Consider the following 101690-nt stretch of genomic DNA (forward strand, 5'->3'; position numbering starts at 1 on the left):
AACCTAACGTTCCATTTGCTTCCATTATCGCTTTTTCACATCAACACGCTCTAGAACATTGACAATGATCATAGCCTATGCAAATATATATGTTACGTTAACCAAGCCAAGAAGATCTAGACGAACTAATTGTACGGCGCAACTCTGCCAAGGTTACATGTTTACTATAAACAAGCCACCGAACCAGCCATTTTAATTTTCTGCGTGCATGCATGCTTATAAAAACAGCAACGTGTCGAAATACTTTGCACCCCACAGAAGATCCCAAAGAATATACATATACGCCCAAATGCGCGCAAGTTGCCGTTTCCTTCCTAAATCCTCCGTCTCTCGTCACCCACCCAACCTAAATCGCACCGATTCGACGTGGAAGCCAGCTAACCCACCCTCCCCTTCCCGGCTTTCTCCCCCCCGAACTCTCCCCGGTCCCCGCTGAGTCGCTGACCATGCACTCCCCCGACGGCAGCGCCACCACCCCGCGCGTTGGCCACCATCCCGTCTCCTACACCATCAGCCCAGCACCCCCCCGCCCGCCTCGGCTCCCCTCTCGTCCGTTTCCACGACCGCCGTGCGCCATTCTCCCGTGACAACGCCCCCAAGCCGCCAAGCTAGCTACCACCAGCCTTTAAACTTGAGCTCCACGCCTCGCCAAGTCGTAACCATCCCGCAGACCCACCCCACACAAACACACTCGCCCCCATCGGCCTTCTCGTCCTCTCCTGAAAGTCACACTTGCCGCGGCCGGACCAGACGTACGACTGGACCCGCACCCGCCCCCCTTACTTAAGCTCGGCTCCCTCGCTTTTGCGCCAGTGGGACGAGACAGTGCAGCAGCACAGCACGTACGTACACCAAGGCCAAGGCTGCGTGTGCTTGCATGCAATGGCGCCCGCCGTGCAGGATCGCCTCCCGTTCCTAACCTCGCCCCCGCCCGTGCGGGAGAGGGGCCGGAACCCGTCCCTCGCCGAGATGCTCCGCCTCGTCGGTGCCGCCACCGTCGACCCGACAGCCGCCGCGGACGACGACGGCTCCGCGTCCGTGTTCTCGCTGCCGCTTCCCACCACGCCTGGACGTGACGCGGTGGCAGGAGGCGCCGTCAACGGTGCGGGAGCGATGGCCATCGGGCGGACCGTGCACTTCCGCCTGGTGTTCAGCAGCCTGACCTACAGCGTCCGCGCCAAGCAGCGCGGGCGCGGGCCCGGCGGCCTGCCCCAGCTGCAGCGCCGCTCCGACCGCGTCACCGCCGCCGCCACCAGGGCGCTGCTGGACGGCGTCTCCGGGGAGGCGAGGGAGGGCGAGATCCTGGCCGTCATGGGCGCCAGCGGCTCCGGCAAGTCCACGCTCATCGACGCGCTCGCCAACCGCATCTCCCGCGACGCGCTCAAGGGCGCCGTCACGCTCAACGGGGAGCCGCTCACGGGCACCGTCATCAAGTCCATCTCCGCGTACGTCATGCAGGACGACCTGCTGTTCCCCATGCTCACCGTCACCGAGACGCTCTCCTTCGCCGCCGAGTTCCGCCTCCCGCGGGCGCTGTCCCCGGCCAAGAAGCGCGCGCGCGTGCAGGCGCTCATCGACCATCTCGGCCTCCGCGCCGCGGCCAACACCATCATCGGCGACGAGGGCCACCGCGGGGTGTCCGGAGGGGAGCGCCGCAGGGTGTCCATCGGCACCGACATCATCCACGACCCGATCCTCCTGTTCCTCGACGAGCCCACGTCGGGGCTCGACTCCACCTCCGCGTTCATGGTCGTCAAGGTGCTTCGCCGCATCGCGGAGAGCGGCAGCATTGTCATCACGTCCATCCACCAGCCGAGCCAGCGCATCCTCGGCCTCCTCGACCGCCTCATCCTCCTCTCCGGTGGCCGGACCGTCTTCAGCGGTCCGCCTTCCGCGCTCCCGTCCTACTTCGCCGAGTTCGGCTTCCCGGTGCCCGACGACGAGAACCGCGCCGAGTTCGCGCTCGACCTGATCCGCGAGTTCGAGTCGTCGCCCACGGGGACCAAGCCGCTCGTCGACTTCCACCGCGCGTGGCAGCAGATGCACGCGCGGAGCCCTGGCCCTGTCTCGGCGGCCGCTGATCAGATGTCGCTCAAGGAGGCCATCAGCGCGAGCATTTCGCGCGGGAAGCTGGTGTCGGGGTCGGACGTGGCCGGGGAGGCCGCGTCCATGCACACCTACGCCAACCCGTTCTGGGTGGAGATGAAGGTGCTGACGAAGCGGTCAGCGATCAACACGCGGCGGATGCCCGAGCTGTTCCTCATACGCCTCGCAGCCGTGGTGGTCACGGGCGCGATCCTCGCCACCGTCTTCTTCCGGCTGGACCAGTCCCCCAAGGGAGCGCAGGAGCGGCTGGGCTTCTTCGCGTTCGCCATGTCCACCATGTTCTACACCTGCGCCGACGCGCTGCCGGTGTTCCTCAACGAGCGCTACGTGTTCCTGCGGGAGACGGCCTACGGCGCGTACCGGCGCGCCTCCTACGTGCTGTCCAACGCCATCGTCTCCTTCCCGGCGCTCGTGGTGCTCTCCCTCGCCTTCGCATTCACCACCTTCTTCGCCGTCGGCCTCGCGGGCGGCGTGCCCGGGTTCGCCTTCTACACGCTGGCCATCCTGGCGTCGTTCTGGGCGGGGAGCGGCTTCGTCACGTTCCTCTCCGGCGTGATACCGCACGTGATGATCGGGTACACCGTGGTGGTGGCCATCCTCGCCTACTTCCTGCTCTTCAGCGGCTTCTTCATCAACAGGGACAGGATCCCGGCCTACTGGATCTGGTTCCACTACCTGTCGCTGATCAAGTACCCGTTCGAGGGCGTGCTGCAGAACGAGTTCGCCCGCAGCGGCGAGTGCTTCGTGCGGGGCGCGCAGATCTTCGACAACTCCCCGCTGGCGGCGCTGCCGGACGCCGTCAAGGCACGGGTGCTGGCGTCCATCAGCTCGGCGCTCGGGGTCGGGATCGGCGCCGACACGTGCGTCGTCACGGGCCGCGGCGTCCTGCATGAGGTGGCGGTGACGCAGCTCGGAAAGTGGGAGTGCCTGCTCGTGACCATGGCTTGGGGTTTCCTCTTCCGGATCCTCTTCTACTTCAGCCTCGTGCTCGGAAGCAAGAACAAGAGGAGGTGATCGCGCCGCGGTATGTGCGCGCGCGCGGGCGCGCCCGTTGTACATTTGAATCGTCGAAGCTTGCTCTGGCAATGGCCCATGGGGAGGAAGTAAGCGTACGTGCAGGAGGAGGTGAAGGAAGACATAGTCAATTAGGTGGTGATTGTTCATCATGTTCTTTGTTTTAATTATTTTTGCATTCTTCTTCTTTTTTTCTGGTGATTTGATGATAGAAATAAGTGGTTTTGCAAGTATACAGATGCTTGGATCCACTAGCTTTAATTTTGTTCTATTAATATGTGTCCAAAGTCGAAAGATTATAAAAAGTAACTGCCGTTTTGCTGCTTCAGCAGTCTTCAGTTCTCACAAGAACCATAACCATGGACTCTGTTCTGTTCTGGTGGTTCTCTATAGCTCCCTTGCCCTTTATTAGGTGAATTGTGTTTCGGAGTTTGGAAGCTCTCGTTCTAGTAGGTGCAAAAAAGCATCCAGCTTACATCTTTCTGTGACAAGCAAAGCAAAAACCCTCGTTAAAATTCAAACTATGGGAACAACAAGCCAATGTACTTCGTTCCAAAAAAAAACAAGCCAATGTACTTCCATCTTCTCATCCGTCTTGGTGTTCTTCATGTGATACTCATAGATGCCATGGAGTACATCACTAACATAGTGTTTTTTTTTTTGTTGCTACTGTATTAGTACATGAAAACACGGATGGAGTTAGATACAGTATTAACCTGTGTGTGATCGTGTGAAGAGGTTGGTTACAGTTAGGTGCATCATAGTATCCAGAGGGTCATACCGGTACTTGTGGGTCATTAATTAGTGAGTATTAGTACATGTCGTCTCGTGAGTCGTGACGCCTGGTTCGCTCTGCTACTACTGTGTCTCTTCTGCAACGCAGACGCAGCTATCAAGTTCTGGAGAGATTCGACATGGTCCGATATCGTATTGGAGGCCGGCCGCCGGTTGCAGTGCAGCAACAAGAACCTACTGCATGCACGATGCGTTTACGTGCTCTGGACCCTCTGCAGAGGTCGTTGCTTGTTGGGCAAACGAATTTCTAATGGAAAGCGAGCAGACCGCATGCCCTCCATCCTGCCCTGAATGCGATCGGCGACACGGCATGGACGGCCTGACCCTGACGGTGACGGCCGAGGCTTACAGAATTTATAGATGAGCTGCACCACACCAAACCAAACCGGCGAGGCAGAGAGGCTGATACCGAGACGGCAGGACCTTGCTGCATCTGGAAACTTTTTTCCAGTGCTCTCGCCATGGAAATTTCTCTTTGAGACCAGGCACGGGCTATTGTAATGCATGCATGCATACGATGCCTAGGCCGCCTTGCCGTGCAGGTCAACGATCGCTCAACAAACTCGTACCGGACCGATCGACCCTCCGTGACTGTGACCGGATAGGTATATATATACACACCAAACATTCCGTACGTTATACTGATATACCTGACTGCTGCATGCTAGTAGTATATTGAAAAATCAGCCTCCAAGGTCTTACTCTTACAGAGTTCGACAAAAGGAAGGCAACATGAAACAAACGGCATATACTACTAGTTGCCTATGACAGCAAACGTACCACTTAATCCAAAGCAACTTTGTTTCTAAAGTTTCACTTAAACTTTTTTTCTTTTATGTATGGATGGAGAACTACTTAGCTACAACTGATTTGCCAAGAGTTTTGGAGTGTTGATTGAATGGATTGGACGACGAAAAGACGGCTGCCCCTGATGTTGAAGAAGGGTGCAGTGCAGGTAGGGTGGGCCGTGCAGCTGGGTGTGTCAACTGAATGCAGGAGTAGGACTCGTCTCCTTTTCTGAGAATTTTCTACTCCTAACCACACGCTTGGAAAGACTTATCTTGTTAAATTCACTTAGAGACCGTTTGGATCCTTTCATTTTAGAGAAATAAAAGATATACTTAATAAATTAGTCTATTTGATTTGAAGTTTGATATTTCACCACTTTTCAAAGTTCATATATAAGTCTATCTCAAATTCATTCTCGCTGGTCGCCTACGATCCTGCCCTGTTTATTGACGCCCAAGCGAGCAGACGAGCGACGCGTCGAGAAGACGCCGATCTAACGGATAGGCCGCTCGCGCTGAGAAGAGTGCGATGAAATGGGTGAAGACCCGACCTGATCCAACATCCAACGGATGCTGTCAGAAGTTGGTCAGATCGGACGGCCAGGAGACCAACGGGCGACGGAATACGATCCATTTGCGCCCCTCGCATCGCTAGCGCGACTCAAAACACTGGAAACATTGAGAGACTGCCGCATGGCATGCTCGCCAGAGGAGAAGGGTCACTGCCTCTACGAGAGATGAGGAACGCTAGGTGACGATGGTTCGAGGCTTTGAGCTGGATTCATCCCACACGAGTGCAAGGAGGAGTCGCGAAGGGGTCAGGAGCCCGTGCATATGCTTAATTGGATGGTCCCATGAAATTGCTGCTTAGGATGTGGAGCTTCGGAGGTGACGTGGCCAAATATAGTGCAAGATGCTATGGTTACAACTTTCGTCTAGTAAAGATTTGACAATGCAATCCAATATTACATTATTTTTTCATGTAGCATAAGGTTTTCCTTTTTTTTTTGCTGCAGTGACTAACTTAATTTTTTTCAACATGTCCGCGATGCTGGGAGCTTTGTTCCCAACAGAACAGATCCTTCGAATCACTTTATTCTATATTGCATTGGCACTATATCTATATCTGTATCTATATCTATATCTATGTCTATATCTATGGTCTTGTTTAGTTACAAAAATTGTTGTAAAATGAACATTATAGCACTTTCGTTTGTATTTGACAAATATTATCCAATTATAGATTAACTAGACTCAAAAGATTTGTCTCGCTAATTACAATTAATTGCGTAATAAGTTATTTTTTTAATCTATATTTAATGCTCCATGCATGTGCCACAAGATTCGATATGACGGAAAATTAAAAAAAATGTAAAATTTTTTGGGAACTAAACAAGGCCTATATCTATAATCATAAACATCACTAGCCATTCTATCTCGACGTGAAGCAATTCAGCTTAGCAGTCCACTATCACATGCATTTAATTGTTATTGTTAGCATGTCATGCCATCCACTAATATTAATTTATAATAGTTTATTTTTCCTTCATATAATTAATTTGATCTAATTTTGTTTTAATTCATCCATAATTCCTATAGCAACACGTAGAGTATACTTCTATTTCTCCTCTGATGAGCAGGTCATTGGGCTCTACCAACCGTACATGGGAGGGGACCCCGCGTGTCCTCGTTGGACCTTGGACGCCAACCTCATCATTCCGCGCCTGATGGGCAACAATCTGAAGCAAATGGGATAAGAGAAAAGCCCAAAGTTAAGAAGCCCAAGATGTGTGATGGCGTTCATAGTGGGTAAACGTGCTTGCTAGCACTGACAGGACACAAGGCCCATGTAATTGAGAGGTTATTATACTTTTTGCGATGAAGCCATAGCCTGTTTTTTATTAAGAAAACAAGAAGTTTTTTTTTTAACTTTCGAGCCCAGGTAAATCGCTAGTCACAAATTCCTCGAAATAATGAGGACCTCCTCCCAAGTGTTATAGCATTCACTTGGGAGATTACAATCAAAGGCAGCAATAGCATGCGCAACTCTATTGCATTCATGTTTATAAACCGATACACTACAGGACATGAATTCTGCACCTATGAGCTGCTTAATCTCCGTGATCACATAACCGGATGGGGCTAGTCTGTAACCATCCGTATGAATCGCTTCCTTCACCAGGGCAAGGTAGAGCCCAGCAGCTCAGCTTGAAAAATCAAGCAGAAAATCTTTGCCCAGCCTCTGAATCCAATGTTGAAAAAGATCTGTCAAGCTTTCCTTAATTCTTAGGGAAGTCAGCCCTAACTCTTGAAAGAACATGGCCTTGCACTCTTGTAAACCAATCTGATTATTGTTGAAGATTAGCTCATTTCTGACCTTCCAAATGGTCCATAACAATATTATTACAGCAGTCATAAAGAACTGTGAATGTAACTGTACTTTGGCAGCTGTCACATTTTGTATTGAGCTTCCCCCTTGGACTGTTTCAACATTGATGAAAGCCCAGCATTGCCTAGCAAAGGCACAATCCCAAAATAGATGTTCAACCGTTTCTTCTCACAGTTATAGGATTTTAGGTTCATATGTTTCCTTCTTAGAATATTCCTCGAGTCTGTCTTTGACAAGAAGCCAACAGAAGACTTTGAGTTTTGGTTGACAATGGGATTTCGAGATCCATCTGTAAATGGGCTCAGTGTTATGTTGTCCTAGTAGTATTTTATATGCATCAGCAGAATTGAACCCTTTTGACCTTCCATTGATGAACCAGGAATCATTATCCTCTACCAGTGTTGTGCCAGATATTATCTGCAATAAGTCAGTTAGCTGGGAGTATGCCTCTTGAGTAACGGGTAGATTGAGCAGCATGGTGGCCGAGTCCATAGTTAAGAGAGAGAGGGTATCAATTGTATGAGCACCAACCTTTTCCCAAAGCAAATCATTTCGCTGCTCTCCTGTATCTTGCTGTTCTTCTACCCCTTTTTTTTTTTGAGGAAGTTCTTCTACCCCTTCCAGTTGTCCAAATTCTTCTTCCTGCTTTGATTCTATTTGTCGTGCTAACACAGCCCCTGCAACTACTTCACGGAGGGAAAGGGGAAGGCCACGAAGATCTCGCTCTCTGTCCCGGACTCCCGGTCGCCATAGAGATGTTTTATGTTTAGCTCCCTGAACTGTCTGAAGACGCCAGCCTATTGACCATGCCTCCTTAGGTCGACCCTTGGCTCCTCCTTGCCATGGCAGTGTCCGATCCTTTGGTCTACACTTGTTGATCCTATATATTCTGTTCTTTGCGTCGGCTTCTGGAATCGTAGCCCTCAGCTTCATCGAGTAGCTGCTGGTCTTGGTCATGGCGTCTCCGGTGATCATCACTGATGAGGTCCTCAAACTGGTGCGACGGTGCGTGCTTCGACTCAATACACCATCCATAAAGCTGAGTGCCGACTGGAGAGATAAATGTGGTGACAGCCGTCTAGCACACCGTCGGTGTACATATCAGTCTATCATGTGCAGAAATAGTTACCACTTGTAGGTTTCAATTTTCAATTCATGTTCCCTGTAACCAGAATTGTTGAGACTATGGAGTCTACAGTTCTGCCTCGGGCACTCGGCTCTGAGGCACAGGAAATTTTCAGTCTTTTTCGCCATTATATTTGAACCATACGACTCCCCTGAACCTGGAGAATGGGGACGCAAACTCGAGCACTCTTCCTAGCCTTGATGTCCAACTACCTGACTTACAGTTACAGAGCCAATGGCCAGTAGCACTAGCATAGCATGGCTGCATGGGTGTGAACCGGCAGAAACATGAAGCCAACGGCGCAGGACCAAACGCCCAGGCGATACGATACGAACAACAGCGGAGAAGAATACGGCGTTCGGCTGGCGCTGGGCAGACGGGCGCCGGGCGGGCCGGGCAGAGTGCCGGCGCACGGGCACGGTGGTAGATTCCGAGGGATTATCGACTGGATGAATGGAAGCTGCCGTGGGTTTCGTTTTGGCGTCATTTTCTTGGAAGTGCGTGGGGACGGGCCGGGCTGAACAAATAGAGAAAGACCCCGAAATGGAGACGGAAATTACCAAGCCCCGACGCTTGGCAAGCAGGATTTGAAGTTTGTAGGAGAAATTAACATGGTTCATAGCTGTGTGTGTGTGTGTGTGTTTTAAACAATAAGGTTCCAAATTGTATTCATTCTGATTTTTATAGGTATATGTAGCTATAAAAGCCAAAATAACTTACAATTTGGAACGGAACAGAGGGAGTATTTAAATTACTGTGTTTAATCTGAAGTAATATTGATAAGGTTCCAAATTGTAATTCATTCTGATTTTTATATACATACCTATAAAAAGGCAGAATAACTTACAATTTGGAATAGAACAGAGGAAGTACTTAAATTGCTGTGTTTAATCTAAAGTAATCATGATTTTTTCTAAACCGAATATAGTTTAATGTGTGCACAGCTCCCTCACTGTCTTGCTACTCCATTTCTGTCCTGCGAATCAGCTTAATAGGTGGACGTGGACACTCACGGTAAAGGAGGCAAACATAAGCAATGATGGACAAATTGTCACGGCTCCAAACCAAGACCTCTGTCCTCTCAGATGTTCAAATTGAGGTACCAAGACTGCAATTGTAGTAAGTAAGTTCGAGCTCAGAAAGCCGAGCTAAGAATGGAACACCACAACCGCAACTGCTCATGGGAACGCCGGCGTCATCAAATAGACAATTGCTCGGCATCAGGAAACAGGGTAAACATTACCTAAAACTGAAAATCCTAACTGAAGCTGGTATCATCCAATAGCTTTGTCCATAACCCACAGACACGCACACCGTTTCTCGAGCCCGGATGATTTAAGTTAATACAGAACACACCAAGAAGTATGCCGATTTTCACTTACTAGTGACTCCCACCTGTGGTTGCCTATAGGCGTTTGGCTTCCAGCCACTCTAATGAATCTCCGCAGCCGGAAAGTGATGCACGAACAACTGAACAAGCACGCCAGAATTCAGAAAAAGAATCTGCTTGCACGTCTAAATCCCAACAACCATCTGAAAAATTCAGAACCTGCTTCCAGCAATGACATGGCTTTACAGGTCACGGCAACATGATGCTTATCAGTGCCATCCCCAGTCCCACACACACTAAATAAAATCATCCATTCATAGTGGAAATAGAACACTGAAAAAGCAAGAATTGAAACCTGAGACTTGGCAAAATGGCAATATTGATTGAATTCCCCCTTACTTTTGCAACACAAGAAATCTAGTTATCACAAGTCTCATTGGCAGCTTCCGAAACTAAAAGGAGTAGGAGAAGATTTACCACAACACATAGACAAATATTAGCTAAACCCTGAATCTGTATAGTATGATCAACATCACATCGAGGAGAAACTGAATGTGATATGGCTGTATTCCCATGTCATTGGACATCCACGTGGTCGTCTAGAGCTCAAACTCCTCCTCACGGAGCGCCATCTCTGCAGCTTCCTCATCATCCTCGTCAAGTGCAAAGTACTGGTTCCTCTCAGCGGGCCTGAACATGTAGAACATGAACATGTAGAATGCCATGGTGGCCACCTCCTCAGCTGCAACGCTCACCCATCTGTACTTGTAGTTAGTAATTGTCTTGAGGGCATACACAATGATCCTGGTGAAGTACAAGTATCCAATCACGACAACATAGAACTGGCGGAAGAGCGTGAGCTTGGCAAGGGTTCTGGCCGCCTTGCCATCTGTCTTGGATGACTCCCGCAGAGAACGCATCGACCACACAACTGGGAAGAGCACAGCACAGCAGCAAGCGACATCAACAAACAAGAAGATCTGGTTCCATGTCACCCATCCCTGCAAGAATGGGCCAGTCTCGCCGACCACAGCAGCAGCGATGTTAGCTGCAACCTGCAGAGGGATCACCACCATGAGCACCTTCTTCTCCTTGTCCTGCAGGAATGGCTTCAGGAACGACCACCCAGTCCCAATCAGCGCAATCACAGCGAACAAGATGACACCCTTCACGAGCTGGAACAGGTAGAACATGACGTCCCACCCGTGCGATGTCCCGGCGGTGCGGATGTAGTGCTGGTCCTCGGCCGCCGAGATGCAGTAGAGCATTCGGGCCACGAGCAGGCCCGACATGAGGTGGTGGATGCGGTGGGCAGAGAGGCGGTTGCGGTAGAGGGTGACGTAGAGCCAACCGGCCAGGAACACAACATAGCAGACGGCGAAGAAGGCGTAGATCCCCGGGACGGAGGACATGCCGACGGAGAGGTAGTCCTTGGTGCCGTCCGGGTTGGTGTTGTACATGTCGGTGCGGACCTCCATGGTGACGCTGGTCTCCGGCGCGCAGTTGGCGAAGAAGAGGCTGTACTCGTCGGGGTGGGTGATGGGGAAAGTCTTGTTGTAGTGGCCCTTGTCGTCGAGGTCCGCGAAGGTGAAGAGCGGACTGACGTAGGGGCTGGAGAGGACGCAGGTGGGGGAGGACTCCGGTTCGGGGTTCAGATCCGTGGGCGCCGGCTGATCGTAGATGGCCTCGAAGAGCGACTCGTCGGAGAGGAGGAAGAAGCCGAGCTGTACGGGGTCGGGCTTAGCGAGCGTGGAGGAGGCCTTGGCGCCGGTGACGGAGATAGACACCATGCCTTTGAGGCCGAAGCCGAACTTCTCGAAGAGGATGGAGGGGCGGGAGTCGTCCTTGAAGGACTCCTGCTTGATCTCCGCCGCCGCCGGGCGGAGGAATACTCCGGCGACGGCGAGGAGGAGGAGGACCGCGCGGGCGGCGGCGGCGAGGCCCATCGCGGCGAGATCTGGGTGGGGAGATGGGGGGAGTCGGAGTGGAGGCTCGCGAATTAGCAGGACGGACGGGACGAGGGTGGAGGACTTTTTTTCCTTTTCTTCTGGGCTTCGGGGAGTCCGGTGGGGGGCCCATGCGCCGTCGGATCTGCTTCGAGATTAGTGACCCCCGTGGTGGGAGACTTTGACCGGGGAAGCTTAGCAAGAAAGCAACGCCGGGCGGCTCCGTGTCAGTCGGAGCGTTCGATCCTGATCACACGGTGTACGCACGCCTCTAAGCACGCTACGGGCCAATAAAATGCCGGCGAACAGGTCTGTGATGCAAATGCAAGCGCACTTTTGCTACGAAGTTTGGCAGCACTCTACTACTGCTAGAAGGACAAAATATAGGCCTTATTTAGTTTTCAAAAATTTTCAAGATTTATTATTATATCAAATTTTGTGGTTTATATATGGAGCATTAAATTAGACTAAAAATAAATAATTATATAATTTATCTATAATTTACGAGATAAATTTTTTAAATCTAATTACTTTATAATTAGACAATATTTCAACTATTTATTAAATACAAACAAAAAATACTATAGTAACTAACCTACAATTTGTCCTCAACTAAACAAGGCCATAGTTGACGAATGGCGAGGAATCGCTGACGGAGAGACAACGGCCTGCCGGGTCAAGCAAATTGTTGGACGTGCCGGTGCCGGAGACGGAGAACTTTATGCACCGTCCTTTTCAGGGCCTTCACGCGGCGGGTGACCGGAAGATCGACGTGCTTGACCAGGCAAAAAAAAAAAACCGACGCGTGGATATGTTTGTTTGGATTTTCGGGGAACTTTGATCTCAACTTTTAAACCTTGCAAAAGCTAAATAAAAACTTCCAAAAGCTAAAATTCAGAAGTTTACTATAGTGGATTTTAAGATTTTGGCATACGAAATCTGTTTGACTTTTGAAAAGTCCAAAAGCAGACAAAGGTCTTGTTTAGTTTTCAAAAAATTTCAAGATTTCCCGTCACATCGAATCTTGCGGCACATATATGGAGTATTAAATATAGATGAAAATAAAAACTAATTACACAATTCACCGGTAATTTGCGAGACGAATCTTTTGAGTCTAGTTAGTCCATAATTAGACAATAATTATCAAATACAAACAAAAGCGCTACAGTATCAAAAATCCAAAATTTTGTCAATTAAACAAGTCCAAAAAAAATGGCTAAAAGCTCAAACAAACATGACTGAGTATGTAATATCTGACATCCGTACAATGGAACAATAAACCGGAAATGGCATGTTTTGGTTACTCACTTCACTTTATTATTGCCCTACTATCATGTTGCCCATGTGACTCGGTCCGTACACTTAATTTTTACTCCCTCCGTCCTAAATTATAAGTCATTACAAGAATCTTAGAGAGTCAAAATTTTTCAAGTTTGACCAAATTTATATAGTAAAATAATAACATTTTTTGTACCAACCAAGTATCATAAGATTCTTTGTTAGCTATATTTTATAATGTACCTATTTTATGACATAAATCTTTATATTTTTCTCTATATTTTAGATCAAACTTGAAAATATTTTAACTCTCCAAATTCTTGGAATGACTTATAATTTGGAACGGAGAGAGTAGTACGCAACAACATTAGCTAGTTTCTATCTTGGATTTGCCCATGTGTTGCTCCTGTTGACGGCAGATATGTCAGCTACAGTGCTATAATGAAGCAACATCGATCAAGAAGCATTACTTCACTAGAATCTCGGAGACTCGGACGAAGTGCTTCAACGGACATTGTCGCCGCATGCGTCCAGGGACGGCATACAAACAAAGAGCAAAGAGAACACATAGATAACTAAGGCCTTGTTTATGAATCCAAAAAAAAGGCCTTGTTTACCAAAAAGTTTTGCAAAATGTGAACAGTAGCACTTTCGTTTGTATTTCACAAATATTGTCCAATCATATGCTAACTAGGGTCAAAAAATTCGTTTCGCAAATTACAAGCAAACTGTGTAAATAGTTATCATTTTTACCTATATTTAATGCTCCATGCATGTGCCGCAAAATTCGATGGGAATCTGAAATATTTTGTAAAATATTTGGGGAAGTAAACAAGGCCTAAGAGAATAACCTAGAGGCAAGGGGCGCTTGTGGACGTAGTTTTTTCCTTTGCAGCTTGCACTAACCCTGTAGTTTTTGCCACTTCATCCTCTTTCTATATCCTCAGATTGGCACCAATTGCAAAGGTGAGTGTAGAGTCTCTTCTTTTGCCTTTTCTTTTCATCTCATTTTATGGCACGCAGTTGCAAGAGTGAAGTATGACTACTCTTATTGGAGAAAGTCCATATCGGAGGCATTGTGCCAGGAGAAGATGGCACAGGATGCTAGCATGCCGATGGACAGAAATGGTCATCATCATGACTTCTCGTTTGCTAAAACACCTAAGAGAGAAGCGAGCATTGCTTTGTAGTGTCATTGTAACTAGATATACAAGTGTGCTAGCTCGTGAAGCCGCAATTAATTTTATGGTTGCGGGTTGGTGGGCTAGGCCACTTTGTATCCAAAATTACAATGGCCAAATTGCGTCTGCGTACAAGATTTATATGTTGAGTGGCTTATGTAACTTGAGTATATAGGATCGTTTGCTAGTAAAATGTTTGTTATTGTGAGAACTATTACTTCACGAGCTCTCAGTGACTACTGTCATGACTTATATACGTGATCTCTTTTTGTATTGTGAAATAACAAAATAGCATGATCTTATTCCTTCGCCAAAAAAGTCTTATTCACGCTTGATCATGGTTACATTAAACAGTTTCTAGACAGCTAAATAAACGACTCACTGTATCCCATCTATTATAAGTGCCATGATGCCACCACGCCTTTGAGTTCACGCATTTGTTGCGGCAAATAAATCCGACGTTCACTCTCGAACATGAAATTAGCACAAGCCAATGCCGGCCCAGGGTGCCTAGTGCATAATACCCCTAGCATATGTTCCGTGAGTGTTACTCTAGTAGAAACCAAGAAAAAAATATCAGTGAAAACGGTCCTCATAGAGTAAGGCCTTGTTTTCGAGAAAAATTCTGAATTTGATTCCTGTAGCATTTTTATTTATATTTAGTAATCATTGTTCAACTATGGACTAATTAGACTTAAAATATTTGTCTCGCAAATTACAGATAAAATATGCAATTAGTTAATTTTTTTTTATCTATATCTAATGTTCTATGTATGCGTCCAAAGATTCAATGTGATGAAAAATTTTGAAATTTTTTGGAAACTAAATAAGGCCTAACCGTGGACATTCTAACATTTTAAAATTATTACTTATATACTCTGCAAAATAATTAAAATTATAATTATAACTCTCTCGTTTTTTTTTTGGAGAAAATTACAACTACCGTGCCCATATAAAAGATCAATCAGGAATTCAGGAGCCGTGAGCCCGTGACCGTGAGGCCGCACCCACCACCGACAAAAGTCGGTGAGCCCGTCGGTGCGGTCCTGAGGCCGTGTGCCCGCCCGGCGGCTCGCGTACCGCAGATCCGCAGCGCCGACGAATTCGGCTGCCGCCGGAGCATGGACCGTGCTCATCAGACATCAGGTACGTGGCCCACGGACCGGGCTCATCAGGTACTTGGGTCCTGGGCTTCCCCCGCTTGTGCATTTGAGAAGGGCCTATGGGATGCTTATGCTTATGCTTTGGAGCGAGCAACTGAGTGCGGTCCGAAGCTCCATTTCTTTCGGTGGGCCTGTGAATGGATCGTGCTTTGAGTCCTGTTACTGAAAGTAACATCGTAGTGGGCAGCATGTTGGGTGCTACTTTGTCTTGTGTTTGTTCAGTATAAAGATTGTCTATTTAATTTATTAAATTACATTAAAAAAGAATCGTGGGTATTTATTTAGAGAGCCATTCTCATCTTTAGTTCAGTCTGCAGAGAACATCTCCTGACGGCAGCATGCTGTTCCTCCTGGTGGGTTTCAGATCTCGCGCATCATTCTCAAAAACTCGAGTACGATTGTCAAAGCTGATAGTGGCATGTACGTAGGCGAACCAAATGTATCATTTACAGTACTTCCACGTTTTGTTCATCGACGTTAGGTGCGCCAACCCTACCTGGCTATCTGACGCGCTGCCGGGAAATTAGCAATTGACTCTGTGGTTAAATGACACGGTTAGTTTTGCCCATGCATGGTATAGTTAAGCTAAAGTTGGAGTTGATAAGACTCGTGCATTTAGCATTTTGCAAGAACGATTTGGATCTGTAATATGGTCACTGTCGGTGATGCTAGAGCTGCAGCCACAGGTCGTGTTATTCCTTTTTCGTTTGGCGCAGCTAGTCCTGATCAGGGGAAGGATCTAGAATTGGGATAGAGGGGGGGCTAAATAGTGAAGCTTTAGAACTAAAGCTATAGATTAATAATAATTTGAAGCTAAATACTATTAATTTAAAGACATAAATCAGGCAAGGGGGGCTGCAGCCCGGGCAGCCCAACTCGTGGATCCGCCCCTGTCCTGAAGAAAAGTCCAAGCTAAGCTTAACTGAACCAAACAGTAGTGGGACGATACAAAAGGCCAGTCTCTTATCGATGTTTGTAGCAACGCAATCCTTTCGCGGAAGCACGAGTTCAGTGCGAAGCAGTACAGGTAGCATGATGTTGGTGCGTGTACCATACTGTACAAACATCGATAAAACAAGTCTCCATAGCTGCCACTTTCCATAAAAATAGGCATTTTTTCCCTTGAAAAGAGGCATTTGTTCCATTCGTCTAGAATAAGTTATCTTCCATGCAACTAGTTCAGTCACATCGCAGCATGTCTGCTGTACAAAGCAATCTTGCCGGTTTTTGACGCGGTGCGCATGAACCTTGCTCGGGTTAGTGGGGGTTCATGGTTACGCACGATGCATCATCCAAAGGTTACTGCTTAATGCCATAAACAACACGGAGTTATCATGATAGTTAGAACCTGGAGAGACAAGCGGTCAAAATTCAGCACGAACTTTCCGTCCTCAAGTTACTAGAGAGACCCAGAATTGCTGCGAGAACAGAAGCTTTGTGCTTCGGTTCCAAGTCTGGAGACGCGGCAAAGAACACCTCGAGCTCTGAGACCTTTCAGAGGCCGGGCCCTCCTTTCCAATCTCTGACTCTGTGTATGGCGCAAAAAAGAATTGGACTCCCACCACGAAGTGTCTGGCAGTGGCACCTGTGGCCTGGAACGGGAAAACAAAATTCAGTACATACAGTTAAAGCACCTTGAAGCTTGTTAAGCTACTGTGCAAGATAAGAATTAAGATAACAACTACTCTAGCCTAAGCTAATTTAGGCTTTACACTGTCGCCTATCATGCGCAATGAATCTTCACGTACAATCATGTCAATTGCAGCATGTCACTGAGCTAATAAGAGGGATGGTTATGAATTGCGGAATTTGGCAGGCGTGGTGCACTATTTCTACAATATTCCCGAGTGCTAAAAGGTTTGCAGTGGCAAAGCATGGCTCTTTTTCAAGTTTGGTACGTTGGTCTTCAAGACGAAGGAAAAAAAAAAGAACTTTCCGAGTTCCAACCACCGGCAACCAGGTAACAGTGACTGCAATTGAATTCATATATATACCTTTAGGCCTGCAATTCAGCGGACTAAACCCTTCGGGGTTGTAAACTCGGTACGGCGATTAGTGTGTTAGGCACTTGATCCACACCTAACCTAGCTAGCTGACACCCCTTTTCTAATTAGCTTTCACCTGAAAAAGAATACAGACCTACAAGATGTCAATGTGTTAGGTTAGATGATAATATCTTGGGTTAGGGCTGGGCTGATGTTATTCCTTGGATATCTTTAAGCAATTTGTGGAACGTTGCTTAGTGCTCTAGCTGGTGCTAAGGGTACAAGGGATATAAAACAGGATCAGAAACATATTATAACATCTGCAGCAAGTGAGGTCACTAATAAGGACCATTTTGTTTGCTGAAATGTGCATACACTTAGGCTCTTTTGCTTCAGCAGGTTCCTGAGCTGCACAGAAAATGAAATGAGTCAGTGAGTGGTTACAACCAACCAATGCCTTTAAAAATTTGTGCAAAGAGAAAACAAGATAGAAACCCCAAACAAGTCCAGTTAGAAACATCATAAGTTTAGACAGATTCTAATATTCTATAATGCACAGAGGCCTCGATGAGAGTTGATGCATGCGCAGTTGTCAATAATTACACCAAACTCCAATGAGACAAAGTTGACAAGGGATCCCAGGAATGGAACGGCATCAACAAGCAGACCCATAGAAACAAACAACACCCAGCCGCGCACGCTCAGTTTGGACAGGTAACTTAAACAAGGGGCCTAATCTCTTGCACCTGATGTCACCCTCACACTTCCAAAGGTTGACATAAAGATCGAATAAACAAATGGCACCTTGCTCCATGTTTTGAGGGCATGCGTTCTCCCTTTTAGATTTAAAATAGAGCACTCATACGTAACAAGGTCAACCACCAAAATATTTTACCTTTGCAAGAAACTCATCATATTTCAGTCAGATTGTCTCATGTGCAGTCCCACAAGGTCTGTCTTGTTTCTTTTAACAAGAAGGCCTTCAAAATTTCAACTTTCAACCCAAGCCATCATCAGGTAAACCCAACAATTTGAAAACAACTTTCAACACTTACTTCAAAGAATATGAAGCTTCCATCCAAGTGCACCTGTCCAGTTAACATGCAGACCAAGTGGTGTGAAGGCCCCACATCAGCAGGCATTTTGTAAATAATTTATCGGTAAAAGTGATCGCCTCGTAAGCCTAGCTCTTAATGGTGGCCTTGTAAGTGTAACCCTACACATCCAAACAAAATTAGTAGCTTCTGTCATGAAAAGAGGAGAAGCATGCCAAGGAAGGAATAGTAGGTGTAAAATAACCTAATCACATAAAAGCACTGCAGCCATATAGATCAATAATAGAGAAACAAAGTTGTTTCACAACACGGTGCTGTATTACTTATAGCCGCGACAGAAAGAGGATTAGATGCAAACAAAAGGCAGATCATAGGGGCACAGATAGGTCCCTTCGTAAGAAGTATAAGGCAATTTATAAACCTCTCTAGCGCTACAGGGATTCTGCTTTAAAGCATGCGAAACCTCTTCCACTCCCTTCCTAAAACACAACAACCACTTCTGCCAAGACCAACCCAAACCAGAAAACACAAGTCACCAAACACACAAAGCAAGGCAAGAACAATGGCAAAACATAGCCCCCAAATCCATGACCAACCACTCCAAGAAGAGGACTACATAGACATGGATCTGAGCTCACCAGCAGCATCAGAAGCAGCCACCACCACCGCAAGCTTCCTCTGCTACAACAGTCCCATGGCAGCCTCGCCACAACACTCGCGAGAGTTTGAATTCCACATGTCGGCTCCACCTGACCTGTGGGAGCCCGTGGCATCCCCAGCAGATGAGCTCTTCTACAAGGGCAAGCTGCTGCCACTCCATCTTCCACCACGCATCCAGATGGTTGAGAAGCTACTTGAGAGTGCAGCTGAGAAGGGCTTACTTTCAGCAAGCACTGCCCCAGCAACACCGTACCAGTCATGCAATGTATCAGCAGCAAACTCATGTTATGCCAGTGGTGAGCTCAATGCAGAGTACTACTTCCATGAGTGCATATCCACTGGTAGTGATGCTGCCGAGGAGGAGGCAGCCTGTGAGAAGAAGCCATGGTCCAAGAAGCTCAAGTTCATCAGGCACCTCAACCTCGGCCTCAAGCTCAAGGCATCAAAAGCTTATCTGAAGACAATATTTGCTACTAGAGGAGGGAATTCAGATGACAAGAATGGTGTACCTAGAGCAAATGAGTTGTCCAGTGCACAGTTCAATACCTGGAGGAAGAACCCATTTGGCCATATCAGAAGCAAAAGGTACATAGCCTCACCCATCAGCAATAGCACCACAGTAGAAGGCAAGTTTAAAGAGGACGAGTGTGGCCATAGAAGATCCTTCTCCAGCGTCATTATCCGATACTCATCATCAAACAAGACATCCTCTGTTTCATCATCGTCATGTTCTTCGTCAAATTCATCATCCTTCTCAATCCCAAGCTCAAATGACTCTGGTGTTGGACCAGTGCTGAGGAGGAGCAGCAGTGCAAGTTCAGAGATGGACAACCCAATTCAGGGCGCAATAGCATACTGCAAGAAGTCACAGCAGCTCGCCTCGGTGAGGAAGAGTGCAAGCGACGCAGGATTCCGTTTCATGTCATCATCAGCATCAAAAATAGCAGCAGAATCCGAAGACGCTGAGGGTATATTTGAGCCCGAAATACAAATGTAAATTCAATGTCCCCCAAAAATACTGTACTCTTTTGATCTTGGGCTCTCTGTAGATATGATATGTCTGATATTATTGGCCTTCAGAAATATCAATGTAAGCAATTTCTGTTTAAAGACAAATATTGAAGAATTCCCTTGATTTTTATTTGTCTTCAAAATTGGGATGTAGCATTTACTATTTTCTCTGATCATTGTCTTTAGCCACATTCATGTGTTGTGACCAAAATGAAAGGTGCTAGGGCACAGCTAATTATTTTTTTAGTTGGTTGCAGACTTGCAGTTTATACTGGTTGTATATATTCACATCTATAACAGTTTCTAATTAAAGCCTACGTGATTCCTGTTTCGTGGACAGATCACAAAAACCATACTCTTGAAAGATATAGCTGTAGTAACTATGCAAGATCATATCTTTACATTAGTTCAAAATGCCCAACTTGGACAAAAAAAACTTTTCTGGAAATTGGACATCATCAATTGGCCTCCATATTAAGATATACTATTAAGAAATACCATGCATTCATGTCAACTAAGGAACACACAAATGTTATAGCAGTGGCCTTATTTTGAGAATTTCAAAAAGACACTGTAGCCTACACTTAAAATGTATTGCAAGAAACATTAAAATTTTAATATAATAATAAATAAGCATCAAAATGTTACATTTCCACTTATTTGACTCAACTTTTTTTTGCTGAAACAGTGAAGGCTTCCTTTTCTTCTACTAGTTATCAGTTCGGATTTCGAATTTCTCCTAGCTTGATTATCCTGAAGTATCAATGAATGTTCATTGTGACATAAACAGCAGTGTAAAGGGTTCCATCACAAGTTAGGTAGGTCAAGGACACTATACAACAGAGATGAATTTCTAGGATAGATCTAACAGCCCCAGCTGTCTATCTCTGCAATAACTCTGTTTGCCCTGTGATTTTGTGAGTAAGTTGGAAAATGTAGTTCTATTTGTTTACTCATCTTCGGGAACAAGAAAGCTGCAGAGCAATGGACAAAATCAGCTTTATTCCATCATACGTATTGAATTTTCAACTCAGCGGTTTTCCTCATTTACATACCTAGCAATGCTGAAACTACAATAACAGATCAGATATAATAATATCAGCACAGGCACCACGGATTGTCATTAAAGAATCATGCTTGCAGAATCTATCCCAAATCGAAACAAAAGAAACACATTCAAGGGAACACTACATTCCTTAACTTCAAAGCAGAACATATACTGATGAAATGGCCTAATGAAGACAGGAATCCTTAAACTAAGAGAGCATGTTGACAAAAGGCAGGGCAAGATTAAAGCAAAAGGTAAGCAGAGCTATCCACTACATTGATGATGTTGAGCAATGTTAGGACTGAAACATAATAGGGCCTACTTTACACCTGCCTACCTATTAAGCACCAATATCATTTGGTTTCCAAGATCCAACCATGATCACCAAATACTCTCTAACTTGGAAATAAACTCTTGATTTAGCCCAACAGGTTATTTGCTATGTCCTACAGTGGCAGTTTAGAACAACATAACATGTTAAAAACTTGCTGCCTAACTAATTAGAAGGAACTAAAACCCTGTCAAGACCTGAAGCTGCATTGCCAAAGTAAGGTACCAAGTGCAGAATTAGGAATGAAACATAGGAGCACCAGGATAATAATTGAGACTTTGAAGCAGCATACCAAATTACACACAGGTGAACACACATTGAATGACCATGGCATTACTTATGCAATCTGGTAAAGGGGAGTTGCACATAACTTAAAAGTACTTTAAGGCTCAAGTATCTAGAATCGGCCCTTGGCTTGAGCTTTAAAATATGAACAATCCTCAGAAGGTAAAGCATAGAAGCGACTCTCAGAAAGAAAATAAATCTGTAACTCACATGTACAACAGATTGAGCACATTGGGTGCCATCAAATTCGTCAACTGCAGGAGCCTTGCACAATGGGCAAGTTCTGTGTGGTTTTGTTGTTACTGGAGAAATTGTACAATCAACAAATAATGTAAGCAAGCTATTGTATCTGTTAGTACATACTCGACTCCAGAGACAAACACTCTTTACAAGGCATATACTGGGTTAAGTTCAGTATCTGAGAGCTCAGTATGATCATACCAAGAGCTTGAGCCACTTCTTCTTGACATCTTCTCCTTTTTTCTAATCTTCCTTTGGCGCTTTGATTTCACCACATAGTATGTCATAGTACCAAGTACACCAGCCATTGTGACACCACCTATCAAAGATACCAATATTGCTGCCCACTGGAAATGGCGGCCTAGCACAATATAGCAGGAGGCAATGAAAGATATTGTAGTACAAACCGATGCTATCCACATAAGTTTGTTGATCACCTCAACAACCCTTCGCTCAGACTTGGTTTCTCCCCTGACAACTGTTATTTGAACTACGACCACTGCCAATGATGTAAATAGAGCTACGGCATTGAAGATGAAGAATATCTTAAAGGATGTAGCCTGAACAACAACGGCAAGTCCATTATTGTCATTTCCACCAGGCACGGTGAATATAGCTGCAAAAGCAACTGTTGCAAACAGCACAGCAACAACAGTTACAGAGTTTGTAGCATTGTTGATGCCTTCTCTGTGCAACTTTCTGAGTTCTTTAGCAATGCCATGAACATTTTTGTTGGTTTTTCTTGTTTGCTCCAGCTGTGTGTGGACATCTTTCTTTATCTCTGTCACTGTCTTCCTTAGCTCATCTCGAGGCTGATTCAGCTCCCTAGATCTGAGTGCACCATGTTGAGATAAAATATCCTTAATTTCACAAGACTCCTCACATACTGGCAACCCTTCAGCTATATCAAAGGCAGTCTTGTGGTCTCTGTTCAGTGCATTGACATGGGTATCTGGTAGCCGCAAAAGAACACTAACTATCTGTAGAAGATAAGACAAAGAGAACATAAGTCCGACAGAAGTTGAAATGTAATAGCTAAGTTAGGAGCGAGTAATTGTTTATCATATCAAAGTATCAAACAATCTTATGTATGCTGTGGTAAAATATGACTGCTTTGAAATTTCAACAATATGATTAGCAAACTAGTGAGACTCTACTCTAGAGCCCAATTTTGCACAAGATGTTACTTGATGCAACCTAAGAAAAAATTTGCACATTTTGTGCTAAACTATTTGATCAGTCTGAAGAATATTTTGGTCCTGATGTATTTATTTGAATGATAAATCCACCTGAAAGTATAATACTGACTTTTCAGGTCACTTGAAGACGTGGGAGGTGACCACTGGCAATTGGACTTGATATGATTCAAATTTCAATGCCAGTTTTCCCGAGACAAGTAAACCCTAACTGATTGTAGATGATTTAGCAGTGAGGTATAAAGAGTATGTCAAATTATTTTAATTTCCGGATATGAAATAAACCTAGGGGCTGAGCCAGCTGGCCTAGTCTGAGTAGCTATTTTATTCAGGGGATTTCTTCAAAACTGGAAGAAAAGTGTGGATGCTTGTGGAACAATGCGTATGATTGTCTAATAAGATAAGAACGGGGAGAAAACAATGATTGTTAATAGAGATGAGCAACTATCAACAAAAACATGCACATATAGTTTTCTGCAGATGGAGCATCAATTTAAAAAGTATGTCATTATCTATTGTATATACCTCTGCTCTTTTTTTTCTTGTTGCAACATGCAAAGCTGTGTTCCCATTTTTATCTGGTAGCATTACAATTGCTGGATCAGCATCCACTAGGGCTCTAAGAACATCACAGCTTGTTCCCTTTACGGCCATATGAAGAGCTGTTTGACCTTTCTTGTCATTTCTTCTTGCTAACTGAGGATCCTTCTCAAGTAGCGCTTTGACAATTCCAATATGTCCCTGTCGAGCAGCAAAATGTAAGGCATTTTTTCCATTATCTCTGGCCATTTCCACCAATCCAAAGTCATCTTGTTCCAGCAACAGTTCAACAACTTCAATATGGCCCCTCATAGCTGCTGATATAAGTGGAGTAGTATTTGCAGGGCCAAATGTTTTGGCAAGCATCCTATCATGATGTAACATTTCCTGCACAACAGCTGACAAACAAGCACGCCTACTTGTTAGGACAATTTGCTCCAATGTTAATACACCAAACAGGTGACATGAAGATACTTTTTAGAGTATGTCAACATATAGGGAATATACAATCCTAATTTTCCTGGATATAAGAAAATATAGGTTATATTAGCTTCATAATTACCATGCACAAATTTGCTCCAATGGCCAAGGGCCACAGTTTGATGTTCCTATGGAACTAAAAACATTTCCTACCATCCCAAAAGTCCCAATTCCAAGTCGCTTACACACAAAACTTATAAGAAAAACTACTTCATAGCAATCTGTCTCCAAAAGAGCCAACTGTTTTTCAGAGTGGTTACTATCTGAATTCTAAAGTACATGGGTCTTTGAAGAGTAATGGTTTGGCTTGAAAGTGCACACATATTGAGGCACTGAGTTCATAGGTTAACAAAAGGGTTAGTTTTTTATCCCTTCGTTAATGGATACATGAACAGATAATCATAACAGAATTATCTATAAAATAATGAGAAGTATGTGGTTGTGTCTGGCCATATGCCCACATGCTCTATGTTTTGTATCATAGTATTTGTTGCCTAGAAGCAAAGAAAACATTAAACAATATCATTTTCTCACCAGTACTGTGTGCTAGCTGCTAGTATGTGCATAGCACTCCGATCAAAGTAACCAGATGTGAGATGTTATCATGCACTGTGCAACTACTACTATTTGGTTCAAACTTAGAAGAGGCTATTTACTTGTCAACTGATTTGCCAATTGTAGCATAAGTTATCCGAGAAATTTCTTACTGATAAACTCGCAGTTGCAAGCTCAATTCTCCAAGTGTTATGCTAAATAGATACAACAATTGTAAGAGAGAGCGCTAAAGGATAGACACTCACCATGACGCCCTTCTCTGGCAGCGACGTGCAGCGCGTCGTACCCGGACCTGTTCTTCGCGGCCAGGCCCTCGGCGTCGAGGTGCCGCAGCAGCTCCACCACCACCTCGAGGTGGCCCCTCTCCGCGGCGGCGACGAGCGGCGTCTCCCCGGCCTCGTTGGGCTCTGCGGCCACCGCGCGCCGCGCCGCCTCGAGGTCCTCGGGTCCCTCCCCCGTGGCGGCCACGGCCGCCGCGGCCACAGACAGCGCGCGGCGTAGCGCCACGGCGTCCCCGCCCCGCGCGGCCACGTGGATGTCGGTGTCGTTGTGCCGCCCCGTCACCTGCCGCACGTACCGGCCCCGCTTCCCGCTCCCCGAAACAGACATCACCTTCGCCGGGCGTGCACCAGACGCCCCACCATCCTCTGCACAGAGAGCACCCCCAGGAGAAATCAGTCAGCACCATGCCGCACCAGACGCTAAGCATCGAACACTTGGTCGACCACCACTCCGTCGCCCGCCGGACTCACCCTCGTGGATCTCGAGCGACATTGCGAGAGGCGCAACTGGGGCCCCGTGGAGTGAAAGGGTTTCCGAAGTAGGGTTTGGCGGGGCGCGCGCTTTAAGAGGAGTGAGCAACCGCGACCCGCGAGCCGGCCGCGGCGGCGTCGTCAAGGAGGAAGGCGGGAGGAAGGTGCAGTGGCCGGGTGGGGGAGGAGGAGGAGACCGAGACGGTAACGTCTACTTTGGCATTTTGGGGAGCTTCTGTGGGGAGGTTTTGGTGGGGTACGGGCGGGAGGGAGCGGAGGAGAAATGGTGGGGCCTTCCGGCCAGCGACCCGAGGTGGGCGCGACTGCCGGAATGCGGAAGCTGCGCGGTGGCTTCGAGGACGAGGAGTGCTGTTCGCTTGCGCTTTCACTTGGAACGTCGACGTCACGAGAGTCCAAAGAGGATGAGTCCAAGACGAAGAGTTGGAGACCAGTTTGTCACGTCCTCTGTCACACCCACACCGGGAGTTCATGGGCTCATGGCACGTTCCGTCTTGTTTTATCGATGGCGATCAACATGCCGTCCTTCACTTAACATAGTATTGACGATATAATTGGGCGACAGAATAATTTGTTGAGAATACGAGACACTGATCGATTGGTAAGACGACGACCAGTTAGTCCACAATGCAAGACGCTGATTGGTAGGTCGTAGACATGACCATACACTCAATTTCACTGTTTCTACTAGTATAGTTTCTCCATTTCAAAATACTACCTCTGGTTCGTTTTAACTGGCCACAATAGGAGGCGTATTAAAGTTTTGAGGGGACATTTTTTTACTCAGCTGGGTAGCATGGCAATTAAACTATTTAATAGTAAAGCCTTGCATGCATGCATGGTCAGCATCAAACAGCCACTAGTTTCGTGGGAGATGCGTTGGTTCGGCGGCACGGACGCTTAGGCCTTGTTTAGTTTGCAAAAGTTGTGGGTTTTGGCTACTATAACACTTTCGTTTTTATTTGACAAATATTGTCCAATCACGGAGTAAGTAGGCTTAAAAGATTAATCTCGCGATTTACAGGTAAACTGTACAATTAATTTTTATTTTCGTCTATATTTAATACTCCATGCATGCGACTAAAGATTTGATGTGACAGAGAATCTTGAAAATTTTTGCGAACTAAACAAGGCCTTAGTGGTGAGGCTGAGTTAATACGAGCGTGTCGTTTGGTATATTTTTTTTATATCTAAAATCAAGCTCCTCACGCTAGTTAAGGCCTTGTTTAGTTCCTGAAAAATTTTGCAAAATTTTTCAGATTCCCCGTCACATCGAATCTTTAGACGTGTGTATGGAGTATTAAATATAGATAAAAATAAAAACTAATTGCACAGTTTGGTCGGAATTGACGAGACGAATCTTTTGAGCCTAGTTAGTCCATAATTGGACAATATTTGTCAAATACAAACGAAAGTGCTACTATTTCTATTTTGCAAAATATTTTGGAAGTAAACAAGGCCTAAAATGGACTGGAGCAAGTAATTATTATTCTAGAAACAACTTTAACTAAATATATAAAATATTAATATTTATTATACAAAATTAGTATCGTTGAAAAATATTTGAATCTAGTTTTAACAAATTTATTTAAAAACACAAATATTATATGTATTTTCCTTAAATCTAGTTAAATTTATGACACAAAAAATGATAATTATATTTGAATTGAGGGAGTATACTATAAGCACTGCAGATTTTGGTGTCACGAGCAAGCGTCGGGCAAATTCTTGCGGCCGTGAGCCGTCCGGACATCCCCAGAATGTTCGCTTTTATGGCTAAATATACTATTCGTTAATATTATAAAAAAAATACGCTGCACGCACGCGTGAAAAATAACGAATGGAATCGCTAACTTCAGGAATTTAATAAGGAGGTGGATGAATAAATGGTCTCTTGGGCCGGCCCGGAAACGCCTTCACCGCACAAATCACAACGGCCCAAGCAATTAAGTCCAACGACGGTTTCGGCCTTGCGCTCCTCGATCGATAAATACCGCACCCGCGTATTGCTGCTCGTCCCCGTCACTGAACATCGCCATAATGGCTCCTCCTCCATCCGACGGACAGCTTGGGAGCGAGCCGACGATGGAAGATACCAAGTCTCTTCTCCCGTACCGCACCGTGGACTCCTCGCTGCGCGCTCTGGCCGGGCAGGCCGAGGGCTTCGGCCGGCACGCCATCGGCGGCCTCCACGGCGACGTCTACCACGTCACGAACCTGGACGGTACGTGCACCTTAACTTTCCCTTCGCCTATGCACTACTCCCGTAGTCCCGTTGTTCATCTAACAAGAAGATCGATCGGTTGCTGTGCCACATTGACACGCCCGAGTAGCAGATGACGGCCCCGGTTCCCTCCGAGAGGGATGCCGACGGCGCGAGCCGCTATGGATCGTCTTCGACCTGTCCGGGACCATCAACCTCTCCTCGGGCGTGCGCGTGTCGTCCTACAAGACCATCGACGGGCGCGGGCAGCGCGTGAAGGTGTCCGGCTGGGGCCTGCAGCTGAGCGAGTGCGAGCACGTGATCGTGTGCGCGCTGGAGGTGGAGGGCGGGCGCGGGCACGACGCGGACGCGGTGCAGATCAAGCCCCGGTCCAGGCACGTCTGGGTGGACCGCTGCACGCTGCGGGACTTCGACGACGGCCTCGTGGACGTGACCGGCGGCAGCACGGACGTGACCATCTCCCGCTGCCACCTCGCGTCGCACGACAAGGCCGTGCTCATCGGCGCCAGCAGCGCCCACGTCGAGGACCGCGGCATCCGGGTCACCATCCACCACTGCTTCTTCGACAGCACCAGGCAGAGGCACCCGCGCGTCAGGTTCGGCAGGGTGCACCTCTACAACAACTTCACCAGGGACTGGGGCATCTACGCTGTCTGTGCCAGCGTTGAAGCACAGGTAAACAACAGAGTGGATTCTAATTTGCTCGTGCATAACTGATTCTGAAGCACCACCAGTCAGTCTTTCACTAATAATCTGAGCTACCTCAGATTATCTCCCAGTGCAACATTTACGAGGCAGGAAAGAAGAGCGAGGTCTTCAGGTACAAGGAAGAGCAGGTAATAATTAGTATTCCCTCAGTCCCAAATTATAAGACATTTGACTTTCTTGACTCTAAGTTTGATCATTCATTTTATTAAAAAAATTTATACAAACACAGTAAAATTTAAGTCATTCTCGAATAACTTTTATTAATAAATCAAGTCACGACAAAAAAAAGAGTGATATTTTACACAAATTTTTAAAACGGTCTTTTTTTCTCTCTCAAAAACTGAACCGGAGTTTGATTTGGTGATGGATGCAGGCAGCAGACAAGGAACAAAGCGCAAGGGGGTACATCAGGTCCGAAGGCGACCTGTTCCTGAATGATGCAAAGCAGCACGCTGCTGCTGCTTCAGAATCAGACGCTGCAAGAGATGAGCCATGGGACTTCAAGGTCCAGGACTCCTACGAATCTTGTTCGGTCCAGCCCGCGTCAGCGGCGCTCAAGGTGCTCCTGCAGAGCTACGCCGGTTGGCAGCCGGTTCCGCTCCCGGCAGACGTTTCTCTTACAGAAGTTGACCCTGCTGATGATACCGCCTGAAATGTGACTCACTGCAATACTCTACTACACTTTTCTTCTTTTTTTTGCTACGGAATACTCTGCTTAATTTAGCTAAGAATACAATAATAGCGTATCCACAGTACCATGCTACTCGCTGTAATAGTACATCGGATGAACAGATATGATCAATAAAGTAAAATGGTTCTTAAAATATCTGAATCCTGAGTACATCGCATTTCTTTTCTCACCAAATCTGTGGATCAAGTTATCTTCCAATTGGATTACTGGAAGAAGATCAACAGGAAGGAAACCGATAATCAATAGTGCTACCTGAATTGGACCAAGGGGGTTCACCCGTTCGTAGATATTCTGTATGCACGCTGTTTTCCATGCTGCCGAGGTTTATTTTAGCCGGTTGCAGTTTTAAGCACCTTGTTTGAAAGGGACCAATGCTTCCATAAGCACACAAGTATACAAAAACCGTGACCTTCAATTGGCTTGATCCAGATTAAATAATCCCTTAAGCAAAAGGACTTGGAGTAGAGGATTCTCAGGGTTCCTTAGTTCTAAAGGCAACCTTTACCTGTGCTGGTAACCGAATTCTGTGTTCAATGGGCAGTATAAATGTTATGTGCAGGCACCTGTCATGTTAAGTTCACTAGTTGTAAAGCCATTCCGAGGGCATAGCCATGGTATGTTCAGGAGCATTCTACTCGAATGACTTGTACTATAATCTACATCTTATGGTTCATCTTGAAGTATCATTTCAAAAATGGTTCATCTTGAAGTCTTGATTCTGTTACGTGATATTTGTAGGATCACCAAAGCGAGGATGTTAAGTACGAAGAGGTTGGTTCTTTTTACCATAGCACTCTGGTCGTGGTCACCTTGATGGCCATTCACTTTTGCTGAGATCCTCACTTCCCACATGCAGGAGTTTATTGTGAATTCCCGGGGCAACGAGCTGTTCACTTGCAGATGGACACCACAGAATTGTCAGCCAAAAGCTTTGATCTTCATCTGTCATGGTACCAATGCACACTCTCCCTCTCTTAGTTCAGCCAGTTTCCGGCACAAAATCAAGCATACTAGTTACTACTATCGCTCTTGATTTATCTTCTGCAGGAATTGCAGCAGAGTGTAGCATATCAATGAGGGGTAACAATACCATCTTCTAAAAACTACTGATTTGACTAGTATTGTTGAATAACAAAGATGGATGAAACATAGTACTAACAGAGACAAGCTGCACAAAAACATACAGATACCGCGGCTCGATTGGTGAAGGCAGGATATGGTGTTTATGGGATAGACCATGAGGGTCATGGCAGATCATCTGGAAGCAGGTGCTACATACCAAACTTTGGCTACATCATCGCAGATTGCTCCAGTCATTTCACAAGTATCTGCGGTATGAACTCATACTGAACGCCATTGTTGATTTGTTTCATACTGACGGGACATCTAAACTTAAGATACAGATACTGAACCATGAAAACACCTGATTTCAGAGAAAACAGAGAACAGAGGGAAGAAGAGGTTCCTGTACGGCATTTCCATGGGCGGCAGCGTGGCTTTTCTCCTCCATAGGAAGGCACCGGACTACTGGGACGGTGCCATCTTGCTTGCTCCTATGTGCAAGGTCTGGTAGCACAGCAAGAAGATATGGTTTGCTTGCTTTCAGTTTCCTTCTCAAGCCTGTGGCATTGGCCTATTGGGTTTGTTTTGTACAGTAGGAGCACTTTTATTGCTGTGGTTAGTCTGACAGCTCAGTTTTGTGATCATATATGATATCAGATCTCTGATGACATGAAGCCTCACCCAATAGTGGTCAGCGCTCTGAAAATGATTTGTGCTGTTGCGCCTAGTTGGAAGATCATACCTACACCTGACATCATTGACAAAGTCTGCAAAGACCCAGAAATGAGAAAAGAGGTGGAGATACAAGCTTATATTTACAGTTTTCTTTAAAAAAACTTATATTTGTGCAAAATAGAAACTGAGGATATCATGAACTAGTCCACTGATTAGTGATTTGTACATAATTATATACTTGAGTTGGTATGTAATACTAGGGATTTTTTTTCTTCCTGATTTAATTTTATGTACAGGTTCGTTCCAATCCGTATATATACAGAGGAAAGCTCCCCCTGAAAACTTGTCATGAACTCCTGATGGTCAGCCTAGATATTGAGAAGAACTTGAATCAGGTAATTCCCCGTTTTCCGTCTTCCTGGTTAGGAAACTACTCTACTGTTCCAAAGCATGGTTAATATTTCTCAGTTTTTATTAGGTGACGATGCCATTCCTGGTCCTGCACGGTGGAGATGACATCGTGACCGATCCTTCAGTCAGCAAGCTGCTATTCGAGAAAGCATCGAGCAAGGACAAAACCTTCAAGCTCTACCCTGGGATGTGGCATGCGCTGACAGCTGAACTCCCTGACGACGTTGAGCGTGTGTACGCTGACATTATCACTTGGCTAGAGGAAAGAGCGATTTGTACAGCTAGTGTTTCAAGTGCCACATCACATGTCAGAGTCTAAGAGATGTTTTGACCTGTGTCCAAAATCACAATTCCATTCATACGGTCGTTCGCTAGTTTTCAATCTAGTGAACGATCCACGTCGGTCGCCCACCCTTCTCCCCCCACTTTCCTTTCCTTAACGTTATCATAAAAAAAGCAAAATATTTATTTCAAATTACTATAACTTTTAAATGATGTATCTATTTTTAATTCCATCTATATCGGTGTGTTCAACATGACGAGACGAACAAAACTAGATCCCACTTCTATATGTTTCGAAGATTTTTATTTCTCTAGTAGCAATTTATGTATATTAACTTATAACATATAAGTTATATTGCTAACTTATTCTGCAAGTTATGCTGCTAACCTATTCTGCTAACTTGTATTGTATAACTTTTGTTTGTGTATAATAACTGCATAACTTTCTATATACACTAGTGTATCAGTTGTGTAACTTATGTACATAAGTTGTATTGTGTAATTTATGCCTCCCTTTATTTCAAATTATAAAATATTTTGATTTTTCTACATATATTGATTTTGCTATGTGTATAGATATACAGTTGTGTCTAGATGCATGGTAAATTCAATTTAGAAAAGTCAATTACATTTTTCATGGCTATGCAGCGTAACTTAGTTCATTAGATTTATTGTACTGAGTTATATATCTAATTCCTATTTTTACGTATAGGCTACTAACTTACGAGATTAAGTTAGTGTACAAAGTTATATAAGTATCTTGTGTTTTTCATGTGCTGCATGCTAGCTAACTTATTTGTCTAAGTTACTATTAACAGTAATGCATCTAACTTGTGTTTTGTATTTGTTATTTTAAATTTTATAATTTAATTATTTTACAGATCTACGAATTGAAGAAACAGATGTTGAAATTATCACTGCACAAGTTTAAAAAGCAATTATTTTATCTTGGTTTTCCAAGGGTGCATCATCATTTCTATGGAATGTATTATGTAGTATAAGTTGTAAAAGTTACTTTTATTTCATCCCTCCACCCTTTTATAAACCCTCTTCCCATTTTCCAAATGTTTAGTTTTCCAAAAAAGAGAGAAAAAAACGACTCTTCAAACCTAAAAGAGAATGCAGGAGAACGACTAAGTTAGCAATGTTGAGCTATTCCTCGAACTTATGTTGTCTAGAAGCACTTCTAAGTTAGTACTGTTAAGTTTACCGTGAAGTTATGCTTTTTAATTCCGTTTATAAGTTATGAGCACATGCTTCTTAAAAATTTTAAAATATTTAAGAACGAGTGATCCAACAAAAAAAAAGTGAAAAGAGAATCAAATGCCTCGAAACAGAAAGAGAAACAATTTCCTGTTCTGTCCATAAATAGAAAGTAACATATGCATTGTCCAAAAAAGAAAAGAGAATGGATGTCGGAAATTGACCGTTGCTTTCATTTCCAATGAACGTTCGTAGAATAGTGACGTCGGTCCAAAATACTTTTCTGTATCATATCTGAAATCACCTTTTCTAATTCACACCTGACGATGTCGAAGATCAGAAACATGCGACACCTGTTCCCGTCTTATCATTTCCCAGCGCTTTCACCAATTTTCTCCTGCATGGGAAGCTTCCACCATCGCTTTCACCAATTTGAGTTTGATTCCTGTAAGGTGTTCGCTAGACCGATTTTTTCTGCGAAGGTGGTAAGAGGAGAAAGCTATACGTTTCCTTAGTGCTGAAGACTGATTTTTCTCTGACATTTAGAGACCAGTGACCAGTCCTCGTTGACATCTTCTGCTGACTAGTAATTGTCTTCAGACAGGTGTAGTATATATATGCTGCAGCATCCCCTCTTGTGCTGTTGTGCACATTGATCGCTAGGTCATAATCATACGGCATTCAGAAAAAAATATTTCGCATGGTATCTTCAGAAACAATCTGCTCTTGTTTCTTCATGTTTCTTTTGCCTCCATGACTCTTAGCAATTGGTTTTCTGATTTCTGCAGGCTCAGTACAGAGACAATATCAAGTATGAAGAGGTTAGTCCTACTGCAACTCTCTTGGGCAGTTCAGTTTGTAACAAGGATCCTTTATTTTGATTCCATCGGACATTGGTGTAGCAGTATTTGCTAACATATTTCTGCACAATCTGGGCAGGACTTCTTTGTGAATTCACGAGGAAACAGGCTGTTCACCTGCAGTTGGACGCCGAGGAAATCACAGAGCAGAGCTCTGATCTTTATCTGCCATGGTACAGACGTCCCCTCCTTATTAATCATTCACTTTGCCCCCTGGTTATGGTTTGATGAAAACAAAGAGTAAAACTTCTTTTTGTGTTTGTGGCTGAATTTTGCTAGGGTACGGAGGTGAGTGCAGCATATCCATGGGAGGTATACCTTCAGTTTCATTCACTTTCATGTTCTTTTCATCAATGAAAACCATGAACTCTTGACATGGCTGTTAGGATGTATACTCACAAACTTCCATAAAAATACAGATACGGCCGCTCGATTAGTACACCGTGGCTATGCTGTTCACGGAATCGACCACGAGGGCCACGGCAAATCTTCAGGCTCGAAAGGCTACATATCGAGCTTCAGCGACATCGTCAGAGACTGCTCTGACCATTTCAAGAGTGTCTGTGGTGAGAATGAAGCTGTGAATTCCAGTAGTTATGTATGCAAATCATAGCTCAGCATGGGATCTCCACTATTTATGTGTTAACATGCACATTGCATTTCCAGAGAAACAGGAGAACGGGCTAAAGAAGAGGTTCCTCTACGGCTTCTCCATGGGAGGAACCGTGGTGCTTCAGCTGCATCGGAAGGACCCTCTCTATTGGGACGGTGCCGTGTTGCTTGCCCCTTTTTGCAAGGTATTCAACTCATTTCAATGGACTAAGTCTCCTGCCTAGAATTTTCCCCATCTGACTATAGTCTAAAGACTGATGCTTAATTTGTTTCACATGATATCGATCAGATGTTCGATAACATGCGTCCTCACCCGATCATCGTCAGCACACTGAAGATGATCAGCACCGTTGCGCCTAGCTGGAGAGTCATCCCTGCCATAGACATGATTGACAAAGTCTGCAAAGATCCCCAGTTCAAGAAAGAGGTAACGAAGAACAAACATGCGAGAATAATAATCTGACACTTTAGATTGTGAAATTCATGCTCCTCTTTATGGCATTTTTCATTTCTCCATGAGGAAAGCATGTTGAAAGCATACACTCTTGAGATGTTGAACACGTATTCAACGCTCTTCCCTGCCTGAATTAGTGAATTCGTGTGCAGATCCGTTCCAACCCGTACATGTACAAAGGAAACCTCGCACTGCAAACAGGCCGCGAACTCCTCTCCGTCGGCCTAGACACCGAGAAGAACCTGCACGAGGTGAGTTCCTCGCCATCTGTTAGAGTTAGGCCACCACACACCACATGCAGCATTGATTGATAGCATGAATAATCTTGCCGCTGAATCGTTGATCATGCGATTTCTGCTATACTACTTTTCAGCCATCCAAGGCAACATCTCACAACTGATCATTGCCTGGCAGGTCTCGTTGCCGTTCTTGGTCCTGCACGGCACTGACGACGTCGTCGCTGATCCTTGTGGGAGCAAGCTGCTGCACGAGAGGGCGTCGAGCAGGGACAAGACACTGAAGCTGTATCCCGGGATGTGGCACGTGCTCATGGGCGAACTGCCGGAGGACGTCGAGCGCGTCTTCGCCGACGTGATCTCGTGGCTCGACGACAGGGTGGGCGGTACAGCTACCGTTCCCGGCGGCATGGCAGATCGTCATGAGCTAGTAGAGTGTAGAGATGCAGTAGAATAGAACACAGGCCGGTTGTAAATAAGTTACAAGGATGTATTGAGCCTTTCAAGCATTTTTTTGAACACAATAGGCTAAATATTCTATTCGTTCCCAAAGTTCAAATAAAAAAAGTTGTAAACGTGGCCGAGCTCTAGTGCTATACAATTTCATATAATCTGTTTATCTTCATCTAGCCTGAAATGAAAAGGTTACGTTTTTAAGATAACCTGCACAAAGGGAATTTTTGCCAACTAAATTAACGAAATTTTAGAGCCCATTTGTTTGGGCGTTTTGGAAGCTTTTGGACCTTTGACGGCGCTAACCAACAGCAGTATCCACAGACCACAGCCGCTGGTGGGTCGATAAAAGGGAAGGAAAAGGGTGGCGGCAGTTTGCACGATTTTGCTTCAGTCTGACGGAAAGACGTTATGTTATGGCCGGTGCCGGGACAGCGACATGCCGTCTTCGTCTCGCAAATCATGCACGCTAATTGTCACTCACGGCCTTGGTTTAGCTTGTAATATAATCCTGAAGGTTTTCAGATCCAAATCTGCAAGGGCGCACTGACGTCCGAGTACGTCCGAGGAACACGTATACATTGGAGGGTGAAGTGTGAATTGAATAATGCAAGATGCAACTGCCGGGGCCGTGCATGGGTCAGATCTGAACTTCTAAATTACTATCTGAACTGAACGAGCGTCCAGCACTCCAGCGAGTCCCCTTCCATTGCCGCGAGAGGTTTTGCATTTCGCACCTTGTGCGCCTCGTTTTTAAGCGGAAAATAACTCGATTCTCTCGATAGTGACCCTGTAACACAAATTAGGTTCATCGCGTACGTTTGCAGTAGACCCGTGATGATTAAGCAAAACAAAATAGTTCGTGCAAAAGTTGGTTCATCCAATGCTTTAATTAGGAAAACCATCACGAGATCATATGATGAAAAGTTATGGAATCCAATACTGAGGATTCATATCATATTTTTAAAATACTTTTGCTCTCATCTTTCCTGTAAAGGCATGTTTAGAACGCAAGAATTTCACATAAATCGCGCAAGAATTTCACAGGAATCAATTTAATTTTATAGGAAAAAAACCGAAAGAATAGCTAGCTCGAGTCATTAAATAAAATCCCACTGGTGAAATCTCTTATCTATTCCTTTTATTTCGTCATGTCTCACAAATAACCAGTGCCATCGCTAAATAACTTGTGATTTTATTGGACAACTCTTTGTTCCAAATTACAAGACGTTTGGGTTTTTAGATGTATAGTTTTTCTACACATCTACACGTTATATGTAAAGTCCATGTATTTTAAAAGTCAAAATATTTTACTCTATCTATTTTAAATTATAAGATGTTTTGAGTTTTATATATATACTGTTAATATATATATAATATATATTTAAATATGTACAAGAAAAATCATGTATCTAAAAAGATTTTTATATTTAAGTTAATTTGCGTCATGTTCTTCAGCACTGCTTCAACAATATTTTTCAATAAAGAAATATTATTTTTCTCTTATAATAAATTAGCATTAGTAGCAACCAAATTTCAGCGAAACGAATAGAATGGTATGTGTGATAAGCCCTCAAATAAGAGGGGGAGATAAAAGAAGGTAACTCAAATCGAATAGTTAAGTACTCTCTCCGTCCACGAAATAGTCAATTCCTAGAATCCGTGTCAGTCAAACTTTTTAAAGTTTGACTAACTTTATAGAAAAGAGTAACAACATCTATGATATAAAATGCACATCATATAAAAATATATTCTATGGTGAATCTAATGATACTAATTTGATACCATAAATTTTAGCATTTTTTTTCTAGAAAATTGGTCAAAGTTTTAAAAAATTGACTTAGGACAACTCTAGAAATTGACTCTTTCGTGGACGGAGGAAGTAAGTTTAGAAAGCTATTCCATAATTGAATTTCAATAAAAAATACTTATAGTCTCTTAACAAGACATTCTAAAACTTAAATGACAAAATTTTTATGCTGATATTTTTTTCTCAAATAAGTATGTGATTTGTGTATTATTGTATTTAAGAAGAAAAAATATATAATACAAAAAGATTAAGGACTACATAATGAAAATACACAACAGCAAAATTCAGAGCCCGACGGTGCTAACACTCGACCAACGCCCTCAATCCAAGTGCTCCAGTGATCAGCATCAATCTAGGCTGATGCTAAAACGTTACGAGAGAAAAACACTGTCTCTTCGCTGACTTTAGCAGTAGAACATGATTAATTTAGAATGTGGGAGTACAGTTTAGATAAGAGAGTAGGGATTAGCTGTGAGATATTTGTCAAGACTCAACAATGCAAATTTCTGATAATACTCGTACGTTACACTGACTCGTTTAAAAAAGGTATGACGTCGCGTTGTCTGATATCTCATCCTCATAAATGAAAACCAGAGAGCAGGAGTATTTGCTAACACGACTGTAGCTTTGTTTTGTTCTAAAAAAATTTTGCAAAATTTTTAAGATTCTTCGTCATATCAAATCTTACGGCACATACATGAAACATTAAATATAGATAAAAATAATAGCTAATTACACAGTTTACCTATAATTTGCGAGACGGATCTTTTGAACCTAGTTAGTCTATGATTGAATGATATTTATCAAATACAAACAAAAATGCTACGGTGCTCATTTTGCATAAAAAATTGGAACTAAACAAGGCCTATATAGTTGATCAACGAAAAATGCAAATCATCGGAGGGCCAATTCGCAAGGAACGAAGAAAAATGCAACCTTGCACTGTTCCGCTCGTTTCTTCTTCACCCCCTGCCCACCTCCCACACTAACCCGGTCACCAACCACGCACCCGCCTCCGCTCCGCCTGGCCGCGCTCTCCCGCCATGAAGCAGCTCCACAAGTCCTCCCCCACCCACGCGCCATCGTCGGCGCACGCGCCGGCTCCCAAGGCCGCCAAGCCGGCGCGCCCCGGCCCGCGCTCCTGGATCGGGTATGTCCTCCGCGAGCAGCGCCTCCTCTTCGTCCTCCTCGGCGCGCTCATCGCCTCCACCTTCTTCCTCCTCCGGCCCTACCTCTCGCTCTCCCCGTCCTCCCACCTGCCAGATGCCCGCCCGCTCTTCTCCTTCGCCGCCCGCTCCGGTGTCCCCGCTGGCTTCCGCCCGCCGCCGCGCCGCGTCGTCGTTACCGGCGGGGCAGGGTTCGTCGGGAGCCACCTCGTGGACCGGCTCCTGGAGCAGGGGGACAGCGTGATCGTGGTCGACAACTTCTTCACCGGCAGGAAGGAGAACGTCGCGCACCACCTCCGGAACCCCAGGTTCGAGCTGCTCCGCCACGATGTGGTCGAGCCAATCCTCCTCGAGGTCGACCGGATCTACCACCTCGCGTGCCCCGCGTCGCCCGTGCACTACAAGTATAACCCAATCAAGACGATCATATCCTTCATGACTGGATCTCACCGTTTGATTTTGCTTACATTGAAAGCTACTTGTTCTGATCCCATCGTCCTCTTCTCTTTTTGTATTTTTGGTGGTGGGTGGGTGGCGAACGGATTAGTGTCAGATATGAAATGGAGCAAAATTGGGGATCCCTAAGGAAGGATAATGTTCTGTTAGATGCGATCACCCAGAATGCAGCATCTATATGTTCTTAAACTGGATTTTTTTTTTTACTTTCTTAAAGCAGCCAAAATTTCAAAGCGAATATGGCTAAAGATCCGTTTAGATAAAGATCATTTGCTTGCTCTGGTTTAATTGAATACAGTTCGAGATTGGTAAAGGATGCTTTGCTGTAGATTTTTGAAATAATTACTTCTGATTCTCAGTATATGACTCCAGTTATATGCACGTATATGAGGGGAAGGTTGTCACCAATTTTTGCATCCTGTGTCCATTCAGTATCCATATAAATGTTTTGTGTTTCTTTTGTCTCAAATTTGCACTTCTTAACACTTTTTACAAGACAAATGTCATGGGAACTTTGAATATGTTGGGTCTGGCAAAGCGAATTGGTGCAAGGTTTTTGTTGACTAGCACAAGTGAAGTTTATGGTGATCCCCTTGAGCATCCACAGAAGGAGTCATACTGGGGGCATGTTAATCCTATAGGTAAATGATGATGTTCTTTCCTAGTTATTAAGCCTCTTAATTCTGTTCTATATGTCACATTTCAACTTCTGAAATTCAATTTCTTATCTTTTTCAGGTGTTAGGAGCTGTTATGATGAGGGGAAGAGAACAGCAGAGACTTTAACTATGGACTATCATCGTGGTGGTGGTGTTGAGGTAATACTCTGGTCTTTGTGATCAAATGTGGTAATATCTTGTCATTGGGCAGTATTTTACATATAGGCTATTGAAGCCTTTATGGTGCTGTCTAGTTCTACACGTGACAACGTTAACGTAAAGATAACGCTTCCCCGATGGTAATGGGAAGGGAATCACTACTTTCTGTTTTTGTTTGGTTCCGGCCAGGATAATCGGTAGGTAGTTCTTTTTCTCGTTGTGGCATTACCAGACGCGAGCGCAAGCGCTTACCGTCCGCATTCGAGCGTAAGCCGCGCACTGAAGGCCCGTATCCGATTCCCCTGGCAACCGATCACAAAGTTCGTCTAACACGGATCTAGTGGCAGAGCTGGGGATCTTTCGTGACTAGGGCCAATATTCTGACCCACCAGCAACGGATCACATGCTAATGGACAAAAGTAATGCTAGTATATAGATTTAGCTGAAAAAAACAAAGGGATTACTCTACTGTTTTTTCTCACGCCTAGGGCCATGGCCCTACTGGCCCTAGCCTTATATCCGCCACTGATCAGATCACATCACGAAATGTGACAACCAAACAACGCCTATGTTTTTTCATTTACTTAAGTGGCAAAATAAGGGAACTCAATGAAACACAACCTAAACTTCTTGATGTATCATGACTGATCTATTAGGTTTGGCTCTTAATTATTGAAAATATATGGAATGATGTAGGTTTGTTATGGATGGATTATTGTGGGAAGCTAGCAGCCTTGAACAAGTTACGACTAATATGATTCATTGTTTACATTAATATGTTGTATATACAATCTTATTCAATTAATCTTCTGGTGGAATCAAACAAAATACTGCAGCTCTTTATTAGCTTTAAATCGTTATCACTTCTTGAATATGTTTTACTAACTTGAATACAGGTGCGTATTGCACGCATTTTCAATACATATGGTCCTCGTATGTGCCTCGATGATGGCCGCGTCGTCAGCAATTTTGTTGCACAGGTTTGTTTGCTACATACTATGGACTCTATTTTTCGTAGTTGTGATTTATTATGCATGTAAGCATCCATACAATTGTCCTTGCAGGCACTGCGAAGACAACCGATGACAGTTTATGGTGACGGGAAACAAACTCGAAGTTTCCAATATGTTTCTGATCTGGTAAGCACTGAACAGTCTTATTATGCATTTTGGTGTGTGAACTGTGATTGTTACCTGCGGATCTTCTGTGCTGCTGTTCCCTACTGCAATTTCACTGGGCAACACTCTCTTCTCCAGTTGCATATCTTAAGAATTAATACGAAATGTACAGAACTTTGTTATGCTTCTTTCTACCATAAAGTTTTTTTTACTATTCAGTCCAAGATTTATTATAATAGATTGGCTGCAGCAATTTTCTAGAGGCACCAGGGAATTAGCCATTCATATTGTTGCCACTTATTTACAATTTGGAGAGAGAATATTCTGCGACTAATATCTTGTTGAGCTTTGTTTATACATATGAGATGAATGCTCACCCATGGCTTCACATACCTTTGCCTCTTATTTAAGTTGTTCGTAATCCTGCTCCATATGTTCTTAGGTTGCTGGGTTGATGGCTCTAATGGAGAGTGATCATATTGGTCCTTTCAACTTGGGTAACCCAGGAGAGTTTACCATGTTGGAGCTAGCACAGGTTTGTAGACAATCTGTTTTTTAAAAAATATATATCCTTTTTTGAGTGCAATAAAAATGTGCACAAATGACAAACCCACCTTCCCCAGGTTGTGAAGGAAACAATTGACCCAATGGCAACCATTGAATTCAAACCCAATACAGCTGATGATCCCCATATGAGAAAGCCAGATATCACCAAGGCTAAGCAACTGCTACATTGGGAGCCAAAGGTCTCTCTCAAAGAAGGCCTTCCGCTAATGGTAAATGACTTCCGTCAAAGGATCTCGGATGAGTAATCAAAGCAATCCTACAATACTGGTGACTATTTTGAGTCTGAACGATGCTGCAAATACAGTCAGAAGCTCTTCACCGATTGGAGCCATGCAGTACAATGTACTGTGTACACAATAGACTGTAGAATCACACAGGCCCCATTTGGAATGTGGGGATTCCATAGTATTTCTACGGGATAGTACAATTTCTGTGAAATAGCTGATAAGTTCATGGGAAGTTCGTATTAATTTTTTTTGTATCTTGGTGAGTCAGAACAGAAGCAGTCAAATTATTTTTTGTGCATGTGTGGGATTCCAGATTTGTGGGTGGTGAGAGATAGGATACAATGCTGTATTTCAGGAGCTTTTGTAACACGGAACATTCATCATGTGAAAAATGTAATTGAATAGTTTGCCAGCCCACTCTTGTTTTTGTATATTCAACTGACAGCCCACAAATTTCTCTTTTTCAAAATGTTTGGCAGATAAAGTGAAAACTAACATGTCGTATACAGTATCTTAACAATTTTCTGGATACATTTGTCATCAGATGTTGATTTTCAAAAACATCGACGACGAAGCTCACTTGCAACATGGTAGGTGTTTCCGTAATTTCCATAGCCTTCTACTTAAGATGCACACTGATACTGAGCGCTCTGCTTGAGCTGACATTCCCACCCATTTCTGTTACACCAGCAACTCTGACAACAGCAAAGCCGGTGGCGTCACTGTACCGCCCCGTCCCTCCGACGACCGCGATGTGAGACTCCTGATCATCGCGGCGGACGCCGAAGAACCTGAGGCTGTCGCCCGCGCCGTCGCCGGCAAACGAGGCCTTCACGGCCACCATATGGCTGCTGTTGTCTGCCAAGCTGGTGACGAGGACGCCCTGCAGCCTCCCATCCAGAGGCAGCCCGAACTCCTTCCTGCCGCGGAGCTGCTCGTCGACCACGGTCACGGCGCCGGGCCGGAGTGCGTCCGGCCTCGTCAAGGCGCGCAGCCAGCTGCCGGAGTGGCCGATTGGCCCCTGCTTCGTGAAGACGGGGTGCCGCGTGGAAGGAGCTGCGGTTTTCGGCGATGCGACGCCGGTGGTGAACAGCGTGATCGTCTGGCCGGAGCTGTGGGACGGGGGCGGGGAACCGTGACGTGCCGGACGGGCGCTGGCCACCGTGCTCGTCACGGCGAGCAGGAGCGCGAGAGCAGTGCAGGCTTGCTTGAGGATGCGAGCGCGAGATTGTGCGTGCATCTTGGCCCGGCCGTGCATATATGTTCTGCGTTTGATCGGAGCTTGTTTAAGTGGTGCCTGCAAGGATTGTGGTTTAGGTGATCAAGTGGGCAGATGAGTAAACAAGTAGGATTAGGGGAGTTGGTTGATGAGCCAAACTACTCAATTAGGAATTTACGACTATTGGATTAGTAGAAACAACTTTGAGAATCTGCTTTGCAATGTGTCTGTGTGCATCAAAAGTTTTGGAATACGTAATAGCAGGGACTGCGTAAGAAGATGAGTAATTGATCGAAAAAAAAAGATAGTAAAAGCCATTCCAGCCTTTTCCTCCTGCAGGCTACGGCTTTTTTTTTTTTCTTGAGCGGGCAAATATAGCCCGTTTTTTCATTAAAAGGAAAGTGAATGGCCATACGGCCTTACACAGAAGTTTACGGTGGCGAGGAGCCAACAGAGGAACACAGACGCACAGAGATTACAACTTATAACTACATACTGAAAACACTTTGCGACCAAACAGCGACGAAGGCCGAGATTGGCTTGAACCCTGCTTGACACCAGAGCTCTCCTTCAGTGACTGATGTAAAAGATTGGGTTTTTTGGTTTCATACCATTACAAATTTTAAACTTCGGAGAAATACTATTACTATTTGTCTATTTTGAAACATACCATTATAATTCTTTATTTCCCACAAGAATGCCATAGAATACGTATAGAGACGACTTTAGCCCCAGCTGCAAGCATATACGAATACGTATACTTCATTGCTGCCTCTCTCCTTGTCACTGACACATAGGTCCCACATGTCATCTTCTTCCTCCTCTTCTCATCTCTCCTTGGTGAGCTACCCCTACTGCTGCTTCACATGCTAGTTGCTACTGCTCGCCATGGACAGCGACCGACGCTGCAGCAAGGAGACATGAGAAAGAGGAAGAAGGAGATGACATGTGGAGCCCACGCGTCAGTGGTAGGGGAGAGAGGCTGGCAAAGAAGTATATCTATCTGTATACACCTGCCGCTAGGCCTAAATTGTCTTTATACGTATTCCGTGGCATTCTTATGGGAAACAAAGAATTGTAATGATATGTTTCAAAATAGACGAATAGTAATAGTGTTTATCCAAAGTTCGAAAATTATAATGGTATGAATCCAAAAAACCTAAAAGATTTTGCTTTCAAGTGAGGTTTATTTATGTATTATTATAGTGAGAAAGGAGAGTCTTTTTTTTTAGAAAAAAAGAAGCCAAAGCTCTGGACTCCACCGGAGCACTTTATTCCGGGCCCAGCGGGCAGTGTCCCGTGATCAGCTTCCCGTTTGGCTTCTCCCCCGGTCCCTCGTCGTGCCCTCGCTTCGCCTCCTCGTTCGCGCTCCCAAATTTGTTGCGGCGGTGCGGCGGCGGGTGGTAGCGGCGATGAGGATCGAGGAGGTGCAGTCGACGTCGAAGAAGCAGCGCATCGCCACCCATACCCACATCAAGGGCCTCGGTCTCGACGTAGCTGCCCCCTCCAGCTTCTTCTCCGTTCCCCCTTCCCCAGGGGAGGGTTTTGCTTGGGTTCTAGCTTCTGTGTGTGTTTGCATAGATCAGTAGATGCTCACTGCTTTGTTTGTCTGTGGTTTTCTTATGGGAGCAGACCAATGGGATGGCGATTTCGTTGGCGGCAGGGTTCGTGGGCCAGGCGGCGGCGCGCGAGGCGGCTGGGCTGGTGGTCGACATGATTCGCCAGAAGAAGATGGCCGGCCGCGCGCTGCTACTTGCGGGCCCGCCCGCCACGGGCAAGACGGCGCTATCGCTCGGCGTAGCCCAGGAGCTCGGCAGCAAGGTCTGTGCTTCCAATTGCTCATTTTCCTCGCACAAATCAGCTATTCAGTTTTAGGTGGTAAAACTAGGGTTTTATTTCTTCCCCTTTTCTTTTGCTATGGGAGATAATGTCTCCTACCAATAACCTGGCATTGTAATAATATTTGGTTGTGCTCAGCACATTTGTAAGGAAGAGGGCTGGATTTAATCTGCTACTCCCTCCATCCCAATTTATAAGTCATTCCAAGAATCTTGGAGAGTCAAAACATCTTAAGTTTGACCAATATTATAGAAAAAATTAAAAAGATTTACAACATCAAATAGATATTACTATGAAAATATAACTAATGAAGAACCTAATGATACTTAGTTGATATCATAAATGTTATTATGTTATCATATAAATTTGGTCAAACTTAAGATGCTTTGACCCTCCAAGATTCTTGGAATGACTTATAATTTGGGATGGAGGGACTAGTTTTTTATATCGACTGATAGTCCCAGATTTTTATCTACTCAATTCGTCTATTGGACTGTGGTTGTGGAGGCGAGGATAGGTTCTGATAACTATGGGCTGTCTTCAATTATTTTTCTGTTTATAGGTTACCCTGTTTGGTGAGCAAGGTCTGGATGAGCAAAAAAGAAAAAAAAAGTTTTGCTAGTAGGCTATAGGGATCTTGAGATATTTTAGCATACTTGATGTCATTTTAGCTGCATGGTTTAAGTTTCATGTTCAACTAGCTGAATTGGTGTTCTAAAGGGACAGTTTAACCGGTAAAATGTTATTGATGTTGCTATGGTGTTATGCTTGCTGAATTCACTGTAGATTTTTTGTTGTTCTAATATACTGTTTCCTTCCCCTGTAACTACAATGCAGGTCCCTTTCTGTCCTATGGTAGGATCAGAAGTGTACTCCTCAGAGGTCAAGAAAACTGAGGTGCTGATGGAAAATTTCCGTAGAGCTATAGGTTTGCGTATAAAGGAAAAGAAAGAAGTTTACGAAGGAGAGGTAAGCAATGCAATGCATATATGCCCGTGTTCAAGTTAAACAAATACTAGGCTATAGCTAGATTAGTGCTTTGCTTATTTATCAAGAGTTTCATAATCGCTTTGATAGCCGACATTCATTTCTTGTTGCTTGAATAAAGTATAGACTTATCAATGTTGCTCTGTTCCTAGGTTACAGAACTTTCCCCAGAAGAGGCTGAAAGTACAACCGGTGGATATGTGAAAAGCATTAGCCATGTAATCATTGGCCTAAAGACTGTGAAAGGGACTAAGCAACTGAAGTTAGAGCCTTCAGTTTATGATGCTTTGATCAAGGAAAAGGTGCCTGGTTCCTTACCTATCCTGCTGGTGATAGACTTTTGGATTAAATTTTACTCTTATAATAAAAATGGCAGTCTAATTGTTTCTTACTCAAAATAATGTCTTCACGAACATTTAAAATCTGCTATGCCCTATGCCTATTGATAATTACTCACTGGGAAAATTTTATGCTAACTCACTGGCAGAAGATGTTCTGTTATCTTTTGACTAGTCCTGGTGCTGAGTAGCTCCTTAAGCATTGACAAATAATGCACTATATTTGCTTTCTGGGTTATCGTATCTATTGTGCTATCTGCATTCTTTAGGTTACTCACTGTTTGCATATGAACATAGGTGGCAGTGGGTGATGTTATATACATCGAAGCAAATAGTGGTGCAGTGAAAAGAGTTGGTAGATGTGATTCTTTTGCTACAGAATACGATCTTGAAGCTGAAGAGTATGTTCCTATCCCCAAAGGCGAAGTCCATAAGAAAAAGGAAATAGTGCAGGTATCATTCTGATGCAATCTTAGCCTTAATATTTCATTAATTTTCTGCATCAATCTTGATGCTTGATTTATACTATGGTATATATATACCCTATATAGGTTCTGGTATGTAGAGGACAATTATACAGAGAGAGGTAGATTTGTTTGAATGATTATATTAGATGAGCACACCTCCAGATGTCTAGAAGAACAAATATTGAAGAGTCATAGTCCATTGCTAATAACTATTGCTACCTTGGTAGAATAATATACATAAATATATATGTCACAAACGTGGGTTATGTGCATCGACGTCGGCCATCAGCTAAAATCCTTTCAACAAGAATGTCTTAGAGTCGATTAACTTGGTTCTATCATTGCTGGTGCTGCTACTAGTACTTGGGCTGGTTTGGTTCGTTCCCTCAGCTGGCCACACCGTAGCTATGGCTTGCCAAAAGTTCGGCGGTGAATTTGATCGCCACACTTTTGGCGTGGGTTGACGCAGATATCCCCAGCAAGAGACGCCATAGTTTTGGCAAACCAAGGCTGCGGCAGCAGCCAAATGCAGTTATGGCGTGCTGCAGCAGCAAGCAAACAGAGCCTTAGTAAATCAACAGTTGGAAGTTTGATTTTAGATTACCTGATTGTCTGTTATCATGAGGAGGATATTTTCCTTAATGCAATGTACGATAACAATTAATGCTCGGATTTGCATCTCGACATGGAGGCTTCCTGTAATCTATGCTCTTGTTCTGAAGAGGAAATAACCTTCTCATCGTTTTATGCAGGATGTCACACTTCATGACCTTGATGCAGCAAATGCACAGCCACAAGGAGGCCAAGATATTTTATCCCTTATGGGCCAGATGATGAAACCACGAAAGACTGAAATCACCGAAAAGCTACGTCAAGAAATCAATAAGGTTTTCATGTTTTTACTGACAACTTTTTAGTTTTCTAAGCAGTATCAAATTTGGATACTCATTTAAGAATCTTCACCTGATTTTTACTTTTATATGGTGATATAGGTGGTGAATAGATATATTGAGGAAGGAATTGCAGAGCTTGTACCTGGTGTTTTGTTCATTGATGAGGTATCATTTTATTGCATTTCTGATTGAAAAATACACTTGTCATGGCCTAAGAAAAAACTAAGTAGTAAGCACGTTGATTTTGTTGATTGCTAAACATATTTTATCTGCCTTATGATGCGGTGGCACATTTGTTGAACTTGACTGTCTTCTGTTTATTCAAAATGAATTTTTCAGGTCCACATGTTGGATATCGAATGCTTTTCTTATCTTAATCGTGCACTGGAGAGCCCTTTATCACCAATTGTGATACTTGCTACGAATAGGGGAATATGTAATGTAAGGTAAGCAGTTTATTTGCCACAGTACCCTGCAGCTAATTTCAATACCAGAATGAATCTGCACTTGTCTATTAAGCTGCAGTGCTGCACCTTACTTAAATACTTGCTTAATAAATCTTGTAATGGTTTTATCCAGAGGAACTGATATGACAAGTCCACATGGTATACCAGTGGATCTTCTAGATAGGTTGGTGATTATTCGGACAGAAACATATGGCCCTGCTGAGATGATACAGGTTCTTACTTATTTTGGGCATAATTTCTATAGGATTGTTGCTGTCCAGAATTTGCATTAATCTTTGTTCATTGCCCTTTACAGATATTGGCAATCCGAGCACAAGTGGAGGAGATTGATATCGATGAAGAAAGTCTTGCTTATTTAGGCGAGATCGGACAGCAGACATCTTTGAGGTTAGATTTTTGTGTTGTTCTTTGGCATTTTCCACGCATTCCATGGATTAGTTTTTCAAATATGGGTTTGAAGACACAAGTCCTTGGAAGTTAGGCATGTATCTTATTGATCTGATCTGTGATGTGTATGATTTCCTTTACTTTCAGAATTGATCTCACTATAGTGTTCGATATCACAAGCTGATTTTGCCTTCCCTCCCTTGATAGCTAGTGAGAAATGATGGTAACAGATCTTTTTTCTCTTTGCAGACATGCTATTCAGTTGCTATCACCTGCCAGCGTGGTTGCAAAGACTAATGGAAGAGAAAAGATCTGCAAGGTATATCTACCGAGCTTTCATCCCTACCTTATTCTTGTTCTCCAAGCTTATATCAATGAGCTTATGATCTCTATCAGGCTGATCTTGAGGAAGTTAGTGGTCTCTATTTGGATGCCAAATCTTCGGCTCGTCTGCTCCAGGAGCAACAAGACAGATACATCACCTAGATTTCTCCTGTTGTAGAAAGCTCGAAGAAAATGTAGTTGCCAGCTCAAGGCCATGTAGCATCGATCTGCTTCACATCTGGGGGAAGTTATTTTTGTAGTGCCAGCTTATGGCTTCGGTTAGTCTCCAGAGAGGACTTGGTTCCGGTATATTGCTTGTCCACATACTGTTCGCTGATTAGATTGACAATTGGTGCAGGAATTGCCGTGTATTTTCGCCCTTGCTAATCGATGTCACAGAATCTGTGCACCCACGAGTTGTATTGGCCCAAATTGGTCGTGACCCTTTTATGTGTAGGATTCATTGAATGCAACTTTTGTGGCTTTATTTTTAAAATAAACATAAAGCATAACGAAAATCTTTAGAATAAAATTTTATGTTTCATAGGTGAACTTGCGCATGCATGTACAGTTGCCTAATTTAAAAGGTTAGAGAAAGAAAGCCTCAGTGGACCTTCTAGAAAAAAAAAATGACTGCATTTGTTCCAGGAACGTTCTTCTGGACAAAAAAAAATGTTTTCCCAGTCTTTTTCTGCTTCTATTTCTCAAAACAGAGCTGATATCGCGCCACGTACTGCCTGATTCCATTTGGCCTGGCCATCGTTTTCCTAATTTCCTGCGGCAACGCGAAGCAGCGCTGTGACTGTCGTCTAGTACAGTACATTGTACATGCCTTCCGGTGCCGCGGTGTTCACTTCCCCCGTCCCGTGCCGGGGCTTTTTCTCCCGTTCCACCACCGTCCCGGGCCTTTTTCTTCCGTTCCATGATGGCACTGAAACGTCCGTTTCCAGACAGCGAAACGCTGCTGCCCTGCCTCTGCCCGGAGGTTGTTGGAATTCCCCCTCCCGGGAATCACCCGTTGCCTAGCCGTAGCCGAGGTGAGTACGCGCAGATATCTGATATCTTCATCGTCGCCACGGCGAACGCCAGCTGCAAGCACCGGCGCGCGGCGAAAGAAAAGCAACACATGCGCAATGCCACTGGTGGTGGTGGCGTGCGCGACGAAAGAGAAAAAAAAAAGCCTCGCCGTGGCATTCCATGACCCCAGAGCACTCGTGGCCTCGCACGGCATCGCCGCGCGCCTCACGGCCACGACCCGCGCGCTCCATCCATCATTCCGGTGCAGTGCGGCCGATCGGACTGATCGCCGCGCGGGCGCGGCAACAACGACGTGAGAGGGCCGGGGCCGGCGGCGCCAGGGAAGGGAGCGGGGGAAATGACGCACGCGCTGACACCAATTCGCCTGCAACGCGACAGCCCCCGCCCCGGCCCGCCTCGCATCACAGCCGCACGCTGCCCCCCGGGCCCGGCCCCGGGGGCTGCCAGATAACACACCACACATCGAATCGAATCGAAATCGATCGGCTGATTCGCCGGCTGCCATGACTGACTCCGATCGCTCGCGCGTACGTAGGAGGAATAGCTTTTTAGCTTCGTGTCCTCCAAGCAAAACAGCACCAAAGTTGGGGCCGTTGGAGTTTGACATCACCAAGATTTCAAAACGCTTTCGTACTTGGTGCATTGCACCTTGCCGCTCTGGGATCGCTCTCCATCGCCGGACCGGACTGCCAAAGTCTCGGGAGCCTTTTGTTTGTACGTCGCCGCGCCCCGAAACTCGAGGTCGAAATCGGACGGGCCGGTGACCGCGGATAGGGTAGTCCGGGCTCGAAATATCTCACGTACAGTAGGTGACAAGTCTCTTTGCTCTTTAGCCTCTGCTTTTTTTTCCCACTTCTTCACTCTCTCGCTCGCTCTCCCGACGGCTCCCATTTTATGTGGCGTGCGTGCATAGAAACATGGATGTCGTCTTGGCCGTTTGCGCCTTCCGTGTCTCCGGTCGCATGATTGCACATACCTAGCGAGAAAGAGGGCGAGCTGGTTTGTCCCGTTTGGCCTCCGGGGCCGGTCCCGGCGGTGGCCTCAACGGCGGCCTGTGGGGTGTGAATGGAATCTGGCGAGCCCGAGCCGGTTGATGCGTGCCTGACTATTCGGTCGTACAGTACAGTGAGGGTACACTGTGCCGGACTGCCGGTGTGGGTGGCTCGTCCAATTATTTGTACGGACGCAATTTGGCCCGCCAATGGGGAGGCGCCACAGTGGCGGAGCAAGGGCCAAGGGCCGATCGATGTGATGAGACTGGTGGGGCGAGTGGCGAAAGAAAAAGCCGCCCCACCCGGCCGCGGTTCCCATATTCCAGGACTGGCCAAATCTCCGTTCGCCCTGCTTAGCTCAGATTGCCGGAGCAAGCTATGTAGTACGTACCGCGCTCAACAGTAGTGAGCTCCCGAGAAAACAGTATGAGCAGCGAGAGCGCCATTAGCCCAGATTACAAGAATGTTTTTTTTTTTTGAAGAAAAGGTTTTCCTGGCTTTATTTTCTCATGAAATGAAGCACAAACAAGTTTAGCCTTTCAGTACAGTGTACAGTATTCGAGACGCCCACTAGGCTTAGAAAAATATAGGAATAGAAAAAAAATATATATAATTAAGGAATTCGTATGCAAAGAAGGTAATTGAACACATATTGTTTTACTCCAAAAGGGGTGACCTGTAGCTATTTCTATAGGAATCATGTTGTTGTGATTTTCCTATATTTCTCCTGCAATCAAAGAGGCCTTTGTGCTAATGCTGTTTATCCATGATCCATAAAGTAGCCTTTCGCCCGGGGGAAAAAGTGGTGACTCATAAAGTAGTACTAGAACCAATGGTAAGTACAATGTACATAATACTTTACTACAGTACTGCGTACAGTAACCTTTGGGCCTCCCACTACCGGCAAAACTTTGATTTGAGAGTGCAACTTTGCTTACCTAGCTGGTATCCACTTTAATATGCTCTGCATCGGTAGGTTCTTATGCTTGTGCACGATAATGTTGTTTAAGGGGTGTTTGGATGGACTAAATAAACTAAACTTTAATCCTTGTTTTCGATGTCAAAATAGAAGGGCTAATTGATGAGTAGAACACATTAGAAAAAAGAGAAAAATAAATTATTAGTCTATGTTTAGCCTATTATCTAAGGATGGACTAAACTTTAGTACAATATGTCCAAACAAGGCCTAGTCATCAACTCGGACTGGACTGGAAGGAACGAGTTGGCGTTGTCTTCCGGCCCTATTTATGCAAACTAAAAGGTAGCTTTTCATAGCCAAAAGCCCTCACCACTATTCCCCCACCCTAAACTGTACTACTAGTATTTGTGTGAAATGTGAAATTGGAAACCCAGAGTAGGCATAGTATATATAGTATTCAGGAATTAATTATGAGATCATATATTATTAGGAACCCTGCTAGTAGTTAAATTTACAGCGATGTACTGCTAGGAAGTTATGTAAACGGTTCAGTTATCCTAGGAATCAGGAAAACAAAAGGTCCTTTCGCCATTTTTTCAAATTCAAACAGAGAACACGCGCTTTTTTCCTTCGTCGTGCACGTTCAAATGAACTTTGTCGCCTAGTGCGAACCAACCCCTCCGGCGCGGTGATCCGACGGTCCAGAAGTGGACGCCCTCCGTGATCGGCTGAAAGGAACGGCGAGGATGGCAACAAGGTTTCACCACAAACGAAAAGGGTAAGGCGAGGCGGGCGTGGGCCCGCAAGAATCCCCTCCCCCGCGTCTCGGCGAATGGGGAGGCGGCACCCACGTGAGCGGCTCGCCCCCACCACCCCTGACATGCGCCCGATCGCGCCCAGTCCGCGGTCCCTCACCTCCCGCGCGCCGCTATTTCTACCTCCCCGCCGGCGCTACTCGTCGCGCTCTCCACCGGTCGCTAGCTCGTCCGCTCTCTCTCCATCCATCCATCCCCGTCCCCGCGATCGCCGAGCTAGCTCGATCTCCACTCTCCAGCAGAGTCTAGAAGCACACGTCCGTCCGGCGGCTTCCGTCGTCACGGAAGCTAGCTAGCTAGACAGCGCGCGCCGGGGCCCGGACGGCCGGTTTCTCTCTCGGCGGCGGCCATGAACGACGACGCCTCCTCGTCTCCGGCTTCGTACATCAGACTGGTAAGTGCGCGCGCGCGCGGACGATCTGCCGCCCGCGCCGTGCATTGAGATACGATTCGATCGATGGTGGGCTTGTGTGTTGGCGTGCATGCATGGTGATGATGCAAGGTTGTTTTAATTTGTGCGATCGAATGTATGATCGATATTCAGGTGCAGCATCTGATCGAGAAGTGCATCTGCTACAAATTGAACAAGGAGGAGTGCATGGAGACGTTGGAGAAGCACGCCAAAATCATGCCCGTCATCACATCCACCGGTATGCTAGCTGCTAGCTGCATGCATGCGTGTTTCTTCTTCTCTCTCTCTCACTTCTACTAGTTCTACTCTCTTGTGATTCCATTGCAATATATTCTTGCAAGCGATGATTAATCAAGTTTATTCAAGAGTGTTCACCAAAACTACTAGACGTATCATTGATTTCTTCTTGGCATTATATGTATTGCTAGTGTGGAAGGAACTGGAGAAGGAGAACAAGGAGTTCTTCGAGACGTACAAGAAGGATCGGGGAGTAGGCCCGAACACGAACCAGGAAGCGGCTACTACTACTGGTCATCATCCTTCGCGCGTCCAACAGAGCTGCTGCTCACAAGAGTCGACGACGACGATGCTGCAGCAGAAGAATCTATCTGGCGAACAGGAACAGCGCGTCGTGGAGAAGGAGAAGAGGGAGTTGTTCGAGACGTACAAGAAGGATCGGGGAGAAGAGTCAACGCTGCAGAAGAAGAATCCATGTGATGTACAGGAAAAGCGCGTCGTGGAGAAGGAGAAGAGGAAGAATCCTTGTGCTTCCAAGAGCTCACACGACAACTAGAACTCTCGCTCGATCCATCAGTTGCTCTAGCTATATATATATCAGCATCATCGCCAGTGTGATTATGTGTGTAATATAAGTACGTACGTAGGGGCCTGCATAGTCATGTGTATTATTATGAATAGATAGATTTCTGTAGATTAATCCTAGTAGCAGTAGCACTCAGGACGATCGAACATTCTCGATCTACAGGCACTGCCGTAGTACCATACGCAGCAAGCAGGGTAGGGGGCTGCGTTGCATGCATGTGTGGGGGCCCTGCACACGTGGCGGGCGAATATTCACCCAGAGCTAGCTATGCTTGTTTTGAAGGACACACTGCTGGTTACTGTCAGAAGAAAGAGGGCCGTTCTTGTCCCGGTGGTCGATCGATCTCGCGCCTCGATCGCCGTACACGTGCTCTGGCGATCGATCGATCCAACAGACAGGACAGCTTCATCTAGAAAGTCACTCATGAAGCTATTTTCTAAAAAAACAGCTTTACTAGTGAAGTTGAGCTGTGCCAAACAAGGCCGTAGTACGTCCACACGGATTCAGTCTGGCTTCGGGAGTTTGGAACCAAGTCGTCGTCGCCGTCGGCTTCGGCTTCGGCGGCTGAGCTATCGATCTCTCCAGCTGGCGACGGCGACACAGGAGGATGGTGGTGCTCGACGAGTGCGTGCGTTGAGCATTTAGGCAACGTGTTGTGCGTACACATGTGGATCATTAGAGCTTTTAATTTGTTTCGTACAGGGACCATCTGCTATCATGGGCAACTAGGCGAGAAGAGAAGCGACGGATGCGGGAGCTGGAGAGCTGGTAGCGCTGACGTGCTCGCATCGTTGGCTGCTGCTGGCCACCGGCCGTGCTGTGGCTGTACGTGCTCTACTACTCTTCCGTCCGTGTCCGTAGTTGGTCGTGCTTACCCCAGCTGTACGCTGTACGCATACGTCCTTCTCAGCTACCGCGCCTACCGGCCAACCGAGCCTTGTTTCGGGCACGCAAGCTAGCTACTCCAATCTACTGACACGGGGTTTTCATGCTTCTCATGCTAGCTAAGAGACAGAGCGGATCGCTTTTTCGTAATGGAACAGACGAACGGGACATGAGCAACTGCCCTGTATTTCCAACAACAGGCAACAGCAGCCAGGGACGCTAGCTACTCACGCGTGTGTACAAACGGAAACCGTTCTACTCGTGTAGTGGGTCACCAACCCCGGTGGAATGGGTCGGTGTGTTGGCCGGATTTGCATCTTGTCTTACGCACGCGCATCAACTGTTCAACCCGGTTCTGATGAAAGAAAAACAAAAAAGAAATGTTCACTGCATCTGCATCTGCACTCTGCAAAGTGCAGAGTATCGGCGCACTTCAGGCACAGGCGGGCAGTAGACCTTGCAGCAGAAATTGGGTGGACCGAACCTTTCCCGTACAAAGATTCAGGTAAGTGTCCATGTCAGATGTCGGCCCAGCCTGCCACAGTTGGACGACTTGGGTCACGGTCCAGCACAAGGCCACACGGTCCAGCTATGAAAAGTTGTAGACCTGAACAGGATTGTGGTGATCGCCACGGCCCACGGGCTGTTTAGAGGTGACCAAAAAAATTGGAGGAACGAAAAAAGGTGCAGCTATTGTGCTACTCCCTCCTAATCCCAAATGTATGTCCGCCAGGACCCAGGAGTCTAGGACATCGACATGGTACAGAGCTATTGTGCCACGAAATATATTATAAGAATATATGACATTCAATAGACAGAGCTATATATTATGAAAGCATAATACAGAGCTCAGTCATCGGTCTTCAGGCAAAAAGATAAACAAAACAACCCCAAACTTAAAGAGCTGAAGACCAGTATAAAATAGGTCCTCATCACCATCACTGGAGAATCAGATTATGTAGTTCATGATGCTGTAATCTACAAGGACACCATCGCAGAGAGCACTACTTTGCGCTCAGTCCCATCGCATGTACCCTACTTGGTTTGCTGCGACGGCTGACGAGACTAGACGAGCATCAGGTCTCTTCTGCGGCTACACAAAAATAGTTTCAGCTACGAACCCGTGTCCTTCCACCTGCTGCATCAGCTCGGTACTTGCATGCTATTTCTCGTGGGACAAGGCGTGTTCGGGCCGGTGGGTGAACTCGTAGTCGAGGTGGACAAACGCACGCTCGATCTCTGGCAGGCGCTCCAGCTTCTCCTGCAGGGCCTCGCCGATGTCGTGAGCCTCCCGCAGCGGCATGTTTGACGGCAGCACGATGTCCACCTCCACGAAGTAGTGGGAACCAAACGTGTAGGCGCGCACCGTGTCGATGTGCCGCACGGCCTTGTGGTGGTTCCAGCACAGGTAAGTCAGCTTCTGGAGGTACTCCGGCGAGGCGGACTGCCCCACCAGGGAGTGTACGTTCTCCAGCACCGTCATCGACCATGTTCTGATCGTGTAGATTGCCAGCTGCAGGGGAGGACGACAGTTAATTTTGAAGACAAATCAAGGTGAAAGAGTGTTTCTTGAAAAGTATTACCATAGAACAATGAGTCATAGTACTATGATGGTAGAACAAATGATGCTGACTACTCCTACCCAAACTAATTAATACATAGGATAAGGAATATACTAAGATGCTACTTATACTAGATATATGGGATAAATGTGAGATCGAATTTCTCATGTACTTACAACAATTGCACCAAGTGGGTCGATCCAGCCCTCAATATAATTGGCAAGTAGTGCAGCAACCAGGCCAATTATATTTGTGATGACATCAAAAAAGTGATCCTGTGCATATGCTTTGACAATTTCGTTGGTGAATGAGCGGCAATATATAACCAGGGCAAGTTTTACCAATGTCACAGAAAGCATGATGTCCACAAGCCACTTTTCTTGATCACTTGTTAAGCTGAATTCGTCTCCCTGGAGAATGAAATATGAGCATATGAGATAATCAACAAGGGCAAACAATAATATGATCTACGGTTAGACACTTAGACTGATACTAAGGAAAATTACTAACCGTCCATGACAACATGACAACTTTTCAATTTATTGTGGCATTAAGCACAAGAAAATAATGAAAAATAATACTTCTGACTATGCAAAGCACATGATATTTGTTTGCTGCAAGTAATTTGACTCTGCAGCGAAGGATAAAACTAAGCCATCTAAATTGCATGATAGCCTTGTTGGTTGTTACTCACAGAACAAGCGTTCACAAGAAACATTGAATTATGATACGGAAATCTAAACTCCCAATACAAACATCGTCTACTCTAAAGCAACCTGAAAATAAAATTTGTAATGCAGCAAAGAGCAATGGAAATTAAATCTTTAGAGAGACTTACATCAGACGCCAATGAGCGTATTGATTCTAGAATTATCTGAAGGCCAAGGGTTGCCATAACAGAAGCAAAAACAAGTATTCCCTGAACAAAACATTTTAATGGATTTTTAGTATAGTGGAAAAGGAACTGCAAATACATGATTGCTTACATCGCAAGAAAAAAATATATGATTGACAATTATGTAAAATAGATTGGAGCCCTCCAAACAAAGCTTTAATTTAGCATTACAGTAATACCCAGAGATGCTTGAAGAAACATAATCTAGAGTAACTATTCTACTTAATACTCCCTCTGTTCCAAATTGTAAGTAGTTCTAGCGTTTCTAGGTACATACTAGCTTTTATTATATATCTTGACATAACGTGTACCTAGGTGCATGGGAAAATCAATGTACCTAAAAAAGCCAAATCGACTTATATTTTGAAACAGAGGGATTGCACCGCACAACAGTCATATTTTCCTTCAACTATTTATACAGATCGTTTTAATAGGCATTTATTTATTTATTTATTTACAGTGTTGCACGCTTTCTTTCTGAACTAATTATCATTTGTGCTTCTTTTCATATTGCCATAACAAATTACCAAGAGATTTTGGAGGAAGGGCAGTTATGGTGTTTAGCAGGTGCTCGGGTTTGGCACAGTGTGATGTAGCTGCCAACTGGTTGCCCTCATAGTTTGTTGGAGGTCATTTACAGTCAGTGGCAAGCATGTAACATTTTCATCCTTTGCGGTGTGTGGAATGTGTTGTATCTTTTGATCCCTTCTTGATACAATGATACACAGCCCTTGAGAGTATTCAGTTTTTAATTACCAATAGCACCAGAAAAGTAATTGAAATATGTTAGCGTGTACTGACAATAGAGATAGTTAAATGGAACTGTGTTCTCAAAAGTTCAGTGGAACCAAATGCATGAGCTATGGTAAAGAACGAATGATCCAAAGAAATTTGGAAGTACAGGTCGTGACAAAAACAAAACTCACCAGCGGCTGCATACGCTTTTTTCCAATTGGGTATCTGTAGGGATTTGGTGTTTGCATTGAAAAGGCAGTAAACCACAAGATAAATCCTGACAACAAGTCTAGAAGAGAATCCAAAGTAGATGCGATGATAGCAAGTGAGCCACTCCTTACTGAAGCATACACTTTTGCAGCAAAGAGAACCATATTTGCAATGTTAGACAGCCGTATGGCTAATGTTTCACTCCTGGCAACTTTTTCTCGTTCTTCCTGTAGGTCAATAAAGTGGTTATCAGGCATTTATTGATGCAGTCTCACTATTAACAAAAGTATAAACAAATGCAGCAAAGAAAATGTGATCATTAACATCCACATAAGCTAACCTTCTCTAATGGTAGAATAGAAAGTTCATATATAACATACCTTGGACATTCCAGGAAGGAAACCACGATCTGTAAGTGTGTCCATCTCACTAAAACCCTCCAGCATCTCCACTTGCTGTTGGTAGTACTCAGCAACCACATCCTCAGGACCTTGAGCTGTCAATAGAACCATGAATGTTATATTAAGAAATTATGTAAAAAAGTTTCATCAAAATAAGAAAGTCAAAAGGATTTAAAATGATATGACTAGCAAAATTACCATGCACACAGTTTTTTTTTAATAAAGTCACACTTCAAAATTCATTTGTAGTTGCTTTTCCTAGTATATGGCACCGGAGATAGAATAGAACTCCTGGAACTAAACAGAACTATCCCAGACAGCTAAAGCAAAGAAAAAAAAAGGTACACTCATATAGCAATGGAGAACATGACTATAAATGGAGTAACTGAGATGGGAATAGGACTCTTGTCATTCAATTCCACTACTTAGAAGCCGACATGTTGGAAAAGGAAAAAAAAAACTAGTGACACCCAGAAGGCCTTTACGCTTGTATGCTGATCTGTCAGTTGCCGCTTAACTATACACCAACCAAAAAATAACAATAATTTTCCAGAGCTTCTGCATGCGCAGTCCAAGAAATGAGTACCTCACGTGATGGAGACTGCCCTTCCTCAAATAGGCAGGAGCGGAATTTCCAGAACCCCAAAGCTAAAATTATACGGAAAGATACAGTACACACATTTGCGCTGGGTTCCCAAAGTGGCGTAATAGCAAATCGGTAAGAACTAGGCCGCATCTAGGCCAGCACTACCCAATATCCTAATTTGATCCCCAGCTCTGGACTAGAAAAAGAATCAAGCTAGTCCACCCTAGCGTCAACTTAATAGTACCCAAAAAAAATCGGCAACGTTCGTATTCACAAGTCGCAGAAAGCAACTAATTTATTTATATGAAAACAAAAACCAAGTTGTCGAAACACGGGCGCACACGGGCGGCGCCATGGATGGATGCAAAGCAATACAGCCGAGAGAGAGGATACCTAGAACGCCGAGGCAGTGGTGGAGCGGACCGGTCGGCGGCCTCTCCTGGTGCGCCTCCGGCGGGCGGAACCCCTCGAAGTTGAGCCGCCACGACTCCTCCGCCTCGGCGGTCGCGCCGCCGCCGCGGCCAGCCTCCGCGGCCGAGAGCAGGAGGAGCTCCTCCCCCTCCCCGCCGTTCGCCTCCGCCGCTGCCGAAGCCATTCCGCAACCCTAGCAGACTGTGAGCTTGGGACGCCGCGCTTTGGCCCGTACGTGGCGCTGTCCCGCGGGACGGCGGCGCGCGAGAACTAGGAGGAGCCGCAGGAGGAGACTGACGGGTGACGGGCCGAGTTGGTTGGTAGTTGCCAAGCAGGCGCTGATGAGCGGGCAAACGCACTAGCCGCCCCCGGCCCCCGCGTGCGCCGTCCTTCTGCGATTAAAAGAGGGAGGCGAGGCGAGGCGGGCGAGGAAAGTGTGGGAGTTCGTCGCTTGCGGGGGCGCGCTGGCTGCGCCGAGCCTATGAGCCCGGAGAGGCGACTCGCCGGACTCGCCGGAAACTGGCTTCTGACTGGTCGTGGGCCTGGTGTACGTGTACTTGGTGTATGGGTCTGGGTCTGGGCTGGTGGGCCAGAATTTTCTACCGGTACACCGCACAGGTGGAGGTGCATGATTGTTTTTTTTTTCCCTAAAGAAAGGTGGAGGGTACGGGCATGATTTGAAGGGAGTCGCCGAGGAAAGAGGCCAGCGAGGATACGAAACCGCGGCGCGACTGCACAAGTGGCACATGATTTCATCGAGGAAAGAGGCCCCGCCATTTTAGGAAACTGAACTGAAAGCGTCAAAGCGTGAACTCACGTTGCAATAAGAAATTCAGTTATATTGGATTGGTCAACAAATTCATTATCCAGGACCGAGACACGGAGTACATCATACATTTTGCACGAAGCTAGCTGGAGGAGGACGTCGCCAGTATGTCCAGAGGACGTCACCAATATGTCCAGACCAAATCTGTCTGAAATTAGGTGTAAAGACAAACGTTTCCGAGCATCGATATGCTTCAAATCAAACAGCCACTAGCCCGACAGTTTCATTTGATTCAATTTGACTGCCTGTTCAAGCCGGGGGAAAAGCTGGCACGGTTCTGGTCTTGCGAATGACAAGATGGAAGGCGTACCGTGTGGCCACAATGACTCGCTGCGTCGAGATCCCCGTAGCTTTCAGGCTTTCACGGGAGGAAAGCATCCGCCGAGCTCCCGCGGTCTCATGCTTCTCCTGATCTCCTCCAATCTCCACAAAGTCGGCCACGGAAGGAACCGTGTGGCGCAGGCTCTCCGCAACATCGATGCCATTGGATGATTGGAATCATAATGCTAATGCATAGCCGCCCTAGTTGCTCTAGCTCCGCGCAGCACGAGCGCCACGGCTGCGGCCTGCGGAACGTGACGGCCCTATCGCCGAGCACGGCCGTTTGAGCAACCGGCGGTGGGGCCGCGCGCTAGAGCAGCAGCCACGGAGCGTGGATAAGATAGAGAGGGGCTCCGACCCGACGTTTGCACCTACACCTGAATCTTCCAGCGTTCCGCACCCGTCAACATGTGGGCGGGCATACAGTGACGGTGATTGGATTTCGGAAGGATCATCGTACCGGCTGAGTGCAGGACCCCAATCCGGCGATGCGGATACCGTGAATCGCGTGGGTATATTCGGAGACGAACAATTCGTAGCACACAGAAGAAGAAGAAAAATCAGGGCTACTGTTAATTGAAGCGAGGACGAGGGAAAGGACAAACGGGTTTGGGAGTTGATTTGTGATCAAGGAGAATCGTTGGTTGGTGAGGGCTGCCGACTGTCCTGTGGAAGTCCAAAATTTCGTAAAGTTGAGATGGATTTCGACGGCTGTACTGATAAAGTAATCCAGGACGCCAGCACGCAAACCCCGTAATCTCATCTCCAGCAGCGCAACACAGCATCGTATCCAAAAGGTTAGCAAGTACGTACTATTTACGGCAGCAAACGGAGAGCAGCTATTTGTTGACCAAACGAATTGCAGACACGCCATCCTATGCAATCATAACGTGACCAAAGCAGGTCTTCGTAGTTCAGTCAAACACACGTCATACCAGGAGAATGTGCAGTCATAACGTGATGAAAGCGGGATACGCCTTTATTTCCCACGAAGTCAGCAGCTTCAGTCATACCTTCGGTGATGCAGCAACACATTCATAACAGCATATGACGCAACCGCGCTGGAAACTTGGCGCTGCTTTTGCAATGTTGCTTTCGAACCAGGCTCGTGCAACGACAGATAGCCCGACGAATGGGTTCCAGAATCACGTGGCCGAACGGTGCCAACTGGAATTCCTGGAACTCGGGGTCCACTGATCAGCCTTAGTCACCATTGCATCATGTACAGGCAACGCTTCACGTTTGTCTGTGTTAAAGCGTAGCAGTTGTATCAGCGTAGCGTGACACACCGCTGGGGAAAAACATAGGATAAGAAACTGCACGATACGTGTGGTTATAATGGGGTCGTCCACTTTTGCTGGCATATGTGAAGGTTACATGGAAGCTTTCCCAGTCATCAGGTTCAGGTTCATGATCGTAAGAGAACAGAAGAATTACCCAAACAATTGGTCCAGCAGAAAATATAAAAAGAAAATTCCAATTAAAATACCCAGGGAGTATCGTGATTTCATTCCGAGACAAGTCAACCACCAAAGCTCATATAGAAAGCAGTCCAACACATAAAGATGGCATATGACCTAGTACCTTGTATATATCATGGATTGCAGTATTTGCAGGCAGGTTTGATTTCATGGTCAAGCTGTTTGTAGGTCAATTATAACTCGTAACAGATGAGATCGGAATAACCACCACAAGCACACCTAGTAACTTTTGAAATAGGTAGTGCCTACAAGTTATCTAGGTTGACCTCCAGCATTGAAATTCACCCCTCCCCCCCCCCCCCCCCCCCCTCCCAAAAAAAAAGAAGTTGCCTAGGGTTTTGTAGAAAATATTAGCAACATTTGTATCTCCGAACAAGCTTATTATGAAAGTATATTCAACAATTAATCTAATGATACTTATTATGTACAATAAATATAAATAATCTCTTTATATATTTGGTCAAAATTTAAAATGTTAGACTTCTAAAGCTCAGGGAAACCAAAGCTTTCACAGTGGGACTGAGCAAGTAGCTTTTATGTCAACAATTTGTCTGCTTAACCAAGTGGTAAACTCAAGCTCAGTGAAAATCAAGCTTGACCATGAGACTTATTGTAAAATATAAAGACCAATCTCAAGCAGTATTCACCATACAAAACAGGTTGGGTGCAATTGTTTTATTTCTGGAAAAAACCACAAATTCCAGAGGAAAAGAACACGAACAAACCAAAAGTGCCATGTCGAAAATATATTTGCCAACTTGCAAAAGAAATACTCAAATTCTAAATGCATGCAAAATGATTACCTGTTGACCAGAGATCACCGTATGCCATCATTAAATATAGTGTTCCAGTCTTCTATGAAAACACTTAATCCCATTTATCCTCAAATGACACCACCTGGTTAGAGATTTCTGCATGCTACCTGCTAGTACTGAGAGTCTGGCAAAATTAGTATGGATGGGAGAGACAGGAATTTGTATCAATTGGAAAGTGACATCCAGTTAAAATGAATCAAGTGTCAGAGAACTCTGCTTATATACAACAATTACCTTTCAAATCATTGAACAGAATTGCAAGTTAGCATATTTCATTTTTCGTAGAACATCTCCACTTTTTTTGTAGTTCTTACACATCAAAACGAAGAAATACAGCATTGACATTTTCAATGTCAGTAGCCTCAGAAACCACATCTTCTGATGCATCTGGTAAAGAAAGGGTGTCGTAGAGCTTCACGTGCTTTAAGGCGCTCATTAGGATCATACCGAAGAAGTCCTTGAAGAAGATCAATAAGATCTCCAGCAGAATGATCAACATGTTGCATTACAAGGTTCTGCATGGATTGCAATGATTAGAACTTTTCGAAAGGCATGCCCATCTATAAGATGTCAGTTGGCAAAAGCGATGATTAGTACATCGGAGAGGAAAGTACCTGCAGACGAGGCAACTTCCAGACTGCCTTCATGCTCTCTCGTGAAGCCGCCCCCTCTGGCCAGTCCAACCTTACTCCGCGCTTGAAGTATTTTTCAGCACGTCGACTGTAAAACAGCATTAACCAATGAATGTGAGTAATAAGTTAATATGAGCAGAAGCCAACACAGAACTGACCACCTACCTCATCTTGGATGTACATGCAACAACAAAAAATGTCAAAAAGGTAGATTAAGATGATAACAAAGGACTTGTACACATACTCAGCTCTGACAATCATATGCTTCGGGAGGGGCCCTAAGACCCTCTCCATCATAGCCAAATGCTCCAAATTTTCATGTGTCTGAAAGAGAGCTTCGCCCTAATATTATCATAAAAAAACAAAAAATGCAAGAGACTTCTCAAGACAAGCACCACAAAGTTGCAAAAGATATGGATAAGGTTAATCAAGTACTCCAATACAAAGAGTCTTAGTAAACTAACCGAACAGAGCTCAACTAAAATGCAACCCACACTCCACAAGTCACATGGATAGTTCCACCCAAGACCTAAAAAAGAATTAGCAAAGATTAAAAAACAAATACAAAAAAAATGGTGTCGTTTAGAAAATAAACGTAAATGTCATTTAGAAAATAAGCGTAAATTGGCTACTTTGTGTGTGGGTCAGCAGATGTTAACTATACCAAGAATAACTTCTGGTGCTCGGTAATGTCTTGTCGACACCACATAATTGTGGTCTTGGCTCTCGAAAGTCGTACTCCCAAAATCAATCAGCTTGATAGCACTAGATTTTGGAAGGTTCTTGAAGAAAGAACCATCCTTTGGTGGTCGTATAGAAACCTTCATTGCAAATAAAAATAAAGTTTAGACAAAGAGATGTATTTATGCAGTTGCAATTCTGCATAATCTGTTAATAAAATAAGTAGTCAAATTCCTGTCCACATAAGAATCAGGAATTCCTGCTGTTGCAGTTCTCCATAATCCCTTAATTGTCCTGTCACACAGGTCGTCCCCACATGACATTGCCACATCAATGGCAAATAAGGGATTGCTAAAGAAAATTGGTAATGGATATATCATATATGTCCTAAAAAGAACCTTAATCGGTAAATACCATACAGAAGCAGGTAAAAATTTAGGAGTTCAGTAACAACCTTATAATCAGGCACCCTGATAGACTCTGATGAAACAAGAAGAATGTTCTCTGGCTTCAGATCCGTGTGAATAAGTCGCAAGTCATGCATAACTGTAGAGGTAAAAGAAACATCAGCTTCATTTGAAGGGGACTAGAGAAGGAAAACAGAACTAGCAAACCCAGCTTAACAAGATCATGCCAAACCATAGCAGTTTAGTAATCTAATTATATTGTTTGAAATTCAGAAAACTTGATGATTGCAATTCTAATGATGTTGTTCGAAATTCAAAAGACTTGATAATTGCATTGAAATGTAGCCAGACTGCCAGAGTGAACTGAGTACTCACATGCAACAGACTCTAATATTTGTCTGGCAAATTCTCGGACAAGGTCAATAGGAAATGCACGGTAGCTATTCTTTCGCAGAAAATCATATAGGCTCGGCCCAAGCTTCTCAAATACCTGAAGAGATCATCAATCCAATATCATAACCTGATCATCAAAAACAAGAAAAGTATAGGCGTATAGCCTTCTTGACGCATATGTACTTACTATACATATATGATTACGATAGTCAAACCAATTCCGTATTTGCACACAACTGCAGGCATAGAACCATCGATGCAAATCCATCAACTTGCCAAAAGGGTCAATAAGTGAAACAAGGGAGGTAGATTTCTTACCGGCTCCCAGTAAAGTCATTCTTCCCAAGTCTCTGGAGCACATCAATTTCTATCATAGCAGCCTCTCGGTATTTCTGGAGGGACCGCACAATCTTGATAGCCACTGCTTCTTGGTTTTCCAAGTCCCAGCATTCCAAAACTTGCCCAAATGTCCCTGTGACACAAATTGAAACAATAAATATAACATGGAACGAAAGCAATGAAAGTCAGGACTGAGAGCATAAAAGATCATGCCATCCTTGTCCTGTGCAATTCAAATTGAAACTAAGCATTCCAACTAAGAACAAAGATCATTGCAGAATAGAATATAAATTATATAGTAGTCCAGAAGGGGCACACTAACCTTCACCCATCTTGCTAAGTATCCTATCTGCATGACCAGGAAATCAGTGTTAGTAATAATTATTACAAAACCAATTAGGCATACTCAACAGAACCAAAATTATGAAGTATCAGTTAGGACAGACGCGAGGATCAAGCAGCAGTCAACACAATTATCAGCGAAATCTGCATTTGATGAATGATGGATGTGGAACATGAAATGGCATTGAACCAATGTTCATGAATTTGCATTCAACCAGTGTTTAATTTATGAAGCATGAAGCTATTTATGCAGAGCCACAATATATAGATGAAAACTCCATGACTACAACTTTCAGTAACATATAACATTCAAAAGAAAATACATCTAGACAAACTATTCAGAGATGCGAACCAAAAACGAGCAACCCAATGCAAGGAGAGTAAATGAACATCATTGAGTTGCAGAAATATACATCTTGGTGTGAGATTCTCTCCAACCACAAAAACATAGTGCCCATCCTTGTCATCTGGTCTCCAAGGAGGCGAAAGATTCCGTGGAGGGCCAGTGTAATAAATCGGTGGCGGCGGAAGAAATGCAGTCGTGAAATTACCATTAATTAATTCCTGCCCACAATATAGCATCGGAATTGCCTACAAAAACACCAAGCCATGTAAACTTCTTATTGACAACAAATATGGATAGGAAGTACCAGTTCAACAGGAAAAAAAATTGAAGGTTGATATTGTATTTCTTGTACTGAAATGTTTAGCGGCCAGTTAAATAACTTGAAATTATGTGAGGTGCCAATCGACATTGTCCTGTAGCTACTAACCGAAGTACATAGCTCTTGCATATTCCCACAAAAGCGAAAGTTAATTATTAGGTAATAATAGTTGAGCTCCCCAAATTTAATAACTGTCTTATTTCTATAGTCCTTACAATTGAGAAATTCATCCTGTAACAATTACATATTCTAGACGAAAAAAAGTTATAAACTCCAAAGTTATGTAGAAAGCTCCAAAAGCTAGAACAAGATAACACCTAGGTCAGAAAACTTCCCCGTCTTTCTCAAAAATAGCTCGTCATCAGCGACCTGTTCGCACCATATACACCAGTAATTGGCCAAACCTCTAGATGATTCGCAACAGCAAAGCTACAGATCTCCAATTCCCCGAGCTCCAACCCCTGATCGAACCAACCGACTCCAAATCTAAGCGGAAACCGCGTCCAGATCTAGACAAAACTACCATCGCAACCCCACGACTGGCAACCAATCGAGGCGGCAAGCGGCGCGAGAACCATACCTTGGGGGGCTGGAACAGCGTGGGCGCGACATCCCATGCGAGCCGGGGCCGCTTGCGCGGCCGCTTGTCGGACCCCTGGTGCGGATACTCGGCGAGCCACTGCGCCTCCATTGCCGGCTTCGAAACCCTGACTCGTCACTCCATCGGCGGGGCCAGCCCGGCGGCGAATTTCGGGGTGGAACTGATGAGCGATGCGGCAGGAGCCGCCGAATCGGAGCTCGATTTGGGGGAGGGATTTGTTGGAGGAGGAAACGAAGCGGTTGTAGCAGGAAGGGGGTGGGGGGGATGGCCGGATGGGGAAGCTCGAGGTGGTGCTGGTCTGGTTGTGCCCGCGTTCCGTCCGAGGAACCCTGGTTTGGTCTCAGTCCCGCGGGAGAGGCGACGCCATCTAACTATGGTTAGTTCAATTTTAGCTCTGTTATTACATATCACCCCCCTCGGTTTGTGCTGTATACGGTCTGCTTATCTGATGCAACGCGTTTTCCGTGCGGACCGGACCCGGGTAGAAAGTTTTGCGTATGTTTCGGGACCTTTATGCAAAAAGGAGCTCATCCGAATTCGCGTCAAATTTCTCCACGGTTGGTGGGAAACGGTTTGAACTTCCAGCCGTACCTCTGCAACTGCTTCGTTGGGCATGTTTGCGTTTTTCCTCTTTCTTCTTTGTATAATAATAATATTTCCCCTCTGCTCTGGCCTTGTTCCAATTTTTAGCGTTCCTCACAGATGGATATCTTGGAGCAATGCGCTCGGCTGGATAACTCGCATCTATCATCACCAGCCTCATGGAGTCATGGGGCAGATGGATATTTTAAGCACATTTTCGTCAGGCCTTTTTCTGGGCATTGCCTGCTGCCTCGAGGGAAATTGAAAAGCCACCGTATTTCGAATATGATCAGCGTTTTCTATGCCTTTATTAGACGGTTTGGCCACTTGGGGTGCAGATATGAGATAATCAGAGCAAGGATTTTGTTCCTCTGGTTGGTGTTCGGAGCAGAAGGCACCTTCGTCGCTGCAGGTTCGCAAGTTCCGCGGTGGTGGCCTAGTGGTGGTATTTGGCGGGCCACGGGCGACTTGGCCAACGCCACTTTTGGTCGTCCATCGTTTGGTGCTGGCCGTCGAGAAAGAGTAAACCAGGCCATGATCTTCAGATCTTCACCGACTTCGACCTACCTTTCTCCCCCAAATGGAGCACTGATCCTGTGAGCCATGCCGATCGAAAAAGGAGTCCGTGTTGGCGGCAGGCATCGGATCGGATCAGTACAATCGGTGCTGCCCCACCCTCTGAAAAGAGAATGGCACGTATATGCTGCGGGTACTTGGAAAAATTAGGACCGGTGTTTGCTGCATCTGCATGTGTGTAGACCGGCCGTTCCCCGTAGAGTTTGGCGTTCCCTGAGCAGTGTCTGTACCTCTGCATATGACGCGAAGAGTTCGGCCAAATTCAGGGCAGGCAGCGGAGGCGGGATGTGGAAACAGAGTACAGCATGACGCGAGGAGCAGCATGCCGCGATTTCGGCAGCTTGGCATCTGGTATTCTGAGTCTGAGGTCTAGACGCGAGTCTGAGTGCAATGTGCACAGCACATCGATGCGTCCCGGACCAATGTTCTCTCCTTTCCTGAAAGGTCGCCTAATTAGGCCATCCTGAGCCTGAGAACCTGCTTTCTCGCGATAAGCATGTATTTCTCATTAAGAAATAGAATCTGAGTTGTGTTGCTACAAGCTAAAAAAAGACACACCGAACTTTGCCACCACGGCTAGTTGACAATCAACAGGTTCGCTTAAGATTATCTATTGAAACTGCTAAGCATTCAACAATGTTTTTATCTCACAATAAATTAGCGAACGGTACTTTTAGCCAAGCAAATAGGCCAACTGATGCCTCATGTAGTCATGCGTGTAACGACAACACGTCAGCACTGCAATTTAGGAACTATAAGGATGCACTAAGGTCTCGTAGACGGTCTCATGTAATGTCACATAATTTTAAGACAATTTAATAAACAATCATATATGATGGTTGCCTATTAAGGACAGCAGCAACGCAGTAGAGAAGAGTAAATGCTCCACATAGGTTTGGACAAATGAAGCTCACAAACTACTCAACGCAGGCTAAAAATGCAAGAAATAATCAACTTACAAACTATAAGAAATTGATAAATATTTTATACATGAAGTTGCCCAATTTAAATCATCACAAATCAGCAATAATCGCTCTCCATCTCCCGTATTGTGCCAAAAATGATGTATTCGACCCGACCTAAGGGCCCCAAACACACTATCCTATAAAAAACAAAACTTCTCCCTTCTCTATCTTGCAGCAAGATCCATGCATGTACCAACTCTCCACGCAAAACAAACGAGTGGTTCACTCATCCACAACATGAACAAAGTTATAAGAGGAAGGACGCAAGCTAGCGTACCAGCTTCTCCCATGAGTCTAGTGTGGTGACGAGGAGCTAGGGATGAGCGCTGCTGGACTCACGGGTCGACCCTAGGATAGTTGTTGAATTAGAATAGTGTGTCGGCCTCTAGTCATCGCCATCATCGGGTCAGTGATTGAACCCCTTGGGGGTGAATTTAATGGCCGTGCCCGTGGGTAAAAAACTGGTGGGGTGAGGGTACGGTTACAACTTTGTGCCCGTGGATGTGAGTGCGGGTTTGTAGTTGAGCCCAACGGGTAAAAACTTATGGACATAGAAAATTTGTACTCGTGTCCGCAAACCTGCTCCAACCTCGTGATATGTAGGTCTTTTCTTATCCTATATATAAAGGAAGCAACATAGTTTTATGATTTCCTCACTCGTATCTATTTATATATAAGAGAACCATTTTTATGTTGGAATAATGCTAGGTAGTTTTGATTTTCATACTTAAACTCCTTTCTATAATCTATGCATGCATTATTAATTTATTATGGTTAGGGTACGCCCGCGGGTATTTTGTGCCCGCGGGTACGAGCGTGGGTGTAGACTCACGGGTTGTCTACACCCACGGGTTGAATTCCAAACTCGCTGGTTACGGTGCAGGTGCGAGTTTGGAATTCAACTCGTGAGTGCGGGTTTATATATCTTCCACCCACGGGTAATGTGCCTATTGCCATCTATACCGGAGGTGGTGCAGTTTATCTATACGTTGCAAAAAAAATCCACTCGTCTGCCCTACGCCAAAGTGTCTAAGGCTAGTCTATTCATGAAGCTGTTGTACCGCTGTGTATGAGTGGGGAGAGGTTCGGAGATGTTTTTTGGCTTGTGTAAGAAGGTCTTCTTGTTAAACACAATGCCCAAGAACTGTCTTATCTCCAGATGAGTTTTTTTTAATCGCCATCACGGGCCCACCATAATCAACGGTAAACCATTCAGGTGAGGTCGCTCAACGTCACCCCTCCCCCCACTGCCAAACGGAAAAGAGGTAAAACTTGTCTGTCCATAAAACATCAAACCATTCTCACTTTTTTTTTTGCCTGTGTATGAGAAACGATGGTTTGGACTCTGTTCCTTGCTTCTCTCGTGCACTAGCAATCGTATTTTTTTAGCTACTCCATTTTAAGTGCGACAGGTTATAATGGGTACTTAAGTTGTTCTTCGTCCACAATTTTTTTTATTTTTAAACATATTTTTATTTATATAATTTATGAAAAATTGTTTCCAAAATCAAAATCCAGCCTACTAGTTGAACTATCCTATAAAGTGATTCCAATTCGCTTTCGAAACGCTTTTAGAGAGAATCTAGGTTCGCAACGTTTCTATACAAATCTAGATCTAAGGGTTATATTTCGTTTGAGTTTATTAGCCGAATTTATCAGTCAGTGTTTTTCTCTCACAATAAATTAGCCAACAGTACTTTCTGTCATGACTTATCAGTCAAACGAATAATAAAAGTTTAAAACTTTTTCAAACATATTTTTATTTATATTTGAAAAAATGCAATTTCCTAATGAATCGATATCCAATCTACTACTTGTCAAACGATTTTATAAAATGATTCTAATTCATTATCTGAACTATCTTTTAATTAAGAATTGAATCTAAAACTGATTGGTTCTCAAAAAAAAATCTAAAACTGATTGCATGAATCTTTACCAACCACATGTACGCTCCGCACATGCACATGGGCTGAGGCCCTGCGAGTACCGTACTGCCTGCGGGCACGAGTCTCAGACACTGCGGGCCGTTCGGAACTTCCGGCAGCTGAGTCTCAGACTCAGAGCCTCAGAGGCCGTCCCCTGCAGATGGAGCTACCGCTACTGATAGCTTCAGCAGAAATGCAGAATGCACATTTTGAAGCGCCGCACGTAGGCTGGCTGGCTGGATGTTTCATGTTTGCTTGTGTCTTGTATACTCCGTACACCTGGACAGATATTGTTCGCTTGGTTAGTCATGATAGAAAGTAGTCAGCAGATTTGGCCGGCAGATTTAGCTGATAAACTCAAACGAACAGGCTGGGCTTGCTCCACTATAACCTGACAAAACGTCGAAGCTGAAGTATTTTTTTTATTTACTTCTAGATCAAGAACAAGAAGGCGAATAAGCATTACAGAAGAAGCAGCATCAATACATCACGAAAACAACGACAGCACAGGAGAGGGGACACCGGACCCGATCGGAATACAGCCACTTGCTTTGCACCTAAACGGCCGGAGAACCGCCGCCGCCGGTCCGGAGGGGGCACACGTACCAGCCAAGCAGGCAAGGCAAGCACACACACGACCTCGTGTGATCTACCTCTACGCACCGTACTTGTAGCTCCCAATGTCCTCCGAGATCATCTCCAGGTCCCGGGAGGCGACGGCCATGGACATGGCCCGCCGGTGGCGCCCCGCCTGCCTCGCCGCCTGCAGCTCGGCCCCGTCCGCGGCCGCGGGCTTCCGCTGCTCGACGCCGCCGCCCTCGGCCACGGCCGCCGGCACGTCCTCCAGGGCGAAGTTCTCCGGCAGCACGAACACGCTCTGCGACGCCCGCCTTTGGTGCCTTCCTGGCCTCTGCGACATCTTTGCAGCCTCTAGCTGGCAATAAGCACCTCACGCGGTTGGTTTCACTACGCAGAGGAGCGCTTTGAACTACCTGCTTGTGTTGTGAGCAGAGGAAGAAGAAATGGTGGTTATATATAGCCTGCCCACCGCATGGCGGCGAAGGGACTTTTTTTTTTTGGCTTTGTCATGAACAGTCCAGCATCTCGTGGTACGAAACTAGTACAGTAACTTGTACGTATGCATATTCGGATCCGACAGTCTGACAGTTTCTGCTTCCCAAGGGCGCTGACTTGTGAAAAAAAATGCATGTGCAGTCGTGCAGACGTGCGTCTGCATGGCCCTGCCTCGTTTCGTCAGGGATGGATCGGGCTCGACGGCTCATCCTCATCGTGAATTGGTGCTCATTTGGCGCCTCACCACGATCTACATCAGCGTGTGATTCCTGCAGCTAGCCCTGCCCTACTGGGATCAACTTGGTCTGCAAACTACGATCAACTTGGCAAGCACTGTCTGCTCACTTGCCTGGCGAGTGTAGTGTGTATGAATTCCTGCGCATTTTTTGGTACGCAGGCGATGTCTCCACGAAGCTTCCTGCTAGGTAAACAAATGGTATTCGTGAATCGTATGATGTACCGGAATCTTAGGACCGACCTCGCCAATTTTATTGGGTTTGCACTGATGATGTGATCTGTTCTGGCGTTGTAACTGAGACCCACGTGCACACCGAAAGAAGGAATCCCCGCGCCAACGAAATCAATCACAGAGTAGTGGTCACCGAGTAAGAAAAGAGATGCGAGTACGGTATCGAGCTCCTCCTGTCTAACGGTCTCTTAATTATTGGAAGTTTTCTGAAAACATTTGCGAATCAATAGTTTGTTTCAGTACTAGCAAATCGACACTGCTTGTGATTAATTCAATATGCATAATATCCACGAAACATTTCCCCCGGTTTACACAGACACATGCATCTAATCTAATCTCTTCTACTTTTTCACGATAATTCTTAAATGAAGCATCCAATTTAGAAATGGTTTTCACTATTGAACTCCTAATATTTTTTTTACACGATTCAAGATCCATTGTGAGTATATTTTTGAAAGAAAATTATAAATTTGAATTTTGAATCATGACACATGATGATCGATTGGATGCATAGAAACAATAGTCGAGATGTGTAGAAAAATTTGACGCCAATGTTAGTAATTAGACGAATAAAAGTTATTATGTTGCCGCGTAAAAGAGTCTCCGAACGAGGCCTTTTAGTCTTATCACAATGGAATCTCTCTCTTTTTAAATCTTATTACTTATTTTCTTGGTGCTGCAACCTGATCGAGCTGGACGCTCATGCAGCCAGAAAAGAAACAAGAAGGGCAGCGACTATAACTAAAGAGGGAACCCGTGCATGTTAGTAGATTCCAAATTCCTGGCCATCGTGTCTAGCCTCACATGGGCTGCCCACATGGCTCGATCGACCGGGCCATCATCATAAGCCCACGCACGCTCGTACAAATTATTGGTGTCCATCCGCTCGTGTGCATCGCCAAAATTTGGCTGTCAAAGTCGGGAAAACAAACCAAATACAAAAGAAAGAAAAAACTGTGAGGACAAATGAAGTTCCGAATGGACGGTAAAAACCTTGCAGCAATGTTTATTAGATAGAAGGGAACAAACAAAAAGGTTAGGTGATGCCTAGATTTTCTCGAGATAAACCAGGTCTAAGAGCAATTCCAAGAAATTTTTTATAAATATCCTCTTGTATTGGTAGATATAGAGATCTTGGTGAAAAAATTCGTCCGAACAACTTCTTCAACTATGTTTCCGAATATATTCTCATTTTCTTTTCATGGTTTCTCGTTCGTCAAAAAAACAAAGTTGGCCCTCCAGATTACCGAATAAGATATAGATAAGTTGTTAAAGTGTTAAGACATGCAAATAATAATTTTATTAGAAATTTAAAATGACTTTCCAAATGAGAATTTAGAAAGTAGGTTTAAAAAATAGATGGAGATGCTCTAAAAACTTTATAGAAGTGCACCACCCTTTCCCTTTGACAACTTTGGTATAACGATCGAAATAACTAACAACTAGACTTGTGTGACAACGACTTCATCCAATCACAATGACTGCCTAAAGGATTACGTATACTGCATAGGGGAACATGGGGAAGGGGAGCTAGCCAATGAATGACAGACACTGCTTTGGACTATTTGAATGTAGCTAAGACCAGTAAATGTATGTATAAATATTAAAAAATTTCATCATTGGGTATAAAGTATAAACATATCAAGCGTTTAAAGCTCTAACATCCATATTAGCTATAAGTTTCTAGAGATAATTCCTTGTGAGCCACTATAAAAGATCACAATTCCTTATGAGCCATTGAAAAAATTCAACGGACTTCAGCGCCACTACTCTAAATTTTTTTTGCCCTTCAGGCCTCTGTCGTTAGATTAAGCTCTAACTGTGTCAAACCGTGGGTACGAAGAGTCAAAAATACCCTTAGGTGTAAATATGCTGTTAATTTTTTTGAGCATCTTAATGATTTTAAATAGAAAAAATCAAAACTAAAAAGTTGTAGATCTCCTCGGGATCTACAATTTTCATATAAAAATTATTTTCATTCAACATCGCAAAAAAGATATGCTTTTTCTAAGATATATATTAACCATATCAAAACATATCTTTTTCGTGAAATTAAATGAAAATAATTTTTATACGAAAATTGTAGATCTCAACGAGATATACAACTTTCTAGTTTTGAGTTTTTTTTTTCATTTGAAGTCGTTAAGATGCTCAAAAAAATAAAAGCATATTTACACCTAAGGGTATTTTTGACTTTTTACACCCGCGGTTTGACACCAATAGAGCCTAATCTAACAGCAGTGGCCTGAAGGGCAAAAAAACTTTAGAGTAGTGGCGCTGAAATCCGTTGAACTTTTTTCAGTGGCTCATAAGGAACCATGATTTTTTATAGTGGCTCACAAGGAATTCTCTCAAGTTTCTAAGCAGGGACGAATCTAGGAAAATATTTAGGGGGGCTTATTCTACCTTGAGACAATTTCAGCCCCTTCTTAAAGTACATCAATGACGAAAAATTTATAGGAGGGGCTAAGGGGGGCTCCATGGATTTTGTGGCCGTGGGAGGGGCTGGAGCCCTGGCAGCCCCACCGCTGGCTCTGTCACTGTTCCTAGGGTTATAATATAGGACTAATTAGGTTTAGAACACATATTACGTACATAGTATATGGCAAAAAAAATCATATGTTTGGGGGCACGGGGAGGTGGCATGCCCCCTACTAGCCGCCTACCTATGCCAGTGCCAAGAACTCTGCACAACATTGCTCAAAAAACTATGACAACATACTGGGGACCACCACTAAAGCCAAAACTCCACTAAGGAGAATGAGTTAGACCATGTACCTGGCCTAAAGATGTAACATATCATAGCTACAAGCCTATGATGAAATTCTCACTAAAAGGATCACCCACTCTAGTACCAATCCATTAGGATCCCAATTGGTTGGAGTATGGGAAGATACATCGATGACTACAAGGGGAAGAGTTGAAACAACATCGGGAGGTCTGCTGGCGCCTGTTAGAAAGTTGAGTGGCAGTTGTACCAAATACAACCATAGCGAAGTATTACAAACATGAGATCTCAACTAAAACTTGGACTTAACTATATGCAACAAAACGTAAACAATCAAACGTGGTTTCACGTGTGCAGAATAACCAAACACCAACACGCTACATGAGCTTACATGGGCCTAGGTTATGCTGCGTAAGGTCTAATGTGAGCAATCAATTAGACCTTAAGAGGTCTAATGTAAGCAACAAATGATCCTGACACTAGCATATAGACCAAGCATTTTGGCCAACAAGTTTCTTATAATGAGTAAAATGGGATTTTTTTACTAAAAAAGGGATCCGACAATATGGTTGAAAAACACTAGTTTTTTTCTTTTGTGTTTTTTGATCCTATAATGAGTTCCTTTTGACTCGTTTTCTTTAAGAATGCATAAAACGGTCGGGTAAAAAAAGCAGAAACCGTGTCCATCGGATTGCAAATGTCTTTGGCCTTGTTTAGTTCACTCCAGAATTCAAAATTATTTTAAGATTCTCCAGCACATCGAATTTTACGGCATATGTATGGAGCACTAAATATAGATTAAAAAATAACTAATTGCACAATTAAATTGGAAAATCGTGAGAGGAATCTTTTGAACCTAGTTAGTTTATAGTTGGACAATAATTGTTAAATACAAATAAAAGTGCTACAGTATCGAAATCTAAATTCTTTTCGTATCTAATTAAACGAGGCCTTTGTCGGTTTTCATTCCTAACCCCACCATAGCAGATCTAGTTTGACGTTATTTACCAGCGTTTGCCATTGAGATAAATTCTGCAACTATCCCTTTCCCTCCACAATTTGGTGAGAACAGTCTGCACGGAAACACGGTGTAGATATATGACTGACGTGTGGTCTATGACTATGACTCTATGAGGTACTCCTATGTCATTTACCATGCGTATGTTTAAAATGATACCGTGGCCCATCTATCGGCTGCTCATTCCGCATGAAGTTCTGCTAAATAGGGATGGTCCTCACTCCTCACCAATCTTCTTTCCCCATATTGTACCCCACACCCATCGCCGACTGCCGAGTTCTCCCGATCCGCCGGCTTGCACCCGTCGTACCTCCTTGCGTTTACGGTTGGGGGGCCTGGGGCGCTGCCCGCCCGGACACCCAGCGCCGCGGGCCTAGCCGGCAGCCGCCTCGCCCCGCTCTGCCCGGGGAATCGGCACACGCCAGCCGCGAGGTGAGCCCGGTCGCGCGGCCAGGATGCGGAACCTCGCACCCGCCTGCACCGTCCGTTCGTGTCCAATCCAGGCGCCGCCGTCCTCGTGAACCGTCAAGCTGGTGGCCGGCGTCTGCGCGTTCTGGTCTTCTCCAAAGCCCTCGGTCCCGCCATCGCGCGTCCCCTTCTGTTCCAAGCGCCACCGCCCACCGGTGGTGGATTCGCCGCTGCTGCAGGTTGTGTATATGGCTTGTCAATATCATCACGAGAGGAGGGAACGTCAGAACGTGGTTCGTTGAAGAGTGATAATGGGTGTCACATACTCACATGTTGTGAGGGAAACACATAGGCCGGTTTGGCTACTGAACCCACTGTGTTCCATGGAAGATCATACTGTATATATATAGCTGCCTCTGCCTGTTATGTTGCTGTTTGTTGTCAATACTCAATAATGCATATGTGTCTACTATGATCAGGGAATATCGATTACAATACACTCTATTTGCGTGGAACATATACACAAATTAATATACCCAATTAATTAAATGAGCCTTCACAAAGAGGCCGGGAAGATCTGAAAAGGCAACATGACTTGTCGCTACAGACATGTACAATAGCCTGCACGGTTGCACCCAAAGGGCCCAAGGTACACTTCACTAATAATTCTCATTATTGCTGTTGTAATGAAGATAATGGATACATGATATTGCATCTCTACTATGACTCATCAAAGAGATGGTCTGGATATACACGCACTCCATTACCATCTTCCCACGGAAGATGAAGATCTGCCAAAGATGTATAGTTGCCCTACATGGCCGAACGCCAGCTGCCCTGCCCTATCAACAGGGCACCAGCACCACAGTCAGCGCCCGTTGTAGTACTCGCCGTCGCCGGTGTTGCCGCGAAGTATTCGCCGTCTCCGGTGAAGCCGAGAGTGGGAACGCTGCACGGGCTACATGGCAGCTGCGTCAGGCCAATGTTGGGGGTAGAAACTAGAGAGGGACACCCGGCCAGGGGAGGACGGGTCCTCCATGGAAGATGTTGGATGAGGATGCATATATAGAGAGCTCGAGGCTTCTTCCGGCGAGTGGAAGCTTAGGTGGTGGACTGTACTTTTCACAGGCCAAAATGTGGTATCTTCCTTGGCATATTCTTGAGCACATGGAAACTCCTCCACTTTTCCTGTTCCATGCTTTGCTTCGCTTTGGAGTATTCAAAAGGATATTCCATGCCTTCGTGTGCCTTTCTCTAGATGTAGAGGTAGAATTGGACGTGGCTTGACGAAGCATGGGGCTGGAAAGCAGCTGTTTTAGCTGTGACCACGTGGAAGAGTCTTGCGTTGCATGTATATACCAGCTTTATTCGTCTAGCAGCGTAGCGGCAGGTAATATGGTCTGTCCCTAACGCCCGTTTGCTCGTTACGCCGTGAGGTCGTCAGTACTGAGTACCAACGTCGTCACTCAAAAAAGGAATAATATATTTTTTCGAACAGGTTAGGTTATTGATTGTAGAGAAAAAAACCGGCACTACTAGCGCCCGGACGTCCGGATCTAAAGTCCCGTCCGGACGCACCTCATCCGCCCTTCACATGGAACACCCCCCTCCCCCCGCACGGGAACGCTTTTCCCACGGAACGCCCACCTCACAGGGCGCTACTAGTGGGATGGGAGAGAGGCGCGGGATAGAGCCGAGCGAGTTAAGAGGCAGGCGCGAAGCAGTGAGTTGCATCAGCGAATAAGGGGGGCGCATGTCCATCCGCCATCCCACCCCGCCACCTTGTCACGCTGTCATTCCGTTGTGTTGTCCAATCCCCCGCCGTGCCCTGCTAGGTGCCTCATATCCTGACCATGGAACAAACTTTACTGTAAAATCACAAGAAAACTATTGCAATAACAGAGCAAAGGCTACTGCAACACGATATGTAAGAAGAGAAAAAAAAGAAACTAATGCAACAAAGAAACATTGATTGTTGCAACACCATAACAAAGACTACTGCAACAAAAACTGAACAAAAAAGCAAATGCAAAAAGAGAACAACATAAAAAAAGATTAATGCAACAAAGAAAAGTTACTTGTTGCAACAATAAAAAAATGATACTGCAACAACATAAACAAAAGGGCAAATTCAAGATGCGACGTCAGATAAAAAAAAGAGTAATGAAACAAAGAAAATTACTTGTTGCAATAGCAAAACAACACTACTGCAACATCAAAAACAAAAAATGCAATCTGAGATGCAACGTCAGAGAAAATACTAATGTAACAAAGAAATGTTGCTTGTTGAAATAACAAACTAAGTCTACTGCAACAGAGCTCACCGAAACTCTAGCCATCGCGACATCTCTCAGATCCAGATCTAGAAGAGAAGCAGGAGAAGGAGGATGAGAAGGAGGAGCAGAAGGAGAACTTAGATCTAGAGGAGAGGTGGATGAGAGGAAGGAGGATGTCTCAGATCTAGACCTACCTCGCCCGGAACTGCCACCACCGCTCTCTTCTCCAGTTGCATGGAGGTTGTAGAGCAAGGGAAGAAGGCTGGGAGGGAGAGAGGGAGGGGTGGCTCACTAGAAATCGCCACCATCGCCTCCCTATCCAGTAGCATGGAGGTCACAGAGAGAGGAAGAGAGAAAGGAAGGGAGTACGAACAGACGAGGTGACGGTAAGCTAGATGTGAGCGTGGTAGCCGTCCCAGAGAGCAGCAGCGCGCGAGAGCAATAGCAAGCACAGCAGCGAGCGGCGCAGTGCAGAGGAGTGGAGAGAGGGAGCGGGCGAGGCAACGGACAGAGAAGAGACCAGGTGCGGAGGCTTGTGAGGACGGGACGCATCTCACGAGGACGGGACGGTCGGATGGGGCGCATTGCAAGTTGAGTCTGTCCGGATGGACGGACGTTCTAGAAGTAGCTTTATCGAGAAAAAAAACATAAGCTTGTATTGCAGCCGCGTGATGGTGGGGTTAATGAGCGTTGACGATGTGAGTTTGTGTGAAGTCGACATGCACCAAGGTTAGGTAATTATTCTTTTTTTGGTGGGATTTTATTACCCCAAATACACCGTCACACTATGGTAGCTCGAGGCTCGAGCAACACTGCGAGTCTGCAACTTGCAAGTCGACCGACCGAGACCTATCATCGATCAAATCAAAGTGGCTGCCCAGCCCATGATCGATCAGGAGCAAACACGATCCACCAAGAAACCCCATACAAAAAGCCCAACCCCACCAACTGTTCCCACGATTCCCTCCGAACAGATCCACACCCGCTGTGTTTGTGAATCGATTGTTCGGTTCCCGTTCCCACGATTTTTTCCCTTCGATTGTCCGTATCGGCAGGTAAAATTCTGGCGCTTCCGCCCGATGCTTCTTCGATTGCCGAAACGGCTTCGTTACTCTCTGCCTGTTTTTCGCCTGCGTGTCGCTGGGATCTGTGGAAAGTCGAGGTGACCGGCTGCGAGCGCGATGGCTGTGCCGCCGGCTGACTCGCGCGGACTATGCGAGCTGTAGTTGTCTCCAGAAGTTTCATTAGAGTTTCATGCACATTAAATATGCTGATATGGCGCTATATTAATGAAGAGAGAGATGATAAGAGTTTTATGGGAGTAGAGAAACTCCTGTGCACTGTTTTCAAAATATAGATGTATTGAAAATTGTGTCATGAAACTCTCATTGAGAATGGCCTTAGTGGACTATTTGTTCCATTTGCTAGATTTATAGCAGATTATGAATAGTGTGGCACTGTGGCTTGCTTGCTGTTGTGTGGATTTTCTGCAGTAGATGAACTTACGCCCGGGTTAGTTTGCAAAAAAAATTTCAAAATTCTCCGTTACGTCGAATCTCGTTCGTTTGGCTGATAAGCCATAGTAAGTATTGTTGGCTGATTTGTTGCGAGAGAAAAACGCTGCTGAATGGCTGATAGATTTGGCTGAAATTTCGGTAATTCGTGAACAAATAAAAAAACCAATCATAAAGTTTTAGATCACGTCAAACACTACAATTTTAATATGTGGGTGTCTCCTTGTGAACTGATCCAAAAAAATTTAAATTTAAATATCAAATCTGATTTTTAAAAACAAATATGTAGGACTCTAAATGATTTTAAATTAAAAAAATAATTATAAAGTTGTAGATTACATGGTGCACTACGACTTTAGTATACACCATGTCAACATCCAAATTCGTTTGAAATTCCAACTTTTAATTTTGCAAAATTTAAGAATTTAAAGCAAACAATTGGGAAGCTATATGACTTCAAATCAAACAACTGCCAATTGCAAATTTAGTATCATATTGAAAACAACACCTTTATATAGACCATATCAACTTTTGATACGTTTGAAAATTCCAAACTTTAAAACAACTTTTTTTAGCTTTAAACATTTTTTTTGTAAAAAAACTTATTTATTACAAAGTTGTACTCTTGTAGACTGCTTCGATCTCTATATTTTGGCATAAATTTTATTTTCGTTTGACTTTATATGGAAAATTTACGATTATCGTTAGACAACTATTTCTAAAGACAAACATCAAGACTATCATATCTATTAATTGATTTGTAAATGTGGCACCTTTAAGAGATTCGCGCCTCCGAAAATAGTCATTTAGGAAGGCGCTTTAATTTCTTAAGGATGCCCGTGTCTACTAATATATTTAGAGAGACGGATGATGGCGATTGCCTTTATAAATAATCAATTTATAGAGTTGATCACCTTAGAACACCCGCCTTTGTAAATGATTAATAGAGGCGGACATTTGTCTAGAGATCACCTATCCATTTTCATATGTAGTAATGATTAATAGAGGCGGACATTTGTCTAGAGACCATCTATCCATTTTCATATGTAGTAATCAAATGTCTTGTCCATAGTTTTTTTAGCAGTGTGTTGCGTTAACCAATCATGTAGACAAGGATAGTGTCTCATCCCGTACTTATCAAATATGGTGAGAATTCAAAGGTATAGAGATAAATCAGGTAATCTAGTTCACTGCAGCATACACTGTCTAGAGGTATGGTCCTTTCTATGTGCACGTGTGGTGTTCAAGGCCATCTGAACATCGAATAATCAATGAGAAAGACATCAACAACTACCAGATCGATTGGCTTGGCATCATATGCCGCTGTATTAAAAATTTCAGGAAATGATTTAAAACCCAACTCTTATATACGAGCTCTCTTTGGTCATTAAATTGATGTGAGGTATTCCCACCATTTGGTTTATAAGGCACACATGCATTTAAGATTCAAATCTTGTAATTTCAACTAGCAATTATCCTGCAAAGATGTAAACTTTGTTATATAAAAGTGTATTGGATTTGTATTAGAAAGCACTATCTTATGGTACGGTTATAATTTTATTCCTAGAAACATTGTATAGTATAAGAGGATTACACAAGTTAAACCGTTAGAGTTTAACTTTGGAGAGTAGGCCGAGCCAAAACTATGCCTTACATTTTCAAATGGGGGAAGTATAATAAACACTCTACCTCCAATGAGACCTTGTTTTACATTGTCACTTGTCTCAACTTCGTATTCACCATATTAGCATCATATTTCTTCAGTGCATAATAACGAGTCATTTCCCTAAGCCTGTTGCATAAATAGTAAGGCGTTTGTTGATCTATAGATCTTAAAATGTTATGATATTGCAGAAGCACTTTTTCAGACGGATCATTCTTTGTCGAATGATTGATCTGATTATTTACGTATGAATGACACATGTTATATTTAAAAAAATTAGGCAACACATGTTATAAGACCGGTTATTTCAACTAGAGTATGCCGATTGTTTGGATCATTGACAATTTTAAACCTTTGCCAACCACATGGTTATTTTAACTATAGCCTAATGATTGCAGCAACTGATGGAATGGCTAGCACTATACATGACGGTTTTCTTGCTTTTCTTTCTTGCTCTTTGCTTCATTAAACATAAATAATAATTAAATGATGAGGATTTTCATCGGGGCAACACATCAAGTGATTGTAAGTTTGTAACACAACTTGGCACCGAATCTAACTGAAATTTTCTAAAAGACTATACATATTTACTCATTTTCTCCATGTTGATGTAAAATTTCAAGTTTATTTTTTCAATAATTACAGAAAATTGGAAATCCTGACATTATACATCAAGAGTAAAGTGAAAAAACCATTAATATTTATTTGAGCTTGAAATAGAAATTGTAAAGGAATTAAGGTTTTGTTTGTTTCAGCTAGGGATCTGAAAAATAGCATGTAGATGCTAGATCGTGGGGAGATAAGGGTCCAGAAGGCGAAAAACTACCGGTTCAGTGGCTACGCTAAGTTTTGATCAACTACTGGAGGTGATTTAGGAGAAAATTAGATCATTTCCCCTTCAATCTTCATGGAGAATGGGTTAATCCAATTTAGGATAACTGGTCTGAACACATGCCATTTGCACTTTAAACTGGACGAATTCATGTTCATTAGTTTATTCATCTTCTTGAGTTTATTTAACTTATTCTGCTTTTTTTATCCATCTTCTTGCGTTTATGTTGGTGTATTCTATGACCTATTGAAGACACAGCGAAATTCTAAAAGCCTTACAACTGAACCTGCATGGTTGGCGTTGCGGTCATCAAACATATTAGCCTTCGTTCCAAAAAAAAACATGTTAATTAAATTGAAAAGTATGTAATCAAGAGAACATTAAGCTTGACCAATAACATCTTTATAAGCACCAAGAGTACAAAGTGGTAAACTAATAAAAAAAGAGTACAAAGTCGTGCAGGACTCCTAGTTTGTTGGTAAATGATCAGCGCTTAGTGAAGCATATAATGATTTAATTTATTACTATTTACACCGCAAAAAGACGCAAGAGTTCATCTCTATTATTTCCTTCAAAACTACCCTGGCCTAAGAAGATACAGTTTACAGCAGAGAACTACAGAATCTAACATGTCTTTTTCCCCAACAGGAATTGGGTTAACCCAAAAGGTAACAATGGAACAGTATACCAAGATGAGCAGAGAAACAAAACAAACAAACCGCCATGAAAGAACAAGATCTATCATCTATGTGCAGTCTAACGGAATGAAGAAGAAGGCTCAACTACTACAGCGAGCAATCTAACATGGCGAGCGTCTTATGTACACCCTGCCCGGCGGCGGCGCCTAGCACCACCACGCTCCGGCACTTGGCGCAGTTCTCCGACGGCGTGAGGTTGAGGTCCAGGCAGATCCCACCGGCGACGTCGCAGGTCTTGTCGTGCGCCGGGCGCATCATCACCTTGCTGGGCGCCTCGGTGGCCTCGGCCTCGGCCTCGGCGCGGTGCCGGCGCATGTGGCCGCCGAGCGCCTGGCCGACGGCGAACTCCAGCCCGCATACGGGGCACTCGTGCACCCTCGGCTTGGCCTGCTGCGGCGTCGTCGTCGTCGGCAGCGGCAGCTGCAGCGGCTGGCGCCCGAGGCAGAGCTGCCCCGCGTGATCGGCGACGACTGTCTGCTGCTGCTGTAGCTGCTGCTGCTGGAGCACCCTCGGGCGCTTGTGGCTGGCGCGGTGGCCCCCGAGCGCCTGGAACGTGGGGAACTGCCGGCTGCACGTCTTGCACTCGAACACGCGCCCGTGCACTGCGGCGCGCCCCGCGGGGAACGGCGGCACCCCGACCCCGTGGTGGTGGTGGTGGTGGTGGTGGGCGTGCTGCTGCAGGAGGTGCTGCTGCTGCGCCTGCGCGAGGAGCATGAGCAGGCGGGCCGTGTCCGCGGCGGCGCCCGCCTCCACCTCCCACGCCGCCCTCTCCCTCTTGGCCATCGGCTAGCTGCTGGTTGCCCCAAATAAAACCACGCGGAAGCGACCGGGCAACGTGCGGCGATTGTGTGCAAGGCATGGACGGACGCAGGGGCTGGTATATATAGCAGCTGGTAGCAGGGAACTGGGTTCCAGACAGCCTGCCCTGCACGTACTACGCAGAGGAAATGGGGCACGACTCGCCTATAGTATAGGCTGCGTCGTCTATACCTGGTGATGGTTCTGACTGAGACGACCCGATCTCTGTTACGGTCTGTTTCTAGACGTGGATGTGTGTACTATTCCGAGCGCTGTACTTTGACCACAGCTGTGTGTGTGTGTGTGACTGTGCAGTACTCCTCGTGATGTCGTAGTCAACATGTGTGTGTCGATCAAGAAGCTGTGGCTATACCCCGTCTCGAAACTGACTATACTGACGCTGCTCTTCTAGAGATCTGACTGCGCGGCGATCAGGTGACGTGCGCGCTTGTACGTGTACGTGGTGGTGGGTGGCGTCTCGGCCGCGACTTGGATTGGATGCCGTCCGTCCGTTCGTCCGTTCGCCATGTTTTACTTCTGCCGCGACGGCGGATGTTCTCGAGCGGGCACGCCTTTCACACCTCCATCGGGGTACAAACAGTACGTTCAATTCCATTTAAGCCTTGTTTAGTTCACTCAAAATTCAAAAACTTTTCAAGATTCCTCGTCACATCAAATTTTACGACACATGCATAGAGCATTAAATATAAATAAAAACAAAAATTAATTACACAATTTACCTATAAATAACGAGACAAATCTTTAAAGCTTAGTTACTTTATGATTAAACAATGTTTGTTAAATAAAAACAAAAAAACTATAGTGTCAAAATCAAAAAAAAATTATCTGGCCTTATTAGGTCTATCGACTGGACGCACGGAACAATCGCCATCCTCTAGAACGTACAGTGCCGTCAGTGTCTGACTATATGACTGCAATTCTGCACACTCATTCCTCTCAGGACCTATGGATTATCGACCCAGAAGTCTCGCATAAAAAAGGGACAGAGAACGACCGAGAAGTTTTAATTAATGATTAATAAAGCTCCGCCATCCTTGAACCGCTCCAGTTTAAGTACATGCCAATTTTCCCTCGCTCTCCTTTCCCGATCTTTGCATAAAATTTTGTTTAAGTTTAATTACTAAGGTCTTGTTTAAATACACCCAAAAACCCAAAACTTTACAAGATTCCCCGTCACATCGAATCTTACGGCACATGCATGAAGTATTAAATATAGATAAAAATAATAACTAATTGCACAGTTTAACTGTAAATCATGAGACGAATCTTTTAAGCTTAGTTACTCCATAATTAGACAATGTTTGTCAAATAAAAACAAAAATGCTACAGTATCAAAATCTAAAAACTTTTTGCATCTAAACAAAGCCTAAATTTTACTTCATTTCATCGTCAATCAACCCATATGTAAATTCTGACAATTGCTCAAGAGCAACAGTTGTTTTGGCTGGCAACCGATTTTTCCAATCCACCACCAAACCCACCGCGTGTGCCGCCGCCGAAATCGCTGCTAGCTCTGACACCGCCTCCCATGCCGCCACCAAGACTGCCGCCAGCATCTCCTCCCGCGTCGCTGCCAATATCACATACTGTACTCTTATAAAATTAAACATCACTATATAAATTCTCTCTTCATGTAAGGTATCCACATCATTCCCCACCAAGTAAATGTTCTATCTCTTTATACAAGGTGTCTATATCATTCCCCACTAAGTCCATGTCATCCCATATTAATTAAAAAAAATGACCATATCATCTATATCATGTGAGATACTTTAAATCTTTAATCTATTAACATACAAGTCATGTAAATACACTATTTGTTTCATCACCAATTCATTTATAATGTAACCAAATATTAGTTTTTCTTCTATTAACTTAGCAATTTTTTACTACATCTAATACAATAAAATACATGCAAGTCAAATTCATATATATATGCATACATACATAATATATTGAATACCATATAGTAATGGTATGTATATAATGATTTACTTTAAGAAAATCCTGCAGCAACAACGCGCGACGAATTCACCTGCATATATATATGTCCAAGGGACTGTGCCGCGCTGACGTCGTGCCATAGATCGTCGGGCTGCTACGGGCCATCGTGCTTAGCGGGGCATGCCTCTACGGGTTTCGTACCTGACCTTCGGCACGGTCCGCGGGCTGGTTTTCATGCCATGCGGGTTCATCAAGCACGCCGTGCCATGCCGGTCCGATCCACGGCCCATCAAACTGACAACATCTCGTTTTTATCAAAATTTTCATCAAATGTTGAAACATTTCATCATTTTCATCAAATGTTCATCATTTTCACTAATATAACAATTAACAACATATAGAAACAAGTCATAATTACACCGACAATTTATTTTCAATGGGCTGACCGTTGAAGCGGGTCGTGCCTATGCCATGCCGTGTGCCTAGGTGGCGGCCCAGGCACAACCTGATCCCTCGGGCCAAGCCATGCTCGGACCGGGCTACCGGGGCACGGACTGCATGGCCATGTATAGCTGCCAATAAAGCCACCACCTCCACCAGCGCCAGCCCCAAGGCCACCGCCAGCTTCTCCTCCTAAGCCCTCGCCAAGTTCACCACCGACATCACCGTCTAGTCTATCTCCACCGACACCACCACCAAGGTCGCCTCCTCCGCTTGCACCGCCTCCAAGGTCACCTTCGGCACCATCACCAGGGCCACAGCCTCCGCCTGCACTACCTCCAAGGTCCCCTCCCGTACATACGGGATGTTTGGGACTGCTCTGCTCCACGTTTTTTAGCCAAACGGTTTCAGCTCCACGCACTCAGTTCGAGGAAAAAGGGTGGAGTTGTGAGAGCATCTAAAGAGGTACTCCACAAACTTCAGTTTTTTGTGGAGCTGCTCCATGGTGGAGTTTGTGGAGCAGTCCCAAACACCCCCATAATTGTGAACAATTTGTATTTTTTTCTAAAATTTATGAATAATTTAACATATATTCCTTTAATATTTGCAATCTATATAAATAATTTATTTTTTCTTGAAAATTGGCATATAGTTCTCTGAGATCCGCAATCTATAAAAACAGAAATTGTGTTAATCCCCAAATTACATTACGTTGTCCAATAAATTACATTGAAGAAAATTATTGTAAGTAGAGTAACAAAACAGTATAAATATAGCTAAAAGACATTGTAAATGCATGGCAAAAATCAGTTGCCAGGAGCTTTCAAAATATTCGGTTGCCAAGCAGACAAAATCTAAATTTTTCATGCACATTTTCATGTTTCTTGGGTGCGAGAAGAGGGTTGAATTTTCCGGTATTTTTAGTGGTGGTTAGAAAAAAGCTAAAATTTTATAATACACTAATACATGTGCTATATATCTATACTCATATTTTTTTATTGTTTATACTATATATTCTTCTAATCATTAGATATGTAATCATAAATCATACTAAAATTTGTTTAGATCTAAATTTTTAGGAAAGGCATACTTTATATGTTATTAGTCTTTTTAAAATTCAGTGAAATTTTACAAAACCTGATAATTTCGGTGGCGACCAGAATTTTTGCAATACCAAAATTAAAACCCCTGCCGAGAACATAAGAGCAGCAGCGCGGCAACGCAAACAAAATTATTATATTACTGATGTTCCTTTCCTAGCCTGGGATGCCAAACTGGAGGCATCTGACTGGAACCAGAGTCGACAAGTTACACTATTCGTTAACTCATTGTCATACTGCCAACTAACTTTGTTTGACAGGGAATAATGCTGTTCGCCTGTTCCTGTTCCAATCCATGCATGATCAATCACGCTTTAATTAAATAATTAATCGATCAGTCCCTCGTTGGAGTTGTTTGAACAAATGAACGACGTACGTGTGGCCATATTGTTTGAACGAAAAAACTATGCTGCTTATACTCGTAAAAAAAAAAAGCAGCCTTGCAGTTGCAGCAGCAACCAACTAGCTGCTTCTGCGAATGTAATGTAAGGTAATATTTTCGCACCAAGTAAAAAAAAAGTAGTATAGCTGAGTCAACTGTCAACGCGTTAGCCGTCGTGCTCAGCCACCAGGCGCCTCTAAAAGCTGCCGTAAAATCTCGTTAAAAAACTCGCGACGATCGACCAGTAGTAGTAGGTGATGCACCTAACTTCAGTCGACGCCTATTGTATGGGGGCCAGCTAATCCGGCTACGTAGATAGCACGCGGAAAATGAACCTGAGAGCTGAGCTCGCCGCGAGTTTGGTCCTGCAGTGGCCATCTGAATTACTACTACTACTGACTGATGGGTACGTACCGACGCTTGCATCAGGTACCGGCGCGGCATCGTTAGGTAGAATTGCAGTCCTGGGCCTTGTTTACTTCCCAAAAAATTTTGTAAAATTTTTCAGATTCCTCGTTACATCAAATCTTTAGACACATGCATGAAGTATTAAATATAGATAAAAATAAAAACTAATTGCACAGTTTGGTCGAAATTGACGAGACGAATCTTTTGAGCCTAGTTAGTCCATAATTGGACAATATTTGTCAAATACAAACGAAAAAGCTACAGTGTCGATTTTGCAAAATATTTTGAAACTAAACAAGGCCCTGGTCTTGCCGTCTAGCTTGGAGGTAAAACGTACTTACGTGCCAACAACGATTTGACCAATTATTTTGTACTTGAAGAAACTGAGAATGATGAATCGGGGTGTCTGGTTTAGCTTTCACCACACTGCCATCGGTTATGAAAAAATGATTCACTATTTTTCCCATCTGTTCACATCCGAGCGAGAGGAGTGTTCAGGCCTTGTTTAGCTCTCAAATTTTCAAGATTCCTCGTTACATCGAATCTTACGGTATATGTGTGGAACATTAAATATAGACGAAAACAGAAACAAATTATACAATTTGCTTGTAATTTGTGAGACGAATCTTTTAAGCCTAGTTAGTGCATGATTGGACAATATTTATCAAATACAAATGAAAGTGCTACGGTATCCGAAACCAAAAAAATTTTACCAACTGAACAAGGCCTCATCTAGTACACACGAGTGAAGGTGGCCGCCGTGCTAGGGTTTCAGCGGCGTATCTCGCTGGCCCTTGCCCCATTTGCTTCGGCACTGCCACCTATTCTCCATCCAAGTGTTGGTCCTCTCCTTCCTCGACTCACTCCTTGTCAGCGCCAAGACTTGTCGGTCCTGCCTCCATGTTGCACGACGGAGATCGACGTGGCGCACGAGGAGCGCTGCCTCCTCGTCGGACGTCCTGCGCCTACTCCTTCGGCTGGTGGTGGTTCTTCTCTGGCAGTCGGTAGTGCTAATTCCATCTCCGGCGATGCAGGCATGAGGGCTACCGTGGGTGCGAGTGCCACCGTAGACACGAGTTCAGCCATGGGCATGAGTTCTAGCGAGCGTGACGTGGCTCGTCGAGGCCATGGCGGCCTGCTCCGGCGGTCGACCAAAAGGAGGAAGAAGTGGGTCCAAGAGTCTCTACGACGATAAGGTGCACGAACTGCATTTGCCAGCAGGAAGAAGCCGATGAGTAGGACTGACTCGTCACTGACAAAGGGAGATATGTGGGGTCTGTTTGTGAGAGAGAACGACAACAGTTTCCTAGAAGCTACTACTTATTTGACCAAATGAGACTTTTAGTTTTTTTTATAACTTTTTCACAGCCCACAGTTCACAACAACTTTTTTTAAAAGCCGCAGCTCAATCAACATAGAGTCCAATACAAGGAAAGGCTCGGCTGTCTGCATTTTCCCCATTTCTCCTACCCATCACACACCTGGCCAAACATTTTCTAACATGTGACAAAAACACGTGCATATGTATATATTTTCGTGGTTGTTTGGTTTTGAAAGGTGCTCAAAACCAAAGGAAAACTAAAAAAAGGTTGGTTTCTATAGGTCCTCGTCGTACTATAAGCATGATTCAGGTCGTCGGTCGCAGCATGAGTATCTCATGCATGTGTTGAAATCCGGTGCCCCAAAAGCTGAACTTTGTACGCGCGCGCACAGAACAGAACAACCCGCCCGCCCGTCGCCTGCAGGACTCATGCTGCATGCGTGCAGAGAGCCGGCGTGCACGGGTCCTAGTTGCACCAACCACCACTATTCCTGCTTAATCTTCCACACAAACACCACGAATAATCACGTGTGCGTAGTCTGAACCAGATCTTGGACTCGAGAGCTTACTATGACGACTCGGCTCGATCCGCGACTGCAAGTCTGCAACGCGATCGAGGCCAACAATAGTTGAGTTGAGCACGGCACGAATCGCCCAACTCTCGCGCGCTCGGTCTCTTTGTTGGATTAATCTATGACGACGCATAGACCCCGCCACGAGTAGTTTAAGGGTGTTTGGTTAGGATGTTAAAGTTTAATAGACACTTAATTATAAACTAACTAGACTTTAAAAATTCGTATCGCAAATTATTCTTTAGCCGTGTTTTTATTTTGTATATAGTCTATATTTAATACTTTATGCATGTGTTCAAACATTCGATATAGGAGTTAAATTTTACCAGAGAAAACCAAATGGAGCCTAATTTGGCCCGGTAGGGTTCATGCATGGCTGCATCGCTGCTTGCCGTCGCTACGATAGAGCTAGCTGCAAACACTGGGTGCGCCGTGCACGATCGAGCAATACTGCAAAGAAAGTCAGCTCCGTATATTAATCGCGCGACTTCTGCACTCAGTACCTGTACATTGTTAGTGGTCCAGATGTCCGGTTTGCTTGCATCGCTTGTACACTCGTGTACGTACTGCCAGCTGACAGAAATTCACCCACGCAAAATTTCAAGGAAAAGTAGGTGTTGTCCAGGCGAAGCAGTGTACGTATACTTGCTCTAGAGACACACGAGTACACACGACGACTTTCTCTTTGCTAATTCATTCGCAATCATCACGATGCACGACGCAATCGAATAAACCGTTGATAATTCACATTTTCTTCTTTCTACCCGTTTACATTCCTAATCCAAGATGTGAGCTGTGTGCTAGTACTAGCAGTTACTAGTAAGGAAAAGTAATATAATTACATGTTGCAGGCAGAGACAGCGACCTGAACTTTTACTTCCGATGATGAGGTCCCACAAAGTGATTCAGTAGAACAAGGGAGCTTATTATATATAGCGCATGGAAGTCAAGAACGCAGTTGGAAATAAGCACATCACATGTCCCGCGATGATTTTGACTTGGGAAGAAGCGACGTGGAATGGAACAACCCCTGCAGGCGCCCTTGCTTCACAGAAACCGTTTCACACGGGTCAATGCCTCTCAGCTCCATCGATCGCTACGGGAATATTCACGTCTCTGCTTGCCTTTTACACACTAGCTGTTTTTGTAGTGACAGCGAGTTACAAGACAGTCAACAACATGTGTGATACCATAGATGATGAGTTGATGACTCCTAGCTAATTGCGGGAAGGTAGCGTGAGACCTGCGAGTTTCTACTACTGCATGCTGCTGAGTCATATCAAATGAGGCAATGCATGCACCTGTCACAATTAACCCTGCAGTTTATCAATTATCGGAAGAATAATTACCTGCGCTGTTGGCGTCAGAGATGACATATATAGCAATCTCAGTTTTGTCAGAGTTTAGCCTCACTCCTTTTCATATTCATTCAGGTCGTTCGGGATGTGCACGATGGTTTCGTTCGTTCCCTCGTACTATTGTTCACTGGCTTCACGTCGCTACTGTTTAATGGAGAAGAACAGGCATCCTTTTTCATGATCGTCAGATGTTTGCACGGTGGACGGCGTAACCCATTGCAGCAGAAGCGTTTTGTTTTTCTCTTATGCGTTATGTCTGCAATATTTCTTTGAAATGTTCAGTTTACAGGGTGATAGGCGAACAACCATCCTCGAGTCATCTAGCCTACTTTTCCAGTAATTACAGCCAGCAAATCAAGACCAGATATATTCACATGTATTCATGTTTGCTTTTCGTTATGTACGAATGTTCAAGTATAATACGTATATACCTTTCCAATCCAGTTCGGTAGTTCCACCCTAGTACTATATATTCAGTACGTAGAAGAATCCATGAACCATTCTACGTATTTCATACTAGGATGTGCACTACTGAAAGCCAAGAAGAAACCAGACAGGCTGAAACAGTTTCGGTGTCGGATGAGCGACAGCAAATTCACAAAATCCTGCGATGCCTGTGATGTGATTAGTTAATTAACAGAGATAATAGGTCCACTCGGAAATCCACTTTCTCTGCAGCAGATATTTCTTTCAGTAACATGAGTTTGCTTTCACAACTGCAATGTTGCTACTGTATAAAAGAAGGAAACAAGATGTCCAGCATCTTGCCGGCCGGTTACAATTTGATGAAACCAGAATATCCAAGATTGTCAGAAACCTCAGGCCGGAAGTACCTGGGTTGTTGGTACATGTCTACGCTGAGATATTAAAGCAATATTCCACAAGCTTATATTGTCTGCAAATTTCACTATTTCAGTCTACTAATGCCTAAAATTATCATATAAAAAATAAACAAATTTCACCTTACAATTGTATAAGCTGTCGATGTCCTTCGATTCATGTCAGGGGGAAGGGAAAAGGCATAGGAAGATATTGAATGGTCGTAATCATTCCGGTAATTGGCTGCCGAGCCGACTGACGAACTGGCAGAGCAGGTCTCTCTGAGTGACGGCGCCGTCGTCTGCCAAATTGCTCACCTGCTGCCTGTAGCCGTCATCGTGGCTGTGGGACGCCGGCATCCCATCCCTCACGGCATCTTCAAGGTCGATCATGATGTTGGTGAGCAAGCAGCAGGCGTAGATGATCCTGGGCAGCCGATGCTTGTCCGGCCTCCACAGCTCTCCCTTGAGCACCCGCCACCGATCCTTCAGATTGGCCAGGGCACCTTGCACCACCATTCTCGTCGCGGTGTGACACTTGTTGAATTCCACTTTCTCTGCAGATAGACCATGCTCTTGGTATGGAGTCACCAACCACGGAAGGAGAGGGTAGCTGGGATCCCCAACAATGTATTCTCTGACGATCGACCCTGCTGATTCTCCAGGAAGCTCCATTTGCCCAGACAGCCTTGAGCCTTTCTGGCAGAGCCTGTAGAAGCCTGAGGTGCGCAGGATGCACGAGTCATCCAAGCTTCCAGGCCAGCCACTGACAACATCTCTGAATCGCATGTCAGGGTCGACAATGGCCTGCAGGACCATGCTGTTCCTGTTCTCACCGTCTAGCCAGACATTGCTGTTGGGCTGAGCTGAAGAGCACATGAGGACGTGTGTTGTGTCTATAGCGCCACAGCAGTTCGGGAGACCCTGGATCTTCTCAAATTTCGCTTTGATGGCTGCCATCTCCTCAGGGTCAGGCCACTTCAGATGACTAGCAGCACGTTCCTCCAAACACTCAATGAACCTCCAAGTGATGTTTGAGATGGCTGAGTGGTTCATCCCAAAGCGTGTTCCTATGCCCAGAAGTGACTCACCAGTGGTCAGTCTTAGCAGAGCAATGGCAACTTGATCCTCCACACCTAGAACCACCTTGTCCCCAAACCTGAAATTTCTGTAACTTTGTGTCTTTCTCGTGCAGTCCCCTTTAATCAGACAACAAAGGTAGTCAAAAGTCTTCCTTGACATCTTTAAGGCAGTCTCGAAGTTTTGGCGTTCTTTGGAAGGTTGTCCTGTAAAGCATCGAACTGAATCATAAATAGAGATATCCTTATCTGAATTACAGTTTAAAGCTATTGTACAAGCCAACGTATGTAAGACATGAAGGGTTAGAATCTGGAGGATTTAAGTTTATCTTCTGCATAGTTTTGAGCAAAAGAGGAAAATGTGTGAGACTTTACAGTGAGTTAAAATAAAAAATAACCATGCTTTAGGAAACAGCAGGAAATCAAGACAATGCACTGCATCAGCGTAGTGCCCAAAAGCCCAGCAGCTAATAGACAAGTCTGAAGGTATTATAATGTATGGATATGGATGATTTGTCATTGTTATTAGAAGCTAAAGTTGTTTCGGCTGCTGCAGCAGCAGCCAGCTCTCTCAGCAGATACTGTTCACTTGTTGAAGAATAGCAGCCGCAGCCGCTGCAAATAAGCACAAGATACTTAATTCATGGTTCCAGAGAAAATTGTCAATTGAAAACATACTGCAGTTATAAATAGATATCTAAACCATGATGATTTAACCCTATGCGACCATCTGATTAAATCATACTTCATCCCTCGGTCAGGATCAGAGTTGGAACATATAACTCAACTGTATCTTTTTAGAAGTGACTTCAAACTCTGATAATATCACCATTCAGCTTATTGTCAGGACAGATGGTTCCAGGTGATTGAACTAATTGTTAGACGTGATTCAAAGAGAACACTCCTAGTACAAGAGAAAGTCTAAAACCCATCGCATAATTAAGGATTTTGCAGTAGGTCTGACCACAATACAGCTTGCTAAATTACTATAGACATATGGAGATAGTCCAATGAACCAAAATATTGCAAAGATGATCCTTCATATCAAATCTACGGTTAACTGCACAATTGAGACCAAGCAAGATCACCATCTGTTCCTGACTCTTATAGTAAATTCTTGACCAAATTACAGCTTGCTGAATTGCTATGGTCATCTACAGTATGTGTTTAGGCAAAACATCATTTGGGAGGCTACAAGCCTACAGACACTGGCTGACTGGTATAGCAGTCTATTATACTGATGCACGTATTATGAAGAATGTGTGATGAATCTAAATAATGCTAGGATGATCCATCACATCAAATTTAAGATCAGCTTTACAACTGAGGCTACAAAATTAAGTCCCTCCAGCGATTTCTGTAAGGTCATTAAACTAGTAATGCATCACTCAACTCGTGTAATGATGTTTTAAGGTTCTGGCAGTGTTGTAGTCTGCCTTGCAGTGGTAGCCATTTTAGTTTTCATGTAATACACGACCACGTGGTGCCCTATGACTGTTCTGACACTGGTAACCTATGGATTACCACTGTCCTTTGTAACTTGTTTTCAAAAAACTCTCTTCCAGCTTAATGAATTCTGTGCAATGCACGTTCGAGAAAAAAAAAGAGGCAACACTGCCACAGGCACCTTCCAAATTAATTAGCATTTATCATTACTTAAAATGTAAAAGCAACTCAAACTTCAGGAGTAATTAAACCTGATAAGCTGGAATATACTGCACCCAAACAAAAATCTACTGTAGGATTGGGGAAAACAATCTGATGAATATAAATGTCAGTGTTCACTAACAACCAACTATTATCCACCAAACAAGTTTCCATCATCCTTCGCTGCCTGAAGAAGAACTAGTGTTTTCGTCCCTTACTGAGAAGAACTCAGTTAATCAAGACAAAAGAAATTCTCAAGACACATTGACATCAATAGTCAAGCAAAAGATTTTGGATTAGGCTAGCACAATGAGCAGAATCAACACCACCTGTAATACTAATATGCCTAAACGCCACTGCACCCCGTTTTTGCAGATCTGGATTGGACACGACGAGGCAACAAACCCTCAAGTGGCAAAACAAATTGTGCTCTCGAAAAACACATGTTGCTACATTACATTGGCACCATCACACCAATGGCATTCACAACAAGAAGCTGTTGGTGTCCAGACCCTCAAAGCAACACACCTCACCAATTCCCGTATGCCTCAGTCTGGGATGCACCGCCCGGTGGTTGCTTGCCTCCGTACACCTCGCAAGTCTGATGCGCACAGGCTCCGATAACCGCGAGCAACAGGAGATTTATTACGCTAAGCACCCGGGTTAAGGAGCACCGCCAGAGAAGATTAAGCGACACGACGGACGCACGCCAAACAAGCAGTGCAAATTCTGGACGGTCCTCCTGATCTGGCAGCGCCGAATCCACCACGCGAACAATCCTAAACGCGGGAGGGTTAGCACGCATTACCGGGGGCCGCGGCGGCGACCCAGGACACGAGAAGCGGGCGTGGCTAGGGGACAGGTCAGGCGGACAGCACGCAGTGGGAGATGGTGGAGAGTGGAGACAGGAGGATGTATGTATGTAACTATGTATACCTGCTGCAAGCCTGCGGGAGAAGGCGTCCCACCAGTCGCCGTCGAGGGGCTGCGGCAGCGGCCGCTCCTGCGCCGGCAAGGCCCTCTCGGGCTTGCGCTTCCTCCGCTTCGCCCCCCTCAGCGACGCCATGACGACGAGCGCAACGCCGGAGAGATCAAGAGAACTAGTAGACAGGAGGCGCTAGCGCTACCAAAGCAGCAGCAGCAGCAGCAGCAACCTGCACTCCAGCGGTCCAGCCCCCAAACGACTTGCCTTGAAAAGACCTGGTGTTCAGTGCCTGAACAGAGTTGCGGTACAACTAGCGGTTCCGCCGTCGCCTGTTGGCTATGCAGCGCTCCTATTGCCCAGTGGCATGCAGGAAGGCAGGTAATAAGCAGGTTAGCCTTTTTTTTTTGACAAAAAAGCAGGTTAGCTTGTTCGTTCGGCCTGGCCATTTGCCATGTCAACAGACCCAGGCGGCTCTGCTTCAGATTCACTCTGTTCCTGTATAACACCCCCCTGCTATGCTACCCCTCCGTCCAAAAAAGATCCAAAAAGATGCACCCCTAACTACAGTGATTAGAACCCGTTTGATACGCCTTCAAACAGAGACTCCTTACTATTAGTGTATCTGTATGAGAGTTAGAATCGATGAAACTAAATAGACAAATGGTGTGAGATTTTCGACTCAGCAATGCAGTCACAAATGTAATCTGATTTTAATGTAAACACCTCTCTCAACGTTTGTAAACATCACACGAGCCGTTTCGAGGCTATCTTCTATAAACGAATCCTACACCAAACCGCGAGCGCTCGATAGAGTCACGTCACCCCCTAACTTAATAACCGTCGGATCTGTTGAGTTGTCAACCCGACCGGTCGCTCTACATCCAATTGCCTCATGGCTCTAAGATTTATGAATCGTGTCATTTGTTATTGTCTATGTACTACATGAAACTAGCACTTCACATGTTGTGAGACTCAAAAAAGTCTAAAGCTGCGCATGAATCTAAAAAATGGACAATATAAAAAAGATGTATGTAAGTATCATAATACCAATATGTACTCGAATATTAGGTTACTATTGACCACAAGGCAGATAATTACAATATCATATTTACAAATAAGAGTAGAGCATAGAACTTTTGTTCAGATTCCTATTTTAAACTTAATATAATACGGTGCAAGGTTTTGAGTTTTTACACTGCTGTGCGGCCTTGTTTAGTTCATCCAAAAATTCAAAAACTTTTTAAGATTTCCGTCACATCGAATCATGCACTACATACATGGACCATTAAGTATAGATAAAAAATAACTAATTACACAGTTTGTTTGTAAATTGTAAGATAAATCTTTTGAGCGTAGTTAGTCTATAATTATACAGTAATTATCAAATATAAATGAATGTGCTATAATAGCAAAATACAAAAAGTTTTCGCATCTAAACAAGTCCTAACCGATGAAAGTCAATAATAGCCCATTTGGGCAACTCTCCATCGGGACGCGTTGGATCCAACACTGGTACGCGTGTGGCAACGCCACACGTAGTTTCTAGTATAAATATATATTGGAAATTCCCCCTCCTCTGACATTCAAAAAAAAGAAACTAAATAGTAGTTTCAACAGTTCCTAGTTCGTTTTATAAAAAAATATAAACACTTTTTTAATACATTGCATTGAAGAGTCAAAGCTAGAGATGACTTGTATTTTAGTAAATGGGACCTATGTCAAACGATCTTCAATTTAGATATTTTTCATATGAAAATATAAAAAAAATGTGATTTCAAATAGTATTATTATTATATTTATCATGAAAAATATTTGTGCAGTATACTGTTAGAGATCATATTTGTTTATATTGTTTCATGGTTAAATTTTAAATAGTTTGACTTAGACAAAGTATACTTTTTTGGATGGCCAGAATAAGTGTGTATCTCATCAATTCATCATTTTATGTTTTAAATGATTTATATGTAATTACCAAGTTTTTTAATGGCATATAGGTAAAATCTTCCACAATGTACGAGATCGATCTCAGCATGCTTACAACCCCTTTATTCCCTCACTCAATATGCTCTTAGTTACTTTGTAACCTTATTTCCACACTCCTTTATGCCCTTAGTTACTCTGTACTTTTGTTGAGAGGAGAGGAAAACTTATGTTCTTTGTAACTATAAGATACCTCGCGTTGTTGTGGTGATTGCCAAGAATTTTGAATGAAATTAAGTGGAGATGATGTAGATGTTTTGCATTTAAAGGTTAGAAATTAGTGGAATAATATGACTGTTAATGGGAGATGATATGGATAGTTAATGAGAAATAATGTGGATGGCTTATATTTTGAGATAGACTAATAGTAGAGATTCATTTCATAATTATAAGGTATATACAAATATAGATATAGATGGGGAAGAACAACACATACAAGCGAAGTGCTCTATTACAAGAATGTGTGGCGAATCAAATCCCAGCACAAATACAACAAAAAGGAAAAGGTATACTTTTCCTCCCCTAATGAAAATTCGCTTTTCTCTCTCTCAACTCAAAAAAAACAGGCAAACCTGTTATGAAACAAGATATGTAACAAACTTGGATTGTAACACGGCATATGACTTGACCGTGTGTACCAAGGTAGCTGCATTCGGTTAGAGTAGATATAATCTAGTTAGCCTGGTTTGTTACGATAGAATCTATCTCAACCGAATGCCTTGTAACTCAAGTTGTATTGTATATATATATATATATATATATATATATATATATCAACATGAAGACGTGACAAGCCAAGATAGGAATCACGGTTGCCATCTCTTTTACATGGTAATCAGAGCACCTCTTCCATAGATTCATCCAGCAATGGCGTCGTCGTCTTCCTCCGCCAACCATAGCCACCATTCACCCTTTGGGCCCTCCATCTCTGAGAAGCTCACACGTGACAACTTCATCCTATGGAAGGCGCAGATCATGCCGAGCATCCGGGCAACACAGTTCGAGGGATATCTTGATGGAACTCGCGTTGCTCCCGCCAAGACCATTGATCCGGTGTTGGAAGACAAGACCAAGACGGTCGCCGTCAACCCCGAGTACGAGAAGTGGCTCAAGGAAGACCAACAACTTCTCGCTCATCTCAACAACTCCCTATCAAGGGAGATACTTGCGCAAGTGGCCACCAAGACCACGTCGGCGGCGGTCTAGGCAACGCTCGGGGACATGTTCTCTGCGCAGTCCCAGGCTCGTGTGACCAATCTGCGCATGCAGTTGGCTAACTGCAAGAAGGGTGGCCAAACTGCTCCTGCGTACTACGCCAAGGTGAAGGCTATCAGAGACGAGCTTGCTGCTGCTGGACGGCCGGTTCCTGATGAGGAACTGGTGACGTTCATCCTGGCCGGACTCGACCTCGACTACAATCCGCTGGTGTCCTCAGTGCTGGGGCGCGCAACTCCGATCTCCCTGAGCGATCTCTATGCTCAGATGGTCACCTACGACATGCGCCTCCACATGCTGCAAGAGAATCACAACAGCGGCAACAACTCCTCCGTCAACGCTGCTGCACGTGGACGCGGCGGTGCCCGTGGGCGCAACCGCGGTGGCTTCGGCCGTAGTGGTGGCGGTCGCGGGACTGGGAACTCGTCCAACCAGTCTAAGGCTGGAGGACAAGGAGCGCCTAGGCCAACGTGCCAGCTCTGCAAGAAGAAAGGCCACGAGGTGGTCGATTGCTGGCATCGTTTCGAGGAGGATTTCCAGCCCGACATCAAGACTGCTGGCGCAGCGCACACAAACTACGGCATCGACACCAACTGGTATGCGGACAGTGGGGCTACTGACCACATCACAGCAGAGGTGGAGAAGCTGACCGTCCGGGACAAGTACAAGGGTGTGGATCAAGTTCACACTGCTAGTGGTTCAGGTATGCAAATCAGTAATGTTGGTCGTACAATTTTACATACCCCACAAAGTTCTTTCCATCTAAGAAATATTTTGCATGTTCCCAGTGCTAACAAAAGCCTGATTTCAGTTCATCGATTCACATCTGATAATAACTCTTACATCGAATTTCATCCTCATTATTTTCTCATCAAGGATCGAGCCACGAAGAAAATTCTCCATCACGGCAAGTGTGAGGGTGGTCTCTACCCACTGAAAGAGACTGGAGCACAACACCCTAGGCAAGCTTGTCGTGTGAGTCGACCATCTACATGGAGATGGCATAGTCGTCTTGGTCATGCGTCCCTTCCCGTGGTTGAGAGAGTCATTAGAGAGAATTTGCTTCCTTGTTCAGTTAGTCATGATGTCGAGTCGGTGTGTGACTCTTGCCAAAAAGCAAAGAGTAAACAATTTCCCTATACCAGATCAGATAATAAAAGTTGTGCTCCTCTTGATTTGATCCATTCTGATGTCTGGGGTCCTGCACCTATTTCTGTTGGAAGCTATGCATACTATGTTTCTTTTATCGATGATTATAGTAGGTACACATGGATCTACCTACTTAAACACAAATCTGAGGTGTTCAGTATCTTTAAAAACTTCCAAAACTTTGTTGAGAGGAAGTTTAACCGAAAAAATTGTGCATATGCAGACAGACTGGGGTGGTGAGTACGAGCGACTAAATTCCTTCTTCAAAACGCTTGGGATCTCCCATCGGGTATCCTGTCCCCATACTCATCAACAGAATGGTAGAGCAGAGCGCAAACATCGTCATATAGTAGAAGTAGGTCTATCTCTGCTTGCCCAAGCTTCCATGCCTTTGAAGTATTGGGATCAAGCTTTCCTCACTGCTACTTATCTGATCAATATTCTACCGGCCAAGATTCTTGACAATAAAACTCCTGTTGAGTTCCTACTCAAGGAAAAACCAAACTATAACTCTCTTCGGGTGTTTGGGTGTGCATGTTGGCCAAATTTGAGACCATATAATACCAGAAAACTTGCCTTTCGATCCACACAGTGTGTGTTTCTGGGTTACAGTTCCGTTCATAAAGGCTTCAAATGCCTTGAGCCAAAAACGGGACGTGTTTATGTCTCAAGAGATGTAGTGTTCGATGAAGAAGTGTTTCCCTTTGCAACACTTCATTCTAATGCGGGCGCTCGCCTTCGAGAAGAAACAACCCTTTTGCCTAACTCTCTTGCTCCTGTTAATTGTGGGGATGTAACTTGTCACGCACCTAATGTTACTGATGCTGTTGTTACTAGCGATTCAGTTCAAATACAGGAACACGGTGATGTACAGGTTGTTGATGATATACCACCAGATGAGGCTACGAATCAGGCTGTCACAGAAAATCAGGACACAAGATCTGATGATAATGTACCACCAGAAGCCGCGTCTCCGCCTGCGCAAATCTCCGAAGACGCCGGCGCCACTCCAACGTCGCCGCGTGGGGGGCAGGATCGTTCTCGGGATCGCAGCGTGTCCTCCCGCCACCGGACTCTGCAAAAGAACCATCAGAATCGTCTGATGCAGCTCCAGTGCCTGATTCTCAGCGGCTTCGACCACACACTCGGCTTCAAAGCGGGATTGTTAAGCCCAAAATCTACACTGACGGGACTGTCAGGTATGCAAATATTGTTGCAGATGGTGAACCAAAGTCTGTTCCTGAAGCCCTGAATTGTCCCGAGTGGAAGTGTGCCATGCAAGAAGAGTATAGTGCTCTGCAAAGAAATGGCACGTGGACCTTGGTACCACCACCACGGGGGAAAAATCTGATCGATTGCAAGTGGATCTTCAAAATCAAGAAGAGAGCTGAT

At 44.6% G+C, this 101690-nt stretch overlaps 16 protein-coding genes across 21 annotated transcripts; 8 read left to right on the forward strand and 8 right to left on the reverse strand.

Annotated features, from left to right (window-relative positions):
• LOC8057763 (ABC transporter G family member 16) lies at positions 631-3461 on the forward strand. The gene has a single exon (XM_002456553.2). It carries the CDS (start codon positions 883-885, stop codon positions 3118-3120), a length of 2238 nt encoding a protein of 745 aa, XP_002456598.1. The 5' UTR covers positions 631-882; the 3' UTR covers positions 3121-3461.
• On the reverse strand, positions 9753-11579 carry LOC8057764 (protein GPR107). Its single transcript, XM_021455358.1, has one exon. It carries the CDS (start codon positions 11492-11494, stop codon positions 10148-10150), a length of 1347 nt encoding a protein of 448 aa, XP_021311033.1. The 5' UTR covers positions 11495-11579; the 3' UTR covers positions 9753-10147.
• Positions 18339-19970, forward strand: LOC8085440 (probable membrane-associated kinase regulator 4). The gene has a single exon (XM_002456554.2). The coding sequence runs from the start codon at positions 18611-18613 to the stop codon at positions 19811-19813; it is 1203 nt and encodes a 400-aa protein (XP_002456599.2). The 5' UTR covers positions 18339-18610; the 3' UTR covers positions 19814-19970.
• LOC8057765 (ankyrin repeat-containing protein NPR4) lies at positions 21522-25460 on the reverse strand. Its single transcript, XM_002458683.2, has 4 exons — positions 25255-25460; positions 24748-25149; positions 23453-23865; positions 21522-22711 (listed from the first exon to the last, which is right to left on the reverse strand). The coding sequence occupies exons 1-4, from the start codon at positions 25274-25276 to the stop codon at positions 21878-21880; spliced, it is 1671 nt and encodes a 556-aa protein (XP_002458728.1). The 5' UTR covers positions 25277-25460; the 3' UTR covers positions 21522-21877.
• Positions 27313-28856, forward strand: LOC8085441 (putative pectate lyase 21). Its single transcript, XM_002456555.1, has 4 exons — positions 27313-27496; positions 27609-28171; positions 28264-28332; positions 28578-28856. Exons 1-4 carry the CDS (start codon positions 27313-27315, stop codon positions 28854-28856), a joined length of 1095 nt encoding a protein of 364 aa, XP_002456600.1.
• LOC8057766 (caffeoylshikimate esterase) lies at positions 28962-31362 on the forward strand. The gene is made up of 9 exons (XM_021456328.1): positions 28962-28973; positions 29634-29666; positions 29752-29845; positions 29943-29975; positions 30082-30228; positions 30329-30459; positions 30615-30752; positions 30929-31027; positions 31111-31362. The coding sequence occupies exons 1-9, from the start codon at positions 28962-28964 to the stop codon at positions 31360-31362; spliced, it is 939 nt and encodes a 312-aa protein (XP_021312003.1).
• On the forward strand, positions 33135-35303 carry LOC8057767 (caffeoylshikimate esterase). 2 transcript variants are annotated; one of them, XM_002456557.2, is made up of 9 exons: positions 33135-33231; positions 33317-33349; positions 33468-33561; positions 33668-33700; positions 33808-33954; positions 34055-34185; positions 34290-34427; positions 34607-34705; positions 34869-35303. In XM_002456557.2, the coding sequence occupies exons 1-9, from the start codon at positions 33229-33231 to the stop codon at positions 35145-35147; spliced, it is 957 nt and encodes a 318-aa protein (XP_002456602.1). In that variant the 5' UTR covers positions 33135-33228; the 3' UTR covers positions 35148-35303. The 2 variants fall into 2 exon arrangements, with proteins under 2 accessions (XP_002456602.1, XP_021313339.1); XM_021457664.1 differs by having other exon boundaries at positions 33668-33676.
• Positions 37922-41716, forward strand: LOC8057768 (UDP-glucuronic acid decarboxylase 1). Its single transcript, XM_002456558.2, has 7 exons — positions 37922-38545; positions 39069-39216; positions 39313-39392; positions 40289-40372; positions 40457-40531; positions 40953-41045; positions 41134-41716. Exons 1-7 carry the CDS (start codon positions 37997-37999, stop codon positions 41320-41322), a joined length of 1218 nt encoding a protein of 405 aa, XP_002456603.1. The 5' UTR covers positions 37922-37996; the 3' UTR covers positions 41323-41716.
• On the reverse strand, positions 41924-42544 carry LOC8057769 (dirigent protein 16). Its single transcript, XM_002458684.1, has one exon. The coding sequence runs from the start codon at positions 42542-42544 to the stop codon at positions 41924-41926; it is 621 nt and encodes a 206-aa protein (XP_002458729.1).
• On the forward strand, positions 43818-48725 carry LOC8085442 (ruvB-like protein 1). The gene is made up of 12 exons (XM_002456559.2): positions 43818-44016; positions 44156-44344; positions 45200-45331; positions 45502-45651; positions 45985-46140; positions 46907-47041; positions 47147-47212; positions 47387-47493; positions 47627-47726; positions 47810-47901; positions 48151-48220; positions 48298-48725. The coding sequence occupies exons 1-12, from the start codon at positions 43936-43938 to the stop codon at positions 48385-48387; spliced, it is 1368 nt and encodes a 455-aa protein (XP_002456604.1). The 5' UTR covers positions 43818-43935; the 3' UTR covers positions 48388-48725.
• On the forward strand, positions 52098-53510 carry LOC8057770. Its single transcript, XM_002456560.2, has 3 exons — positions 52098-52383; positions 52534-52639; positions 52830-53510. Exons 1-3 carry the CDS (start codon positions 52339-52341, stop codon positions 53192-53194), a joined length of 516 nt encoding a protein of 171 aa, XP_002456605.1. The 5' UTR covers positions 52098-52338; the 3' UTR covers positions 53195-53510.
• Positions 54909-62456, reverse strand: LOC8057771 (metal tolerance protein 5). Of its 2 annotated transcripts, none has more exons than XM_002458685.2 (6): positions 58892-59431; positions 57892-58007; positions 57493-57738; positions 56510-56590; positions 55848-56081; positions 54909-55622 (listed from the first exon to the last, which is right to left on the reverse strand). In XM_002458685.2, the coding sequence occupies exons 1-6, from the start codon at positions 59091-59093 to the stop codon at positions 55272-55274; spliced, it is 1230 nt and encodes a 409-aa protein (XP_002458730.1). In that variant the 5' UTR covers positions 59094-59431; the 3' UTR covers positions 54909-55271. The 2 variants fall into 2 exon arrangements, with proteins under 2 accessions (XP_002458730.1, XP_021312880.1); XM_021457205.1 differs by lacking the exon at positions 58892-59431 and adding an exon at positions 62341-62456 and having other exon boundaries at positions 54986-55622.
• On the reverse strand, positions 60855-66752 carry LOC110433957 (serine/threonine-protein kinase AFC1-like). 3 transcript variants are annotated; one of them, XR_002451415.1, is made up of 14 exons: positions 66392-66752; positions 65560-65737; positions 65127-65153; positions 64784-64937; positions 64653-64701; positions 64448-64562; positions 64120-64211; positions 63649-63805; positions 63449-63513; positions 63229-63326; positions 62967-63072; positions 62587-62867; positions 62341-62468; positions 60855-61302 (listed from the first exon to the last, which is right to left on the reverse strand). XR_002451415.1 is itself a non-coding variant. In XM_021457204.1 (12 exons), exons 1-12 carry the CDS (start codon positions 66500-66502, stop codon positions 62715-62717), a joined length of 1305 nt encoding a protein of 434 aa, XP_021312879.1. In that variant the 5' UTR covers positions 66503-66752; the 3' UTR covers positions 62539-62714. The 3 variants fall into 3 exon arrangements, 1 of the variants encoding a protein (XP_021312879.1); XM_021457204.1 differs by lacking the exons at positions 60855-61302; positions 62341-62468 and having other exon boundaries at positions 62539-62867; XR_002451416.1 differs by lacking the exons at positions 64653-64701; positions 65127-65153; positions 65560-65737; positions 66392-66752 and having other exon boundaries at positions 64784-64924.
• LOC8085443 lies at positions 70850-71481 on the reverse strand. Its single transcript, XM_002458686.2, has one exon. It carries the CDS (start codon positions 71377-71379, stop codon positions 71116-71118), a length of 264 nt encoding a protein of 87 aa, XP_002458731.1. The 5' UTR covers positions 71380-71481; the 3' UTR covers positions 70850-71115.
• LOC8085444 (zinc finger protein ZAT11) lies at positions 82940-84000 on the reverse strand. The gene has a single exon (XM_002458687.2). It carries the CDS (start codon positions 83921-83923, stop codon positions 83228-83230), a length of 696 nt encoding a protein of 231 aa, XP_002458732.1. The 5' UTR covers positions 83924-84000; the 3' UTR covers positions 82940-83227.
• Positions 92157-96313, reverse strand: LOC8085445 (protein ALP1-like). Of its 2 annotated transcripts, none has more exons than XM_002458688.2 (2): positions 95966-96313; positions 92157-93604 (listed from the first exon to the last, which is right to left on the reverse strand). In XM_002458688.2, the coding sequence occupies exons 1-2, from the start codon at positions 96093-96095 to the stop codon at positions 92532-92534; spliced, it is 1203 nt and encodes a 400-aa protein (XP_002458733.1). In that variant the 5' UTR covers positions 96096-96313; the 3' UTR covers positions 92157-92531. The 2 variants fall into 2 exon arrangements, with proteins under 2 accessions (XP_002458733.1, XP_021311118.1); XM_021455443.1 differs by having other exon boundaries at positions 92157-93589; positions 95966-96304.

Source organism: Sorghum bicolor, chromosome 3 (assembly GCF_000003195.3).
Source record: "Sorghum bicolor cultivar BTx623 chromosome 3, Sorghum_bicolor_NCBIv3, whole genome shotgun sequence".
In the NCBI taxonomy this organism is placed as follows: domain Eukaryota; kingdom Viridiplantae; phylum Streptophyta; class Magnoliopsida; order Poales; family Poaceae; genus Sorghum; species Sorghum bicolor.

Bases quoted from the DNA above. Each gene is read 5' to 3' on its own strand.
- LOC8057763 (XM_002456553.2), top strand. From the start codon at position 883: ATGGCGCCCGCCGTGCAGGATCGCCTCCCGTTCCTAACCTCGCCCCCG.
- LOC8057764 (XM_021455358.1), bottom strand. From the start codon at position 11,494: ATGGGCCTCGCCGCCGCCGCCCGCGCGGTCCTCCTCCTCCTCGCCGTC.
- LOC8085440 (XM_002456554.2), top strand. From the start codon at position 18,611: ATGCGAAACCTCTTCCACTCCCTTCCTAAAACACAACAACCACTTCTG.
- LOC8057765 (XM_002458683.2), bottom strand. From the start codon at position 25,276: ATGTCGCTCGAGATCCACGAGG. The intron at 25,150-25,254 runs GTGAGTCCGGCG...CTCTCTGTGCAG, and splicing joins GTCGCTCGAGATCCACGAGG to AGGATGGTGGGGCGTCTGGT. The intron at 22,712-23,452 runs GTATATACAATA...TATCTTCTACAG, and splicing joins CAAGAAAAAAAAGAGCAGAG to ATAGTTAGTGTTCTTTTGCG.
- LOC8085441 (XM_002456555.1), top strand. From the start codon at position 27,313: ATGGCTCCTCCTCCATCCGACGGACAGCTTGGGAGCGAGCCGACGATG. The intron at 28,172-28,263 runs GTAAACAACAGA...GAGCTACCTCAG, and splicing joins GTGCCAGCGTTGAAGCACAG to ATTATCTCCCAGTGCAACAT. The intron at 28,333-28,577 runs GTAATAATTAGT...TGATGGATGCAG, and splicing joins TCAGGTACAAGGAAGAGCAG to GCAGCAGACAAGGAACAAAG.
- LOC8057766 (XM_021456328.1), top strand. The intron at 29,667-29,751 runs GTTGGTTCTTTT...TCCCACATGCAG, and splicing joins AGGATGTTAAGTACGAAGAG to GAGTTTATTGTGAATTCCCG. The intron at 29,976-30,081 runs GTAACAATACCA...AAAAACATACAG, and splicing joins GTGTAGCATATCAATGAGGG to ATACCGCGGCTCGATTGGTG.
- LOC8057767 (XM_002456557.2), top strand. The intron at 33,350-33,467 runs GTTAGTCCTACT...CAATCTGGGCAG, and splicing joins ACAATATCAAGTATGAAGAG to GACTTCTTTGTGAATTCACG. The intron at 33,701-33,807 runs GTATACCTTCAG...ATAAAAATACAG, and splicing joins GTGCAGCATATCCATGGGAG to ATACGGCCGCTCGATTAGTA.
- LOC8057768 (XM_002456558.2), top strand. From the start codon at position 37,997: ATGAAGCAGCTCCACAAGTCCTCCCCCACCCACGCGCCATCGTCGGCG. The intron at 39,217-39,312 runs GTAAATGATGAT...TATCTTTTTCAG, and splicing joins GGGGCATGTTAATCCTATAG to GTGTTAGGAGCTGTTATGAT. The intron at 40,532-40,952 runs GTAAGCACTGAA...ATATGTTCTTAG, and splicing joins TCCAATATGTTTCTGATCTG to GTTGCTGGGTTGATGGCTCT.
- LOC8057769 (XM_002458684.1), bottom strand. From the start codon at position 42,544: ATGCACGCACAATCTCGCGCTCGCATCCTCAAGCAAGCCTGCACTGCT.
- LOC8085442 (XM_002456559.2), top strand. From the start codon at position 43,936: ATGAGGATCGAGGAGGTGCAGTCGACGTCGAAGAAGCAGCGCATCGCC. The intron at 45,332-45,501 runs GTAAGCAATGCA...CTCTGTTCCTAG, and splicing joins AAGAAGTTTACGAAGGAGAG to GTTACAGAACTTTCCCCAGA. The intron at 47,902-48,150 runs GTTAGATTTTTG...TTCTCTTTGCAG, and splicing joins GGACAGCAGACATCTTTGAG to ACATGCTATTCAGTTGCTAT.
- LOC8057770 (XM_002456560.2), top strand. From the start codon at position 52,339: ATGAACGACGACGCCTCCTCGTCTCCGGCTTCGTACATCAGACTG. The intron at 52,384-52,533 runs GTAAGTGCGCGC...ATCGATATTCAG, and splicing joins CGGCTTCGTACATCAGACTG to GTGCAGCATCTGATCGAGAA. The intron at 52,640-52,829 runs GTATGCTAGCTG...ATGTATTGCTAG, and splicing joins GCCCGTCATCACATCCACCG to TGTGGAAGGAACTGGAGAAG.
- LOC8057771 (XM_002458685.2), bottom strand. From the start codon at position 59,093: ATGGCTTCGGCAGCGGCGGAGGCGAACGGCGGGGAGGGGGAGGAGCTC. The intron at 58,008-58,891 runs GTATCCTCTCTC...TTCTATTGACAG, and splicing joins CCACTGCCTCGGCGTTCTAG to CTCAAGGTCCTGAGGATGTG. The intron at 57,739-57,891 runs GTATGTTATATA...ATTGACCTACAG, and splicing joins TCCTTCCTGGAATGTCCAAG to GAAGAACGAGAAAAAGTTGC.
- LOC110433957 (XM_021457204.1), bottom strand. From the start codon at position 66,502: ATGGAGGCGCAGTGGCTCGCCGAGTATCCGCACCAGGGGTCCGACAAG. The intron at 65,154-65,559 runs GTATATTTCTGC...CTGGTCATGCAG, and splicing joins AGAGAATCTCACACCAAGAT to ATAGGATACTTAGCAAGATG. The intron at 64,563-64,652 runs GTAAGTACATAT...TGATCTCTTCAG, and splicing joins ATCGTAATCATATATGTATA to GTATTTGAGAAGCTTGGGCC.
- LOC8085443 (XM_002458686.2), bottom strand. From the start codon at position 71,379: ATGTCGCAGAGGCCAGGAAGGCACCAAAGGCGGGCGTCGCAGAGCGTG.
- LOC8085444 (XM_002458687.2), bottom strand. From the start codon at position 83,923: ATGGCCAAGAGGGAGAGGGCGGCGTGGGAGGTGGAGGCGGGCGCCGCC.
- LOC8085445 (XM_002458688.2), bottom strand. From the start codon at position 96,095: ATGGCGTCGCTGAGGGGGGCGAAGCGGAGGAAGCGCAAGCCCGAGAGG. The intron at 93,605-95,965 runs GTATACATAGTT...TTTATGATTCAG, and splicing joins CTCCCGCAGGCTTGCAGCAG to TTCGATGCTTTACAGGACAA.